General features: G+C 46.0%; 2 protein-coding genes across 6 annotated transcripts in view; both read left to right on the top strand.

Moving 5' to 3' along the window:
• The window catches only part of LOC137537712 (phosphatidylcholine-sterol acyltransferase-like), a 71,099-nt gene extending 28,146 nt beyond the window's left edge, over nt 1-42,953 (top strand). Inside the window, exons 1-6 of one of the 4 annotated variants that reach the window (XM_068259651.1) lie at nt 5,737-5,793; nt 28,415-28,571; nt 29,697-29,812; nt 32,912-33,007; nt 33,900-34,124; nt 37,842-42,953. In XM_068259651.1, coding sequence (XP_068115752.1) covers nt 5,748-5,793; nt 28,415-28,571; nt 29,697-29,812; nt 32,912-33,007; nt 33,900-34,124; nt 37,842-38,365 — 1,164 coding nt within the window. In that variant the 5' untranslated portion in view covers nt 5,737-5,747 and the 3' untranslated portion in view covers nt 38,366-42,953. Of the gene's footprint in view, nt 1-5,736; nt 5,794-6,547; nt 6,712-28,414; nt 28,572-29,696; nt 29,813-32,911; nt 33,008-33,899; nt 34,125-37,841 lie in introns of those variants that run through there. The other 3 variants (XM_068259653.1, XM_068259652.1, XM_068259650.1) reach the window with 3 other exon arrangements.
• Nucleotides 42,954-63,569: 20,616 nt separating this feature from the next.
• Nucleotides 63,570-139,248, top strand: LOC137538763 (anillin-like). 2 transcript variants are annotated; one of them, XM_068261072.1, is made up of 25 exons: nt 63,570-63,729; nt 70,305-70,354; nt 72,297-72,524; nt 75,844-75,875; nt 76,011-76,053; nt 86,696-86,847; nt 89,427-89,537; nt 94,446-94,557; nt 94,854-94,919; nt 99,968-100,179; nt 100,254-100,348; nt 105,477-105,606; nt 106,614-106,749; nt 107,240-107,413; nt 109,507-109,633; nt 110,502-110,550; nt 112,272-112,325; nt 112,410-112,439; nt 112,525-112,546; nt 115,017-115,126; nt 117,359-117,412; nt 119,294-119,380; nt 119,466-119,573; nt 120,400-120,572; nt 138,614-139,248. In XM_068261072.1, the coding sequence occupies exons 2-25, from the start codon at nt 70,321-70,323 to the stop codon at nt 138,723-138,725; spliced, it is 2,451 nt and encodes an 816-aa protein (XP_068117173.1). In that variant the 5' UTR covers nt 63,570-63,729; nt 70,305-70,320; the 3' UTR covers nt 138,726-139,248. The 2 variants fall into 2 exon arrangements, with proteins under 2 accessions (XP_068117173.1, XP_068117174.1); XM_068261073.1 differs by lacking the exon at nt 117,359-117,412 and having other exon boundaries at nt 63,571-63,729.
• The last annotated feature ends 4,931 nt before the right edge of the window (nt 139,249-144,179 follow it).

Below are 144,179 nucleotides of genomic sequence, written 5' to 3'. Positions count from 1 at the left end.
CATAAGAAAGGGCGATGAATGGAAAACGGCCTTTAATACACCAGACGGGCATTATGAGTACCTGGTGATGCCCTTCCGGCTATGTAATGCCCCGGCCGTTTTCCAGGAACTCATTAACGAGGTCTTCAGGGAGGTGTTGGGGAAATTCGTTCTAGTCTACCTAGGTCCTAGACGATATCCTTATCTTCTCCAACAACCTCTCTGAACATAGAAACCATGTGAGGTTTGTTTTGAATCAGTTAAGGTAGAACTCGTTATACGCAAAGCTTGAGAAGTGCATCTTCGAAGTAACATCTGTCGCGTTCTTAGGGTACATAATTTCCACCACGGGCCTGTCTATGGATCCTGCCAAGGTCTCCGCTGTGCTGGAGTGGCCACAGCCGGTTGGGTTGAAGTCCCTGCAGCGCTTTCTTGGCTTCGCCAACTATTATAGAAGGTTCATAAAGGGGTACTCCACGGTCATTTCTCCCCTTACCAGTCTCACTAAGAAAGGGGCAGATACCGCTCACTGGTCTCCTGAGGCTTTACATGCTTTTGCCACCCTGAAGGGCCTATTCTGTTCAGCACCCATCCTCAGACATGTGGATACGTCTTTCCCGTTCATTGTGGAGGTGGATGCCTCGGAGGTTGGGGTGGGGGCTGTGCTGTCTCAGCGGTCAGGCCTGCAGGGTAGAATGCACTCGTGTGCTTATTTCTCTCGTAGGTTCTCCCCTGCAGAGAAGAATTACGATATTGGCAACAGGGAGCTCCTGGCCATTAAATTGGCTTTCGAGGAATGGCGACATTGGTTAGAGGGAGCTGAGCATACCATCACGGTTTACACCGATCACAAAAACTTAGAGTACATCGAGGGGGCTAAGAGGTTGAGCCCTCGTCAGGCTCGATGGTCGTTATTCTTCTCTAGGTTCAGTTTCATTATTACGTACACCCCGGGTAGCAAGAATGTTAAGGCGGATGCTTTATCCAGATGCTTCGAGTCAGAGACAGCACAGCCCTCCGTTCCAGAGACCATTGTTCCCCAGAGGTTGATACTGGCAGCAACTGAAACTTGGGAGGATTGGAGGGAGACTTTGATTCCCTTTCAGCAGGACATCCCGGAAGGGAAGCCCGCAGGGGTTCTGTTCGTTCCTCTGCCGTTTCGCCTCCAGGTTTTAGAAATGTTCCAAGCGCATAAGAATGCAGGGCATCCTGGAGCATCTAGAACACAGGATCTGGTAGCCAGATGCGCCTGGTGGCCTTCTTTGGCAGCGGATTGCAAAGAATACGTGAGGGAGTGTGCGATATGTGCCAAGAGTAAACCCTCCCGGCTGGCACCTGTCGGTACCTTGCAGCCTTTGCCCACCCCGAGTGAGCCATGGACCCACCTGTCCATGGATTTTGTGGGTGAGCTTCCCAGATCTGACGGCATGGCAGTCATTTGGGTGATAGTTGACCGCTTTAGCAAAATGGCCCATTTTGTGCCATTGAAAGGACTCCCCTCGGCTCAGGAATTGGCCGAGTTATTCATCACTCATGTCTTCAGATTACACGGCATTCCTGAAGACATAGTCTCAGACAGGGGAGTCCAATTTGTCTCACGATTTTGGAAGGCTTTTTGCCAGCTTATGGGCATAAAGCTGTCATTCTCATCAGGCTATCATCCACAGACTAATGGCCAGACTGAGAGGATAAATCAGTCCTTAGAGCAGTTTTTGAGGTGTTATGCTGCAGAGGCGCAAGACGATTGGGTCAGATTCCTGCCCTTCGCAGAATTTGCTCAAAATAATTTAAAGAACTCGTCCTCCGTATTTTCTCCTTTTCAGGTAGTGACGGGGAGATCACCCAAATTCTCCCCCTTGCCAGTTGTCTCTTCTTCGTTTCCAACCCTGAAAGCCTGGCACAGGGCATTTAAAGACATCTGGGGGATGGTAAAGAGTAATCTGGAAAGGGCATTCCAGAGTCAAAAGGGTCAGGCTGACAAAAGACGCTCATTGGAGTGGAAGTTTCAGCCAGGAGACTTGGTCTGGGTGTCCACTCGTCACTTGACCCTGAGACAGCCCTCGGATAAACTGGGCCCCAGGTTTGTGGGTCCATTTTCAGTAGCCAGGAAGATCAACAATGTTACTTATTCCGTTGATCTTCCCGCCAGCATGCGTGGGGTAAGATCCTTCCACATATCTCTGCTTAAACCAGCAGTCCATGTGGGTCCCACTCCTCCTCCTCCTGTGGTGGTAGATGACCAACCTGAGTACGAGGTAGAAAAGATTTTAGATTCACGCCTTGTACAGAACTCGGTACAATATCTCGTGCTTTGGAAAGGATACGGCATTGAGGAAAGACAATGGGTACCAGGGATGCCGATGAGTTAAAAAGGGAGTTTCACACTTTACACCCAGAAAAACCTGGAAGGAGCTGTCCGGAGTCCACTTCTCGTGTACTGTGAGAAAACGCGGAAGAGCCGCCGCCATGAGCCAGCGGCAGGCGGCTATTTCCGCGCATAATGGCGCCACACACGGAGAAGCAGCCGCTTCCTCTCAGTATGAGGCGGCTGTCTCCGTGCAGGACTCAATGGAGCGCGGAGAAACCGCCGCGTCAGACGTGGCGGTTGGCGCGCATGCCCCCGCTGCGGAGATACCGCAGAGCGGGGCTGGTGTGGCTGGGACACGTAGTCCCTCTAGATTTAGAGTGACGCGCACGCGCGCACTCAGGCAGGGTTTATATGACAGCCAGAGGTAGTTAGCTGACCAGGCTGGTCAGCTGACTCTGGCTCCACCACTCATTGGTCCAGCACCGTGGGAGGTGCTGGAGAGGTACAGGTGCATATATACTGCTAGCTGGTCATTCCCCTGGTGTCTGGCGTTGCGATCACATATGTGGGAGCACCCAGATCCGTAGTCAGATCCGCAAGTGTGCCGGGACCAGCTGGAGCTGTAATCCTACACTTAGCCAGATTCTGTTGATAGCTTAAAGTACTAGGTTAATAATTGTGATTATCTGTTATGACTTCTTGCTTGCCTGACTATCCTCCTGAACTCTGATCTTGCACCTCGATATTTCTGATTCTCTGTTGCCGAACCCCGGCTCGTTCCTAGACTCCGCCTCAGCCTCCTGATTCTGTACCTCGATATATCTGATACCCCGTTGCCGAACCCTGCCTGTACTTAGACTCCGCCTTTGTCTTCTGATCTTGTACTGTATCTGTCCGTGTGTGTACGACCTGGCTTGTCTGACCTCGAGAACCGACCTTACCATTAGAGGCGGTTCCTCGCTCTGTTAGCGACCCTTCGTCCTGAGGGTTACCTTCAGACAATCCTTCCTACTGTCAGTCTGACTCCTCCCGTCTTGGAGAGCTCAGGTCTGCGGAAGGAATTTGTGCAGTACTCCTTGCTGCACTGAGGCCTAGTCCTTGAAGTGTTACTGTTACACCAAACACTACACTCTACTCAGGTGAACAGAGGTTAGCTAGTATATCGGATTATCGGTGATACTGCAGATCACTTATAATCTGGTATATATCTGTATTCCCAGTGATACTGCAGATCACCGGTAATCAGATCCTCTCTGTGCTTCACCGATCGTTACACTACCATAATTAAAACCCATGTATTTTATTCGCCCATTTGTCCCGGTTATTACACCATTTAAATTATGTCCCTATCACAATGTATGGCGCCGATATTTTATTTGGAAATAAAGGTGCATTTTTTTCATTTTTGCGTCCATCACTAATTACAAGCCCATAATTTTAAGTAACAGTAATATACCTTTTTGACATACATATTAAAATGTTCAGGCTCTAAGGTAACAATTTATGTATATATATATATATATTCTTTTTTACAACTTTTTTGTGTAATTATTGGAGAGTGTGGGGGGTAAGGGGTTAATTTTAAAAGTAAAAATAAATGGCTTTTAATGTTTTTTTTTTAAATGTAATTTTACTATTTGGCAACAAGATGTCCTCGCAGCTGTCTTCCGTATGCGTAGTTTTACTACGCATAACAGAAGCAATATATGGACGTGTAAGTATCGGCTTTATGAATGACGGAGCCGTCTTATTGACGGCGTCAATCATTCATACGGGGACTTCGATCAATGAATGGGAACTGTGTTCCCATTCATTGATCTCCGGCCTAACGGGTGGCAACGGGAGCGTGTGCGATCGGCCGTGGCAACTAGCGGGAGCAACATTTTGGACGTAGCAGCTAACGCCACATTCATTACCATGGTAATGCACATTACACCACACGTTACCATAGCAATGCACATTACACCACACGTTACCATGCGATGCACATTACACTACACGTTACCATAGCGATGCACATGGTGACCCTGTAATGCGTTTGGCAGTAATCGGCTGGTGCTCTCTTTTTGGGCTATGGTAAAATTGCCCTGCACCCCCTGTGCACCCCAACTTTACCGGAGTATAGTGCAACGGGCTCAAAGTGGCATAATCGACCCATTTCTGGGAAGATTCAAAATTCAAGGACTTTATTGTCATTGTGTAACACAACAAACTTGTTATTTTTCGGCTATAAGATGCACCTAAGTTTAGAAGGCAAAAACCAGGGGAAAAATATACTAAACCTGGTGCATCCATGGTCCAGGGGCGTCTTGTAGATTTTCTCCCCAAATTATTGAGTCCTCCCCTGTGTCCTGTTCTGCCCCCAATCGCCCCCCCCCCCCCCCCCGTTCCCTTCTTTGCTTTAGGCCTCTTTCACAGTGGGGCCTTGCGTTTGATGCAACGTTAAAGTCGCACAACGTGCCCCTAACGCAGCGCATGTAGGTTATGACAGTGGACGTTATTTTGCGCTGCGTTATGTGTCTCTTGGTGCGCAGCACTTTCTAAATATTGCTACACGTTACACACAACGCAACGTGTGCACCGTGAATGTCGCACAGACTTTGTATTGCTGTGCGTTACTCTGCATTATAATTTTTTGTAACGTGCGACTTTAACGTCCCGCTGTGAAAGAGACCTTAATGTTAAATTATAAAGGATTAGTATTTTAATTGAGTAAGGTAAAGTGGTAGTGGAGGAAGGTGAGTACATGTGTATTATCAGAGAGGTTGCAGGGAATACATATAAAATAGTCGCCAGGAGACTTGGGCGCAGGATACAGCCGATATTTGGCTTATCCTGCTCCTGCACAAGTCCCGGCGGTGTTAATTACTATTCCCCCTCCAGGTCCACGTGGATGGTGGGGAATGATGTAATGACACTGTTAAAAGTAACTTCAGCTACGTCTTCTGATGGCACCGAAGTTACTCACTGCGGTGGAACCGGCTGTGCCCAAATCTGCGCTGTAATTACAGCGCTCGTGTTGCAGGAGCCATGATGCTAGGGTCAGTTCACACCTGAAAAAAAGTACCCGTTCAGGATGTTTTTTAAGCTCCGTTTAAACACAGGAAGTGGATCCTATGTGAAAAATAGGATCCACTTCCACTTGCTCTAAAACACGGATCCTACACGGATTTGTGTGCCGCGGAACGCGAGACAGAACACAGTATCCCAACTTGGCACGTTTTCCCGGACCGGATGGGAAAATGTGTCCAATGAAAGCCTAGGAGAACTAGGCTAGTTGCCACATCCACGTCGCCCATTTTGCTGCCGCCTATCGCCACGGCTCAGTCCTGGTGGCTGGGGGATCTTCAGACCAATGGGAGTCCTTAACAGGGACAATCCTCATTGGTTCATGTTGGACCAATAAAAATTCTCCCTGTTGCTAGGGAGCATTGGTCTGCTGCAGCCTACGGAGAGCTTCATGTTTCTGCTGACCTCCAGGCTGTTGAAGGAACCGAGGGGGACAGGTAAGCGGCCATGAGAACGTGATCATCGCAGGAGCGGACGTGCGGACGCGGAACGGTCGGGTGTATTTGTTGCATGCGGATGCAGAATGGATGGTACACATGCGCCTTGCGGGTGCACTTACCTTTTCCGCTCTGCATCCGATCAAGTTTGAACCGACCCTAATTGAGCTTACTATATAATTCATGTTTGCATATTTGTATCTTGTTTTTCCACCAATGGTTTAAAGGGGCACTATAGTGAAAAATTTTAAAATTTTAAATATGTGCAAACATAGACAAATAAGAAGTACATTTTTACCAGAGTAAAATGAGCCATGTTGCTGTCACTTAGGGCCCTTTTCCACCAGCGCTGGCTGAATCGCAAAAACGCAAACCGCTAGCGATTTTACAATCGCTACGGTTTGCTTTTTAACATAGGAATCGCGGTAGGTCATTTCCACTACCGCGATTCGTTTTTGCCAGGAACGCGAACGCGCGGCGAAGCGATATTTGCCGCGATTTTGCTATGCAGTGCATAGCATAGCAAAATCGCGGCCGCGAACGTCGGGGAATCGCCGGTAATTGCGATTCATCAATCGCTAGCGTTCAGCGTGAACGCTAGCGATTGCTAGTGGAAAAGGGCCCTAACAGTCGGTAGTAGAAACAGGTTTTGGACTAGTCCATCTCTTCATAGGGGATTCTCAGGGATTTATTTTCAAAAGCACTTAGTGAATGGCAGTTGCTCTGTCCAACTGCCAAAAAACTGTAGCGAGCAGGGAGGCTGGCCAGCGTTATTGTATAAATCCTTTTTAGGGAATATCTTTATAAAGAATAAAAGCCTTGCTGAGAATCCCCTATGAGGAGATGGACTAGTCCAAAACCTGTCACTTATGTCAGATTTCTACAACCTACTGTAAGTGACAGCAACACAGGAGAAAAGTAATTTATGGCTCATTTTACTCTGTGAGAAACGTACTTCTTATTTGTATATGTTTGCACATATTTTACATTTTACAATTTTTTGCCGTAGTGCCCCTTTAATGTTTTCAAGTTAAAGCCTAAAAAGTATCATCGTTCATCCTCAAGTATTTGTAGAAATCTTCTGGGTTGTTCTCCTTTAAAGGAGAATTGTAGTGAGAACTATATGGAGGCTGCCATATTTATTTCCTTTTAAGCAATACCAGTTGCCTGGCAGCCCTGCTGGTCTATTTGGCTGCAGCAGTGTCTGAATAGCACCAGAAACAAGCATGCTGCTAATCTTGTCAGATCTGTCAAAATTGTCAGAAAAACCTGATCTGCTGCATGCTTGTTCAGGGGCCTATGGCTGAAAGTATTAGAGGCAGAGGATCAGCAGGATAGCCAGGTAACTGGTATTGCTTAAATGGAAATAAATATGGCAGCCTCCATATACCTCTCTCTACAGTTCTCCTTTAATTCTTGTAGAAGACTCACGTGAGAATACTCGTCTTTATTCTGCAACCAATTCTTTGCCCGCAGTCTTTTCGGTTTTGGTTACTCCTCGTTCAGTGGGGTCCACAGATAAAGTACAAAATCTATACGAACGTTCTTCTTATTACAGCCATTTCTTCTTCCTGTTCCGTCTAAAGAAAAAGTGCGGGAAATGCCGCAAACACGTCATTTCCGATCAAACAAAACATTTTGATCGAATTTCTTTTTTTACTTTTGATCATTTTTCCCGAAAAACTTTTTCTTCATATTTGATCGTTTTTCTTGGATTTTCTGAAAGATTGAACATTCGTGTACAGTATAGTACCTTGAAAATGATTCTAAACAGAATAATCAAATTCTCTCTTGAAATTTTTTTCTTTAATTGTACCATATATGGGCATCATTCTATGCTGAAAGATACGGTACTTTTCATAACAGCCTCATGGTGCATATAAGGAGCACAGTGATAGTAACAAAGGTAGAGATAGAGGAGTTATACAAGTATGCCAGGTACAGGGGCGGACTGACCATTCGGGCATTTAGGCACGGACCAAGGGCCCGTGGTCGGGGGGGGGGGCCCACCAGAGCACCCTAAGCAGGAGGGGAGGAGCGCAGCCAGTGAAAGGGGCGGTGTGCACAGCGTGGGGAAGGGTGGAGGTCTCACCTTGGGGCCCTCCTCCTGGCTCTCCCCTCCGGTATTTTTAAATCTCGGCGGCTAACAGCGGGCGGAGACTTACCGCCGTTCTTCCAGCCGCAAGGGACGCACTCGCTCTGCTTTGTGCCACTAGTCTGGTCCTCTAGTCTTTTTTCCAGAGTAAAATGAGCCATAAATTACTTTTCTCCTATGTTGCTGTCACTTACAGTAGGTAGTAGAAATCTGACAGAAGTGACAGGTTTTGGACTAGTCCATCTCTTCATAGGGGATTCTCAGCAAGGCTTTTATTCTTTATAAAGATATTCACTAAACAGGCTTTAAACAATGATGCTGGCCAGCCTCCCTGCTCGCTACACAGTTCTTTGACAGTTGGACAGAGCAACTGCCATTCACTAAGTGCTTTTGAAAATAAATAAATCCCTGAGAATCCCCTATGAAGAGATGGACTAGTCCAAAACCTGTCACTTCTGTCAGATTTCTACTACCTACTGTAAGTGACAGCAACATAGGAGAAAAGTAATTTATGGCTCATTTTACTCTGGGAGAAATGTACTACTTATTTGTATATGTTTGCACATCTATATATATAATAGAGTAAGTGCCTCAACCTTCAAGCAAGAAGAAGAAGTAGGCTTTCCATGAGAAAATGTATGCGTGCTCAAACACCAAGTTTAACCCTAGCAAATCTGGCCTAATTGGCAATTCATGAGGCAATGCTCATGCAAATATGCATTTGCTTTCGCATGCCAAACTATGCAGGGTCAAAAAACCAATACCGCAAAGCGGTCGCCCTGCGGGAATTAGTTCATGCTACATTAGCACTATCCAGGAGCGCCGCAGGCGGGATTCCCAATGCCCTCATACAACCAGGGGGAGCGCGGGGTCCCAGGCTCTCTCACTGCCTGGGAACCACAGAGGCACTCCGGGGGGGGGGGGGGAGAGTCTGGGTGGCGCAGACGACCCCCCCAAGCGTGGCCACCTCCCGCACCCACTTCCCAATATTAAAAACAGGCACTTACCTTAACATCCATTGCGTTCTGCTACATGCGCATTCATTTTCTCATGGAAAGCATTTTTTTGCAGTTGTATCCTTTGGAGGCAGGTGGTGGATGGCTTGCTCTGGTGGTGTGAGCCCTGGAGTGAGTTGTCTGCGTCTGTCTTCCCCCCCTCTGGAGTGCTGTATGTGAGCCAGCCCTGAGCTCTAAAGCTCGGGGTGACCCATGCTTTACTCCTTTCTCATGTGGTGCCCCCAAGTTAATGCGCATGTAGCAGGACGCAATGGACGTTAAGGTAAGTGCCTGTTTTTAATATTGGGAGGTGGGTGCGGACGGCTCTCCCCAGCGCTGGCCACGCTTGGGGGGTCACCTGCGCCACCCAGCCTCCCCCTCCGGGGTGCCGCTGTGGTTCCCAGGCGGTGAGAGAGCCTAGGACCCCGTGGTCCCCCCGGTTGTATGAGGGCATTGGGAAGCCTCCCCGTGGCGCTCCTGGATAGTGCTAATGTAACATGAACTAATTCCTGTAGGGTGATCGCTTTGCGGTATTGTTTTTTTTTTTACCCTGCATAGTTTGGCATGTGAAAGCAAATGCATATTTGCATGAGCATTGCCTCATCATGAATAGCCAATTAGGCCAGATTTAGTAAGCCAGACTTGCTAGGGTTAAACTTGGTGTTTGAGCATGCATACATTTTCTCATGGAAAGTACTTCTTCTTCTTGCTTCAAGGTTGAGGCACGTACTCTATTAGATAGATAGATAGATAGATGCGGCGTATGCTACGACGTGGGTCGGTTGGTATTTTAAATGTTAAAACTTTTCGCCATAGTGCCCCTTTAATCACCGGGTGTGTGATCCATGCAGCGTGCTCACGAAGTCAAGCAGAAAGACAGTTGCATCACCAACACAAGTAAATAAATAAATCTGGGAACTGCTGAGCGTACTGACCTTTTATTCATAAACCCATCCAAAGGTGTTGCATCAGTGCGTGGGACAAGAGAGTGGGTAGTAAAGGTGAGTGGTGGCCTGACGACCGTTTCACGCCGTCCACATTTCTACATCGGCCTGAAGAGATGATTTACCTCTCTTTAACTATCTTAACTACGGTGACCATACGTCCCGCTTTACCCGGGACGCGTCCCGCCTTCGGGGGGCGCTGTCCCAGGCTGCATGAGGTCCCGGGAAACGTCCCGCTTTTAGCAGCGGGACGTCCCGGCCTCGGGACTCTGGCCACCGTACAATGAACTAGCCGCAGCGTCTACTAGACGCTGCGCTAGTTCATTCCCCGCAGCCCCGCTCCAGCCTGCAATGTTCTCCTCCGGCAGGCACAGGCAGAGCAGGGCTACGGGAAGATGGCGTCCAGAGGCGGAGCCCTGTATTGGAGACTATTTGTCTCCAGTACAGGGCTCCGCCTCCGGACGCCATCTTGCCGTAGCCCTGCTCTGCCTGTGAGAGGCTGAGCGGGAGATTGAACATCGTCCAGGCCAGGGGGAGCTGCACCTGAGGCACCAGAGGCCGGCTGCGTGAGGGGACGTCTTTTGCCAGGTGAGTAAATGCCTTTTCTTGCAGGTGAAGTGTTTGGCCGCATTGCGTGTATTTTGTACTGACATGTTTGCCCGCAGTGCATTTATCTTGTACTGACATGTTTGGCCGCATTGCGTGTATTTTGTACTGACATGTTTGCCCGCAGTGCGTTTATCTTGTACTGACATGTTTGCCCGCAGTGCGTTTATCTTGTACTGACATGTTTGCCCGCAGTGCGTTTATCTTGTACTGACATGTTTGCCCGCAGTGCGTTTATCTTGTACTGACATGTTTGCCCGCAGTGCGTTTATCTTGTACTGACATGTTTGCCCGCAGTGCGTTTATCTTGTACTGACATGTTTGCCCGCAGTGCGTTTATCTTGTACTGACATGTTTGCCCACAGTGCGTTTATCTTGTACTGACATGTTTGCCCGCAGTGCGTTTATTTTGTACTGACATGTTAGCCCGCAGTGCGTTTATCTTGTACTGACATGTTTGCCCGCAGTGCGTTTATTTTGTACTGACATGTTAGCCCCCATTGCGTTTATTTTATGCTGACAAGTTTGCCCGCAATGCGATTATTTTGTGCTGAAATGTTGCCCATTGCGTTTATTTTGTGGTGTCTGGGGTAACTGTTGCTGCATTTATTATTTAATGGTCATAGTTGGCTATGTTTGCTGCTTTGCAGTTATGGCATACTATTAAATAGCATCACACAGTTTCTGCACACCTATGATGTGAATCCACGTTTGACCACATCACGGCGTAAACACTGCTTTCTTATGCCTCGCTGTTGCATCATTCTGTTAGCTCCGCCCATAGAATGTCATGCCCATGCCCATTTTTCGCGCGCGCTGCAGACACCAAATGTTGCGGCGCGCGCAGCGCGCCGGACCCCTTTTTCCGCGCTGCAGCCCCCCCCCAATTCACCCCGTCCCAGGTTGAGCCTACAAAAATCTGGTCACTCTATCTTAACTCATTATTTATCTCCCCTTATCTGACTTACCTCATTTTCTAGGTGCCTCCATAGCAGCACACTGAAGGGTTAGCCCCCTCCCCCCCCCCCCCCCCCAAATTCCATAGGACAAATTAACTATAAAGTTACTCATCACATACATGGCCCTAGTCGCTTTTTCTTTTTCCTCCCTCAGGACAGTTTATAAATGAGTTGCTTTTGGGCTCTTTTCTTCTTAATACACGTCCACCCAGGTTTATGCCTTTCCTGCGTGCACTCACTGCTAAATGTAGCTCTATCGGTGAGCTTAGTCTGCCTGTACTGAGCTACAATGCAGTGGCATACCAGTGCATTTCACACCCAGTGCTGATTATTTACAGACACCACACCACCCCCTATATATACACATCATAAAATTATGGTAGACTATGACTATGGTAGGATTAGACTGTGAGCTCCTCTGAGGACAGTCAGTGACATGACTATGTACTATGTAATGTGCTGCAGGAGATGTCAGTGCTATATAAATACATAATAATAATATGGTAGGACATTAGACTATGACTATAGTAGGATTAGACTGTGAGCTCCTCTGAGGACAGCCAGTGACATGACTATGTACCCTGTAATGTGCTGCAGGAGATGTCAGTGCTATATAAATACATAATAATAATAATAATAATAATAGTAATAATATGGTAGGACATTAGACTATGACTATGGTAGGATTAGATTGTGAGCTCCTCTGAGGACAGTCAGTGACATGACTATGTACTCTGTAATGTGCTGCAGGAGATGTCAGTGCTATATAAATACATAATAATAATATGGTAGGACATTAGACTATGACTATGGTAGGATTAGATTGTGAGCTCCTCTGAGGACAGTCAGTGACATGACTATGCACTCTGTAATGTGCTGCAGGAGATGTCAGTGCTATATAAATACATAATAATAATATGGCAGGATATTACACTATGACTATGGTAGGATTAGATTGTGAGCTCCTCTGAGGACAGTCAGTGACATGACTATGTACTCTGTAATGTGCTGCAGAAGATGTCAGTGCTATATAAATACATAATAATAATTATATGGTAGGGCATTAGACTATGACTATGGTAGGATTAGAGTGTGAGCCCCTCTGAGGACAGTCAGTGACATGACTATGTACTCTGTAATGTGCTGCAGGAGATGTCAGTGCTATATAAATACATAATAATAATATGGTAGGACATTAGACTATGACTATGGTAGGATTAGAGTGTGAGCTCCTCTGAGGGCAGGCAGTGACATGACTATGTACTCTGTAATGTGCTGCAGAAGATGTCAGTGCTATATAAATACATAATAATAATTATATGGTAGGGCATTAGACTATGACTATGGTAGGATTAGAGTGTGAGCCCCTCTGAGGACAGTCAGTGACATGACTATGTACTCTGTAATGTGCTGCAGGAGATGTCAGTGCTATATAAATACATAATAATAATATGGTAGGACATTAGACTATGACTATGGTAGTATTAGAGTGTGAGCCCCTCTGAGGACAGTCAGTGACATGACTATGTACTCTGTAATGTGCTGCAGGAGATGTCTGTGCTATATAAATACATAATAATAATATGGTAGGACATTAGGCTATGACTATGGTAGGATTAGATTGTGAGCTCCTCTGAGGACAGTCAGTGACATCAGTGACATGACTATGCACTCTGTAATGTGCTGCAGAAGATGTCAGTGCTATATAAATACATAACAATAATATCGTAGGACATTAGGTTATGACTATGGTAGGATTAGATTGTGAGCTCCTCTGAGGACAGTCAGTGACATCAGTGACATGACTATGCACTCTGTAATGTGCTGCAGAAGATGTCAGTGCTATATAAATACATAACAATAATATCGTAGGACATTAGGTTATGACTATGGTAGGATTAGATTGTGAGCTCCTCTGAGGACAGTCAGTGACATAACTATGCACTCTGTAATGTGCTGCAGAAGATGTAAGAGCTATATAAATACATAATAATACCATGGTAGGATATTAGACTATGACTATGGTAGGATTATAGTGTGAGCTCCTCTGAGGACAGTCAGTGACATGACTATGCACTCTGTAATGTGCTGCAGAAGATGTCAGTGCTATATAAATACATAACAATAATATCGTAGGACATTAGGTTATGACTATGGTAGGATTAGATTGTGAGCTCCTCTGAGGACAGTCAGTGACATCAGTGACATGACTATGCACTCTGTAATGTGCTGCAGAAGATGTCAGTGCTATATAAATACATAACAATAATATCGTAGGACATTAGGTTATGACTATGGTAGGATTAGATTGTGAGCTCCTCTGAGGACAGTCAGTGACATAACTATGCACTCTGTAATGTGCTGCAGAAGATGTAAGAGCTATATAAATACATAATAATACCATGGTAGGATATTAGACTATGACTATGGTAGGATTATAGTGTGAGCTCCTCTGAGGACAGTCAGTGACATAACTATGCACTCTGTAATGTGCTGCAGAAGATGTAAGAGCTATATAAATACATAATAATACCATGGTAGGATATTAGACTATGACTATGGTAGGATTATAGTGTGAGCTCCTCTGAGGACAGTCAGTGACATAACTATGCACTCTGTAATGTGCTGCAGGAGATGTCAGTGCTATATAAATACATAACAATAATATGGTAGGACATTAGGCTATGACTATGGTAGGATTAGATTGTGAGCTCCTCTGAGGACAGTCAGTGACATCAGTGACATGACTATGCACTCTGTAATGTGCTGCAGAAGATGTAAGAGCTATATAAATACATAATAATAATATGGTAGGATATTAGACTATGACTATGGTAGGATTAGAGTGTGAGCTCCTCTGAGGACAGTCAGTGACATAACTATGCACTCTGTAATGTGCTGCAGAAGATGTAAGAGCTATATAAATACATAATAATAATATGGTAGGGCATTAGACTATGGCTATAGTAGGATTAGACTGTGAGCTCCTCTGAGGACAGCCAGTGACATGACTATGTACTCTGTAATGTGCTGCAGAAGATGTCAGTGCTATATAAATACATAATAATAATATGGAAGGACATTAGACTATGACTATGGTAGTATTAGAGTGTGAGCCCCTCTGAGGACAGTCAGTGACATGACTATGTACTCTGTAATGTGCTGCAGGAGATGTCTGTGCTATATAAATACATATTAATAATATGGTAGGACATTAGGCTATGACTATGGTAGGATTAGATTGTGAGCTCCTCTGAGGACAGTCAGTGACATCAGTGACATGACTATGCACTCTGTAATGTGCTGCAGAAGATGTCAGTGCTATATAAATACATAACAATAATATCGTAGGACATTAGGTTATGACTATGGTAGGATTAGATTGTGAGCTCCTCTGAGGACAGTCAGTGACATCAGTGACATGACTATGCACTCTGTAATGTGCTGCAGAAGATGTCAGTGCTATATAAATACATAACAATAATATCGTAGGACATTAGGTTATGACTATGGTAGGATTAGATTGTGAGCTCCTCTGAGGACAGTCAGTGACATAACTATGCACTCTGTAATGTGCTGCAGAAGATGTAAGAGCTATATAAATACATAATAATACCATGGTAGGATATTAGACTATGACTATGGTAGGATTATAGTGTGAGCTCCTCTGAGGACAGTCAGTGACATAACTATGCACTCTGTAATGTGCTGCAGAAGATGTCAGTGCTATATAAATACATAACAATAATATGGTAGGACATTAGGCTATGACTATGGTAGGATTAGATTGTGAGCTCCTCTGAGGACAGTCAGTGACATCAGTGACATGACTATGCACTCTGTAATGTGCTGCAGAAGATGTAAGAGCTATATAAATACATAATAATAATATGGTAGGATATTAGACTATGACTATGGTAGGATTAGAGTGTGAGCTCCTCTGAGGACAGTCAGTGACATAACTATGCACTCTGTAATGTGCTGCAGAAGATGTAAGAGCTATATAAATACATAATAATAATATGGTAGGGCATTAGACTATGGCTATAGTAGGATTAGACTGTGAGCTCCTCTGAGGACAGCCAGTGACATGACTATGTACTCTGTAATGTGCTGCAGAAGATGTCAGTGCTATATAAATACATAATAATAATATGGAAGGACATTAGACTATGACTATGGTAGTATTAGAGTGTGAGCCCCTCTGAGGACAGTCAGTGACATGACTATGTACTCTGTAATGTGCTGCAGGAGATGTCTGTGCTATATAAATACATAATAATAATATGGTAGGACATTAGGCTATGACTATGGTAGGATTAGATTGTGAGCTCCTCTGAGGACAGTCAGTGACATCAGTGACATGGCTATGCACTCTGTAATGTGCTGCAGAAGATGTCAGTGCTATATAAATACATAACAATAATATCGTAGGACATTAGGTTATGACTATGGTAGGATTAGATTGTGAGCTCCTCTGAGGACAGTTAGTGACATCAGTGACATGACTATGCACTCTGTAATGTGCTGCAGAAGATGTCAGTGCTATATAAATACATAACAATAATATCGTAGGACATTAGGTTATGACTATGGTAGGATTAGATTGTGAGCTCCTCTGAGGACAGTCAGTGACATAACTATGCACTCTGTAATGTGCTGCAGAAGATGTAAGAGCTATATAAATACATAATAATAATATGGTAGGATATTAGACTATGACTATGGTAGGATTAGAGTGTGAGCTCCTCTGAGGACAGTCAGTGACATAACTATGCACTCTGTAATGTGCTGCAGAAGATGTCAGTGCTATATAAATACATAACAATAATATGGTAGGACATTAGGCTATGACTATGGTAGGATTAGATTGTGAGCTCCTCTGAGGACAGTCAGTGACATCAGTGACATGACTATGCACTCTGTAATGTGCTGCAGAAGATGTCAGTGCTATATAAATACATAACAATAATATCGTAGGACATTAGGTTATGACTATGGTAGGATTAGATTGTGAGCTCCTCTGAGGACAGTCAGTGACAAAACTATGCACTCTGTAATGTGCTGCAGAAGATGTAAGAGCTATATAAATACATAATAATAATATGGTAGGATATTAGACTATGACTATGGTAGGATTAGAGTGTGAGCTCCTCTGAGGACAGTCAGTGACATAACTATGCACTCTGTAATGTGCTGCAGAAGATGTAAGAGCTATATAAATACATAATAATAATATGGTAGGGCATTAGACTATGGCTATAGTAGGATTAGACTGTGAGCTCCTCTGAGGACAGCCAGTGACATGACTATGTACTCTGTAATGTGCTGCAGAAGATGTCAGTGCTATATAAATACATAACAATAATATGGTAGGACATTAGGCTATGACTATGGTAGGATTAGATTGTGAGCTCCTCTGAGGACAGTCAGTGACATGACTATGTACTCTGTGCAGTGCTGCAGGAGATGTCAGTGCTATATAAATACATAATAATAATATGGTAGGACATTAGACTATGACTATGGTAGGATTAGAGTGTGAGCTCCTCTGAGGACAGTCAGTGTCATGACTATGTGCTCTGTAATATGCTGCAGAAGGTGTCAGTGCTATATAAATACATAATAATAATATGGAAGGACATTAGACTATGACTATGGTAGTATTAGAGTGTGAGCCCCTCTGAGGACAGTCAGTGACATGACTATGTACTCTGTAATGTGCTGCAGGAGATGTCTGTGCTATATAAATACATAATAATAATATGGTAGGACATTAGGCTATGACTATGGTAGGATTAGATTGTGAGCTCCTCTGAGGACAGTCAGTGACATCAGTGACATGACTATGCACTCTGTAATGTGCTGCAGAAGATGTCAGTGCTATATAAATACATAACAATAATATCGTAGGACATTAGGTTATGACTATGGTAGGATTAGATTGTGAGCTCCTCTAAGGACAGTTAGTGACATCAGTGACATGACTATGCACTCTGTAATGTGCTGCAGAAGATGTCAGTGCTATATAAATACATAACAATAATATCGTAGGACATTAGGTTATGACTATGGTAGGATTAGATTGTGAGCTCCTCTGAGGACAGTCAGTGACATAACTATGCACTCTGTAATGTGCTGCAGAAGATGTAAGAGCTATATAAATACATAATAATAATATGGTAGGATATTAGACTATGACTATGGTAGGATTAGAGTGTGAGCTCCTCTGAGGACAGTCAGTGACATAACTATGCACTCTGTAATGTGCTGCAGAAGATGTCAGTGCTATATAAATACATAACAATAATATGGTAGTACATTAGGCTATGACTATAGTAGGATTAGATTGTGAGCTCCTCTGAGGACAGTCAGTGACATCAGTGACATGACTATGCACTCTGTAATGTGCTGCAGAAGATGTCAGTGCTATATAAATACATAACAATAATATCGCAGGACATTCAGTGACATCAGTGACATGACTATGTACTCTGTAATGTGCTGCAGAAGATGTCAGTGCTATATAAATACATAATAATAATATGGTAGGAAATTAGACTATGGCTATGGTAGGATTAGATTGTGAGCTCCTCTGAGGACAGTCAGTGACATGACTATGTACTCTGTAATGTGCTGCAGAAGATGTCAGTGCTATATAAATATCAAACAAGCAAAAAAGGAAAGAGCCCACTAATAACAGCACCAAACCAATCCAAAATATTTCTATGTATATATATATATACTTTATTGACAATTGATAAACAAAGTATTAAAATCAATTAAAAATCACCCAAAGTGATTACAGCGGTACACATAGGGGTCACCAAGGTTATATTATATTGTATTACCTCTCAAAAAGCCTCAAATTTATGCCAATCATACAATCAAAAATATCATATTATACAAAGTCAAAAAGAGTCCACACCACTGAAGGTATTGTATAATCCTAATAATTTTATAAATATATAACTGTATATGTATGTTTCTATATTGCACACAATCCAATTTCCATCAAAATATTGATTGAAAAACCAGCATGTGAAGTAATAATAAATAAATAAATGAATAACAAGGTGTAGTGAATCGTACTCTGAATAGAGTTATTGCACATGAGTATAACAATCCTAGAGGGGGACAGTCCTAAGACACCCGAAGAAATAAGCGTGCAGACAGTGAAGGCAGGAATCAAGACTTACGTGGCAGAGGCTGGAGGAATAGGTGGGCACCGCTCTGCGCCTTAATGCATCTCGCGGGCTCTACCCGCTTCAGGAAGAGGCAACATAGGAAGTGCGTACAACGCTTTGAAAATCACACCAGAAACAAGCGTGCAGCTAATCTTGTCAGATCTGACAATAATGTCAGAAACACCTGATCTGCTGCATGCTTGTTCAGGGGCTATGGCTAAAGGTATTAGAGGCAGAGAATCAGCAAGACAGCCAGGCAATGTGCATTGTTGAAAAAGGAAATAAATATGGCAGCCTCCATATACCTCTTGCTTCAGTTGCCCTTTAAAGGATACCCCAACTGAAATGTGACATAATGAGATAGACATGGGTATGTACAGTGCCTAGCACACAGATAACTATGCTGTGTTCCTTTTTTTTCTTTCTCTGCCTGAAAGAGTTAAATATCAGGTATGTAAGTGGCTGACTCAGTCCTGACTCAGACAGGAAGTGACTACAGTGTGACCCTCACTGATAAGAAATTCCCCTTTTTTACCTCTTTCTTGCTCTCAGAAGCCATTTTCTGCTAGGAAAGTGTGTTATAGTTGGAATTTCTTATCAGTGAGGGTCACACTGTAGTCACTTCCTGTCTGAGTCAGGACTGAGTCAGCCACTTACATACCTGATATTTACCTCTTTCAGGCAGAGAAAGAAAAAAAGGAACACAGCCTGGTTATTTGTGTGCTAGGCACTGTACATACACATGTCTATCTCATCATGTCACATGTCAGTTGTGGTATCCTTTAAGTTATATAAGGTAGCCAATGTAATAATTATATATACTGTATATAGTTTGACAATCAAACACGGTATATGCGATTATTTGCGAAATGTTTGCACTCCAGGAGGGATATACCCTTTGTTATGTTTCAACAGCCGTTCTGTTCATCATTTTATGTTTTTATTGCTCTTCTGCTGTTAAATATATTATAAATATTATTGATAATCACTGTGGTTCTGGTTCTGTTGAAAATAACTCTTAGGCCTGGAACCCGCTACTAGTGCTTCTCAAATCCGGAACCGGGAGATACCCGGATAGTTGCTATCCTGATATCTCCCAGTAAACTTGTGCTCGGTGGGCGGGGGGGGGGGGGTCAATCTTACCTGTCTGACGTCTTCTTTGTCCGTCCCTCGGTGCCTCCCACGATGCGCTCCACGCGCATCACGTGACTACAAACGCTTCCTCCTTCCGGGTTGAAGGACGAATCACGTGACCTCCACTTGGAGCGCATCGTGGGAGGTGCCGAGGGACGGACGAAGAAGATGTCAGACAGGTAAGATTGAACACACCGATTTACTGGGAAATATCCGGATAGAACTATCCGGATGTTTCCCGGTTCCGGATTTGAGCAGCACTGCCCACTACAAATCGCAAATCACAAGCGCATTCGCTAGCATTTTAAATGAGCGATTTGTAAGCAATTTCCGGTGTTTTTGGTAGCGATTTTAAAAAGTGTAAGCTTTTTGCCAGCGATTGTGATAGCGATTTGCGATTTTAATTCTGATTGGTCCTTGTAATTAATTTTAATTTTTATTTACAGTTTGCAGTAATATAAAATCACGCACAAATCACTATATGTAGCGATCAGGGGCGTAACAATAGACCCTGCAAGGGTTGCACCTGCAGGGGGGCCCAAAAGCTGCAGGGGGCCCCGTGGGGGGATAAGTTTATTTTCCTTGTCCTGAGAGACTGACAACTAAGGGCATGGAGAGAAAAAGCTTTCTGCTCTCTGCACAATTGTTGTAATGACTGCATCTGCTCAGCCACTGATAAGGAATCATACAAAGTTTTGCAGACAAAGATTTGTAGGCAGTCCCTATTTAGTGTGCACCAGGGTATTGTGTACAAAGGCCTGCCCCCAGCATCTCCACCCCCTTCCCATGTGCTGTGTACTGTAGTGATGCTGGAGAAGTCTGCAGAGCCCCGCCCCCAGCATCTCCACCCCCTCCCCATGTGCTGTATACTGTAGTGATGCTGGAGAAGTCTGCAGAGCCCCGCCCCCAGCATCTCCACCCCCTCCCCAAGTGCTGTGTACTGTAGTGATGCTGGAGGAGTCTGCAGAGCCCCGCCCCCAGCATCTCCACCCCCTCCCCATGTGCTGTATACTGTAATGATGCTGGAGGAGTCTGCAGAGCCCCGCCCCCAGCCTCTCCATCCCTCCCCAAGTGCTGTGTACTGTAGTGATGCTGGAGGAGTCTGCAGAGCCAGTTCTCCTCCATCAGAGATGGACAGAGTGAGTGTAATAAGCTGAGGCTGGGAGCACACTCTGTATGCGTTTTCTGCTCAATTTGTGTGGCTGTATGTGTGAAAACATGCATGTTTTATCACCTAAGCCAATGTAATAGATAGAGGAAATGTGTGCAGTGCTTCACTGCTGTCTGTTTTTATCTGTATGGGGAAACACATTCAAGTGTGCTCTAGCTAATTGTATAACATTGGTTCTCAGTTTACCTGTGCAGAAAGCGAGGGGAGGGGGGGGGGGGGGCAGTGATTTCTAGTTATGTTCCTGATCATATTGATACAAGATTCTGTTGGAAATACGATAACGCTGTACAAAACCTGAGCGCCTCTCCATCTTATTGATTCACAAGCCGGGCAGAGATTGCGAAAACTCAGGTGGCCTCGAGCTTACAGATAACCTCTTCCGGACAGCAGGCAATAATTAACCAGCGCTACGTCCGCCTGTTATGTCATAGTTTTCTAGAATGTCCGTCCCTCCCAGGTGACAGGGTTCATATTAGTGACTGGTGGCCGGGGCCATGACTTCCCTGTGACCGATGACTTGGCGAAATTCACAAAATACGCTTCACAGTATAAACTGTTTCCGCCAAAGATTTTTTTTTTTTTTTTTTTGCAAAAACGTACTTCAGTCTGTACTTCATTCCTTGGGCTTAATATTCTGCAATTTACTTCACGTGGTATTTTAGACCTTTTTTTCCCCCAAATTCACTAAGATTTTCACACATGCAGGAATAGTTTGGTAATTTACCAAAAAGATGTATCACAATCAGCAGGGAACACACTTGACTTTCAGTTTTCCGTGCGCGTTTTTCTGCATACTTTTTCTGCACACCAAGTGTGTTTCCATGCAGGAAAACGCGCACGTTTTTTCACAGCAGCTGATGTAAATGATAGAGGAAACTGCCAAAATGTGCAGAATCAGGATGCAGAATGTCAGTTTTTTTTCTGCGCGCGAACAACACAGTAAGTGTGCACTAGCCCATTGATTAACATGAGTTCTCAGTTTTTCTGTGCAGAAAACGCGCACGAAAACAGTCAAGTGTGTTCCCTGCCTAAGATTTTTAACTCATGCAGTATTTCATTCAGGACCTGTTTCCACTAGCTGCCGCATGTCCTGCGAGAAGCGCGTAGAGATGGTTCGAACTGTTCACCGGTGAACAGTATTCTGCGAACTTCCGCTATTCGCAGCGAACATTTGTTGTGTTAGATTCGCCCCCTATACTTCATCATTGAGCTAAACTTACCTCACAGTCAGCAGACACATGGTAGCCAATCAGCTAGCACCCCCTCCTGCACCCCCCCCCCCCCCTATCAAAAAGCAGTTGTGGTGGCCCTATTGGATTCATTCTCTGCTGGCTGCTGACTGTTAGTGAGAGCCGGGTCAGACTTGCTGCAGATAGGTAGGGAAAGCATTAGCTAGGCCTGTGTTCTTGTTCCTCACTTGCTGTGAAAGCACTTCAAGCAGCCCTTCTGAGGTCTAGCACATCGGCCTCCTGTGGTTTTTTTTTTTTTTTTTTGTGTGAGACACTCCACAGCCCACTGACACCCAGAGCTGTGTGCACACTACTGCTGTTGCCTCATTAAAGTGACACTTAAGCCGGAAAAAAAATGAGTTTTACTCACCCGAGGGCACTGATCAGCTGCAGGGGGCTGAGGAAAGCCCCAGGTGAGTAAAACTCTATTTTTTTCCGGCTTAAGGTTCACTTTAAGTTACAGGCACAGGACTCTGTATTCTGATAGCACTATTGCATTTCTCTGTGTGAGACACTCCACAGCCCACTGACACCCAGAGCTGCGCATAATGGGATTTCTGCCCTTTAGGGATTAAAACCCGACTTTGCGCCAACTCCGTAATTTTTGGTGAGACTTTTGGCATGGACCCCCCTCCGGCATACCCTGTCCAGGTGTTAGACCCCTTGAAACAACTTTTCCATCACTTTTGTGGACAGAAACAGTCTTTGTAGGTTTTAAAATTTGTCTGCCCATTGAAGTCTATGGCAGTTTGCCAGATTCGCCTGTTTGCGAACATTTGCGGAACTTTGCATTCGCCATCAGCGAAACCCAAAATTTGATGTTTGCGACATCTCTAGATGAGCAGCGGCACTTCCTGTTTAAGCGAGTACGCAGCTGAATCCCGGAAGCCAAGCCATACACGGCTATGGGATTCGCTGCCACTCACGCGGGAAAATGCTGCATCCCAGCCGAATGGCTATGGCAAGCGTTTCGGACAGTGGCAGCGTTATCCTCTATGGCAGAGATTCCCCACGCCCTTTTCTTGCAGGGAAATTGTGCGGATTCCGACCGATTTCCGCTGTAGTGGAGACGGGCCTCAGTATTCAGGGCCGAGCCTGGGCGGGTGCTGCGGGTGCAAGGCACCTAGGCGCCTGCCTCTGAGAGGCGCCGCCCGGCCGCTGCTCTCCCCCTGTGGCCGCCGGCGCTCGCTCCCTCGCTCCCTCCCTCCCTCCGTCTCTCTAGCCGCCGGCGCCGCCGCGTCAGACCTCGATCAGGCGGGCGGCGCTAGGACCTAGCACGCCGCACTGATATGCGGAAGTGACATCACTTCCGCATATAGAGCGGGTGCGTCCGGACTCCGGCGCCTTCTCACTGGTCGGGTCGCCCGCTGATTGAGGTCTGAAGCTGCTTCAAGGTGAGGGGGGAGCGGCGGGAGGGGAGGGTTGGGTGCGCTCCTCTCACTCACTACCTAAACGAGGACCCTATACACCCTGGCTACATATACTGGTCACATATACCCCCTGGCTACATATACTGATCACATATACCCTCTGGCTATATATATCCTGGGCACATATTACCCCCTGGCTACATATTCTGGGCACATATCCCCCCCTGGCTACATATCCCGGGCACATATCACCCCCTGGCTACATATCCTGGGCACATATACCTCCTGGCTACATATCCCGGGCACATATACCCCCTGCCTACATATCCCGGGCACATATACCCACTGGCTACATATCCCGGGCACATATACCCCCTGGCTACATATCCCGGGCACATATACCCCCTGGCTACATATCCTGGGCACAAATACCCCCTGGCTACATATCCTGGGCACAAATACCCCCTGGCTACATATCCTGGGCACATATACCCCCTGGCTACATATCCCGGGCACATATACCCCCTGGCTACATATCCCGGGCACATATACCCCCTGGCTACATATCCCGGGCACATATACCCCCTGGCTACATATCCCGGGCACATATACCCCCTGGCTACATATCCCGGGCACATATACCCCCTGGCTACATATCCTGGGCACATATACCCCCTGGCTACATATCCTGGGCACAAATACCCCCTGGCTACATATCCTGGGCACAAATACCCCCTGGCTACATATCCTGGGCACATAGACCCCCTGGCTACATATCCTGGGCACATAGACCCCCTGGCTACATATCCTGGGCACATAGACCCCCTGGCTACATATCCTGGGCACATAGACCCCCTGGCTACATATCCTGGGCACATAGACCCCCTGGCTACATATCCTGGGCACATAGACCCCCTGGCTACATATCCTGGGCACATAGACCCCCTGGCTACATATTCTGGGGACACTGGCTGTTTGTCATTATGTGCATTTGCTGGTGAAAAGCTGTCTTATTATGTGCATTTGCTGGTGAAAAGCTGTCTTATTATGTGCATTTGCTGGTGAAAAGCTGTCTTATTATGTGCATTTGCTGGTGAAAAGCTGTCTTATTATGTGCATTTGCTGGTGAAAAGCTGTCTTATTATGTGCATTTGCTGGTGAAAAGTTGTCTTATTATGTGCATTTGCTGGTGAAAAGCTGTCTTATTATGTGCATTTGCTGGTGAAAAGCTGTCTTATTATGTGCATTTGCTGGTGGAAAAGCTGTCTTATTATGTGCATTTGCTGGTGAAAAGCTGTCTTATTATGTGCATTTGCTGGTGAAAAGCTGTCTTATTATGTGCATTTGCTGGTGAAAAGCTGTCTTATTATGTGCATTTGCTGGTGAAAAGCAGTCTCTTGTTATGTGCATTTACATGGGGAAAAGCAGTCTCTTATGTGCATTCAGTGGGGAAATTTTGTCAGTAAAAATAATCTTTTGTCAGTAAATTTTTAGGTATTTGTCAGTAAAAAATAACGTGAAAGGTTGGCAACACTGGCAGGCTGCGCGGCGCAACGGGAAAGATACAGGCAGCCCACCTCACGCTTGGGCTTGGCGGGGGGAGGAGCCGACGACAGCGAGAGAGAGTAGGGTGGCCACAGGCAGCCATAAATACGCAGTGTGTGACTGCGTCGCACTCGCAGAGCCTCTCAGCCTGAGTCAGTCCAGAGACTAGCAGACTCGCAGGAAGCCAAAGCCAGCCAGGAGCAAGCCCATGGAAGAGGGGTAGGAATGGGGTATCACATGCATGCGGAAAGAGGTGGAAGGTGTGGGTGTGATTAGGCAGGACATGGGTGTGGTTATGTGGTTGGGCGCGGTTAATTTAACCACTCCTATAGGCGCCAGAGAAAATCTTGCACCCAGGTGCCAGGCACCCCAGGCTCACCCCTGTCAGTATTGTAAAGAATCATGCAGTATTTGATGGATTATTATGGATTATTGCAGGGAAAATGGATGAAAGGAATATACTGCATTTTTTTTTACTATACTGACAAGTAAAGTGCAAGTCCAAGCTGCATAATATTTATGCAAAGAAATAAAAAAGAAGTAGGCACAGTGGATATCCGCCTTAGGGAGGGTTTCACTTCCTGGTATCAGAGTGCAGGGTATCACCTTTTGCCTGCTCAGATGGATAAAATAGATGTATCATACTTCACTTCAAAGAACAGAAAAAATCTGACACTGCAGTGCCAGATTTTTTCTGTTCTTTGAAGTGATGCATAATATTTATATCAGCTCAAAACCATTAGCGACTTATTTTCAGTTACTACATTATAATCTTGTGAAATTGGGAAATACGTTTTTATTATTAACTTTCTTATTTTTCTTGATAGTTTAAATGTAGTTTAATTTATTTGTTCACCTTTTCTCTGCTCCGTTTCCTCCCTTTGATGAATACAGAACATCTTGCTTGTTTTAGCGCATGCTGCAAGCTTTGTGAATAGACATTTACTGAGGGTCCTTTCTCACTGGGGCAGTGCGGTGCGGTAAATTTACCCCACCGCAGCCTAATGAAAGTCTGTGGGGCAGGCACAGTAGCGGCTCTCGGCTCAGGCAGAAATAGCTGATCCCAGTCGGGTGCACACTACTGCACAGATCTGACCCGATTGCATAGCTCCCAACTGTCCCTCTTTATTCCTTATTTGTCCCTCTTTCAGGACTTTGTCCCTCTTTCTATGTAAATATATATATTTCTATATTAAAAATGTGTTTGACTCTAAACTTTATTCTCATCCTTTACATTGATATATTACTCATTTTAAAATGTTAATATGAAGGAAAATGAACTAGGATAGAAAGCACCAGTGTGGTTTGAATTATAAAACAACATATTTTCTTATTAAATATTTATGATATTCGTGACTAGAGGTGTGTCAGGGGCATGTCAGGGGCGTGATCAGGGGTGTGGCAGGGGCGGGGCTTAAGTGTCCCTTTTTCTCATCTCAAAACGTTGGGAGGTATGTGATTGGGATCGGCTATTTCCGCCTCAGCCCGTTGGGGAGCCAGTACTGTGCCTGCGCTGAAGGCGGGGATAGTAAATATTGTAGGCGCTACTGCAACTGCGCCATAGCACGACAAATTGTCGGCTGTGGTTTTGGAAGGGCCCAGCGAGACCACCGTGGGACAGAGGAGGACGGGGGAAGCCTCGATAGGATCCAGATGCTTCCCCCTGCCGAGGTGAGTACCCCCAGGAACACTTTTTAATGTTACAGAGTCTCTTTGAGGTGGCCACTAACAATGCAATTTGGCAAATGATGGTTTACGAACGATTATTCATATCAACGATCGGAAATGATTGTTTGAGACCACTAACAGACCAAAATAACCTGACCATCCTGTGGTGATATATTGGGGTGCTGATGATGTTAAGGATAATACAGGAACATATTCTTTCATTTTTCTGCCTATGTCATGTGTACGTCTGATCGAAGCCAGCTGGCTTCAGGGTAATTGGTCACCTGGCCAGAGGAAACTGAAGGCTAATGTGAGTCTGTATGTAGATGTCAATTAACTCTGCATTCATTATCCAGCAGGGGAATCTACCATTGTCTGCTTCTAATTAGGAAACACTTAATCAGACAGTTGCTTTGAAGCCTATACAGGTGGTCGGACCCTTTCGTCTGAATACTGTCTCACATGTGTCACCTAGACTGGCTGCAGACCACACCAGCCTTAGCCAGGATTTTACAAATGACAGCTTTACTCAAAAAGTCTTTGATGTGTGTGCAAAAATACACTTTTACATGTGGAAGTTAGTTCTCTGGGAATTAAATTATGTCTGAAAAGTTAATGAAAACTAGTTCCTCCCCTTCCCAATGAAGTTGCAGCCTCCAGGCATATATCCCAGTATAAAAAGCAGGGCCAGATGCCTAAAAATTATCTTCTCTTGAGGGTAGCACATCGCCAGAGCTGATCCCGATCGAATCGGTAAATCCATGTCCCTCCACGGTTGGACATTTGCGCTGGTAAAAGTTCACTCTACATTTATTTCCCTTTTATTTTTGCAACTTGTTTTGTGTGTATCCTTGTAACTTTTATTTTGTAACTTTTACTTTGTTTTTGTAAATCTTTTGTATATATTATTTTCTGCATTGTTGCACTTTTTTTTTCCTGGAATATTCAATCGTTATTTAATAAGTTTGACTTCTGCTGTACTAAACTAACACTCATAGCCTAGAAGAGACTGAAGTGTAACTGTGTATAAGTCCATGACTGATTGTATGACTGAGCAACACTACCATATAAGATTGTAATTGGCTGCATTGTGTGTATGGGGCACTTCTGCGTTTGACAGCAGAGTGGGAAGACTCGGAGTGGCTAACAGTATCGTTTGAAATGACTGATAGTGGTTTTGCTTCACTACAGTGTAAGATTGCAACTGTGTGTGTGTGCGTGGCATTCTCGTATTCGGCCTAAAGCGCAAAGCTGACCCGAGTACGAAAACGCGGATTGTGTGCTGAGCACTCGACAGCAGAGTGGACGTGTCTAGCAACGGCTAGTGGTGGCAGTGGGAGGTGTTTGAGGGGTCCCAGCCTTGTTTGTAGCTTGAATAAGGCTGCTCCCCGCTTGATCTGGTCAAACCCGCAGTCGGGAACCGTATACGCAGGTGTGCCGCGGGCCGGTTCCTGACACATCCTATCACAATTTTCGTGATCGGATTGGTTAGGAGATTTTTGTCCATTAATCGTCCCAAATGATCATTTTCGATCTGCCATTCAAAATTATAATTTCTAAATGATTGTTCAGCAAATTGTATCGATAGTGACCACCGTTACACTTTGGTGATAATTCATATTAATGGTTTATGTTTAGAAATGAGGCATAGCAGCCTTTTCCACTTCCTCTGCAGTGATTGTAGATAGTCATGGTCTTCTCTGCATCTGTCCTCTTAGTGCCCGGCTACTTTGGAAATCAGCTGGAAGCCAAAGTGGATAAAGAAGAAACGGTGAACTGGATGTGTTACCGCAAATCGGAGGATTATTTCCCATTATGGCTGAACCTGAACATGTTCCTGCCGCTGGGGATAGACTGCTGGATAGATAATATCAGGTACTGTCACAATACCAGGCTGTGTCCTGCCTTCCTATTCACAGAAACACTCAACAGCTTAGCTGTCCGCAGACCAGTTGGACTGCTGGGAACGCATACCTCCCAACTTTTTGAGATAAAGAAAGTGGGACACTTAAAGGATACAAGAAGTGACATGTGACATGATGAGATAGACATGGGTATGTACAGTGCCTAGCACACAAATAACTAGGCTGTGTTCCTTTTTTTCTTTCTCTGCCTGAAAGAGTTAAACCTTAGGTACGTAAGTGGCAGTTCCTGTCTGAGCCAGGACTGGGTCAGACTACAGTGTGACCCTCACTGATAAGAAATTACAACTATAAAACACTTTCCTAGCAGAAAATGGCTTCTGAGGGCAGGAAAGAGATAAAAAGGTTCAACAGTACATAGATTTTAGCTCTGGTATACTTTAATGAATGTGTCATTGAGCAAAAACAATATAACAGTAAAAAAGTAAAAAGTAGATTTAAATATAAAATACAAATGTTGAATATCTTAAAAAGTCATTTTTAGGAGAAGGAGGATAGGTACAATTGTTTATTTCATTAGTTTATTTTCACCTGCGGTGTCTTTTAAGCTATGCCCATGTCACACCTCTAACCATTCCCCCGTCACGCCCCCGTCACACCCCTAATCACGCATATAATAAAGATTTCATCAGAAAAATATGCTGTTTTAGAATTCAAACCACACTGTTCCTTTCTATCCTGGCACATTTATGTACAGCAGACCTCGACACTCTCAATTGCTCAGGCAGCAATGCATCCCGGCAGATCACTTTGGCCGAAAGCACATACCCCGCCCACTACATGATGTCACTCCCGCGCGGCTCCGCCCCCGCATAAAACCAAATGTCACTCGCTTGCAAGCCAGTGACGCGTCCGCACAACCTCGGCCCTGCAATGGCGCCCGAGGGACCAGATCTCGATCCCCATTAGGTGACATTGATTGAGCAGGTGTACAGGGCTTTATTTTTATTCTCTAGATATTCCCTTATAGTCAGAGCATTCTTCATCCACATCAAAAGATAATTATTTACCTTTGTGGCCAAATCTGCTACAAATAGCTCCCCAGCATCATCCAGAATCCCTCATTTGTCTTTTACAGAGTTATGTACAACAAGACAACCAGAACAGCGACCAACGCTCCGGGAGTCGACATCCGAGTTCCAGGATTTGGGAGGACTTTTGCTGTGGAATATTTGGATCAAAGCAAATTAGCTGGTGAGACCCTGTTAGAGTGGACCCAAACTAAAAATACAAGATTTCAGGAATAAAATCTATTTTCTAATTATAATAATAAATAGCATCCTTTTTTCAGCTGCATGATGACAAATATAAAATATTTTACATTTATTGGAGGAACCCCTCCCTTCCTTTCATATTGCCGGGACAGAATCCGGCAGACTGGTGGAGCAGGTGGTGTCCAGCAATGGAGGAATTGCTAATGGCTGCCACCTGTATAACCCTAGTTATGGAAAGAGAAAGGTGAAAAGCATGCGCTGAAATGATCATAGGCTTGAAGGAGTGTTTATTTATCTTTGTATGTGTCAGAGTGCTGCAACTACATATTTTGAATTAAAAAAATGTTTGGTTTGGGTCCACTTTAATTGTTATTATTTATTTATAAAGCGGCAACATATAATCTGAACATTAGTATCATGCAGGGTTAAGGGGCCCATACACTGGTCGATTTTAGCCATCAATCGATCGATCAGAAATCGATTGTATCAAATTACCCATTCGATCAATTTGCGGCCGATTTTGATCAATTTCGATCTATTTGACAGGATGGAAAGTCTAGGTTGATGTGCTGCTGGCTGCAGATCGATGGTCCATAGAGTTGCATTGCATCTAATGGTCCAATAATGCATTTAGATCGATTTCCAATAGATTTCGTTCTGAAATCTATTGGAAATCTGTTCCTAGTGTGTGGCACCCATCAGATAGATTCCTGTCAGATTCAACCTGATAGTCATCTGACAGAAATCTATCTGACAGTCGAATCTGCTGCAAATCTATAAGTGTATGGCCACAAACAATGATCAATAGGCGTGACAGACCGCCAAGGTCATACAAAGCTACAAGGTACAAGACCGTGCAATGGAGTGATAGTCTTAAGCAGCCCATACACTCAGCCGATTTTCTGGCCGACCGATCGATCCCGATCGATCGATCAATCGATTGCAAATCGGTTGGCCAATCGACCGATCGATGGCCGATTTCGATCGATTTCGATGGATTTCCATCGAACTTGCAGGGTGGAAAATGTAGGTCGATCTGATGAGATTGCTTATCAGTTTGCATTGGCCTTAATGGAAATCTGATGGCAAAAAAATGCCATCAGATCGAATTTCAATAGATTTCAAACTGAAATCTATTGGAATTCTATCCTGGTAAAAAATGTTCTAAAAACGCATCAGATAGATCATCAGATGCATTTCTTATCTATCTGCTGCCAATCTGACGAGTGTATGGGCACCTTAGAAACCAAGTAATTCAGGTCATCCCAAGGGAATTGTGCAACATAATAAGGGTGCATGATCAAGTAGGATACACAAGAGAATTAAGGGGCCCATACACAACGATTTTCCCGCCGATATACAGCCGATTCAATCACAGTGATCGAATCGGCTGTGAAATCGCCGCGCACACCGCTGACAGAACGATCGATTTCCGTCCGAAATCGATCGTTCCCATCGATCCGTCCGTGCGGAAGATTTTTCTCGATCGCCGGCGGGTCGGGAGTGCGTCGATAGCGGCGTTCGAATGCCCAACGACCGACGCAATACAGCGGGTATACATTACCTGTTCCGCCGGCACGACTCCCCTGATCCCCGCTGTCTTCTTTCTGCGCTGGGTTCCGGACAGCTGCAGCTACACAGAACTTCCTGTCCCGGCAGGAAGTTTAAACAGTAGAGCGCCCTCTACTGTTTAAACTTTCCCTGGCCAGGAAGTTCAGTAGCTGCAGGAACGGTCCGGAGCCCGGAGCGGAGAAGAAGACAGCGGGGACCAGGGGAGTCGCGCCGGCGGAACAGGTAATGTATGAGGGGGGGGGGAGGTGGCAGCAGCGGCAGCTCCACAGATCGGTTTCAGGCTGAAATCGATTCACAATCTGTTTGCAGTAAAGGTGGCAATATGATCCCTCTCTGATCAGATCAGAGAGGGATCTATCTGTTGGTTGAATCTGATGGCAAATCGACCAGTGTATGGCCACCTTAAGGGCATAAATATGTGGGGAGGGGGTTTAAGCCATCTTAAAGGGAATCTGGACAGGGTTAAACTATTTAAAATAAACACATAATGTACCTGCAAATAAATATTACCTACTTACCTCCCCGTCACATCCTCTCAGAAGCTCACCATTTCTTCTTATAATGGTTCCTTCCAGTTCAGACAAGATTTTGTCAGAACTGAAATATATGAGTTGCTCTCACATATATATCAGTTGCTGTCAGGTATAACTGGAAAAACAACTGATGAGCAAGGTAATGACCATGTTTCCCTATGGCTCAAGTGGTCGATATTACAGTTTAACAGTGTGCTGACCAGGAAGCTGTTAGGGGGTAATGGCCATTTTGAAAATGGAAGACGGAGAATTCCATCGATCACAGCGGACAAATGGGACGCAGGAGAGGAGAACGAGATTGAGGAGTAGACTACACAGGAGGTAAGTATGACTTGTGTATGGTTATTTTGGCTTTTAATATTCAGGTTCAGGTTTGCTTTAAAGAGGTGCATTTTCAAGGCTTGCCTGAAGGTGTTGAAGGTTGGCGCCAGCCTGATGGGGACTGAAAAGGGAGTTTCAGAGAGTGGGGGCAGCTCTAGATAAGTCCTGGGGTGACTCATGAGAGTGAGTAAAGCGTGGATTGGTCAGACAAAGGTCATTGGAGGATCAGAAAGGGCTGATGGGCGTGTATCTGTAGACAAGTTCAGAAATGGAGGCCAAGCAGGTCCTGTGGACAGATTTGTAGGCCAGACACAGGATCTTCAAGCTGATTCTGAAGCAAATAAGAAGCTAGTGGAGGGATTTACAGAGGGGAGTCGTACAGGCAGAGCAATAGGAACAATAAATGTGTCTGGCTGCCCATTCATGATGGACCGAGCAGGGCAATACAGTTTGGAGGGAGGCCTGATAGAAGGGTGTTGCAGTAGTCACGGCAGGAGATGATGAGGGCATGATTAGGTAGTTTGGTTGTTTCCGGGGACAATTAGTGATGAGAACTTTTCAATGTTCTCTGTATAGCGATTACTTATGAAATTAAGTAAATCAATAATGTCCTTTTTTGTTTTGAAATAATAACAACTCTTCCCTGTTAACAGGCTACTTTCACACGCTTGTACAAAACTTGGTGAACAATGGTTACGTGAGGGACGAGACAGTCCGGGCAGCACCCTATGATTGGAGGCTCGCTCCTAGTAAGTATCAGATCACCATATGGTGAATATTCCCATCAAAGGTCAATACAACAGCGCTAACCCAGCATAGTGACCATGTAAATCCGTGCCTCCAGTATTCAGTATCTGGTATATCCAGTAATCCCTGCACCCAGTATCCTGTGTATCTAGTAATATTCCCTGCCCCCAAAAACCTCAATAACCCCTCCCTCCAATAACCTCAATAACCCCTCCCTCCAATAACCTCAATATTGCCTGCCTCCAATAACCTCAATAAGCCCTCCCTCCAATAACCTCAATATGCCCTCCCTCCAATAACCTCAATAACCCCTCCCTCCAATAACCTCAATAACCCCTCCCTCCAATAACCTCAATATTCCCTGCCTCCAATAACCTCAATAACCCCTCCCTCCAATTACCTCAATAACCCCTCCCTACAATAACCTCAATAACCCCTCACTCCAATAACCTTAATAACCCCATCCTCCAATAACCCCTCCCTCCAATAACCTCAATATTCCCTCCCTCCAATAACCTCAATAACCCCTCCCTCCAATTACCTCAATAACCCCTCCCTCCAATAACCTCAATAACCCCTCCCTCCAATAACCTCAATAACCCCTCCCTCCAATTACCTCAATAACCCTCCCTACAATAACCTCAATATTCCCTGCCTCCAATAAGCTCAATAACCCCTCCCTCCAATCACCTCAATAACCCCTCCCTCTAATAACCTCAATATTCCCTGCCTCCAATAACCTCAATAACCCCTCCCTCCAATGACCCCTCCCTCCAATAACCTCAATATCCCCTGACTCCAGTAACTCCTATTCCATTTGTTCTATTACACATTCCCCAGTATTCCCGCCTACAGCATTTACAACTCTTATAACTCATGATGCATTCATTTCAGATGGTCAGCAAGAATATTTTGAGAAGCTAAAGAACCTCATAGAAGAGATGCACGAGGATTACCAGCAGCCCATCTTCCTCATTGGGCACAGCCTTGGCAACCTGTATATTCTGTACTTCCTGAACCTCCAGCCCCCGCAATGGAAAGATAAATACATTAAAGGTTTCATATCACTTGCTGCGCCGTGGGGAGGATCCGTGAAGCCGCTGCTGGTCCTCCTGTCAGGTAGGTGCCACCATTCCTGGTCAGTATCATACAGACAATGTGATTGGCTTAGAGAGTCACAGCTGCTCATGCTGCGTTGGGCCATATTTTATCTCCTTGCTTTACACTGGGGGTCAGCAACCTTTTTGGTTGAGAGAGCCATGAACGCCACATATTTTAAAATGTAATTCCGTGAGAGCCATGTTTCAAACTAGCACAGTACGCATGCGCAGCAGAGGGCCATGTTGCCATGGTGATGTGTACACACGTCCTCAGCTTCTCTTAGGGTTTTAGCAACATCAGCAATTTCCCCCGAGAGCCAGACAGGAGAAATACTGACTAACAGCTTGTACAATTATCTAGCTGACTTGGTGGTTGATTCACTTTGTAGGACGAGATCCCAGCACTTTGGCCCAAAAGCCTGCTTGTCAAGAGACAGGCAGCCTATTGGGCCAATCAAAGTGCAGGGATCTCGTCCTAGAAAGTCACTGGACCTGACAGGCTCCAGGGTGGGACAATTGATGCAGCCGTTAGTTTTGGGGGAAGCGCGAGTAAGTTGGTAGTGCATGCTACAGCAGTACCGTGCCTACTTTGCAAATGTTACTTGTGCTGCCACACTAAGCTGTGCTGCTTGAGCTGTGTATATTAGTGAATCAACCCCCTACTGATTTGTCTGTGAGCCAGATGTAACCATCAAAAGAGTCACATCTGTCTCCCGAGCCATAGCTTCCCTACCCCTGCTTTGCACAATTCCTTCCAGCTGCATATGCTAATGATACATACTTTGAGGCCCGGTGAACACATGGCAGAAACGCTAGCAGTGTGTAAAACGCTGTGTTTTATGCAGCAATGTTAGTCAATGGGATGCAGAAAAAGGTGCGGAGCACTGCGATTTACAGTATGCGTTTCACCAACACTGGTTTTGTTGCATATTATGCAGGCTGGCTGCCAAAACGCACATAATGAAAGTCTATGGTGACGCATATGCATAGCGTTTTAATGCGTTTTACATGCTTTTTTTATTCATTTTTTTTTAAATAAAGATTTCTGATTTGTTTCCGCTTCCTGTTGTCTTCCTAGGAATTTGCATAAATGTGAAAAGTAAACAAGCATTTTACATATGCGACCAGCAAACGCATTAAAACGCATGCAAAAAGCATGAAAAACGCATATGCGTAAAAACAAAAACAGCACTAAAAATGCATTACAAAATCGCACACGCACCTGCATAAAACGCTCCTTTTTCATGCTATGTCATATGTGAACGCAGCCTAAACCTCTGAGCGCCTAAAAAATATTAGATCTTCTTACCCGAGGTTTCCTTCAGCCCCTGGCATCCGCTATGTTCCTCGCCGCAGCTCCGTTGTCCCGGGATCCCCTCCGTTTCAGATGCTGACCTCGCCAGTTCGGTATCTACTGTGCCGACACGAGAGCCGCTCTCGGTTACCCTGACATCATCTGGAGTGTTCCACGCAGGTGCAGTACTTCTGCGCCTGAGCAGAACGCTCCAGACCACGTGAGCGCAGTCACCAGCGGGGCTTGTGCAGTAGATGCCGACCTGGCAAGGGGTGGGGGGATCCGGGGACACATGAGCTGCGGCGAGGGACATAGTGGCTTCCAGGGGCTGGAGGAAGCCCCGAGTAAGTAGATCTCATTTTTTTAAGAGCTTGAATGTTTCCTTTATCCTTTTGCCGACCGCTCCACGCCAATTAGCATGAACGCGGCGACAGCTCCAGGACCGCTCAAAGCCACTTGGCGTGAAGTCTTGGGGCGGGGCTTTGCAGGAGATCGCGCACGCATCTTCGTTTGAATGACGGAGCTCGGCTTCGTCATCAGTCTCCCAGCAGCAATCGCCGCTTGGAGACTGTTAGACGGCGAAACCGCTGCCTATTTACACTGTACAGCGCTGCGATCTGCGGCAACGACGTACTGGGGACAGCCGTATCACTTGGTGGTCATTCACAAAATGAAAGTAAACACAATCGCATACTTCATTATTTTCCGTAGTCTTTTCGTTTTGTTCTAAGTTGTATGCTGTGCTCGACGGTTGTTTTGCATTGAACACAGCTTAATGTTGTTGGATTCTTTATGACAAAATTCAATAAATTTTGACTTTAAAAATAAACCACAATCACATACACGATACTTCCTGTCTACTGTTCAGTACACAGGAATAAAACGTGGGGACCTCTGATGACCAAAATGTAAAAAGATACCATATTTCATCAAAAGAAATAATAATACAAAATTACCAGTTACTTATTAACCCCCTTGGCAGTATGATTCTTTTCGGATTTTAGGATCTAAAAGCTATACATTTTTTTGCACCCTTTCAGACCCTAAAACCTGGAAAAAAATCATGCAGCCCGGGAGATCTGCTGCAGTTCTGCAATCACTCACCTCCCTGGTTCCAGCGCTGCAGTTATGCCTCCATCCTCCAGGTGGCACTGCAACTCTAAAGTGAAATTGCCAGCTGTTGTCATGATGACAGCCGGCGATCTCACAGCAGGAAGCAGACCCCCGGAGGAGAGGAAGATGAATGGCGGCCGACGTCGGGATCCCCCAGGAGGTATGTAAAATCGCCCACTGCGCGCTAACCTCTGCACACAGCCTCCGGCAGCTACCCCGAGCAGAGGTCGGGATTACCGCTCTTAGCTGCAGTATTCCACCCCGACCCTAGCTCAGGATTACCGCCAAGGAGGTTAACCCATTATTTCCCCTTCCCCATAATTACCACCATAAAACACTTAAAAAAACAACAAAAAAACAAAGTGACAGCAATAAAAAATAAATAAATAAATAAACATAAACCTTAGGTTTTCTTTTAAATATGTATATCATGGGGGTATATTACTATTATTTTTGCAAATAAGGGCTTTTAATTATTGATATAGTATACGGAAACACAAAATGGGAAAAAATACAACTTTATTTCCAAATAAAATATTGTCGCTATACATTGTACTAGGGACACAATTTAAATGTTGTAATAACAGGGACAAATGGGCAAATACAATGTGTGGGTTTTATCTACGGTAGCACATTTTATTTTACTAACTATAACTACATTGGCTAAAACTAAGAAAAAATGACTTTTTCATTTTTTTCTTCTTATTCACTTTAAAATGCATATAAAATAATTCTTAGCAAAAAGTACCACCCAAAGAAAATCGAATCTGTAGCGAAAAAAAAACAAAACAATGTGTGTATGTCATTTTGGTGAGATAAGTAGTGATACATTTAATGGCAAATGAATGGAAGAAACTTGAAATGTGAAAATTGTTCTGGTTTTTAGGGGGAAATAGCCCGTGGTGGGGAAGTGGTTAAATTTATCACAGGAGGCGACATCTACACTGTGGAATGTTTGTGAAACCCAGAAGCACTTTGAGTCCGCCAGGAGAAAAGCCTGATATAAATGTTCTGTGTCTTGTCTACTATGCTCAAAACACATGTATGACCCGAGCAGAAGCATAACTGTTGGGGGTGCACGCCCTATAGCTCCAGGGGGTCCAGGGCTGTAAAGAGACGTTCCTTCTTATTCTTCCTCTCTCCAATACAGCCCCCCCATCCAGAATTGGTGTTGTTGTGGCAACACTTGTTACGGATGGAGGAAGACACAATGGTGACTATGGTGGCTCATGGTGGCCATTCTTGTTATACAGTATGTCACCTGGCCAATGAGCCCCTGATGTTCTGCCAGTGCAGATCCAGAATAACACTCTTCTTTTGCTTCCATAGGAGATAACCATGGAATTCCAATGGTCTCAAACATCAAAATTCGAGAAGAACAGCGGATGACAACCACCAACCCCTGGATGCTGCCAACAAACCTGACCTGGCCAGAAGACCACGTCTTCATTTCCACTCCTACTTATAATTACACGTACGGGGACTACCGGAGGCTCTTCCAGGATATTGAGTTTGAGGAGGGTTGGTACATGTGGGATGACACAAAAGATCTCCTGCGTGGACTGCCACCACCTGGTGTGGAAACATATTGCATCTATGGATCAGGTCATCCTACGGCAGAGACCTTTGTATTTGGGGACGGCTTTCCTCTCGAGCCTCCGCTAGATATCAAGTATTCTGATGGTGATGACACTGTGCAGACGAGGAGCCTGGAGCTCTGCAAACGCTGGAAGACCCAACAGAAGGAGAAGGTTCATGCCATTGAGCTACGTGGGCTGGAGCATCTCAGCATGGTCTTCAGCAATAGAACACTGAATGTTATTAATGATATCCTGCTTGGGGACAACCACTAAAGTCCGAGTCTTATGTGTATACTGTAAATCCTACAGGACTTAACAGTGATAGCGTGTGAGAAAATTATTGCGTTCTTGCATGTGCCTCAAGAGTTGCTCTCATACGTTTGTTGTTGAACTGCGTAGATGTAAACTGGACCTTTCATGGTTGGCCCCACATTATCTCACTGGAATCCTAAGCATCTGCAGTCCCTCAACTCTATATAAAATATATAGGGGTCATAGAAATTGGATCCCTCAGATGGAGAACCTACATGAGATGTCACATATGGTAAAGAAAAGATAAAGAATGTCCAAGAAAGTAAAATAAATAAAAGGTGCCCAGTTATCAACAGGTCTGGGCACTTTGCTCTTGCAAAGTCAAAGCAAACCTACCAAAATTTGTTTCAGTAAGTTAGGTGTTTACATACAAGTTAATGCAAGCAACTACAACCCGCCATCCCATTACAGCTCTTTTTAACACTGTACCAAAAGCGCCCATGGCCATGACCAAGAGCATCTTCACTGCACGTGTGCAAGATCATGAAACACACATGGTCAGTAACAGGAAACACTCATGCATGCCTTCTTTCCTTTGTACACAAGTGATTCCTTACGGAGAGGCAGAGCATGTGTGGTTATGTTCATGAAGTTGCGCATGCACATGGAAAATGTCCTCGTTGACATTTACTTGGTATGTGCAATTCATGAATTTGGGAATACTCAGTGCGTATGTGCTCGTTCATGCCCGCTTCAGACTGAAGGATTCAACTGTCCTGCAGTCAAGTAATTAAAATATCAAATTTTCAAAAACTTTTGTGCTATCCACTTCAAACACTTAGTCATTGTCCACCCTGCCCGACTTGTTTTGCATGTCCACTGTGCAGACAAGCCAAACCGGTAGGGCAGAGTGGACAATGACTAAGCAGGGACAGTGTCTGATATTGGCGATTTTGTGTAAGTCCCTTTCACAAGGAACTGGATGTGAGTTTTTTTTATCGTATTTGGATCTATTTTTAATAAAATAGTTTTCATAACAAGATACACTTAGAGGTATTTCCTCATTCCCGTACTGTTGCACTTTATCAAGCCACTTCCTGAGTGCTGGAATACCTGGAGGCCAATTATTAGAGAGTAAACTGGAGGATTACATTAATGGCTTAGGAAGTGGAATTGTACAAGCATTATTAAAGGATGCCTTAAAGAAAACCTGAACTGAACATTAAAAGCCAAAATAAACATACACAAGTCATACATGCCTCCTGTATAGTGTACTCATCAATCTATTTTTCCTCTCCTGCAACCTGTTTGTCCACTGTGATCAATGGAATTCTCCGTCCTCCATTTTGAAAATGGCTATTACCCCATAACAGCTTCCTGGTCAGCACACAGTTAAACTGTAACATCGTCCACTTGAGCCATAGGGAAACATGGACACATCAGTTCTCCTCTCAGCTGTAACTGACAGCAACTGATATTTTACTGACAGCAACTGATATATTTCAGTTCTGACAAAATGTTGTCAGAACTGGAAGGGACCACTGTAAGAAGAAAATGGTGAGCTTCTGAGAGGAACTGATGGCGAGGTAACTATGTAATGCTCATTTGAAGTTACCTCATGTGTTTATTTAAATAATTTTACTCAGTACAGGTTCTCTTTAAGTGAGAGGTATATGGAGGCTGCCATATTTATTTCCTTTTAAACAATGCAGATTCCCTGGCTGTCCTGTGGATCCTCTGCCTCTAGTACTTTTAGCCATAGACTCGGAACATGCATGCAGATCAGATGTCTGATGTGTGATTCAGACACTACTGCAGCCAAAGAGATCAGCAGGTCTGCCAGGCAATTGGTACTGTTTAACAGGAAATAAACATGGCAGCCTCCCTATACCTCTCACGTCAGGTATCCTGTAAGACATTATAACTTGGGTTTTCAAGGTTCTGGTAAGCCTCTTTTTAGCTTTTGAGATGCAGCTGCTGGGTTACAGCACTAAAGTGGATAGCGCCAAAGTATTTGTAAGATTGATAAAAATCAATTCGGAGAATCGGACTTTGCTTTAGTTGTAGCACAGAACCAATTGTGTGTTTTGTAAGTGATTAAAAGAGCCAGAATGGGGTGACACACCATAACCCACCAAGGGCAGAAAGTGCTTGCAATAACATATAGGAACACCACCAATTACTTCAAGCAGATCTCCACAGGATTTTTCATTTACTGTGGAGATCTGCTTTAAAGTGAGTCTAAAGTGAAATCCCCCCCCCCAAAAATTACTCACCTAAAGAGAGAGAAGGCTCTGGGGCCTGTATATAGAGCCTTCCCATTCCCCTCCTGGCCCCCGGCGTTCCAGCCCTGGCTCTGACCATTGGGTCGGAGACTGCTCTTTGCCACTCCGGTGGGGGTCGGGGGAGATGGGCCGTTCCGTACTGCGCACGCATAAACACGCACTCTCGCACACACATGCGCAGTATGGAGCGGCCCATCTTCAGAAGCACTCAGGCTCCCGAAGACTTCCAAAGTCTCCCCCCGCAGCTGCAGAGAGCAGTCTCCAACCACGGCCGGTCTAGCCTTTTTGCTGCCTGAGGCAAACTTGTGAGGATGTACCTCCCCCTACCAAAAACAAAACAAAAAAAAACAGTCAGTATAAGTAGGTAAGTAGGTAGGTAGCCAGGCATAGGCATACAAGCATAGGTATCCCCAATGTAGGTATCCCGGCATAGGTATCCCCATTATAGATAGCCAAGCATAGGTATCCCGGTATAGGTATCCCGAGTAGTCAGGCATAGGTGACCGCAGTAAAGATAGCCAGGCAGGTTCCCCCAGTATAGACATCCAGCGAGCCTGGATATGTCATAAGGGTCAGATATATTAAATATAAATGTCTTAATAAAATAGAGGGTATTTGCAGTTATTTTACTTACATATTTGACATATTTCTCCCATGTGACTGATCGTCTCCACATAAAATTATTGTCACAGGTTCTTCCCCCCCCCACCCCCCAATGCCAGTATAGCCAGTGAGCCTGTCTCTGCTACCTCCCTTCCTGGCCGCCGCTCATTTACTTTCGAGTCGGCGGCTGCCTCCTCCTCCACGTGGTGTTGCGGTACTGGGTAGAGCGGGCGGGTCTCTCCCGCGTGGTCGGCTGTTTGAATAGCATGGTGTGAGCCAGCTTGCTTTGCCGCTGTAGTCTGCTTGTGTCCCCAGTGCTTCACATTGCCATTCATTCTCATCACTGCAACACCACGTGGAGGAGGAGGCAGGGAAGGGAGGGGGGAGACAGGCTCACTGGCTATGCTGGCACTAGGGGAGGGGGGGACCTATCACAACAAAGCCATGGTGGCTGTCTATACTGGCACTGGGGTCCTCATGATAGGCTGCGGCAGTGGACGGACAGCTGACAGGTGGACAGGCAGGCAGCGCTGGGCCAGGCAGTGTCTCCTCACTTCCGGTTTTTGACTGCCGCCGCCCCCAGACTTTCGCCGCCTGAAAAAGTTGCCTCACCTGGCGTCATGGGTGGGCTGTGCCTGTCTCCGACACATTGGTCAGAGCCAAGGCTTGAAGGCCGGGGCCAGGAGAGGAACAGGGAGGCTCTATATATAAGACCCAGAGCCTTCCCTCTCCTTAGGGGAGTATCTGTTTTTTGGGGGAATAAGCTTCAGACTCCCTGTAAGTTATTTCGGTCCAGGTATCCTTTGAGACTTATTAACAGTAAATCAGTACTCTCTTACAGTATATGCTCTAAACATGCGTACGTGTCAGTACACCGCCGGTGTGTTTGGCGCAGGGTGAGCCGAATGATGGCTCCCACTGCTGCCGTTGAAATACCACATGGCACTAAATACTACTCCCCCTCCGAGTCGTAGCAACAGGGAGGGAGAAGTAATTTGGGGTCCTACAATCACCTGAACCCCAAATTAAATGTGTGCAGGCAGGGGTGTAACTAAAAATCACAGGGCCCCCCTGCAAAATTTTGGATGGGGCCCCCTTCTCGTGCACACTGAATAGGGACTGTCTACAAATCTTTGTATGATTAGTTACCAGTGGCTGGGCAGATGCAGTCATTAGAACAATTGTGCAGAGAGCAGAAAGTTTTTTTCTCTCCTTGCCCTTAGTCGTCTATCTCTCAGGACGGCGCCCCCTGAGGCTGCATCCCTTGCAGGGTCTATTGTTAAGCCCCTGTGTGTGGGCCACAGACTATAGCAGTGCTGCTATAGCGGGCCCCAACACAGGGGCTATGTGGCTGGCACTGTACGCTGAGAAAAGGGGCTTCATCAAAACATTGCCAAGTGGTCCACCAAAAAAAAACCCTCATTGGTAGTATTATTTCCTATGTGGATATTTATAGATAGGTGTTATTTTCTAGTGCTCTGTTAAACACATGAAAAATAAACAAATGTAACAAACGTGTAAAAAAAAAAGTGTAAAAGTCATGTCAACAATCACCTACACAGGATGGGTGAGGACGGTGGTGGGCGGTGTTGAGTGGTTTTAAAATTATTTTTGCTATTTGTAGGATTGTCTTTTTCAGATTCTAAATGTGCCTTCCTAATTGCTATTGTATACATTGTGTTTACTTCAGAGTATATAATAAAGGCAATAAGTGTTTTTTATCTTTATGTTTCTCATTGCTAATATTACATCTGGCAACCACATCGGTCTCTCGTTATTACTTCTATAAGCAAATAAAACAATACGTATTGTAAGTCCTTGATTTATATCTGGTGTATATCAAGCCCCTAATAGCTCTCCAATAGGGCTGGGCCCAGTGGCGTCGCTAGCCCCAAATATCAGTGGCACGTGCCCCGGATCTATTCTGGGGTGCCCCAAATGTCCCCCAGGCAGGGCTAGCTATAGTGCCTCAATGGCGGGCATGGTGGGAGCTGTGGTGCATCAATCAGGGCTATGCTGGGTGCTGTGGTGCCTATATGGGGGCATGCTGGAAGTTGTGGTACCTCAATGGGAGGCCCCTGGGAGTATGGTATGGCTCCACTAGAAGGTCAGGGAATGCTATGGGGGGTGTGACAGATAACCTGGCAGCAGGCAGGCCCGCCCAGCAGACAAGCCAGCATAGAAGCCGGGTAACTCTGCCTAATTATGTTTAAGTGACGCTGCCTAATTATGTGATACGCTGCATTTTTGGTTTGTTTGTTTTTTGTGTGTGCAGGGCCGCCATCAGAAATTTTGGGGCCCCTCACACATCATGAGGCCTGGGCCCCCCCTCCCTGGGTCCACCCACTGGTTGCTGTGCCCACCCACTAGCCACCCCACCCCCGTGTCCATACATGAAGTGCCCTGTGATGAAAAATGTGCATGGTTCCGACACTTAAGAAAGCGGCATGCACAGCGTGATTCGGCAAAAAGTGGGCGTGACCATGGCATGTTGTGGGTGTAGCCAAATACTAGCAAAATACAGGTAGGAACTTGGAGATAGGAACTTGTAGGTCTGTTCTTATCCTTTTATCCATTCTCTTTTGTCCCCTCTTTTCTTCCTGTGCCTCTCTTGTCCTCCTCTGTCTCACCTCAGTTTGTGCCTCTTTTGTGTCCCTCTGTGTGACCTCATGTTCCCGTCTCATCTCTTTTCTCCCTGTGCCTCTTTTATCCCCCTGTGTTACCTCTTGTCCCCTTCTGTCTCAGCTAGTCCCCCTGCCCTAGCCAGGTGTAGGTACCCCCAGTATAGGTATCCAGGCATAGTTGATGCCTCAGTATAGGTAGCCTGGTGTAGATGCCTCCAATATAGGTAGCCAGGTATAGCTGGTACCCCTGTATAGGCCAGCAAGATACAGGTGCCCCCAGTGTAGGTATTCAACTATAGGTGGTGCCGCGGTATAGGTAGCCTGGTATAGTTGCCCCCAGTATAGGTAGCCTAGTATGGGTAGTTCACCAGTATAGGTTAGCCAGGTACAGGTGCCCCCGGTATAGGTAGCAAGCTATAGGCACCCCAGTATAAGCAGCCAAGTATAGGTGGTGCCCCAGTATAGGTAGCCAGGTATAGGTGGTGCCCCAGTATAGGTAGCTAGGTACAGGTGGTGACCTCAGTATAGGTAGCCTGTAGCCAGTTATAGGTGGTGCCCCAGTATAGAAAGTCCGCTGCAGCGGGCTCACTCATCTGCTCCCCACATTCAATCGCTGATGTCACTCTTCTCTCAATGCTGGTGTGCTGGTTAGTGAGCCAAAGGCCCGCAGCCAGCACATGCGGCCCTTCCAGTGCTTTAGGAGGGCCCCCAGCAGCCTTGAGCCCCTCACTGCAGTGTCAGTTGCCCCTCCCCCCCCCCCCCCCCGATGGCTGCCGTGTGTGTGTGTATTAATAGAGAGTGGGCTGGGCAGGACTACTTAGACTGGTGTTAATGAAGCCAGCTTAATAACTAGTTTTTACCCTTTATTTAACTTAAGAATCATAGTCCCTGCTAAAACGCTGCTATCCCGCGGCAAAACTGTAACGATTGTGGACTTTCTCTGTGATCAGCGCACAACGCGTAGAGGGAAAATTCCTGTCGGCAGTTGGCGCTGGGGAGTGCAGAGGAACCAATCCTCTGTACCTCCACAAATGCCAGACAGGAATTGTACGAAGCGCAGAATGCAATCGCAAGAGAAGCGATTGCGAATGAGAATGAGCAAAAAAACAGGTTGTATGTGTGTGCGCCAATCTAGTCGCCACCCCGCGACCGCGCACACACAACAGCAGATACGAAACAGAAACGCAACCGCAAGAAAGGTGATTGCCAAAAGTGACACAAGGCAGATCAGAACAGAATACGAGGATAGCAAAGGCACAGCAAATCATACAATGAGGAGATACGGAAAATAACAAACGCTAACTGAACGTGAACACCGCATTCATTCGCAACAGTGCACGCGTTCATGCGCGGTCTCCACGTGATAAGCACAATAGAGACAAGCACGCCTAACTAACCATCGACAGACAAACATGTAACAGAGGACGCGAGCTCTTGCTTAACGGTTACCTCACCGAGGCTCCAGCAAGCGTTCGTAGCAGACAAGACAGACACACGAAAACAGGGACAAGCGAGAGATAGGATCCACAGCACTAGCGAAAGTGGCTAGCGCGATCCAGGAAGACAGAACAGAAGGATCCACAGTACTAGCGCAGGATGCTAGTGCGATCCAGGTACAGAGTAGCAGAACAGAAGGATCCACAGCACTAGCGCTAGGCGAGTGCGATCCAGGCAGTCAGAGTAGCAGAACAGAAGGATCCACAGCAATAGCGCAGGATGCTAGTGCGATCCAGGAAGGCAGAACAGAAGGATCCACAGCGCTAGCGCAAGATGCTAGTGCGATCCAAGTGAGACAGATCAGAAGAGATAGCTGGTAGCAACCGCTGCACCAGCTATACTCCAAGAACAGAGATCAGAACGATTTCCTGTCGACCACCGCTGGGACAGGACAATCGCAACAGAACAAACAAAACAGATAAACAATCCTAACTGCACTAGGGGAACCTGCCTAGCGCAGTTTCAGAAATTACTCTAAGCTGATCTTCAAACAAAGAGTAAGGCTGACACTCCTCCAGGAGTGTTTCACAGGAAGGAATCCTTATGACCAGCCAAGCATTGTGGGAAACACATACTACTTATAGTACACGCCTCCAATGAATGTGGCCAGGCAATTTGCATGACAACGTATGCAAATTCCTCAGCAAGCACAAGCTGCAAAACTGACAGAAGGTCTCCTTTCCCGAGTCCTGCAGCATGCAAACCTAAACAATGGTCAAAAGGCTGCCTGTCTGCGCAGGCAGCTAAGCGGACTCTCACAAAAACAAAGGATTTTTACCTCCCAAATCCTAGGGAAGAAATCCACGACTTTCCTGGTCATGGATTTTGCTGCCCGGGGAGGCAGAGTTTAGGGCTGTAGCTCTGCCTCCGTTTGCGTCAATCTGCCCGCGGATCTCCGCCTCTCCCCGCCCCTCTCAGTGAAAGAAGACTGAGAGGGGAGGCGATCAGCTGGGATTGATGCGATAAGAGGCAGAGCTAAAACCCTAAGCTCCGCCTCAATCAGGAAGAGCTCCCCGGTATTTGGGGGGTATACAACCCTCGTTCAGCCACGGGAATGCGGCGGTTTAGCATGATCCTTCAACAGAATAAAAGGTAAAAACGAATTTTTAATCTGGCTTAAGTTCATGTATATTTGGCTCCACCCATGACCACACCCACATCCTGGTGTGTGTCTATGCCCATTTTCCAGCTGGAGTGCCCAAAAGTGCCCCGGATCTCTTAGGATCCTAGCAATGCCCCTGCCGGGCCGAGGCAGAGGCGATAGAGGCTCCAGCCTCAGGGTGCAGTGTAGTAGGGAGGCGCACAACTCACTCAGCTATTTTGGTGTCTCAGCCTGGGATGCTGGAGAACCTTATCCCTGCTCTGCTCCCAACCCCCTTCTCAGCAAATAAAAAAAAAAAAAAACATTCCCTTAAAGGACAGATGAGGTTAACAGTTAAATCTGTCTTTACTTACCTCTGGGGCTTCTTCCAACCCCTAGAAGTCTTCTGGGTCCCTCGCCGCAGCTCCGGTGCTCCCTGGTGTCCTGCTGGCTGCCCGTAAGGCTCGCCGACCCATCTTGTGACCGAGCATGTGCAGAAGCACTGACCCGCCGAAGGGTAGGCAAGCTTTATAAGCAACCAGCGGGACACCAGGGAGCACCAGAGCTGTGGTGGGGGACCCAGAAGACTTCTAGGGGTCGGAAGAAGCCCCAGAATTAAGTAAAGACAGATTTAATTGTTCATCTTGTTTGTCCTTTAAGGCCCCTTTTACACTTGCTTTGAAAGTGTGTGTTGCGTTAACCTGTTTTACCGCATGGTAATGCAAGGGCAATGCAAGTCATTGCGGCCTAGCACACTTACCACGTTGCATTGCACCGGAAGCGCCCTATCCGCCACTGAGCCGCCACAGAGCCAACAGCGCATTACCGCCTTCTGTGGCAACACATGGACGCCACATTCCTTTTAAAAATGTTGGCGCCATCGCTGCGGAGCTGCTCCTCAGCCGTCGCCCCCTACGACATGCATCATCTTCTTCATCCGACCAACAGCTTCTGTCGTCTTTTGTAATTCCCGGCGGTGTCACACATGGGTTGTGATGCACGCTGGGAGATGTAATCCGTGGATGCAAGTACAAAGTGGAGGAGAAGCGGGCCCCCAGATCCCCCCAGTGATTGCAGGTGTCAAGTTGTGCTGTCCCTTTTACAGGAAAGAGGAAAGCTGATTGGTTACTAAGTGAGAAACCGAAAATCTTCTATCATCAGACACATTATGCAGGCAGTCATTGTGCTTCACCTCTCAGGTACATCTGCCTTTATCCTCCTGTTTGCCATGTCCTTTGACCCCCTTCGCCTTATTTACATTTTGTTGACTTATTGCGGGGGTTAAGGTCATATTTGCAGAGGCAGCATGGCAAATGAGCAAAGGTGAGAGGAGGGCCGGAACGGCAGAGCGGAGGTTGTAGGAAATGGAGTTTCCTGGAGCCCCTTCCCTAACAATGCTGCTATCTGTAGCCTGTGTCCCATGATGTTAGTGCAATGTTCCGTCCATGTTCACAGAATTCATCTCGGCTTCCAACACGGCCTCAATTCTGGTAGCTATGTGAGGTAAATATTTTTTTGTAGGTAAAATACCTCATGAGGTATTCTCCTCTTTTCTTAGCAATTCTGAAAGATTTTTCTCCATTTCCGAGCATGAGGTAAATGCATAAAGTGAGGTAAAACATGAGGTATTTCAGCGGTAAGCATGCAGTAAATAAATAATAGTAGTTTAATTGTCTTCCATAAATTAAGATTTTTTTGAGGGGGGGGGGAAGGTGTATTTGATTATGCAGCAACCTATGAAAAGTATACTTATAGGCATCCCTTATATAAAAAAATAAAAATCCAGTAAATATTTGGAGTTTTATTTCTACTATTCTTTTCTATTACACAGCCTGAATAGGAACGACCCTAAAACAGCAATAGGAACTCCACTAATAACTGCAAAATGCATACAAACTGACTTTACCTCCAGGTACAGGCAGGTCTTAAACTGATCGGTAAATCATGTACCAACATGCCCCCTAATTTCCATGAGAACAGCTATTTTCTGTAAATTATCTCATGAATTACCTCATCATTTACCTCATGAGGTAAACCATGGCTAAAACCTACCAGAATTGCTAAATGTCATTACTTCATGAGGTAATTTGTTTGATAACGCTACCAGAATTGAGGGCAATCTGAACGAACATCCTGCATGACATCCTAAAACAACTTAGAGATAGATCCAGGACTTCCTCACCAACAGGAGGACGCAACTAGTCAAGCTTGGCAGCTGCTTCTCCCGGGAAAGAACCACTAACACAGGCAGCAAGATCGAGTCTGAAATTGGTGTAAAGACAACAGGCTTGTCTTGAATGCTGCAAAAACTGTTGAATTGATTGTGGACTTTAGAAAGCGCTCTCATTCTCTCAACCTGATTTTCATCGAAGGCACTGAGGTTACCAGGGTACCAAATGTTTGGTTCCTGGGCACAACCATCACCAACGACTTGAGATGGGGTGAGAGCACCACCAAATCCCAAAAGAGAGCTCAGCAAAGGTTGTTCTTTCTGGGACAACTGAGGAAGTTTGGTATGCCAGACGGGGCAAACCCAGGATTTTCAGGGGGGGGGGGATTCCTGAAAGGTCTCCCTCAGCCACGCACAATACAGTATAATAATATGGTAGGACATCATGCTGGGTACACATACTTACAGGATCTGACAATTATTTCCTAAATATCCGATCTGCTCCCGATCGACAACGGAATCGATCAGAAGCAGTTTGGATACAGATAATAATGATGGCAGCTGACATTGCTAATGAAGGGGAAAGTGAAGCATTCACACAGCAGGGCACAGGGCTGTGCTGATACCTGACTCTGTTAAGTCCCCCAGAGCTGCTCCATGCTCTGTAAACACGCTACTGCTCCATGCTCTGTACACACGCTGCTGCTCCATGCTCTGTACACACGCTGCTGCTCCATGCTCTGTACACACGCTGCTGCTCCATGCTCTGTACACACACTGCTGCTCCATGCTCTGTACACAAACTGCTGCTCCATGCTCTGTACACACACTGCTGCTCCATGCTCTGTACACACACTGCTGCTCCATGCTCTGTACACACGCTGCTGCTCCATGCTCTGTACACACGCTGCTGCTCCATGCTCTGTACACACGCTGCTGCTCCATGCTCTGTACACACGCTGCTGTTTCATGCTCTGTACACACGCTGCTGCTCCATGCTCTGTACATACGCTGCTGCTCCATGCTCTGTACACACGCTGCTGCTCCATGCTCTGTACACACGCTGCAGCTCCATGCTCTGTACACACGCTGCTGCTCCATGCTCTGTACACACACTGCTGCTCCATGCTCTGTACACAAACTGCTGCTCCATGCTCTGTACACACACTGCTGCTCCATGCTCTGTACACACACTGCTGCTCCATGCTCTGTACACACGCTGCTGTTTCATGCTCTGTACACACGCTGCTGCTCCATGCTCTGTACACACGCTGCTGCTCCATGCTCTGTACACACGCTGCTGCTCCATGCTCTGTACACACGCTGCTGCTCCATGCTCTGTACACACGCTGCTGCTCCATGCTCTGTACACACGCTGCTGCTCCATGCTCTGTACACACGCTGCTGCTCCATGCTCTGCACACACGCTGCTGCTTTATGCTCTGCACACACGCTGCTGCTCCATGCTCTGTACACACGCTGCTGTTTCATGCTCTGTACATACGCTGCTGCTCTACGCTCTGTGCACACGCTGCTGCTCCACGCTCTGTACACACGCTGCTGCTCCACGCTTTGTACACACGCTGCTGCTCCATGCTCTGCGCACACTCTGCTGCTCCATGCTCTGTACACACGCTGCTGCTCCATGCTCTGTACACAGGCTGCTGCTCCATGCTCTGTACATACGCTGCTGCTCCATGCTCTGCACACACGCTGCTGATCCATGCTGTGTACACACGCTGCTGCTCCATGCTCTGTACACACCCTGCTGCTCCATGCTCTGTACACACCCTGCTGCTCCATGCTCTGTACACACCCTGCTGCTCCATGCTCTGTACACAAGCTGCTGCTCCAGGCTCTGTACACACGCTGCTGCTCCATGCTCTGTACACACGCTGCTGCTCCATGCTCTGTACACACACTGCTGCTCCATGCTCTGTGCACATGCTGCTGCTCCATGCTCTGTACACACACTGCTGTGCCATGCTCTGTACACACATTGCTGCTCCATGCTCTGTACACACACTGCTGCTCCATGCTCTGTGCACATGCTGCTGCTCCATGCTCTGTACACACACTGCTGCGCCATGCTCTGTACACACTGCTGCTGCTCCATGCTCTGTACACACGCTGCTGCTCCATGCTCTGTACACACACTGCTGCTCCATGCTCTATACACACACTGCTGCTCCATGCTCTGCACACACGCTGCTGCTCCATGCTCTGTACACACGCTGCTGCTCCATGCTCTGTACACACGCTGCAGCTCCATGCTCTGTACACACGCTGCTGCTCCATGCTCTGTACACACACTGCTGCTCCATGCTCTGTACACAAACTGCTGCTCCATGCTCTGTACACACACTGCTGCTCCATGCTCTGTACACACACTGCTGCTCCATGCTCTGTACACACACTGCTGCTCCATGCTCTGTACACACGCTGCTGTTTCATGCTCTGTACACACGCTGCTGCTCCATGCTCTGTACACACGCTGCTGCTCCATGCTCTGTACACACGCTGCTGCTCCATGCTCTGTACACACGCTGCTGCTCCATGCTCTGTACACACGCTGCTGCTCCATGCTCTGTACACACGCTGCTGCTCCATGCACTGTACACACTGCTGCTCCATGCTCTGTACACACGCTGCTGTTTCATGCTCTGTACATACGCTGCTGCTCTACGCTCTGTGCACACGCTGCTGCTCCACGCTCTGTACACACGCTGCTGCTCCACGCTTTGTACACACGCTGCTGCTCCATGCTCTGCGCACACTCTGCTGCTCCATGCTCTGTACACACGCTGCTGCTCCATGCTCTGTACACAGGCTGCTGCTCCATGCTCTGTACATACGCTGCTGCTCCATGCTCTGCACACACGCTGCTGATCCATGCTGTGTACACACGCTGCTGCTCCATGCTCTGTACACACCCTGCTGCTCCATGCTCTGTACACACCCTGCTGCTCCATGCTCTGTACACACCCTGCTGCTCCATGCTCTGTACACAAGCTGCTGCTCCAGGCTCTGTACACACGCTGCTGCTCCATGCTCTGTACACACGCTGCTGCTCCATGCTCTGTACACACACTGCTGCTCCATGCTCTGTGCACATGCTGCTGCTCCATGCTCTGTACACACACTGCTGTGCCATGCTCTGTACACACGTTGCTGCTCCATGCTCTGTACACACACTGCTGCTCCATGCTCTGTGCACATGCTGCTGCTCCATGCTCTGTACACACACTGCTGCGCCATGCTCTGTACACACTGCTGCTGCTCCATGCTCTGTACACACGCTGCTGCTCCATGCTCTGTACACACACTGCTGCTCCATGCTCTGTGCACATGCTGCTGCTCCGTGCTCTGTACACACACTGCTGCGCCATGCTCTGTACACACTGCTGCTGCTCCATGCTCTGTACACACGCTGCTGCTCCATGCTCTGTACACACACTGCTGCTCCATGCTCTATACACACACTGCTGCTCCATGCTCTGCACACACGCTGCTGCTCCATGCTCTGTACACACACTGCTGCTCCATGCTCTGTGCACATGCTGCTGCTCCATGCTCTGTACACACGCTGCTGCTCCATGCTCTGTACACACGCTGCTGCTCCATGCTCTGTACACACGCTGCTGCTCCATGCTCTGTACACACGCTGCTCCTCCATGCTCTGTACACGCGCTGCTCCTCCATGCTCTGTACACACGCTGCTGCTCCATGCTCTGTACACATGCTGCTGCTCCATGCTCTGTACACACGCTGCTGCTCCATGCTCTGTATACATGCTGCTGCTCCATGCTCTGCACACACACTGATGCTCCATGCTCTGTACACACGCTGCTGCTCCATGCTCTGTACACATGCTGCTGCTCCATGCTCTGTACGTACATTGCTGATCCATGCTCTGTACACACGCTGCTCCATGCTCTGTACACATGCTGCTGCTCCATGCTCTGAACACACGCTGCTGCTCCATGCTCTGTACACACACTGCTGCTCCATGCTCTGTACACACACTGCTGCTCCATGCTCTGTACACACATTGCTGCTCCATGCTCTGTACACACACTGCTGCTCCATGCTCTGTGCACATGCTGCTGCTCCATGCTCTGTACACACACTGCTGCTCTATGCTCTGTACACACGCTGCTGCTCCATGCTCTGCACACGCTGCTGCTCCATGCTCTGCACACACGCTGCTGCTCCATGCTCTGTACACACGCTGCACCATGCTCTGTACACACACTGCTGCTCCATGCTCTGTACATACACTGCTGCTCCATGCTCTGTACACACTGCTGCTCCATGCTCTGTACACACGCTGCTGCTCCATGCTCTGTACACACGCTGCTGCTCCATGCTCTGTGCACATGCTGCTGCTCCATGCTCTGTACACACACTGCTGCTCCATGCTCTGCACGCACTGCTGCTACATCCAAAGCCAACTGTAGCAGGGAAAGAAACAAAGAAATAAAAAAAGAAAGAAAGAAAGAAGGAAAGAAAGAGGACAGTGCTGTGAGCTAGTGCTCATATATTTCCAGTAATTACTGGCAAATAGCGATACAGAGGCTTTTTTCATCTTTTCATGTTTTATATGAAGAAAATCACATTTACAGAGAACAGTTCTCACTGTGGGCATTACTATGGAGGACTGTGTCCAGCACATCCAACATACAGAAACAGTCCTCACTGGCTCTAATACTGTGAGTAAAATGTGTTCACAATGATAGAAAGCAGAAATATAGCTTCGAGTGTGTGTAAATATTCATCAGCTGCCGCTCTGTCTGTGTGTTCCTGTCTCTCTTTGCCAAGCAACAGTTTACAGCCAGGTTACAGTTCAGCTCTTCCTCCCCCTCCCCCCGATGCAGACACAACATTTTTACAGCTGATAAACAAGGCATTTTTTCACACAGGCTGTGCTGAGAGACCTCTGAAAAGCTTTCTAGTGTTGCTGGCTAAAAGCTCTCTAGGTATGTGGGGTTTACAGAGAAACAGTTTCTTTGACAGTTTGTTCTTTAAACCTGAAAAGCAGGTATTACGATACTGATCCTCGCCATACTGGCTAAGGCCCAGTGCACACCAAAAACCTCTAGCAGATCCGCAAAATGCTAGAGGTTTTTTGAGGCAGATTTCAGAGCGATTCTAGGCATGTTTTCTAAAAATGCCTAGCGTTTTTTGGAGCGTTTTTTTGTAGCAGATTAAAAATATAGTTACAGTAAAAGCGGTTAACCTATTTTGGTTTCTGGACGTAGAAACTACGTCCAGGAACCATGCGCGCTACCGCGCGCTCCCGTGGCCGATTGCGCACGTACACGCGCGCTCCCGGCCGCGGAATCGGTAGCCAGGCAATCAGTGAATCGGGCTACGGTGCCCGATCACTGATTCCTCTCCCCTGCTGAAAAAGCGACAGCTTCTCTCGGAAGCTGCGCCTTTTCTGGCTGTTCCCTCCCTGATGCGTCACTCTAAGCGTGTGTTACGCTTAGAGTGACGTCATGTAAACAAACTCATGGCCGCCATCTTGTGGCCAAAAAGTAATACTACAACTTAAAATAAAAAAAATGAAAATCAACACACATTTACATTACAAACCTATTGTTTACCTCCCACCCTCCCAAAACTACCCAAATAAAATGTTTACTATAAAAAAAAAAATATTACAATTAAAAAAAAAAACATGTAAATATTTACCTAAGGGTCTAAACTTTTTAAATATCAATGTAAAGATGAAATATTTCTATATTTTTTTATTTTAAACTTGTAAATAGTGATAGATGCAAAACGGAAAAAATGCACCTTTATTTCCAAATAAAATATTGTCGCCATACATTGTGATAGGGACATAATTTTAACGGTGTAATAACCGGGACATATGGGCAAATACAATACGTGAGTTTTAATTATGGAGGCATGTATTATTTTAACACTATAATGGCTGAAAACTGAGAAATAATGAATTTTTCCATTTTTTTCTTATTCTTCCTGTTAAAATGCATTTACAGTAAAGTGGCTCTTAGCAAAATGTACCCCCCAAAGAAAGCCTAATTGGTGGCGGAAAAAACTAGATATAGATCAGTTCATTGTGATAAGTAGTGATAAAGTTATAGGCTAATGAATGGGAGGTGAACATTTCTCACGTGAAAACGACGGAACCTGAATGGGTTAATGAACAGCTTCTGTAACAAAAACGCCTGGAATACCGCTCTGATCTAGCATTTTTCAGAGCGGTTTTCCACTTTCCTATACTTTAACATTGAGGCAGAAACACCTCAGAAATCCAAAAAATGCTGCAGACCCCGAGTTTGCATTTGTGGAAAAAATGAGTCGCTCTGGTGAGCACCATCCCATTCACTTTCATTAGCCAAGCGGTTTTCCCCCTGCAAGCGTTTTAAAAAACACTTCAGAACCGCTCCGGTGTGCACCAACCCTAAGTCACTGCTGACCGAATACCTGCATTATTACCTAAACTGAGAAGGATATGGATTTTTCCTTTTCAAATAATACCAGTTGCCTGACTCTCCTGCTGATCCTATGTCTCTAATACTCTCAGCCACAGCCCCTGAACAAGCATGCAGATCAGGTGCTCTGACTGAAGTCAGACTGGATTAGCTGCATGCTTGTTTCAGGTGTGTGATTCAGACACTACTGCAGCCACAGGGATCAGCAGGGCTGCCAGGCAAAAGGTATTTTTTAAAAGGAAACATCCATATCCCTCTCAGTTTAGGTTCCCTTTAACTTCTGTGTAAACACTGGTTTATGCAAGAGCTCAGTCAGCAGAATTGGCTGCACATCGACACAAACAACAGCATTACAAGGAAATCAGGGAGTCAGCCCTGACTTCAGCAACGAAACTTTGGCTATAACCAGTATTGTTGTTGGGGTCAGACATCAACCATTCAGGTTCAGATATGGTCAAAGCCAAATCTAAATAGCAACACAAATGCCAGTCACTGAAGGGATTAACAAAGAGACAGGGCAGTTTTTAGGCCAAAGAGCTCTCAGGGTGGGTGTGAAAATATTTTCCCTCCAAATTGTAATCCATAATTATCATTTGTTTCCACCAAGTTCATAACTATTTAACTACTACTTCAGTTAAGGATTAAAGCAAGCCTGAACTGAAAATAAACATAGGAGATAATTGGGGGTGATGGAGAGACGTGGGACATAGCAGGAGGGGTGCTGGCGGACATGTGAGCCTGCCACACTGCACAGCGCATGGGGTACACATCATCACACATGGCGGGAGACCGGCCAGGGGTCCGCCAGTCATCAGGAAATCGGACACCGCTACCGCCGTGCACCCGACCGAGCCATTCCAGGCAAGATCTTTCCAGCAACCTTTTGCCCAGAAATCGATGAAAATAACGATCCGGCGAACATGTTGCAGCAGTGATCTCTGGCAAATTTGACCATTATGGTTGAGTCTGCTGGATATTAATGCCGGAAACCGAGAAACGTGGTGGCTCCTTAAAGAGAACCTGAGGTGGGTTTTACAAATTCTATTAGCACACAGATGCTGGGTCTGCATATAATGCCCAGCCTCTGTTGCTATACTGTTCTCACCCAGGCCCCCCCTGCGCTCTGCTGTCCCCCATAAATCAAACCGCCATGCTAACGACACGCAGCGTGTCGCTAGCAGGCTGTTTACATGTAAACTGTCACTCTCCACTGCTTCCCCGCCTCCGTCCCTTCCCTACCCGCCTCTGTAAGCTGATTGGAGGGAAAGGACGCAGGCGGGGAGCGGCGACATAGAGGAGGCGGGGGAGCAGTGGAGAGTGACAGTTTACATGTAAACAGCCTGCTAGCGACGTCGTTAGCATGGCGGTTTGATTTATGGGAACAGCAGAGCGCAGGAGAGGCCTGGGGGGAGCAGTATAGCAACAGAGGCTGGGTATTATATGCAGACCCAGCCTCTGTGTGCTAATAGGATTTGTAAAACTCACCTCACCTTTCTCTCTGAGATGCAGATTCTGATAATTTGGAAAAAGTGCCACGACGACAGCTACTGACAGGCTCACAGCTGTAAAGGCCGTACATATGGGTGGATGGAGGTCGCTACTCAGGGATCAAGACCTTGGGCGACATGGCTGGGCTGATGCTGTACAGCTGACCGTGCGTTCTGTTGCAATGCAGGGGAGCGGAGGGACAGCGGAGCGGCTCAGATGTGACAATGGGGTTAGCGGGGGAACAATCGCATCGGCCGTCTGGAGGAAGGAAGCCCCAGGTAAGTATAAAACTAAGCACTTTGTTAATTTCAGGTACACTTTAAAGGACCACTGCTGCAAAAAACTGAAAATTTAAAATACATTTAAACATATACAGATAAGAAGTACGTTTCTTCCGGAGTAAAATGAGCCATAAATTATTTTTCTCCTGTGTTGCTGTCACTTACAGTAAGTAGTAGAAATCTGACAGAAGCGACAGGTTTTGGACTAGCCCATCTCCTCATGGGGGGTTCTCAGGGTTTTCTTTATTTTCAAAAGCACTTAATGAATGGCAGTTGCTCCATCCAGCTGCCAAAAAAAGTGTGCAGCGAGCAGGGAGGCTGGCCAGCATCTCTGGATAAATCTTTTTCAGGGATTGTCTTTTTTACTGTGGAAGAAACCTACTTCTGTATCTGTATGTTTTCACATATATTTTAAATGTTAAGATTTTCGCAACAGTGGTCCTTTAATATTTAACCATTTAATGACAAGCTGACTTATAAAAACGTCCTGCTAGAGCCTCTTAAAGAGAATCTGTATTGTTAAAATCGCACAAAAGTAAACATACCAGTGCGTTAGGGGACATCTCCTATTACCCTCTGTCACAATTTAGCCGCTCCTCGCCGCATTAAAAGTGGTTAAAAACAGTTTTAAAAAGTTTGTTTATAAACAAACAAAATGGCCACCAAAACAGGAAGTAGGTTGATGTACAGTATGTCCACACATAGAAAATACATCCATACACAAGCAGGCTGTATACAGCCTTCCTTTTGAATCTCAAGAGATCATTTGTGTGTTTCTTTCCCCCCTGCAGCTATCTTCCACTGAAGTGTCAGGCTGTTTCTTCCTGCAGAGTGCAGACAGCTCTGCCTGTATGTAATTTCTCAGTATGTGAAAGCCCAGCCAGCTCAGAGGAGGATTTATCCAGCTTGTAAAAGATAATAGAGCAAAGAGAAGCTGCACTAATCTAAATAACACACAGGCAGTGTGCAGAGAGGGGCCTGGAGGGGGGAGATGCATCACAGAACCACAACACTGAAGAACTTGGCAGCCTTCCAGACACAGGCTGACAAGTCTGACAAGAGAGAGATAAGTTGATTTATTACAGGGATGGTGATAGTAGAACGTGCTGCAGTAAGCCAGAACACATTAGAATAGCTTTTGGAACTTGTAGGATGATAAAAAACAGGATGCAATTTTTGTTACGGAGTCTCTTTAATGGCTTCAGGGTGTTTTTATAAGTCAGACAGTGCTGCTGCCGCTGTGCGCATGCTCCCACGCGTGCACGTGCATTCCCGTGCACATGAAAAAAAAAGGAAAAAATACACCTTTATTTCCAAATAATATATTGTCACCATACTTTGTACTATCTATCAGGTCCACTAGGTAGGACCTGATGCTATTGATCGTTGTGTGTATATGTTACGGCCAGAACCCGAATTGTGGCCACTTCAGGTTCTGGCCGGCCAATGTGCGAAGTGGCCGCAGCGCAGCGGCCAATGTTAGAAATGGAATGTTTCCTTTTATTATTAATGTAGTTTTTCGGCCAAATGTAGCAAAACAGTTAGTTAATTTAATGAAATGAAGCTGGCGGCTCCGCCTCTCTCCTCCCCCCGCCTCTCTCTCTTCTTCGGGCAGCCGGCGGGGACACGCGTGTCCCCGAGAGTCGTTCGTGGCGCCAGGAAAGCAGAGCGGGGAGGCTGCGGACATTGCTTCTGCCAGCACTCGCTCTGCAGGGACGAACGACAGGATTGGGCGCTGTGATAGACAAAAAACGAAGAAACCACAGAGACACCGGGAGCCCCTATAGTGTATTATCTTTGTAAACCGGTGTAGCTAACCCAAACCTGGCGCCCAGTCCTTCCACAACTATTATCAGCACTATATACAGACCTGATGAAGCGGTTTATACCGTGAAACGCGTTGTCCAGAGTGCATTCTACCAATAAATGCTTTTCATCATCCCTATTTAGTGAAGTGTTGTTTCATAAGGTAGGCGATTTACTTCACCTTTATATACTGCACCTTATACAACACCACCAAACCAACAACAAGGGCGCCTCCTACAGTCTTCCCGAACGACAGGATTGCCTGCCACGACGAACGACTCTGGGGGGACACGCATGTCCCCCGCTGCCAGTATCGGGGAGGAGAGAGAGGCAGGGGCGGAGGAGAGGAGGCGGAGCGGAAGGCGGGCGGCTTCATCCTTCTACATTGCCGCCAGCTTCATTTAATTAAATTAACTAACTGTTTTGCTACATTTGGCCAGAGACGGCCGGAAAACTACATTAACCTTTTCGGGACCGGCCACCTACCCCCCCTTAAGGACCAGGCATTTTGCGCGGGAAGGGGGTGCGCACGTTTGGGGGGGTCAGGCGGCCAGATCCCGTGTGTGGCTGCCTGGCATTGTGTCCCCCCATGGTGGCCTGGGCCCCCCCTTCTGCCAGCAGCCTTCACTCACCTTCCAGGCTCCAGCGATGAGCCGCACGGGACCCTCTTCTCCGGCCGGCATCTCCGTTCTGTTTGACGAGCAGTTCCGGGTCGCGGCTTGATGACGTCATCAAGCCGGGACCCGGCGCTGACGTCAGATGAAGCGGAGATGCCGGCCAGAGCGGAGGGGGGCGCCGATCGTCGCTGGAACGGCAGGGAGGTGAGTGGATCCTCTTCTTTCCCCCCCTGCCGCCGCAGCTGTCAAACAGATCACTACGATCCGACGGCGATCGTAGTGATCGTGTGATCAGCAGCCATACGCGATGGCTGCTGATCACTCGGGGGAGATGTCGGCTGTCATATGACAGCTTAATCTCCCCCTCCGGGTGCGCACGATCGCGTCGGGAGCGGAAATTGCGGGCCGGCGTAGATTCTACGCCGCATCAGGCTAGAACAGTCACAAGTGCGGCGTAGGATCTCATGCACATGGTCCCGAAAAGGTTAATAATAAAAGGAAACATTCCATTTCTAACATTGGCCGCTGCGCTGCGGCCACTTCGCACATTGGCCGGCCAGAACCCGAAGTGGCCGGCCAGAACTAGAAGTGGCCACACTTCGGGTTCTGGCCGTAACATGTACACAAAATTGATTGGCTGCCATATGTCCATGTCATAGGTATATAAGGATGTTTGTCTATTGTTCATTTTTTGTCATGCACAGCATTGCTTGAGAAAGAGGCATTTCCCCTCGAAACGTCGCAGATTGGCTGTTAGCATGTTGCTATTTATTAAAAGAGCATAAATACATCAGATGGTGGCGGCTTCCTTCCTTTTCTGTCTTTAAGATTCCGGAGTGTTGCCAGAAAAGCCCTGGCACATCATTGCTTGATTTTTAGGGGAGTGCTTCACCACCTACAAGTTTGAAAGCATACTGTGTACTAGGGACATAATTAAAATCTTGTGATAACCAGGACAAATGGGCAGATAAAATGTGTGGGTTTTATGTACAGTAGCAGCGTTTATATTAAAACTATAGGGGGTGACATTGGAGAAATAGTGTATTTTTTCATTTTTTTTTCTTGTATTTCCCTTCAAAATGCATAGAAAATAAAGTAATTACTGAAAACAAATATCAACCCCATAAAGCCCAATTGGTGGTGAAAAATACAAGATCTACAATCATTTCATTTTCTGCTTTCTGGGTTATGTGACTCACAGGCAGCTGTGCATGGAAGACGGGGAGATCCGCTACGAGGTACAGGGAGGGTAGAAGATGGCGCTGGAGTATTTAACCTCCTTGCCGGTTATCCCGAGCTCAGCTCGGGGTAACCTGCGCAGGAGGATATCTCAGGCCCCGCTGGGCCGATTTGCATAATTTTTTTTCCCTACACGCAGCTAGCACTTTGCTAGCTGCGTGTAGGTCGCGATCGCCGCCGCTCGCCGCCGATTCGCCGCTACCCGCCGCGCCGCCCCCCCCCCCCGCCCCAGACCCCTGCGCAGCCTGGCCAATCAGTGCCAGGCAGCGCTAAGGGGCGGATCGGAGTTCCCTCTGACGTCACGACGTCTATGACATCGGTGACGTCATCCCGCCCGGTCGCCATGGCGACCGGGGAAGCCCTGCAGGAAATCCCGTTCTCAACGGGATTCCCTGCATACTCTGATCGCCGAAGGCGATCGGAGTGGGTGGGGGGATGCCGCCGCTTAGCGGCTATCATGTAGCGAGCCCTGGGCTCTCTACATGATTTTAAAAAAATAAAAATTAAAAAAAAGTGCGGCGCTGCCTCCTTGCCGGATTTTTTAGACCGGCAAGGAGGTTAAGTAAGCAGGGAAAAGCTTGTGCTTTTTCGACCGGTTGCTCCCGGCAAGCACATGCATCCGGCACCAGGCAATCCTCGGGACTTTGCTGTATTAGAAGGGTAAACTGCTTTCACTGTTTCTTATTCAGTCCAGGCCTCCTCTTCACATCTTCTGTCTGTAGGGGTACCTCAAGGCTCTGTCCTCGGTCCCCTCCTCTTCTCCATCTACATGCACGGTCTTGGTAACTTAATCAACTTATTTGGTTTTCAATACCACCTATATGCAGATGATACACAACTGTACCTCTCGGCCCCAGACCTTAACTCCCTCTTCACACGGGTTCCCGACTGCTTGTCTGCTATATCCTCCTTCATGTCCTCTCGCTTCTTAAAACTTAATATGAATAAAACTGAACTAATAGTCTTTCCACCATCCCTGTCCACCCCTTTGCCTGTTATTACAATAAATGTTAACAACACGTCTATAACTTCAGTTCCCAAAGCACGGTGCTTGGGGGTAATATTTGATTCTTCTCTCTCATTTACTCCTCACATTAACTCCCTAACCAGCTCCTGCCATTTCCAACTGAAAAACATAGCACGTATCCGACCTTTTCTCTCCCATGACACAACCAAAATGTTAGTACATGCTCTTTTTATATCTCGATTGGGCTATTGCATTTGCAATACCGTATATTGCTTGGTGGACTTCCAACTAACAGACTAGCACCGCTCAATTCTGTACTGAACTCTGCTGCTCGACTCATTCATCTCTCCTCTCGCTCTTCCTCTGCTGACCCTCTCTGTCAAGCTCTTCACTGGCTACCAATTAACGAGAGGATTCAGTTCAAACACTTAACCCTAACCTACAAAGCTCTCCACAATCTCTCTCCCCGGTACATCTCCTCACTAGTCTCCAGATACCAACCCAACCGCAATCTCAGATCTGCACACGAGCTTCTTCTATCCTCTTCTACAATTACCTCCTCACATTCACGTATACAAGACTTCTCACGTGCCTCACCCCTCCTCTGGAATGCCCTTCCACAGCACATCCGCCACTCTCCCACCTTTGAAATCTTTAAACGCTCCCTCAAAACCCACCTTTTCCAACAAGCATATTCTCTAGCTTAGGCCATGCACCCACTAAATAACCTAATTACGCACTGCCTGTACATATACTGTATACATCCCCACCTCTTGTTTCCACCCCATTCCTTTAGATTGTAAGCTCGCAAGGGCAGGGCTCTCACCCTTTTGTGTCATGGACTGTTATTAATTTAATTGCATTTTAGTCATCATGTAAAATCAAATTGTAATCAGCAGTGCTGCATTGTGTATCAGTGTTCATATTTGATGTATATCATTGTCTGTATCATTATGTATCCCTTGTTTGTTTTCTTATATTGTACAGCGCCACGGAATATGTTGGCGCTTTATAAATAAATAATAATATCATTTTAATGAATATTTAGGTAGTCCCTCATATTAACCACTTCCAGACCGCGATGATTGAAATCTACGCCGTGTTTGGAACCTGTTATTCCTGGCAGGGCGTAGATTTCAATCATCCCCCATTGCCGCAGGCACCTCTATCTGCCGTCACTATGACAGCAGAGCTGTGTGAGCAGGTCAGGAGACAATTTCATTGGCTCATGAGGCTGTCATCACTGTAAGACAATCACATTGTCACAGGCTGAGGGCTGGAGATGCTATCAGCTTGCCTGTGTGTAAATTCAGTCCCCTCTCCTCCTCCCCCCTCCCCCTGAAATCAATGGCTAGTAACCTCCTCCTGCCCAGACTGAGCTCCCATGAGCCCTTGCTACAGTGCCAAGGCACAAAAGGAGCTGTGGGCGAGGCTTGTTTAGTTTATAGGGAAGAAGAGTATTAAAACAAAAACGAAAAAAAAGTATTTGGCTTGAGGAATGCCCTATAAACTATGTGAAAGAAACACAATTATGCAATGAGTAAAAGTTTATATTGGATGCACTTTAAGGGGCCAGAGACTGCTGGCATGCCAGGAGTTAACATACGCGTAACTAAAATTAGCTGATAACAAATGTCTCAGACAATAATCAGGCGTGTTTCCCTGCGGGGAAACTCTGCTGATTTGGCGAAACGGGCCCTATTTAGCAGCAAAAATGTCCTCTGCTATGTGTGCACCTAGCCTGAGGCTTGGGTTAGATCGGGTGCATTTTCTGATAATAACAGCTTGAGTCAATGCTTAGGTTGCAATTTCTGATAGCTTTACCTATAAATGAATGCAACTGGTAACCAAATGTTACATTGTTGCAAACATTTTCATCCCACGAGCTTCCAGCTGCACAGAGACAGGCCAGAGATCTCTTCTTGCGCATGCGCAGACTATGGACGTCACCTGAGGGTAAAACGCGGCAATCCCGCCCTCTCTCAGCCTCCACCAATCACAGCGTGCCGGGCCATCAGCGCAGCGCTCCGATTCGCCGCTGTCACGCCCCAGCCAGCCAATCAGCTCCGCACCCGGCTGGACAGCAGAGGCCCAGCGTCCCCTGGTCTCCAGCATGGCGGCCGCAGCGCAGACGTGGTAAAGGGGCGAGGCTTCGGGCAAATGGCCGGCGCTGCTCTAGTGCCCGGACTGCCGCATTCTTCAGTTAGGCGCGGAGATTGAACTGGTGGGAAAGAAGTCACTGGAGTCGGAGTGACGGGAGCAGGTGAGACCCCCGGGTGCCCCCTCCCCCAGAACCTGTATATATCATATCATGCCTGTGTACAGCCCCGCCCCCCATAGATTGTGTATTACTGTATATGTCTCATGCATGTATAATGTGTGTGTGCTGCAGGAAGGCTACGCCCCATTCACCTGCATTACCTGCATTGTATAATATATCTGATCAATAATGTGAATAGACTGCAACATGTCTCCTCCACACTCCCCTGTATACACCCTGATCATTGCTATAGAAATATACTCAATTCAGGATTTATACCCCATGAGTCCTCCTGTATTACTACACCTGCTCCATCTTTCCTCTGTGGCTGTGCACACCTCTCCCACAATTATTTAAGTATTTGTATAGCGCCAACATCTTCCGCAGCGCTGTACAGAGTATATTGTCTTGTCACTTAACTGACCCTCAGAGGGGCTCACAATCTAGTCCCTCCCATAGTCATATGTCTATCTATGTATCATGTTGTGTATGTATTGTAGCCTAGGGCCAATTTAGGGGGAAGCCAATTAACTTATCTGGATGTTTTGGGGATGTGGGAGGAAACCGGAGTGCCCGGAGGAAACCCACACAGACACGGGGAGAACATACAAACTCCTTGCAGATGTTGACCTGGCTGGGATTTGAACCAGGGACCCAGCGCCATAAGGCGAGAGCGCTGACCACTACGCCACCATGCTACCCCAATATCCACATGTACATGTACACCTCCCCCCCCCTCCCCAATATCCACATGTATGCCTCCCCCCCCCCCCAATATCCACATGTACCCCCCCATATCCACATGTACGCCTCCCCCCCCCCCCCCCCCCCCCCAACATCCACAGGTACTCCTCTCCCTCAATATCCACATGTACTCCTCTCCCTCAATATCCACATGTACTCCTCTCCCTCAATATCCACATGTACTCCTCTCCCTCAATATCCACATGTACTCCTCTCCCCTCAATATCCACAGGTAATCCTCTCCCTCACTATTCACATGTATGCCTCTCCCCCCAATAGCCACATGTACATCTCCCCCCAATATACACATGTACATCCCTCCCCCCTCAATATCCACATGTACTCCTCTCCCTCAATATCCACATGTACTCCTCTCCCCCCAATATGCACATGAACAGGTTTTTCTCTCTACAACCCCCCCCCCCCATAATAAATACATATATTATTTATTATTGGCTATATATAGTGCTGACATCTTCTGCTGCGCTTTACAGTGTGTACCGTATATGTTTAGTCTTGTCACTGAATGTCCTCAGAGGAGCTCACAATCTGATTAGACTTTAATCTCTACCACAGCCCTGTGTCTGTTGAGGCCTGGCTGGTGGTGATGCTGGCCTGGAAGGTGGGGGGCTGGGTGAGGGCAGGGTGCTAGCTGGAGCAGGTAGTGAGGTGCAGGCTGAGTGCTGGTTGGTGCTGGCTAGGGAGCAAGGTGCAGGCTGGGGTAGGGTGCTGCTGGCTGTGGCAAGTTGCAAGGTGCAGGCTTGGGAATGGTGCAAAGTGCTGGGTGGGGTAGGGTGCTGCTGGCTGGGGAAAGGTGCTGGGACAAGGTGCAGACTGGGTGCAAGGTGTAGGCTGGGGCAGGGGGTGCTATTACTGACCAGACCGCCCGGTTCTTACTGTGCTCCCAGTGCCACCCCACTGCCTGAGCCCCACTCTTTCAGTCACAGTAATAGTCTTCAGAATTCGTGGCAACAGCAAAGCCAGAGAGATTGCACAAGCTGCCCGCTCCCAGCATAGTCCAGGAAGTGACTAATGATGTCACTTCCGCATTTGCACCAGACAGGGGTAGCGTGTACCTCTCTGGCTCCGCTGTTGCCCCGGGTTCTGAGGTCTATTACTGTGACTGAGAGAGTGGGGCTCGGGCATCGGCGGTGGGGATGGCACCGGAAGCACAGCAAGGACCAGGCGGTAGCCTTGCGACAAGCGGCCTTTCCGGCTCAGCAGTGGTGATGAACACAGCACGCCTGCCCACAGAGACGGCTCCGCGTGCCATAGGTTCACCATCACTAAGGGCAAGTTCACAGTGCAAATGAATGGACAAGGAAAAGGGGTGGTTGGCACTGCGGCAAGTACCAATTAATATGAGCGGGAGTTTGGCAAAAACCACTTCGCTTCACTCACTCAGGTGTGACTGCGCGCTCTGACCATAACAGAACTGCACAGGAGAAAAGAGGGGCATGTGTCTGCACTGCTGTATACGGCTGTCGGGCTAAGGGCTCTTTTCCACTATGAAATGCGATTGCGATCGCAATCGCGTTTCAATTTCCATCATGCGATTGCGATTGAGCTACTATACTCATTATAGTCCAGCTCAATCGCATACAAAACGCAGCAGGACGACGATTGCGCTTTGACCAAAATCGCATCGCAATCGGATCGCAGTAATGGAAATTGCTGCTGCAGTTTCCATTAGTTTAATGTACCTTGCGATTTGCGATCAGAAGCAAATCGCAAATCGCAGGCTAGTGGAAAAAGGCCCTTACAGTACCCAGCACCCACTGCTACCCACATCACTCCAAGCACCGGTATGTTCTACAATTCACTTTCACAAGTACTGTATTTGATGTGCCTCACTATGGATTAAAAGGAATACAGCAGTGCCAACACCTGTCCCTTTTCTTTTCTCCTGTCTAGTTCACAGTGCTCAGTTGCGTTACAGAATAATTCTGCATGTCAGCTCACTGCCCATACAATTCTATGGGCCAGTTCACAGTACTGAGTTGTAACTCATCGCGTTATTCTAACTGGCTGCATGCTGGCTTTGTATTAAACTCTATGTCCAGTCTCCATTGCAGTTCACAGTCATTATCATGTGTGCATTATGCAGCGGACCACTGTAAACTTAAGACCTATATAACTGAGACCTCTGAAATGCACTCCTCTCGTCTTGAATCCTGGGCATTCTGATGTTAGCTACTTCCTTCTAGCCTATGCTGGTGGATAGGAAGCGAACAGAAATACTCCCACATTTTGACACCGAGAAATACAAAATAAGATATAGGCTGTCCATAGCTGCACCTGGGCACACTCCTTTGCTTTGCTGACTAGACTACAGTCATGGATGTAACTAGCTCTGAAATTAGGTGTCTGTGCTTGGTACTTAACGATGATAAATGGCTCATTTTTTTTCTGAATTAATGCAAATCTCCTTGTTTGGGATTGGTGTAATCCAGATTGCATTTTAGTGTTTAACCTCCCTGGCGGTAACCCCGAGCTACGCTTGGGCTAGCCGCCGCAGAGGATCACATGGCCCCTGGCTATCTGCTCCCCTGTGACCTTGCGGCCTGTACGTAGTCACGTTACATACCGCAGTAAACTATGAGTTTGCCGGTTACCCTGCTCATCCCCGCTAAAGTGTTGAGACTCTGTGCTGGAGCTCCCAGCGTAGTGCTTGATTAGCCGCTGTAACGCATAGGGGGAGCAAAGCAGAGCATACGCTAATGGAGATCTCTGCTATCTGGATTGCCACAAGTATACTTAAGGGCCCATACACTGGTCAATTTCAGCCATCGATCAATCGATTTGTGGCCGATTTTGATCAATTTTATCTATTTGACAGGATGTAAAATCTATGGCCCATAGAGTTGCATTGGATCTAATGGTCCAATAATGCATTTAGATCAATTTCCAATAGATTCCATTCTGAAATCTATTGGAAATCTGTTCCTAGTGTGTGGTACTTATCAGATTCCTGTAAGATTCGACTTGACTGGCATCTGACAGAAATCTATCTGATGGTCGAATCTGCTGCAAATCTATAAGTGTATGGCTGCCTTTACAACCTATCATATTACTGCATGGAAGTTTGCCACACCCTAACCCGCTGCATGCTTCTGCCTTGCTAAAGAACTAACATTCTGCCATGTAATTGTGGATGTGGAGGAAGTGTTTTGTCACTCAGCCAGCCATCTATGCATGCATGTTTAACAGCATATATATGGACTTATCCCTGTTAGAGGGAGGCAGCTGCTTGGATATGTGTTGGGTTGTGACGAATGCATGAGTTCCTTGACTGCAGGGACGCTTTGAGTCATTAACCACCCTGGCGTTCTATTAAGATCGCCAGGGCGGCTGCGGGAGGGTTTTTTTTAAATAAAAAAAAAAACTATTTCATGCAGCCAACTGAAAGTTGGCTGCATGAAAGCCCACTAGAGGGCGCTCCGGAGGCGTTCTTCCGATCGCCTCCGGCAGCCAGAAGTAACACTTCTGTCCATACCGCTAAGGTGGTTAAAGGACAACTGTAGTGAGAAGAATATGGAGGCTGCCATATTTATTCCCTATTAAACAATACCAGTTGCCTGGCAGCCCTGCTGATCTAGGTGGCTGCAGTAGTGTAGCACCAGAAACAAGCATGCAGCTAATCTTGTCAGATCTGACAATGTCAGAATCGCCTGATCTGCTGCATGCTTGTTCAGGGGCTATAGCTAAAAGTATAAAGGTAGCCATACACTGGTCGATTTGCCATTAGATCGACCAGCTGACAGATCCCTATCTGATCGAATCTGATCGAATCTGATTAGAGAGGGATCGTATGGCTGCCTTTACTGCAAACAGATTGTAAATCGGTTTCAGCCTGAAACCGATCACAGTCTGTTGAGCTGCTCCTGCCGCCTGCCCCCCCCCCCCCCCCCCCTATACATTACCTAAAGCTGGCTCCGGGTCCTCTTCTCTGCGCTGCACCGCATCCCAGCGTACACTGTGTCACTCTGTGACCAGGAAGTTCAAATATAGCGCCCTCTATTTGAACTTCCTGGTCACTGCAGTGACACAGGAAGTTAATGTACGCTGGGATGGAAGCAGGAACAGAGCGGTGCAGCGCGGAGAAGATGCCCGGGAGCCAGCGTCAGGTAATGTATACCTTATCGGATCGGCCGCCGCTAGCGACACGCTCCCTATCCGCGGGCGATCGGCGGTATTTTTCCGCACGGTGCGATCGACGGACCGATCCGATTTCGGGAGGAAATCGGATCGGCGGGTGCGTTTAGCGCGAACGATTGGCAGCAGATTCGATCCCAGTGATTGAATCTGCTGTCGAAACGGCCGCAAATCGGGCCAGTGTATGGCCACCTTTAGAGGCAGAGGATCAGCAGGGTGCCAGGGAACTAGTATTGCTTAAAAGAAAATAAAAATGGCAGCCTCCCTATCGCTCTCACTTCAGTTGTCCTTTAAGACCTCCGTCCCTGCTTATCAGCCATATTTAGCGGTGAATTGATGACTTCTGGTTTTTAAAGAGGTTTGTTTTTTTGTTTTGTTTTTTGCACAGAAACATTATTAAAGTGTATTGTACTGTTTTGGCTCCATGTAAAGACTACCACTGTGTGACTTTTGTGTGCATTAAATAGACTTGTTTGGATTATGCTAACAGGTGCACAAGACCATTTTTTCTGTTTGTCTTTATACCTGTACTACAGATATACAGATATGTCCATATAATATTTATGCACACATATCAGTCGAAGGTTCATGAACATTTTCCGATATGTAGTCACGTTACATACCTGCTGCCGGGTCACAATGAACAGGCACACTGGCAGGGATGGAGAAGGACACAATGGGGAGGGAACAGTGCCCCAAGCCTGCCTCTCCCTGTCTGAAAATGTCACTTCTGCTGAAAGCCAAGTTGTTTTTTTTAAAGAGAACCCGCGGTGTGTTTTAAGAATCCTATTAGCACACAGAGGCTGGGTCTGCATATAATCACCAGCCTCTGTTACTATACTGTCGCCCCCCCTGCGTTCTGCTGTCCCCCCAAAAGAAACCGAGGTGCTAGCGACATGTAGCGCGTCGCTAGCAGGCTGTTTACATGCAGACTGCCACTCTCCACTGCTCCCCGGCCTCCTCTATAGCGCCGCTCCCCGCCTGCGTCCCTTCCCTCTCCGCCTCTGTAAGCTGATTGGAGGGAAGGGACGCAGGCAGGGAGCGGTGCTATATCGGTAGAGGAGCGGCGGAGAGTGACAGTCTGCATGTAAACAGCCGGCTGGCGACACGCTCTTTTAGGGGGGACAGCAGAGCAAGAGGGGGGGGGTGTTCCTTGGGGGAGACAGTGTAGTAAGAGGCTGGTGGTTATATGCAGAAACAGCCTCTGTGTGCTAATAAAATAACCCACCTCGGGTTCTCTTTAAAGCAGTTAGCAGGGCTGCGGAGTCCTGGGCAGTTAGGGCCTATTCCCACCTGCATGTTGCATTCTGCATCCATTTTTCTGGATACAGTTTCCGTGTTGTTTCCGGGAATATTTGCGGGGAGATCCAGGTGTGGCTATCAGTCATCGTATGGAAAACAGATGCATGCTGCAGAAATCTCCGAGTACTCCCGAAGTCCAGTGGCTCCGCACTGCGCACGTGAGTCCGCAGCACAGAGCCGATCGTCTTCGGAATTACGGGGGACCCTCAGTGGAATGGGGGGACACAGAGAGGACTTGGAAGGCTGTAGGGGGTCCAAAACCTTCCCTCTTCTTGGGTGACTTGCTAACTTTTTCTTCCCTGGGTGCTTACAGGAATCCTTTAATTGATTCTTCCTTCTTAGCCCCCGTATAATTTGTCTTTCTCTCCCCCAAACAGGTCATCACATCGGGAAATGGACATTAAACGTCTGCCACTCAAACGTCTATGTGAGTTTTTCCCGTCCCTCCTGCAGTTTGTGTACTCTCTCTAGATATGACGGTTGTGTTCGTGTTATAGAGCTTTGTGTACGTTCAGGCCCCGTTCACACCTAGAATTGCAACATTAGTGATTACCAGGTATGTAAGTGGCTGACACAGTCCTGACTCAGACAGGAAGTGACTAAAGTGTGACCCTCACCGATAAGAAATTCTCCTTTTTATCTCTTTCTTACTTTCAGGGGAATTTCTTATCAGTGAGGGTCACACTGTAGTCACTTCCTGTCTGAGTCAGGACTGAGTCGGCCACTTACATACCTGATGTTTAACTCTTTCAGACACAGAAAGGAAAAAAAGGAACACAGCCTAGTTATTTGTGTGCTAGGCACTGTACATACACATGTCGGTCTCATCATGTCACATGTCGCTTCGGGTATCCTTTAACTTCCTCAGCAGTAATCCCGAGTCAGGCACGGGATGGAAAGCCTCAGAAGAGGGTGGTAATCCTGTGCCTGAGTGAGTTTCATGCAGGAGCTGCTGCAGACCTCTGCAGTATGTTTTTTCTTCTTGTTTTTAAGGTCTAGCTTATGAAAAAATTGCACGGCTTTTAGTCCCTAAATCTGAAAATACCGGTAATCATAACGCCAGGGAGGTTAAAGGGAAGATCCGCGCTGAAAAAAAAAACAAACTCCACTTACCTGGGGCTTCTTCCAGCCCCTGCCAGTCGTCCTGTGCCCTCGCCAAAGCTCCTCTCACTCCCGGTGTCCTGCGCTGCAGAGGCCGACCTCGCCAGGTCGGCTTCATGTGCGCTCCACGACGCGGGTCACGTGGTGAATGCAACGTCATCGGGTCTCTACTGTACAGGCGCAGTACAGGCTCTACTACACCTGCGCAGTAGAGACCCGATGACGTCACGTACACCACGTGACCCGCGACGTGGAGCGCACATGAAGCCGACCTGGTGAGGTCGGCCTCTGCAGCGCAGGACACCGGGAGTGAGAGGAGCTTTGGCGAGGGCACAGGACGACTGGCAGGGGCTGGAAGAAGCCCCAGGTAAGTGGAGTTTGTGTTTTTTTTTTTTCAGCGCAGATCTTCCCTCTAAGGACCAGAGACTGCTGGTACCAAAGAACGGCGCCTCCTGACACATTGCTGCACATACCGACTGCTCTCGCCGGTCACACCACTCCTCCATCCCCACAGGCACCTCTCTTTGCAGTCCTTACGCTGGCTGAGCTGTGTGAGCATATCAGGAGCCTCTTTCATTGACTCCTGACACTGTCCATCAATGTAAGCTAATGGGATTGGCTTACAGTGATCACAGGGTCAGGAACCAATGAAATCGCCTCCTGTCCGTCTCAGACTGCGGGGAGAGAGTGACGCTAACAGCGGAAGCGTGCATCGGGATGATTGAAATCTATGTCCAAGTATTGTTATAGCCAACTTAAAATAGGTGAGTTATTGGGAGATGTCCTCAAGTTCTACAGCAGTCTTTCTCAACCTTTTTACCCTGGAGGAACCCCTGCAAACAACTTTTGGATCTCGAGGAACCCCGGCATTTATCTTGCAGGAGGCTTAGTCTTTAAAAGTAGGTGTGGCTGTTTATTTCCCTGCCCCCTATTACACTGCCTCTCCTTATCCTATTGTTTTTTATTAATGTGCTCATTAGTATTCTGCCCCCCATTTTAATATTACAGTACCCCTTATTATAATGTGCTTTATCATACTTCCCCCACAATGGGGGGAAATGTCAAGGAACCCCTGCAGAGTACTCAGGGAACCTTGGTTGAGAAAGCCTGTTCTAGAGTAATTTTCTTTGCAAGTTCAAGCAACTTTTTCAGTTGAAGTGGAGTGAAGGAGTTGCTTAGAGATGGCGGTTGGGTGAATGTTTACGCCGATCTCTAAGCTACATGAAGTAGTTTTGTGCCATTATTCTTCCCGTTTGGTTTCCTCTCAGGCTCAGATACGGAGAATGGGTCGCCCAGGAAGAAGCGGTTCAATGCATCAGAGGAGGAAGGAGAGACAGAAAACCGAGACCCCGTGCTGGTCAGGGGCCCTGAGGTGCCGGTCCGGACCAGCTGGTCTTCACTACTGCGGATGAAGGAACAGGAAGTCAAGCCAGACACCCCCGCCATCCCATCGATCAGATCACGAATACAGATGCTGCAGGCCATCAACATGAAAGGTAGCTGCTCTCGGGCGGATATCCCCTGATAGCTTCTCTGCTAAAGCACTTGTGTGGGTGCACATTGTATAATACCATCTAAAGAAAAAGTGTATTTGATTGTTAAAAAAAAAATCTAATAAATAACCCCCCCCCGCCCACTTAAAAAAAAAAAAAGTAATTTTCAAAGTAAACTCTACAGGTAGCTCCCGACTCACGACCTGCCAATATGAACGGCATTAAATGTAAACATTTTGTTGTGGTACACTGAGGGCACAGGGGGGCAGAGGTGGATACAGGAGGGAAGGGGGGACAGAGGTGACACAAAGGTGGATACAGGAGGGAAGGGGGGACAGAGGTGACACAAAGGTGGATACAGGAGGGAAGGGGGGACAGAGGTGACACAAAGGTGGATACAGGAGGGAAGGGGGGACAGAGGTGACACAAAGGTGGATACAGGAGGGAAGGGGGGACAGAGGTGACACAAAGGTGGATACAGGAGGGAAGGGGGGACAGAGGTGACACAAAGGTGGATACTAGAGGCACAGGGGGACAGAGGTGACACAAAGGTGGATATAGGAGGGAAGGGGGGACAGAGGTGGATACCGGAGGCACAGGGGGACAGAGGTGGATAACCGGAGGCACAGGGGGGCAGAGGTGGATAACCGAAGGCACAGGGGGACAGAGGTGGATAACCGAAGGCACAGGGGGACAGAGGTGGATACCCGGAGGCACAGGTGGACAGAGGTGGATACCCGGAGGCACAGGTGGACAGAGGTGGATACCCGGAGGCACAGGTGGACAGAGGTGGGCACCGGAGGCACAGGTGGACAGAGGTGGATACCGGAGGCACAGGGGGACAGAGGTGGGCACAGGGGGACAGAGGTGGGCACCGGAGGCACAGGTGGACAGAGGTGGATACCGGAGACACAGGGGGACAGAGGTGGGCACAGAAGTTATCCCAGCAACACACAAGTACTGGTTCACACTATAGCGTAAATGGTGCAGTAAGCACATCCACACAGGAAGTGAGTGTATGTGATTCTGCCATTAACACCGACCTCAGCATTTGCGTTGCCACCCACCTGGTACTTCCACTGATTTTTCAGCCGTCTATACACCAGCATGGTTTTGGTGCTGACAGCTTCCCCATCTCTACCCGCAGACCACTGTATGAGTGTAGGACTAGTGTTGCTGTTTGGATCCAGGTAAAGGAGAATTTCTAGCAGAGTATCACGTATTCAGGCTGGGATGATCGGGACTGCCAGTGTTGCACGCTAACGGCACAAGAAATGGTTTCACTCAATCTCAAACAACCGGGGCCGAATTCACCATGAGGCAGTGTAGGCACGTGCCTACAGGCGCCTGATGATGGAAAGGCGGCTCCCCTCCCTGAGTGCTGCCCTTTCCCTATTATTCCTGATGAGAGTGTAAATGGTAAGGGAGAAGTGACAGCTGGGACAGCCAGCACACTTGCGGTGCGGTGGGGGTTTGTAGGTTGATGGAGGGCGGAGTCTAGGGTGCCAGGACATCTGTGCCTATAGGCTCCTGTGAGGTAAATCCGGGCCTGCGTGCATGGAGGGCGGAGTCTAGGCTGCCAGGAGATCTGTGCCTATAGGCTCCTGTGATGTAAATCCAGGCCTGCATGCATGGAGGGCGGTGTCTAGGGTGCCAGGACATCTGTGCCTATAGGCTCCTGTGATGTAAATCCGGGCCTGCATGCATGGAGGGCGGAGTCTAGGGTGCCAGGACATCTGTGCCTATAGGCTCCTGTGATGTAAATCTGGGCCTGGATGCATGGAGGGCGGAGTCTAGGGTGCCAGGACATCTGTGCCTATAGGCTCCTGTGATGTAAATCTGGGCCTGCATGTATGGAGGGCGGAGTCTAGGGTGCCAGGACATCTGTGCCTATAGGCTCCTGTGATGTAAATCCGGGCCTGCATGCATGGAGGGCGGAGACTAGGGTGCCCAGACATCTGTGCCTATAGGCTCCTGTGATGTAAATCCAGGCCTGCATGCATGGAGGGCGGAGTCTAGGCTGCCAGGACATCTGTGCCTATAGGCTCCAGTGATGTAAATCCAGGCCTGCATGCATGGAGGGCGGAGTCTAGGGTGCCAGGACATCTGTGCCTAGAGGCTCCTGTGATGTAAATCCAGGCCTGCATGCATGGAGGGCGGAGTCTAAGGTGCCAGGACATCTGTGCCTAGAGGCTCCTGTGATGTAAATCCAGGCCTGCATGCATGGAGGGCGGAGTCTAGGGTGCCAGGACATCTGTGCCTATAGGCTCCTGTGATGTAAATCCAGGCCTGCATGCATGGAGGGCGGAGTCTAGGGTGCTAGGAGATCTGTGCCTAGAGGCTCCTGTGATGTAAATCCGGGCCTGTATGCATGGAGGGCGGAGTCTAGGGTGGCAGGACATCTGTGCCTATAGGCTCCTGTGATGTAAATCCAGGCCTGCATGCATGGAGGGCGGAGTCTAGGGTGCCAGGACATCTGTGCCTATAGGCTCCTGTGATGTAAATCCAGGCCTGCATGCATGGAGGGCGGAGTCTAGGGTGCCAGGACATCTGTGCCTATAGGCTCCTGTGATGTAAATCCAGGCCTGCATGCATGGAGGGCGGAGTCTAGGGTGCTAGGAGATCTGTGCCTAGAGGCTCCTGTGATGTAAATCCGGGCCTGTATGCATGGAGGGCGGAGTCTAGGGTGGCAGGACATCTGTGCCTATAGGCTCCTGTGATGTAAATCCAGGCCTGCATGCATGGAGGGCGGAGTCTAGGGTGCCAGGACATCTGTGCCTATAGGCTCCTGTGATGTAAATCTGTTCCTGCATGCATGGAGGGCGGAGTCTAGGGTGCTAGGAGATCTGTGCCTAGAGGCTCCTGTGATGTAAATCCGGGCCTGCATGCATGGAGGGCGGAGTCTAGGGTGCCAGGACATCTGTGCCTATAGGCTCCTGTGATGTAAATCCAGGCCTGAACATCCCTATGCATGAGACCATTCCTCACATATCTGTACAGTGCAGGCAGCACCAGGGCTGTTCAGTGATTTCAGTGCCGACAGGAAGGAAATGGATTACCGAGAGCAGTGATCAGACCTGATGTATAGATAAGTGATCTCTGCACAGAAGGGAAAGTAATAGATTGCAGTTGGCTATGATCAGACCTCATGTACAGATCACAGATCTGTGAATCCTGTCACAAAAACCATTTGGTATTGGCCGAGAGCTGGTGAAGCTGACAATCTAGCAGGCTGTCGCACCACAACACTGCTGGGATGGAATAACAGGGAACTACCTAAAGACAATAAGCAGAATAATAAGTCTTTTCTGCTCTTTCACAGATAAAACGCAAGATGGTGAAGATGATCATGAGGTCAGTTATTTCTTACAGTAAATTACTTCTATCTTCTTCCCTTCCCTCCAATCAAATGCAACATCCCAAAAACCTCAAATGTTCCGCTGTAGACTGAGGCAGCTTACTCTTCCCATCTCTTCCTTATTCACACAGGATGGACAGGATGTAATGCTGGAGGGAGGAGAACATTTATCAGGTAAAAAGCAAATCTTATTGAGTAACAATTCTTTCTACAGCTACCGTGTTTCCCCGAAAATAAGACACTGTCTTATATAAATTTTTCCTTAAAAATATGTGCTAGCGCTTATTTTCGGGGAGGTCTTATATTTTGTGGTGCTAGCCAGATCCCCCTTCAGTATTTAGCTAGATCTCCCCCAGTATATAGCCAGAAACCCCTAGTGTATATCCACACCCACCCCCCAGTATATAGCCAGAAACCCCCTATTATGTAGCCAGCGTATATAGGCATATTCCCCCCCTCTCCCCGCCCCTGCCGCAGACACTAACACCTCTCCCCGCGAATGCATGGAATGAAACTGACTCCATCGGGACAAATCACAGTAATCTTCTGACAGAGTTGCGCTGCCGCCGCCGGCAATTTACCTCCCTGCTGCTGGCCCCCCTCCTCCAGAAAGTTGGATCCCCCTCCGTTTTCAATGTGCATAATTCAAATATCAGATCAGCTGGGAAAAAGCATATAAACTTGTACAGTATCAATGCCGCCGTATACAGGAAGTGATCTCTGTTTACTTCCTGCATACGTAAGTGCTGTTACTATACAACTTTAGCTGCCTTTCCCCGCTGATCTGAGATATGCATTATGCACAGTGCACGCCGGAGGGAGATCCGATTTGCTGGAGGAGGGGGGCCAGCAGCAGGGAGGTAAATCGGCAGCACAGCGGTAGTGCGGGCGGGGGGAGGGGGGGATGGCTCGGCGGCATGGAGGATCGCGGGGGGATGTCTTAATTTAGTGGAAAGACGGTAAGTGGCTAGGTGGCCTAGTAATGACTATACAATTCTCTATCATCTGTTAGTGGGTGTTGGGATATTACTGTGGTCTATACATCCAATCACTGCTCTACAATATAGGCCCATCTGGTTATTCCTAAATGAATTGTACTAGTTGACACAAAGTTTAATAATCATAATCCGTGCCAAGCAGCTGCAGCTAAAGCCAATAACATTTTAAAAGCCATTAAAAGGGAAATAAAAACTCTGATGCTAGCATAATACTGCTTCTGTTTAATGCTCCAGCAAGGCCACATCTGGACTATGGAATTTGGTTCTGGGCACCGCCTTAAAGTATTGTAGTTTTAGAGCTGGTGCATCGACATGAATTTGCTCTAAAGGTTGCATAGATATTTTGGTTGAAAAAAGACATACGTCCATCGAGTTCAACCAGTATAAAGTACAACACCAGCCTGCTCCCTCACATATCCCTGCTGATCCAGAGGAAGGCGAAAAAACCCCCACAAGGCATGGTCCAATTAGCCCCTAAAGGGAAAAATTCCTTCCCGACTCCAGATGGCAATCAGATAAAATCCCTGGATCAACATCATTAGGCATTACCTAGTAATTGTAGCCATGGATGTCTGTCAACGCAAGGAAAGCATCTAAGCCCCCTTTAAATGCAGGTATAGAATTTGCCATAATGACTTCCTGTGGCAATGCATTCCACATCTTAATCACTCTTGCTGTAAAGAACCCTTTCCTAAATAAATGGCTAAAATGTTTTTCCTCCATGCGCAGATCATGTCCTCTAGTCCTTTGAGAAGGCCTAGGGACAAAAAGCTCATCCGCCAAGCTATTATATTTAGGTATTAAAGAAAACCTGTAACAAAAAAATCCTCCCCTGGGGGGGTACTCACCTCGGGGTGGGGGAAGCTTCCGGATCCTATTGAGGCCTCCCCCCATTCTCCTCGGTCCCACGGCAGTGGAGATAAAACTCCCCGAACAGAGAGAATGTAAATATTTACCTTCCCGGCTCCAGTGCAGGCGCAGTATCGGCTCTCCGCTCGGAGATAGGCGGAAATAGCCGATCGCTGTCGGGCCGCTCTACTGCGCAGGTGCAAGTCCCCTGTGTCTGCAAGTCGCCTGTGCAGTAGAGCGGACCCGACAGAGATCGGCTATTTCCGCCTATCTCCGTGCTGAGCCACAACAGCGCCACCTGCTGGAGCCAGGAAAGGTAAATAAATCAGCGCCTGTCAGGCTTGTCGAGGGAGGATTCCGGGACACTTCGGGGGAGCCAGCGCTGGACTGCCTGCAGCTACCGGGGAGGGGGAAGCCTCATTGGGACCCTGAGGCTTCCCCCTCCTGAGGTGAGTACCCCCCAGGGGAACTTTTTTTTTTTTTTTTGTTACAGGTTCTCTTTAACCACTTGAGGACCCACCCTTTACCCCCCCTTAAGGACCAGCGCTGTTTGATGGGATCTGTGCTGGGTGGGCTCTGCAGCCCCCAGCACAGATCAGCGGGCACGCAGAGCGATCAGATCACCCCCCTTTTTTCCCCCCTATGGGGATGATGTGCTGGGGGGGTCTGATCGCTCCTGCCTGCCTGCAGGCATGTTGCGGGGGGGGGGGGGCACCTCAAAGCCCCCCTCCGCGGCGACATTCTCCCCCTCCGCGGCGACATTCTCCCCCTCCCTCTCCTACCTTTCCCCCCCGGTGATCCGGGCTGCACAGGACGCTATCCGTCCTGTGCAGCCAGTGACAGGATGTCCCCTGTCACATGGCGGCGATCCCCGGCCGCTGATTGGCCGGGGATCGCCGATCTGCCTTACGGCGCTGCTGCGCAGCAGCGCCGTACAATGTAAACAAAGCGGATTATTTCCGCTTGTGTTTACATTTAGCCTGCGAGCCGCCATCGGCGGCCCGCAGCCTATTCACGGAGCCCCCCGCCGTGATTTGACAGGAAGCAGCCGCTCGCGCGAGCGGCTGATTCCTGATTAATCAGCCTGCAGCTGGCGACGCAGAACTGCGTCGCTGGTCCTGCAGCTGCCACTTTGCCGACGCGCGGTATAAGCATACGGTCGGCAAGTGGTTAAAGGTGTATGAAAATTGATACGTGGGATGGAAGGTCTCACTTACCAAGAAAGGTTAGATAAACTGGGTTTATTTAGTCTAGAGAAAAGACGCCTTAGAGGGGATCTAATTAAAGAGTAACTGTCAGGCTGCAGAAGCTAATTTAAACCTCTATTCTCCTGTGTTAAACAGTTTAGACAGAAGCCAAAAAGGCATTACTAAAGATAAAAATCTCTCTTACATTTAATGTGTGCTTATCAGCAAAGCTAAGCTCCTAAGGAGGACGCAAGCCGCATTCCATACTGCAAAGCATTCTGGGGCCCTCCCCTCGGCTGCTAAGGAGAAGACGGGATCAAGTTTCAGCAGCTTCTAACTCAGTCCAGCCACAGCACAGATAAATCTCCAGGAAGAGTACTCTGCAGGAGTCCGCTATTGTTCCTAGCCACATGGCTCATTAATATTCACTGCACACTGTGTTATTCTGTACGAGCTGTTCTGTGAATAGGGAAGCAGGCAGGACATGACGACACATTTGGCTTCACAAACATGGAACCTGCCATGGGCTGTCAGGAGCATCATTCTCTGCATATACTATATAAAAATTCTGTGAAATCCAAACGTGGACAGTGAAATGCATATGTAATGTAAGTACAGCCAATCTTTAGCTACTGATATATGTGTTTATTTTCTCTGAGACCTTATACCTAACAGCTCCTCTTTAACATGTATAAATATATCCGAGGGCAATATAATAGCTTGGCGGATGAGCTTTTTGTCCCTAGGCCTTCTCAAAGGACTAGAGGACATGATCTGCGCATGGAGGAAAAACGTTTTAGCCATTTATTTAGGAAAGGGTTCTTTACAGTAAGAGTGATTAAGATGTGGAATGCATTGCCACAGGAAGTAGTTCTGGCAAATTCTATACCTGCGTTTAAATGGGACTTAGATGCTTTCCTTGCGTTGAGACATCCATGGCTACAATTACTAGGTAATGCCTAATGATGTTGATCCAGTGATTTTTATCTGATGGAATTTTCCCAGAACGTCATTTCGGACAGCACCCCTGGATGAGAGACCCATCTCCTTCCGCACTGTGGACAGGAAACTGTTAAAACAAACATTTGCATAAGCAATAGGCAGCAGTACATAAGATACATTCAGGCCATAGTACCTCAGTTTAGTTTCCTGTCCCGGACGGAATGCGTGGGGAGATGTCTCCAGAGGTGCCATCCATGTCAGGCGGCAGGGGCAGCGTTCTCAGGGCTCCAGGTGCAGCTGTACAGGGAGACAGTCTGGAGCCCTGCAGCGTGTAGGAGGCTTCTCCATTGGTGGCAGCGGATTTATGCGCACAGGCGCGCGCATGGAAGAAAGGTCACTTCCGGTTGAACCGGAAGTAGTCGCGCGCATGGCGTCCCGCGTGATCTGAGGTCTGAGCTATGCGGCAGGGGCCGCGGCGGTGATTGAAACAGCAGGCAGCTGTTTCCTGGAGGCGATATTTGCATACAATGAGCGGCAGCTGCCGCTTAATTAAGGAGGTAAGCAGCATCTATTTAAAGCATATCAGGACATGATTCAGTTGGTTTGTGACTTTGAATCATGGAGGACGCCGCTGGGTCAGCTTCTACACAATCTGTTAAGACTGCCCAGGAACCCTCTCTGGCAAGTAGATGGATAATGATATTCTACTTAACTAGATATACATTGATATACATATTTATATCTGGAGGGAATGATCTAATGGCTGGTTATTTCTTATTATGTCTTATAGCCTAAAAGACAAGATAAGAGTGATAAAGTTAAAGAGTCTGACAAATCCTCTGCTCATCCCAGCCAGCATGGATCTAGCAAGACGGATAAGAAATGTGCCTTTTGTAACAGCCATATATCTTCTTCTTCTACTAAGAAGTTGTGCCGACATTGTACAGATAAGCTTGTTAAGGAGGAGTCTCCTGTTATATTCAAGGACTTAATGGGTTGGATGCGGGCCGAGATGTCCTCAGCAATTAAAGAAATTAAGGAGTCAGCCATTGCCTCTACCGCTTCAGCTGCTTCAGATATCGCTGGAACCAGTACTGCTGTAGATCCAATACCTATAGTAATTAATCCGTCTTCTCCAGAGGTACCTGTAGTTCCTTCCGTACCTCCTAGGAGACTGAGAAGAGAGAGCGATATAGAGGGTTCGGGTTTATCAGAAGGGGAGATTTCACCTTTTGAGGAGATTTCTAATGAGGAGGATGATTTATCTAGGCCAGATAAACCTAAGTTTGCATTTTCACCCGAATTAATGAAGGACTTATTAATTGCCATGCATGACACGATGGGTATCAGGTCTGAGCAGCAATCATTGACACCTCTGGATGAGATGTATGAAGGCTTGGCGGATCCCCAGTCCAGGTTTATCCCAGTCCATAATACTCTTAAGCTTATGATTCAAAAGGAATGGGATAACCCTGAAAAGAGGGCCTTCTGGCCCAAATCCCTGTCCAGACGGTACCCTTTCAGTCCGGAGGACCAGGGGTTTTGGGGTGTTCCGCCTAAGTTGGATCCATCTTTCTCAAGGGTGTCAAAAAAGACTGATTTGCTCTTTGAAGACTTTGGGAATCTTAAAGATCCAATTGATAAGAAAATGGACAATATCTTAAGAAGAGCATGGGAATCTTCTTCTCTAACATTTAAGCCTGCCATAGCCTCCACAGCTGTAAGCAGATCTTTAAGGACCTGGCTTTTGGAGGTACAGAACAAGATTGCTTCAGGAGTACCTAGGGAGGAGATTTTAAATGACTTTCCTAAAGTTTTGAATGCTTCTAATTATTTGATTGATGCCTCAGATGATACAGTTAAGTTAACTGCTAGAACTACAGCTTTAGTTAATTCAGCAAGAAGAGGAGTATGGGTGAAAACTTGGAATGGTGACACTGCTTCAAAGTCAAAGTTGTGCGGCATCCCATGTGAGGGAGGTTTGCTTTTTGGCTCAAAGTTGGATGATACCTTGGACAGAACAGCAGATAAAAAGAAAAATTTTCCAATTAAAAGGAGACCTTTTCAGAACAAACGTCCCTTTCGTCCTTCACCCAAAAACGAGCCAGATCCCAGGTCCTCTAAGGGTAAAAGATGGGCCCCTTATAGACCACAAAAGCCCAGATCCAATTTTGTTCCCTCAAAAAAGCCAGATAAACAATGACGCCAGGATCCCAGTAGGGGGGAGAATTGCAAACTTCTTCGAATTGTGGCAACCTCTATTTTCAAACCAGTGGTTGCTAAGGGTAATATTGGAGGGTTACAGTATAGAATTCAGTCATCTGCCCCCAACTCAGTTCTGTCTTACTCCCCGCCCAAAGAATCCAGAAAAAGCTTTTGCTCTGCAACAGGAAGTTCTCTCCCTTCTACAGAAAAGAGTAATTCGAGAGGTTCCAAGATGCCAAAGGGAACAGGGTTTCTATTCCCCGGTTTTTTCTAGTAAAGAAGCCACAGGGCAAGTTTCGTTTTATCCTAAACCTAAAAAATCTGAACCAATCAGTAAAGTACAGGAGATTCAGGATGGACAACATCCAGTCAGTAATTCGTGTGTTACAAAGGGAGGATTATCTAGCATCCCTAGACCTAAAGGATGCCTATCTCCACCTGCCAATACATCCATCCTCACAGCAGTACCTAAGGTTCGCTATACAGATGGAGACAGAGGTAAGACATTACCAGTTCAATGCTTTACCTTTTGGATTATCTTCAGCCCCATGGTTATTCACCAAAGTGATGTCTGAGGTCCTGGCAGTTCTTAGACAGAAAGGCGTTAACATTATTGGTTATCTTGATGATTTCCTATTATGGGGTAGTTCACCTGATCAGGTTAACAGGCATATTGAAACTACGATAGACCTCCTACAGCATCTGGGCTGGATTATTAACTGGGAGAAATCTTCATTAATCCCTTCCCAGCTTATAGAATTTTTGGGGTTTGACGTATCTACTAGGGAGGAAAGACTGTTTTTGCCTTCCAGAAAAAAATGCACGATTTTTAATACTGTCTTTTCATTTCAGAAATCAAGAAGCATATCATTGAGAAAGGCTATGGCTCTACTAGGTCTTCTCACCGCTTCCTTTCCAGCGGTCCAGTGGGGACAGTTCCACTCCAGGTTCCTTCAACTGTGGATCCTCAGATCCTGGAACAAGTCACTTACAGCACTAGACAGGAAGGTATTAGTGCCTCACAGCATAAAAGTGTCTTTGATGTGGTGGCAGAACCACACTCATCTATCCACGGGACGCCTTTGGAGTTACCCAGTTCAGACAACAATAACAACAGACGCCAGTTCATGGGGCTGGGGAGCCCACCTGAATTTCCTACCAGCACAGGGTCAGTGGTCTACGGAAGTAAGTTTGCAATCCTCAAACAACAGGGAGTTAGAGGCTGTATGGCGGGCCTTACAACATTTCAGTACACAGATCAGAGATTCTCATGTCCTAATAAAGACGGACAACAGGAGTGTTGTGGCCTTCTTGAACAGACAGGGGGGTACGAGGAGCAGGAGTCTATGGAAGCAGTCCGCAAGGATCCTTTTCTGGTCAGAGGCAAACCTCAGCTCTCTAACTGCTGTACACTTGAAGGGGACGTCAAATCAGACGGCAGACTGTCTCAGCAGAAAAAGGCTGGACCAGAAAGAATGGTCCCTGGATCAAGGGATATTCCAGGAGATTGTTGCTCAGTGGGGACATCCAGAGGTGGATCTCTTTGCCAGAAGGATCAATGCAAAGTGTCCAAGGTTCTGTTCCCTTTACCCAGAGGATGCTCCTTGGGTAATAGATGCCTTCACGATCAATTGGGGGAATGCATTAATGTACGCATTTCCCCCAATTCAGTTAATCCCAAGAGTAATAAGGAAGGTTATTCAGGACAAAGCACAGGTTATACTGATTGCTCCTCTATGGCCGAAACGAGCATGGTACACAGGTCTTCAATTACTAGCAGTATCAGCACCAGTCACATTTCCACTTTTACCGAATCTATTGACACAAGGACCAATTGTCCATCCAGATCTGGGTCGCCTTCACCTATCAGCATGGAACCTGAATGGGAGATGTTAAAATCGAAGGGTTTCTCAGACGAATTATCACAGACTTTAATACAAAGTAGAAAGAAGGTTACCCGTGTGATTTACCAAAAGGCATGGAGAGTGTTTAATAACTGGTGTTTGGAAAGATCATCCAATACATCTTCACTCAAGTCTATTCTGGAATTCCTTCAGTGTGGGTACAAAAAAGGTCTCAGTGTCAGTACACTTAAGGTACAGGTCTCAGCCCTAAGTGTCTTTTTGGAAAGAAGATTGGCACAAGAAGATCTGGTGATCCGTTTTTTTCAAGCATTAAAAAGGTTGAAACCTACAACTAGATCTAGAGTTCCAGCCTGGGACTTGAATACTGTCCTTCAAGCCTTATGTGAGTCTCCGTTTGAGCCTTTAGAGCAGATTTCAGACAAATATCTAACGCTTAAAACTATTTTTCTTCTAGCAATTACTAGTGCTAGGAGAATAGGGGAATTACAAGCACTATCCATAAAGGAACCTTACTGCATGATTTCTGAGGATAGGATAACACTGCGACCAGATATGTTGTTCCTTCCAAAGGTAGTGTCTTCGTTTCATAGGAATCAGGAAATTTTCCTACCATCCTTTTGTGAGAATCCATCGAATGACAAGGAAAAAAAGCTCCATAATCTGGATGTCAGAAGGTGTCTTATTCACTACCTAGAGCGTACTGTTTCCTGGAGGAAAACAGAGGCAATTTTCGTTCTGTTCGCAGGAAAATCCAGAGGTAATAGAGCTTCCAAAACTACGTTGGCACGATGGATTAGGCAAACAATTGTTTCAGCATACCAACTTCAGGGAAAACAACTGAAGACAACTATTAAGGCTCACTCTACCAGAGGTATTTCAACATCTTGGGCAGAGAGGGCAGGGGCCTCCATAGATCAGATTTGTAGAGCTGCAACCTGGGCAAGTCACAATACATTTGTGAAGCACTATCGTCTGAACGTTTCTGCAAGCACAGATCTATCCTTTGGGCGAAAGGTGTTGCAAGCAGTGGTCCCACCCTAAACCTTTATCTCTTGTATATCGTCTCATCCAGGGGTGCTGTCCGAAATGACGTTCTGGGAAAGACCTCTTTACTTACGGTAAAGTCTTTTCCGGTAGTCATGAGGACAGCACCCCTGCAACCCGCCCTTAATTGGGTGGAAAAGAAGATAAGTATTTGTGTAAGCAGGATTTATGTCCGTGTCATCTTTTGTATTAACTGAGGTACTATGGCCTGAATGTATCTTATGTACTGCTGCCTATTGCTTATGCAAATGTTTGTTTTAACAGTTTCCTGTCCACAGTGCGGAAGGAGATGGGTCTCTCATCCAGGGGTGCTGTCCTCATGACTACCGGAAAAGACTTTACCGTAAGTAAAGAGGTCTTTTTCCCTTTAGGGGCTAATTGGACCATGCCTTCCTCTGGATCAGCAGGTATATGTGAGGGAGCAGGCTGGTGTTGCGCCTTCCTCTGGATCAGCAGGGATATGTGAGGGTGCAGGCTGGTGTTGTGCCTTCCTCTGGATCAGCAGGGATATGTGAGGGTGCAGGCTGGTGTTGTGCCTTCCTCTGGATCAGCAGAGATATGTGAGGGTGCAGGCTGGTGTTGTGCCTTCCTCTGGATCAGCAGGGATATGTGAGGGTGCAGGCTGGTGGTGTGCCTTCCTCTGGATCGGCAGGGATATGTGAGGGAGCAGGCTGGTGTTGTACCTTCCTCTGGATCAGCAGTGATATGTGAGGGTGCAGGCTGGTGTTGTGCCTTCCTCTGGATCAGCAGGGATATGTGAGGGAGCAGGCTGGTGTTGTGCCTTCCTGTGGATCAGCAGGGACATGTGAGGCAGCAGGCTGGTGTTGTGCCTTCCTCTGGATCAGCAGGGATATGTGAGGGAGCAGGCTGGTGTTGTGCCTTCCTCTGGATCAGCAGGGATATGTGAGGGGGCAGGCTGGTGTTGTACTTTCCTTTGGATCAGCAGGGATATGTGAGGGAGCAGGCTGGTGTAGTGCCTTCCTCTGGATCAGCAGGGATATGTGAGGGAGCAGGCTGGTGTAGTGCCTTCCTCTGGATCAGCAGGGATATGTGAGGGAGCAGGCTGGTGTTGTGCCTTCCTCTGGATCAGCAGGGATATGTGAGGGAGCAGGCTGGTGTTGTGCCTTCCTCTGGATCAGCAGGGATATGTGAGGAAGCAGGCTGGTGTTGTGCCTTCCTCTGGATCAGCAGGGATATGTGAGGGAGCAGGCTGGTGTTGTGCCTTCCTCTGGATCAGCAGAGATATGTGAGGAAGCAGGCTGGTGTTGTGCCTTCCTCTGGATCAGCAGGGATATGTGAGGAAGCAGGCTGGTGGTGTGCCTTCCTCTGGATCAGCAGGGATATGTGAGGGAGCAGGCTGGTGTTGTGCCTTCCTCTGGATCAGCAGGGATATGTGAGGGAGCAGGCTGGTGTTGTGCCTTCCTCTGGATCAGCAGGGATATGTGAGGGAGCAGGCTGGTGTTGTGCCTTCCTCTGGATCAGCAGGGATATGTGAGGGAGCAGGCTGGTGTTGTACTTTATTTTCTGGTTGAACTCGATGGACGTATGTTTTTTTTCTTTTCTTTTTTTTTCTTCCCAATACATCTAACTATACATGTAGAGACAGATGTTGGTATGCATGAGCCGTCCCTTGGTAATACATACGGACATATGGCCAGTCACTTGATTGTACAGGACTGTGTGCATCCTTCCTGTGATTGTATGTTTTCCGTCTTGTCTCTCCCAGAACACAGTAACCAGAGCTCTATGGTGGAACCTCAGGACAACGATACAGAAAGTCTACTTCCTGTCGCTCAAAGCACTTTAGCTCCACGCCGCGTCCTGCCTGCCTATGAGGACAACCCGCCCAGCGAGGAGACCGCCAGCCGCCTCCGCAAGGTCAGCCAGATGTCAGCCTGGTGACTTGTGCCCTACCTGTGATTCCTACAAAGAAAAATTAAACTATGCACAAGTCTTCAACAGTCCCCTGGAGCAAAGAGCTTCTCTAACCTTGTGGGTCTGCTACCTGGCAGATAGCCAAACAGTCTCTACAGGAGAAGGCCATCCAGACCGATTGTCTTATTTATTTTTAAACAATACCAGTTGCCTGGCATTCTGCTGATCTTTCATGCATCAGTAGTGTCTGAAACACATCCGATCTGCATGCTTGTTCAGGGTCTAAGGCTAAATTATTAAAGGCAGAAGGGCAACAGCACAGCCAGGGAATGTGCATTGTTTAAAAGGAAATAAATATGACAGCCTTCATATCCCTCTTAGGGTTGTCCAAGTAGGGCCCTTTCACACTGTGGCAATGCGGTGCTGCAAATTGCCGCACTGCTACTGCAGCCTAATGAAAGTCTATGGGGAAGTTCATACTTCCCATGTTGCAGTACGCTGCGCCGGAAGTGCCTGATTTACTGCCCACGTTACTGGCGGGGCTCCTGCAGCGATCTGAATCGGCCCAGAAGTCATGTTAGTTTATGGCGGCGCAGGTTTTTTTTTTAAACACGTTTGCATTGTGGCGCGTATGCGAGGAAGCATATTTTTACAATACGCTTCTGTGTACTTCTGCATTCCCCCGGAACAGGAAGAGACTGCGAGCGCGTCACACCGTTTGGCCGAATGCCAGATGGGGAACACCGTGTACTAGCGTGGTGTTCCCTGAAGGCCTGTTTTTGCCGATGCGGCAGGCGCACCTAACAGGGCTGTGGAGTCGGAGTCGGGGCAATTTTGGGTGCCTGGAGTCGGGAAAAAATGCTCCGACTCCTAATGAATTTAAACTGTAATTAAAATAGAAAATATGATAAAATGTTCTATTTCTCAGATAATAGTCATCCTAAATAATTTATATATACAGTAATAGCTGTGCTTAGTCCACAAAAATGAAATAAACCAATCAAAATTAGTTACTTGTGCTGCTGCAATAAAGCAGTCCCCGTATTTTTAAAGTCATATATACATATCTGATTGTGACTGTATATATGATGTGTACACAGGAATCTCTTATATATACTAAATAACATCTATGCTGTAAGAATAAAGCCTGATGTGTAGCTGTGTCACTAATAGAGATGGTCAACGAGATGGAAATAATTCTGCGTTTCTGATTTATGCAAATGTATGCACTCCCTTTGCCCATGAAATCAAATAATTTGATATGTTAAAATTTGGTTTGGTGACTACGAATTAAATGGTACCTGAGAAGGATGAAAAGAAATTTTTTTTATACACACTCTTCCAGCCCCCTTCAGGCTTATCAGTCCCTCGCTGTCCTCCTGCACCACCTGGATCTTCTGCTATGAGTCCTGGTAATTCAGCCAGTCAGCGCAGTCCGGCCGCATGCCGCTCCCACAGCCAGGAACATTCTGCACCTGCGCAATAGTGCTGCACAGGTGTAGTATGCTCCTGGCGGCGGAGTGTGTGCATGCGCACTACGCCAGACTGGCTCAAGTACCTGGACTCATAGCAGAAGATCCAGGTGGCGGAGGAGGACAGCGAGGGACTGATTAGCCTGAAGGGTGCTGGAGGAAGCCCCAGGTATGTATACAACTTTAATTTCATCTGTCTCAGGTTTACTTTGTTACACAGTAGTACTATACTCTACATATGCACTCCCCACAGAGCTGCAGGGAATCCACTGAGAATGCTGTGCACATTGAACACAGAGGTGTTGTCTATCACCCATAAACCTGGTTCAGATCGTGCATGAAGAATGTGTAATAGAGGAAGAATCTCCTTATTCCCCTGCAGAGTACCTGCACATCACTCTTACATGTACCCACAGTTACATTGCCTAGGGCCTGATCCATGTTCAGATTGTGCATGAAGAATGTGTAATAGAGGAAGAATCTCCTCATTCCCCTGCAGAGTACCTGCACATCATTCTTACATGTACCCACAGTCACATTGCCTAGGGCCTGATCCATGTTCAGATTGTGCATGAAGAATGTGTAATAGAGGAAGAATCCCCTCATTCCCCTGCAGAGTACCTGCACATCACTCTTACATGTACCCACACTTACATTGCCTAGGGCCTGATAGATGTTCTTTGTTCCGGCCTGTACCTTTTACAAGTACTCTTACCAAGGACTGGTTGTAGTCTATGACTAAAGGGAATAAATATAGTAGTCTACATATCCTTCTCACTTCAGTCGTCTTTTAAAATTCCTAAGCGTTGGCAGTTAAGAGACAAATTTCATGTTACATACTGTTAATCAACAAGATTGTAAAATGCAAATTAGAGGAGTCGGAGTCGGTGGATTTTTGTACCAACTCCACAGCCCTGGCACCTAACGCCAGTTTGTAGTGTGAAACCAGCCTTTAGCAAGGTGTACTTAAAAAAAAATCGTGCTCTCTTTTAAGATCAAGAAAAACGTACACAGGGCTGAGACCTTCCATTTGACAGAACCAGGCCACAGAAATGACTCAGGTGCTTTTAGCCATGTAATCCTTGTCGTCCTCTGTTTCTGTTGATTTAGGAACGGCAGGAGGAACTCGCCATGGTGTGTTCGGTCGTAGATCATACTAATCCCTGGAGGGTTCAGTCTATAAGGCAGCGAAAGAGACGGCTGGAGGACCAAGGCAGCGAGGTAAGACTATACAGAGGAGGCATCAGAGTTGTGATAGGATGTAGGCCCTGCCTAGGAGAACTTACGGAGAAGCATGTGATCAGTCTGATCAGCTGAATGAGATTTTTAAGGTTCTGATTTGCTGTGATGACTTCCTGGTGTAACACATGATCAGGACCAGCAAATCAGAGCCTTAAAAATCTGTCAGCTGATCAGACTAATCACATGCTTCTCCATGAGTTCTCCTAGGCAGGGCAACCCCTAGAAGGATGGTGCATGATGTTGAGTGATAGTGGCGGGTGACTCGCTCAGTGAGGTAGTGGCTTAGTGCACAGCGGTGTCAGTTATTGCACTGGTGATGAGTGACCACTAGCACAGCACGGAGTTCTGGACCACTTGCTGTACACAGCTGGAGTTTAATGCCAGAGTATCACCGGAGGTGGAGCACAGTATCACCGGAGGTGGAGCACAGTATCACCGGAGGTGGAGCACAGTATCACCGGAGGTGGAGCACAGTATCACCGGTGGTGGAGCACAGTATCACCGGTGGTGGAGCACAGTATCACCGGTGGTGGAGCACAGTATCACCGGTGGTATTCCGGTGGTGGAGCACAGCTGTTCCTGTTACCTCTCTCCACCACTTACCTTGCCACCCCCTCCCTGGTCTGCAGAGCCTCGGCAGGGAGAAAAGACTGCGACGGGTGAAGAAAGGAAGAGGGCGAGTGAAAATGGGACCTCCTCCAGATGCTCAGTCTGACTCTAGTGTAAGTTATTGCTATTCATGGGCGTCACATAGCTGGGGAGGAGGGTGAGGGCGTCTATTTATGGGTTTCACATAGCTGGGGAGGAGGGTGAGGGCGTCTGCTGTTCATGGGCGGCACATAGCTGGGGAGGAGGGTGAGGGCGTCTGCTGTTCATGGGCGTCACATAGCTGGGGAGGAGGGCGTCTTCTATCCATGGGCGTCACAGCTGGGGAGGAGGGCGTCTGCTATTCATGGGTGTCACATAGCTGGGGAGGAGGGGGTCTGCTATTCATGGGTGTCACATAGCTGGGGAGAAGGTTGAGGGCGTCAGCTATTCATGGGTGTCACATAGCTGGGGAGAAGGTTGAGGGCGTCAGCTATTCATGGGCTTCACATAGCTGGGGTGGGAGGATGAGGGCGTCTGCTATTCATGGGCGTCACATAGCTGGGGAGGAGGGCGTCTGCTATTCATGGGTGGCACATAGCTGGGGGGGAGGGTGAGGGCATCTATTAATGGGCGTCACATAGCCTGGGAGGAGGGCGTCTGCTATTCATGGGTGTCACATAGCTGGGGAGGAGGGTGAGGGCGTCTATTTATGGGTGTCACATAGCTTGGGAGGAGGGTGAGGGCGTCTGCTATTCATGGGCGTCACAGCTGGGGAGGAGGGCGTCTGCTATTCATGGGTGTCACATAGCTGGGGAGGAGGGTGAGGACGTCTGCTATTCATGGGTGTCACATAGCTGGGGAGGAGGGTGAGGACGTCTGCTATTCATGGGTGTCACATAGCTGGGGAGGAGGGTGTCTGCTATTCATGGGAGTCACATAGCTGGGGAGGAGGGCATCTGCTATTCATGGACGTCACATAGCTGGGGAGGAGGGTGAGGACGTCTGCTATTCATGGGTGTCACATAGCTGGGGAGGAGGGTGAGGGCGTCTGCTATTCATGGGCGTCACATAGCTGGGGAGGAGGGCGTCTACTATTCATGGGCGGCACATAGCTGGGAAGGAGGGCGTCTGCTATTCATGGACGTCACATAGCTGGGGAAGAGGGCGTCTGCTATTCATGGGTGGCACATAGCTGGGGAGGAGGGTGAGGGCGTCTGCTATTCATGGGCGTCACATAGCTGGGGAGGAGCTATTCATGGGCGGCACAGGCGGCACAGACCCTTACTCCTCAGCCAATCAGAAGGGGCACAGACCCAAAACGTCGTGCCCTATAGGTCAGAAACTACCCGAACGTCAAAAGATGCTGGAAAATGATCATGTTTACGGTATTTAGAAATGTAAAATGATTCAAAAGTGACAGCCGGCGGTTCTCCCAGTAAATCCGTGAGGAGAAAGTCCTTTCCAAGGCCAGGTACAGCATGGCAGAAGTGACGGCCAGCGGTACCCACTCAGCCAAAAGTCCCCAGTGAATCGATCACTCCGTGAGGAGAAAGTCCTTTCCATACAGCATGTCGGCCTAGATACAGTCCATGCAATCTCCAGCATATAGCGCTACAGACCTATAAGGCAATTTGAATTGCTACAGGTGTGCCTGTCTGTGTTGTGCTAGGCTGACTGCTGCACACACTACTAACCATCTGGATGTGAGTGTTTTATTCCTGTACATGTTCTGTCCTATAGGTCTTCATAGCTGTATGCAAAAGACTGCTTATTAACCTCCCTGATGATTATTTCCTGATTATTAGGGTCTCGGGCCTCCTGCACACTGCATGCAATTGCGATTTTTTTTTTTTAAATCTTTTTTTTATTAATGCAATCAGATTTTCATTCCGATAAAAAAAAAAACGTACTGCGTGCTGCTGTGTTTTTTAATCTGAATCAAAAAATTGCATTGTATTAAAAATCGGAATCGCATATAGTGTGCGAGAGGCCTAAATTTTTTTTTTTTCACGTGCTTTCAGATACGAAAGCAGGAAAAGGACATACTGCAGAGAGATCGGCAGCCCCTGCACAGACTCACCTCCCTGGGATTGCCACTCCCAGCAACTTTTTTTCTTTTACTCCGAGCCTGACTCGGGGTTACCGCCAAGGAGGTTAAACCGCAAATACTGTGTAAACTTGAGCCTTTCGCTCTTTGATTGGAGCGATCAGTGTAGGGCAGGGGTCAGGAACCTTTTTGGCCGAGAAAGCCATAAACGCCACATTTTAAAATGTAATTCCGCGATAGCCATACAAGATGTGTCACACTGGGACAGTAGGGCTCGCGTCCCTGTTGCCATGGTGATGTGTACACAGTTGATCCCCCGGGCAGCGGAAGTGTCAGACCCGGTTTCAGCTTCTCTTGGGTTTCAGCAACATCAGCAATTTCCCCAAGAGCCAGACAGGAGAAATACCGACTAACAGCTTGTACAATTAACTAGCTGACTTGGGGGTTGATTTGTTTTGTAGGACGAGATCCCCACACTTTGGCCCAATAGGCTGCCTGTCAAGCCAATCAAAGTGCGAGGATCTCTCGTCCTGTAAAGTCGCTGGACCTGACAGGGCCCAGAGTGGAACAATTGGAGCAGCCGTTAGTTTTGGGGTAGTGTAAGTTAGTAGTACATCATGCTACAGCAGTAACGTGCCTACTTTGAAAATGTTATTTGCGCTGCCACACTGAGCTGCGCTTCTTGAGCCGTGTAGCTTAGTGAATAAACAACCGCTACTGATTTCTATGCAAGTCAGATGCTGCCATCAAAAGAGCCACATCTGGCTCCACATCCAGGATATGTTTGGTACTCTGCAGCATCCTGGACTTCTGTATGACTGTGGAGCTGATTCACTAACCGCCAGTAATATTTACATGTGCAGACGGTGCAATCAAATTCGGGAGACTTTATCCAATAAAAATGTTTCAGGGGAGATCCGAAAGCTTTTGTTACATGCTTAGCAGTCTAAAGTGCATCTCCATTCCCAGAAATTGCACATTATTGCTCTCCATGTGGCCAGACTGAAATAGCCCATTTGTAGGCTTATTCGCATACATTCATTTCTTCTGCCTTTGCTCCTTCTAAAAGTGTCAGGTCAGAGGGAAGCACCGCTGGCTTCACCTCTGAATGTTCTTTCTTGTATAAACCGCTTTCTCTGCCTCACATCTGCGCTTGTGGTGAGCTCTATGATCTTACAAGCACAGGTAAAGTGGGAGGGTTTTGTGCGGAAAGCGTATACTCTGAAATCCCAGTTGCCCGATCTCTGCAGAGTTTAGAAAACTTCTGTGCAAGAGTATGAAAGTAGAATTTACTGTATATTTCCAAGTATAAGTCTAGAAATTTAGGTCTGATTCACATCATAAAAGTATAGGGGATGACTTATACACTAGTCACTGGAAACACTGAGCACACTGATTAATGTGTGTACTAATAGTGACATTCCCATTTGCAGCAATGTACCCAGTGGTAAGTGAGAACTTTGAGGAACTTTGGTACTAAGTACAAAGTGGTACTTTGAGCAAAGGAAATGCCAAGACAACACAGGCGTGAAAGTCCCGGCCACAACAATTACCAAGGAAAGGGGCAGATGGGAAATACTGGGCTGCTGGAAGGGAGGGAATAATTGCTGCACTTGGGGGCCGGGAGGAGGTATTGGCTGCACTGAAGGGACAGGAGGGATTAATGGTTACAATACTGTATGTTGTGCAATCATCCACCCCTCCGGGTCCCCAAATGCAACCCTTAACTTTGCTGGGTAGACTTATACTTGAGTGAATAAAAAATTCCAGCTTAAAGAGAGACTGAAGCCTCCAAAAAGCCAGTCCTGTTAAGCATTAATGGCTTAGCTGAAACGTCGCTATCCCGTGGCAAAACGAGACTTTAATCACCCTGAAATGCCCGGGGCAAATTGCGGGGCTCCTTCCTGGTTGAGGCAGTGCTGCAGCTCAAAGCTCTGCCTCCCTGGTCAGCAAAATCCACGACCAGGAAAGTCATGTATTTTTGCCCCGGTACTTGGGGGTGAATAAAGCCTCATTTTGCCGTGGGATAGCGGGGTTTCAGCTAAGCCATTAATGCTTAACGGGATTGGCTAGAATAAGGGGTCATTTTTGGAGGCCTCAGAGTCTCTTTAAGGGGCTTGACTATTGAAGGCGACTTATACACGAGGTATTCGAGTATATACAGTAGATCTCTATCGGTGAGCAGAGAGAGATCCCAGAAAGCTATCCATGCCCTGTACTGCCTCTTGTCAGCCCTGTGATTGTGTTTACAGGGGGCGGAGTTTGCAGAACTTTCTCTGGAAGGCAGCGATGGATCCCTTGACCTGTCAGCGGGGCACTGTGTCTCCTCCCTCGAGGTCCGCCTCCAAGGAACCTGCAGCTCTGGTAAGGAACCATCGGGCAGATTTATCACTAGTGTCTGAGAGGGGGCTTCAAGCAATCCTGCAGATTCTTGGCCGAAGCAATGTCAGGTGGATGATGGTGGAGTGGATAAGGGGGGTTGGGGGCTGCTGTACACGCGCTAGATTCCCAGCAGAGGCTGTTATTGGCCACTCTGGTCATGTGTCATCGTGTGTATGCAGCTTCACAAATCATTAGTATGTGGTGCATGTTCCGTGTGTATTCCGTGTATGGGAAGTAATGGGGAGACATTTTCTAAGTGAGTGTTGTGTGTCTTGCAGATTCTCTGCTCTCTGAGGATCTTCAGTCGTCCTGTGAAGCCGTGGATGAGGACAAGAGAGAGGAAGGTAACTATGGCCAGCAGCTGATCAGCATGATCACAAGAACCTCTCGGTGCTGAGTGTGGTGGCAGTTGGCAGTATGGAGGCAGTTGCCAGTATGGTGGCAGTTGGCAGTATAGTGGCAGTTGTTGGCAGTCTTGCCTTACAGTGTTCATCTCAAATTGGAAATCTGTATCTGCATTTTGGGAGATTCTTCCATGTTCTTGCATTCCCTCCTTCATCCCAAAAGTGCCTGCTAAAGCGAAGCGGAACTGGGGAAACTCTAGCTTCAGATGAGATACTCGCCTATGGAGAGAGAAGTATCTGGATATCCTAGAACCTTCGCTCCCCTTCTTCTCCTTGTTCCAGCGCAATCTCCCATAGATGTGACTGGCTGTGTATTCCGTACTCTTCAGACAGACTTCGGAAGAATTCTTGTATTTATTTATGGGGAACAATGAAGCGCATCTGTATTGCACCTGTGTGAGCCCAGACTGATGTGTGTGCAGTACAGATCTGCTCGTCCTCTAAAGTAGCGTAGTATGGAGACAGAGACGCCAAAAGGATAAAAGTATCTAAAAAGTTTAAAACATGAGGCGGCAGTGGTGGACTAACCCTCTTCAAGCAGACACAAAAATTGTCCATGTGTTTGTGAAATACAAGAAGTTTATTTACATACTGTGGGTGACAATGCAACGCGTTTTGCAGGTTTGATCCCGCTTCATCAGGCAATTACAATGGAGTCATAGCATATGTGGTCAGTAGAAGAGCCAGGCACCAATGCCTCCTCATGTTTTAAACTTTTTAGATACTTCTATCCTTTTGGCGCCTTTGTATCCATACTACGCTATATCAAGTCCACCCTGGTGGAGGGGTGTTAACCACTTTTATCCTCATTTATGGAGAGCGACTTATTCCTGAGTGGGGTCAGGTCTAATCTCTCCACCTGCCTATATAGTGGTTGGCTTTGAGGTAACCCTGGTTTGTGGGTATAGCTTATTACTCTATCATACTTCAAATATAGTGCAGTATGTACTGGTAGTTGGTGTCCCTACTCTGTAGTCTTCTAAAGTAGTTGGGGATGTGGATACTTCCAATGACTGCAAGAGTAGTGCTGGATAGACATTAAATCCAGCAGGTCAGATAACTTCCCAACTGGACAACGCTGGAATGACCGGAGGAACGGAGGACCTGGAAGGCTCTGGTATCCAGATCCTTCCCTCTAACTTTTTAGTGCCTGTTCCTGGCTGGTTAATTGGCTTCCCCCCCCCCTAAGAATCTAACCCTTAAAGAGAATCTGTACTCTAAAATTCTTACAATAAAAAGCATACCATTCTATTCATTATGTTCTCCTGGGCCCCTCTGTGCTGTTTCTGCCTCTCCCTGCTGCAGTCCTAGCTTGTAATTGCCAGTTTTAGGCAGTGTTTACAAACAAGACATGGCTGCTAACCAGCATGTGATAGGCTGAGAGGAGATCAGTCTGTGACTCACACAGAGCCTACAGGGGGCGTGGAGAGGGTGTGAATATCTTCTACTTATCACAAGCAGAGCAGCACATCACTGCCTGAGTGCCTGAGCCCGAAAAAGCCGTCAGAGGAAAGATTAGATTATATAACAGAGATAATACAGCCACTGTGCAACTAGGAAAGGCTGCAGTAAGACAGACAACATTAGAACCGGTATAGGTACTTATAGGATAGAAGAAATAAGGCTGAAAATTTTGTTAGTCTCTTTAACTATGACTGGGGAAAGTTGTGGATTAGACACAACTAGGGTACTTTATTGAGTGTGCTCTATGTGATTGCTGCTCTCCTTAAAGAGGAGCTGTCAGCCATACTATCTCAGAACTCCTCTCCCCCACACACACATATATAAGTAGATAAATTCTTGCTCTACTTTACATATGTATTGCACTGTCCACGGTTTTGATTTTGGTGATTTTTCTACAGTAAAAAAAGAGAAAATCCTTCTTAGCATTTCCCATTTTAACTGTGACTATTTTGAAGCCAATCCTGATGTCATTTCCTCCCTTACCCTCCTCTGCCTGATTTGCCCGCCCTCCACTGTAGAAAGTGCATTGTCTCAGCATGAGAAATATTGACCAGAGCGGAACAGAGGTGTGGGAGGGGAAGACAGGAGGGAAAGGGGCTTCAGCCAATCAGGCTGCATTAGTTAAGTCTGAGGGGAAGTAGAGAAGCAAAAAAGGACAACCCAGCATGCCTTGCAACTTCCTTTGTGCATACCAAACTTTGTGTGTACCAAATAAGAGTCAGGTAAACTGGGGAATGATCATTTATAAACAAGAAAAGTAATAGTGATTTTAGCTTTTGGATTGCCTGGTTAGCATCCTTATTACTTGTTTACCAGATAAAAATAAAGAATTGATTTTATGCCCGACAGTTACACTTTAAAGCACACCTAAAGTGAGAGGGATTTTGCTATGCTATGCACTGCATAGCAAAATCGCGGCAAATATCGCTCCGCCGCGCGTTCGCGTTCCCGGCAAAAACAAATCGCGGTAGTGGAAATGACCTACCGCGATTCCTATGTTAAAAAGCAAACCGTAGCGATTGTAGAATCGCTAGCGGTTTGCGTTTTTGCGATTCAGCCAGCGCAAACGCGCTGGTGGAAAAGGGCCCTCACTGTGCTTATTTGCGCATGGTAAATGGGTTCTTTCCCGTGGAAATGTTTTATTTGACAAAATGTCACAGGCCTAGTGTACCGATCAGCAAAAACTGTTTAATTTTACCAGTTCAGCCCTCTAGTGCTCTCAAGAATGGTGATATGGCCCTTGGCTTAAAAAGTTAAGATTGTGAGACCTATCTCACACACAGGGTTAACAGATGCAAGGAGAGGGTTCCCCCACCTCCCCCCCCCCATGATTCCTGCTCAGCCTGTCCCCTTCAGTGAAGTGTGAAAGGAATTTGATAACAGTAAACAAGAGATAAGCATTAAATGTATACAGCAGTATTTAGGAGCACTTCCCGAACTATTCTTCTCTCAATTTTAAAATACATGTTACTCCATAATGTTCCTTTACACCATACAGTTGTTGCCTAAACAGGTGAGGCTGGATTCACACTTTGCCTGTTGGATAACACATGCATTATAATGGGTGTGAACAGCAATAGAACCTGGGTATTATACCATACACAATGATTCAAAGCTTGCATGCAGCGAGTTAGAATAACCCAATCCGTTACAACATAGCGCTGCTGTAAACAGGCCCATAGACGTGTATGGGCAGTGAGTTGACATGCAGAACTATTCTAGAATGTATTTATTGTATTTATAAAGCGCCAACATATTACGCAGCGCTGGACATTAGTTTAGGTTACAGACAATATTTAGGGGTGACATACAGCAATATGACAATACAGGAATACAAGAAAGACCAGATCACACAGCACAGTATGAGTACAAGGTAATGCTTAGTCACTGGATGGAGCATGGAGATCACACAGCACAGTATGAGTACAAGGTAATGCTTAGTCACTGGATGGGGAGCATGGAGATCACACAGCACAGTATGAGTACAAGGTAATGCTTAGTCACTGGATGGGAGCATGGAGATCACACGGCACAGTATGAGTGCCGGGTAATGCTTAGTCACTGGATGGAGATCACACAGCACAGTATGAGTACAAGGTAATGCTTAGTCACTGGATGGAGCATGGAGATCACACAGCACAGTATGAGTACAAGGTAATGCTTAGTCACTGGATGGGGAGCATGGAGATCACACAGCACAGTATGAGTACAAGGTAATGCTTAGTCACTGGATGGGAGCATGGAGATCACACGGCACAGTATGAGTACCGGGTAATGCTTAGTCACTGGATGGAGCATGGAGATCACACAGCACAGTATGAGTACAAGGTAATGCTTAGTCACTGGAGGGGAGCATGGAGATCACACAGCACAGTATGAGTACAAGGTAATGCTTAGTCACTGGATGGGGCATGGAGATCACACAGCACAGTATGAGTACAAGGTAATGCTTAGTCACTGGATGGGGCATGGAGATCACACAGCACAGTATGAGTACCAGGTAATGCTTAGTCACTGGATGGGAGCATGGAGATCACACAGCACAGTAGGAGTACAAGGTAATGCTTAGTCACTGGAGGGGAGCATGGAGATCACACAGCACAGTATGAGTACAAGGTAATGCTTAGTCACTGGATGGAGCATGGAGATCACACAGCACAGTATGAGTACAGGGTAATGCTTAGTCACTGGATGGAGCATGGAGATCACACAGCACAGTACAGTATGAGTACAAGGTAATGCTTAGTCACTGGAGGGGAGCATGGAGATCACGCAGCACAGTATGAGTACAAGGTAATGCTTAGTCACTGGATGGAGCATGGAGATTAGGCCAGTCGAGTTCACTCAGATCCATAGGATGGGTGTACAGTAATGAAGGTGCATGATCAGGTAGGAGACATAAGGAGGAGGACCCTGCCCAAAGGCTTACAATCTAGAGGGAGAGGTAAGGACACGAAGGGTAGGGGACCAGAGTTCAGCTGTAGGTTTAGAGCAATTGTGAGGGGTGGTAGGCCAGAGGGAAAAGGTGAGTTTTGAGGGCCTTCTTGAAGATGTTGAAGGAGGGGGCTGCCCTAACGGGTGGAGGTAGGGAGTTCCATAGTGTTGGGGCAGCTCTTTAGAAGTCCTGGAGGCGTGCATGGGACTGGGTGATGCGGAGGGCGGTTAGGCGAAGTTCATTGGAAGAGCGGAGTGAGCGGCTAGGTGTGTACCTCTGAGTAAGATCGGAAATGTAGGTTGGGCAGGTTTTGTGGACAGATTTGTAGGTCAGACACAGTATCTTGGATCGGATTCTGGACTAGATGGGAAGCCAGTGGAGGGATTCACAGAGGGAATGCAACAGATATAGTGTGAATGGAACCTTAGAGTTCTGCTTTAATGCAGATGAGGTAGGACAACCTCTATCACACTGGATTGCTCTGCGCATTGTGTTGCCCTTCAATAAATCCACCTCCTCATGGCTGGCCTTTCTCCTGGCCGCTATGTGACTAATGTACGCCACCGACCGTGCTTTCCTGTTCTCCTAGGTAGGTCTCCCGTAGACCACATAGATGCTGACCGCAGACGGGTGACCATGAACAGCTCCGAGCTGATTGACCGCATATTTGAAGGTGTCCTGGATATTAGCGAAGCTTCAGAAGAACAGTTGTCGGACTATCCAGACCTGGAGCTTCCTCCGGTGTCAGTTCTGTCTCCGCTCACCAAGTCCGCAGTTTTGCAGGCAGCAATCAGTCCTCTGGTGAGCCTTACAAGTGATCAGTAGCCTGAACCCTTCAGCTTGGACGGGTTGTCACCCAATTTGTGTCTTCACAGAACTCAGTGGTGTCCAGCTTACCAGAGCTGCTGGAGGATGAGGTCACAGTGACTCCGGGGAGATCCACTGAAGAGGAGACCCATCTGCCCTACAGGTACCGGGGCTGTTTGTGTTTCCATAGTTGGTGTATTGCAGGGATGTCAAACTCAAAGTGCGTCAATGTAGATAAGATAGCCGGCACCAAAATGCTAGAGTGATGGAATTAGGCTGCTCACCATTCCCTGCCGGTTGTGCTCACGTGAAACAATTCCAAGTATATAGTAGTAGAGATCAGACGGAGCACCAGACCTTGCTCGATACCGGCCTTACAGCCCTTTCTCTGCCCTCAGAGACCTATCTGGCCTCTGAGGAAGCTGTATTACCGCAAAACAGGTGTAAGGCCGGTATCGAGCAAGGTCTGGTGCTCAGTCGGATCTCTACTACTATATACTTCAAATATAAAGTGGGCTGTAATTGTTCACTGGGACCTAGTCGCAGGCCAACCTCAATTTCTACTGGTCACTTTCCTCTCTTATAAAGTTCCGTGGTGTCTAATGGCTCCCCTCCTACCCCTATTCAGTTACCTGGGGCCATATGAAATTTTTCACCTAGAAGATATTTAAAAATTTGTCAAGAAAATGCCAGCTCAGCCACCAGCAAGCAAGACAATACTCAAAATAATTTTGATATTACTTTTGTACTTAGTACTTTTTTAGTTGAAAAGTGCTGGAACGTTATTTTAAAGTGGATCCGAGGTGAACTTTTACTCATTGCATAATTGTGTTCCTTTCCTATTGTTTATAGGGCATTCCTCAAGCCAAATACTTTTTTTGTTTTTGTTTTAATACTCAAATTCCCTATAAACTAAACAAGCCACGCCCACAGCTTTTCAGAGAGCCTTGGCAGTGGCAAGGGCTCATGGGAGCGCAGTCTGGGCAGGAGGAGGGGGAGGTGTTACTAGCCATTGATTTCAGAGGCAGAAGGAAGGAGGAGGAGGGGGGGGGGATTAGGCTGATGGCTCAAGATGCAGATAAGCCTGCTTCTGTGTAATGTTTACAAACATGGCGGCTGTCATTCTATCACAGGAATAAATAATCATATTCTATTAAAACTGTGTGCAGCTAGCTTTGCTGTGTAAACCATCTAATCTTTAGATAAGATATATAGACAAGTTACTTGTTATAGTTAGTTTTTCATCTCAGATCCGCTTTTAAATAGAAGATAAAAAGTTTTCTCCTAGGAAAAAACACAGAAGAAATGTGGAATTGCATATGGGCCCAGGCGTCTAGTGGTCCTCCCTACAGTTCCCTGGTGTCCAGAGGCCCCCACCCTCCCCTATACAGTTCCCTGGTGTCTAGTGCTTTCCCCCTCCCTCTCCCATATGGCTTCCCTGGTGGTCTAGGGCTTTACCTCCAATATAGCTTCCCTGGTGGTCTAGAGTGGCCAAACATAATGCAAAGTGGGTAAACCACTTGAGGGCCAAATTTAGCCCGTGGGCCAGTGTTTGTCATCTATGCTCCATAGGAGGACTACGCAGGTAAGACACACACACACAGCGTGATAACTTTGAGAGAAGGTTTACTCCAGTACCATCAGAGATGAGATACATCCAGCTTCCCCCACTTAGAGGCATAACCATATGGTGACTGCAAGGAGATAGAAACAGAGAGACCACAGCAGAAGGTGTGTGAAATACACACTGTGACATTTCAGTTTTTTTTTTATTTTATAGACTTTTTTTTTGTCATTGCTTAAAGTGTACCCGAGGCTACATTATGAGATGAACATGCACAGTGGGATGCTAAAGTTTGGGCAACCTTGTTAATGTCATGATTTTCCTGTATAAATCGTTGGTTGTTAAGATAACAAATGTCAGATAAATACATCATATAGGAGACGCACACAGTGATAGGCAGGTGCATTAATTTGGGCACCACAATTTTTTTTTTTTTTTATCAATATTTAGTAGATTCTTCTTTTGCATAAATTACAGCCTCTAAACGCTTCCTGTAGGTTCCAATGAGAGTCTGGATTCTGGTTGAAGGTATTTTGGACCATTCCTCTTTACAAAACATCTCTAGTTCATTCAGGTTTGATAGCTTCCGAGCATGGACAGCTCTCTTTAACTCACACCACAGATTTTCAATTATATTCAGGTCTGGGGACTGAGATGGCCATTCCAGAATGTTGTACTTGTTCCTTTGCATGAATGCCTTAGTGGATTTTGAGCAGTGTTTAGGGTTGTTGTCTTGTTGACAGATCCAGCCCCAGCGCAGCTTCAGCTTTGCCACTGATTCCTGGACATTGGTCTCCAGAATCTGCTGATACAGAGTGGAATCCATGCGTCCCTCAACCTTGACAAGATTCCCAGTCCCTGCACTGGCCACACAGCCCCACAGAGGATGGAACCACCACCATTTTTTACTGTAGGTAGCAGGTGTTTTTCTTGGAATGCTGTGTTGTTTTTCCTCCATGCATAACGCCCCTTGTTATGCCCAAATAACTCAATTTTAGTTTCATCAGTCCACAGCACCTTATTCCAAAATAAAGCTGGCTTGTCCAAATGTGCTTTAGCATACCTCAAGCGGCTCTGTTTGTGCTGTGGACGGAGAAAAGGCTTCCTCTGCATCACTCTCGCATACAGCATCTCCTTGTGTAAAGTGCACCGAATGGTTGAACGATGCACAGTGACTCCATCTGCAGCAAGATGATGTTTTGGGTCTTTGGTGCTGGTCTGTGGGTTGACTCTGACTGTTCTCACCATTCGTCAATTCTGTGATTCCAAGCTTTTTCTTGGTCTGCCACTTCGAGCCTTAAAGGGAACCTAAACTGAGAAAGATGTGGATTTTTCCTTTTAAAATACCAGCTGCCTGACTCTCCTGCTGATCCTGTGTCTCCAATACTTTTAGCCACAGCCCCGCAACAAGCATGCAGATCAGGTGCTCTGACTGAAGTCAGACTGGATTAGTTGCATGCTTGTTTAAGGTGTGTGATTTGACCACTACTGCAGCTAAAGATTACAGCAGGACCGACAAGAAACTGGTATTGTTTAAAAGGAAACATCCATATTGCTCTGCTAAGGTTCCCTTTAACTTGAACTGAGCCTGTGATCTTCCATTTCCTCAATATGTTCCTAACTGTGGAAACAGACAGCTGAAATCTCTGAGACAGCTTTCTGTATCCTTCCCCTAAACCATGATGGTGAACAAGCTTTGTCTTCAGATCATTTGAGAGTTGTTTTGAGACCCCCATGTTGCTACTCTTCAGAGAAAATAAAGAGGAGGGAAACTTACAACTGACCCCTTTAAATACTCTTTCTCATAATTGGATTCACCTGTGTATGTAGGTCAGGGGTCACTGAGCTCATCAAGCCAATTTGAGTTCCAATAATTAGTTCTAAAGGTTTTGGAATCAATAAAATGACAACAGTGCCCACATTTATGCACCTGCCTAATTTTATTTAAACCATTATTGTGCACTTTCTGTAAATCCAATAAACTTCATTTCACTTCTCAAATGTCACTGTGTGTGTCTCCTATATGATATATTTAACTTATGCAGGAAAATCATGACTATTAACAAGGTTGCCCAAACGTTTGCATCCCACTGTATGTGTACAGTACCAAACGGGCTGTTTTACTTTTTTCATTACTGCCTGAAAGAGTTAATTTTCAGGCAAGCAAGTGACAGCTTCTGTCTTGTCTGGAATATTGTAAGGCTCAGTGATGAGCATATTACAGCCATAAAAGGTCTTCTTTTTTTTTCTACCTTGGGGATACCACTTAAAGGATACACAAGGTGACATGAGATAGATGTGTATGTACAGTGCCCAGCACACCAATAACTAGGCTGTGTTCCTTTTTTTTTTTTTCTATTTCTCTACATGAAAGAATTAAAGTGAACCAGAGATGAAGCACACTCATGTATATTACCATATATATCAGTGAGAACATTAGAGAAAACACTTACCATGCTCTCTGTTTCATTCTGGCCCCCTTGTGGCTCTGCTTTCCTGCTATGTATCCTCGTAGCAGGAAATCCGAGCCACAAGGGGGCAGGCTTGGGCTTAAAAAGACATCACAGAAACTGACTCGGCTATAATCATTCGGGGCAAAGCTAGACTGAATGCTCAGTCGGGGATTCTTATCAGAGCTGGTAACAGGCAGACTGAGCAGAGAAGAATGAAACAGAGAGCAGGGTAGGTGTTTACTGTCATGTTTTCATTGATATATACAAGGTAAAATACATGAGGGTGCTTCGTCTCTGGTTCTCTTTAAACATCAGGTATGCAAGTGACAGTGTCTGTCCAGATTAGAACCCTCACTGTTTAGAAATGACAACCAAAATAAAACGCTTACCTAGCAGAAAATGGCTTCTGAAAGCAGGAAAGAGATTAAAAAAGGGTGAATAGTTGATAGATTTTAGCTCTGGCATACCTCAATGAATGTGTCATTGAGCAGAGACAATGAAACTGTAAAGACTTAAAAAGTAGATTTAAATATAAAATGAAACTGGTTTATTGAAAAAAAAAAAAAACATTTTTAGGAGCAGTAGAATAGATACAGTTGTTTATCTCATCCGTTTATTTTCACCTCGTTTTTGTTCTTTTCTTTAAATCTTCTTTCTTAGTGGTGTTACTCTTGTGAAGAGTATGGCCAATTCATCTCCACTTTCTCCGTTTGATCTGTAAATTCTCTCTCCCAACTCTTTGTTTGAAATATGTAGACACCAGATAATTAAAGGGAACCTGAGATGAGGGAATAGAAGAAATGTATACATACCTGGGGCTTCCTCCGGCTCCCTTTGGCCTGACCGCTCCCTCGCCGCCATCCTCTGCCTTCTCGATCCATCCTGAGGGCACCCATAAGTATGGGCAGTTGGGTATTACTGCGCATGCGTGGCCGGCCACATGCAGGCCTCCGTTGCACTCCCGTGGCTGGGAGCGTTCTGCACCTGTGCAGTTTTGCGCAGCCACGGGAGCGCACGCAGCCGCACTGTGCATGTGCCGGGAAGCCAGAGGTGAGGGAGCAATCGGGCCGCCGAAGGGGGCTGGAGGAAGCCCCAGGTATGTATACATTCCCCCCCCCCCCCCCCCCCCCCGTCTCAGGTACACTTTAAGTATTCTTCTACGTCAGCACTTTATACAAATTTGGAGTACAATTACTGGTGTATGATGAACATACAGACAGCGTTGTCTTGCATGATATGAAGCTGTTGCAACATTGTCATATCTACTATTGCAGTATTGATGCTTACCGAACAATGAGGAGGAATGTACAGCTCGAGTCTGGTTCCCAGTTGTCTACCCCGACTACTCATCTTCCGAAAAGGCCGGCGATAACTGGATTGGGGGACCAGAAGGAGAACATCAAGGTATGCAGGTTCTCATCTTAAAGTGACATTGAATCGAAAAAAAAAATGATGATCTAATGAATTGGTTGTGTAGTAGGTGTAATTACTAGAACATTAGTAGCAAAGAAAATATTCTCATATTTTTATGTTCAGTTATATAGTTTTTTTAGAACATTGCATAATTATCTAATATTTGCAGTTTACACATTACTCAGCATTCTAAATGATTTCACAGAGCAGACTTTTCTCTGCAGAAATAAAAACAAATTACAGTGACTGACAGTTGAGATAACATGCTTCAGAAGACAGAGCTCTCTGCAACTTTGAAAGTCGGAGAGCTCAGAGAAGCTCTTTTGCATACATAACTGAAGTTTCTTAACTCTTCCTGTACTGGAAACATTATTAGACTCATATGTCTGCTGCTAATGTTTTATTTGTTATCTGTACTACAAATAAAAAACTTTATATCATAAGTTTATTTTCACTTCAGATTCCCTTTAAAGTACATCCGAGGCCAGACATGCAAAAATAGATCATTACCTGAATGCTTTTTAAATCCATGGAGAAAGCCTTCAGCGCCCTCCGTTCATTTCCGCCGCAATTATTCACTTAGAACTGACCCCAGGTTGGGTCCCGACCCCACCGCACGGGTCGTTTTATTATTCCCCTCCAAAGATGGCCACGGAGCTGAGCCGCAGCTGCGCAGTATGCATTGACGCAAGTGCGGCTGCTCTCAGCCCCCCCACTTCAGCCGCGTACTCGGTCCCCGCGTCCTCCTGTGCGTCTATCAGGCGCGTCTGGAGGAGGGCTGAGAGCTGCGCAGCCGAACTCGCATCAGTGCGTACTGCGCAGCGGCGGCTTAGCTCAGCTGAATAATCCCGGCGGAAATGGAGGGCGTCGATGGCTTTCTCCATGGATTTGAAAAGCACTCAGGTAATGATCTATTTTTGCATGTCTGGCCTTGGAAGTCCTTTAAGAAAGTCTAAATTGTTAATGAAAGGATAACGCCTGTTTTATACTTCCAACAGCTTCTCAATAAGGAGGTCTCTTCTCTACAACGTATTATTGAGCAGGCAAGTTGTGCCTTGAGCTACTGTGTGGACGCTGAACATGGCAAGGGCACTCGTCAGGAAGCTGAGGCCGAGCGTCTCCTCTTAGTAACCAGTGAGTAAGCAGAGTAAACGGCTGAAGCAACTGATCTTAAAGTAAATAGGAACCGTGCTTTAAAAAAAAAAAGCCAGATACTTACCTATGGAGAGGGAGGCTCTGGGTCTTAATGAGCCTTCCATCTCCTCTCTCGGTGCAGCGATTTCCCCGGGAGCAGTATTTGACTAATTTGGTCAAAAACTGCTCACTCTGCTGACTTCGCAAAGTCTTTAGGCGCCCGAGTGCTCCTGAAGACAAGCGGCTCCACACTGCGCACGCGCGAGCGCCCTGTATCACGCAACCGCAGTATGGAGCCACCTGTCTTCGAGAGGACTTGGCTCCTGAAGACTTCCGAAGTCCCCCGCGGCGGAGGATTCAAACAGGGGAGCCAGTGCTGCATCAGGAGAGGAGCAGGAAGGCACAATTAGGACTCAGAGCCTTCCCTCTCCCAGTATCTGGTTTCTTTTTTTTATTATAGACTCCCAATGACTTTAACTATCCTTTCTAGCTGAAAAGAAGAAGGCTCTACTGAAGGAACTGGACAGACTCCGAGGAGAGCGACCTGAGGAGCCAGCATCTTCTCCTCCAGGAAAGCTGACGCCTTGTCACGGCTCAGTCACCATCTCTGAAATCCAGCTTCCACTGAAGGTGGACTATGTGTGCACCACACTGCGCAGCTCAGGTACTCCTCAGTGTAGAGGTGTTCGTGTCCCACCTGTTGTTTGCAGCCTCTCTGAAAGGCTTCAGTTCACCAAGCGTCACTGCATGTGGGAAAGCAGAAAACTGGCTTTACCAAACCTTTTGTGAAATGTTAATTCACTAAGGTTGTTGCATGGAAAACTGAAAGTACCGACGTCACAAATGCCTCATAAATGTGGATTCACAAAGATTAGAGCATGGGGTAACGATCAGCTATCCAGAAGGTTATAAAAGGGAGGAAATGGCAGAGAAAGGGGGAAAAATGACACTATTCAGAAAAATAAGAAAGTTTATTAAAGCGGTATAAAACCCTGACATAATAATCAATAAAAACCTTTAATCCTACTTTTTATATGCCATACGGTTATCCTATTTGCTTTTGTGTATAAGTATTATTATTCATTTAGAAATTACAAGTTCCCAAAGTACAGGTTTTTTTTCTCTGAGAGCTGACTTTTCATTTTATTCATAACGTGTTTTCATATTGTATTGTATGGAGAAATGCTTTCTGTGTGTCTGTCTATGTTCAGGAGAGTCTGAAGTGTCAGAGAAGTGTTTACATTCCTCACTTGATATAATGAAGTAAAAACAAGATAACATTATCTCCAGTTCGGTTGCGTCCAGCTTTCTCTGCACTGAGGTTGTAAATCCTGTGTTTAACCCTTTGAATGCTGTTCTAACAAAAATAAAATGCTGTAAATATTTTAGAGCAAAGAAGAAATGCTGAATTTCATTTCACGTTGATAAAAACATATATTTCCCTAATTTCACAATATTATAATGTAGTTATTGATGGTTAATAAGCTGCTAATGGCATCACTACGGAATATACAAATTATCTCTAGAGTTAAGTTACATATTTAGGAGTGATGCATCATGGGAAAGCACAGTTGCTCACTTAAAGCTGAATTATTGCGAATGCCTTCAACCACTGTACCTGCACGACTGTGTCCTCGCTCCCTCTGATGTCACCAGGAGCGTACTGCGCAGGCACAGAACATACTGGGCCTGCGCTGTGCGCTCTTGGTGATGTCAGCGGGAGGGAGGACACGGCAACGCAGGCACAGTGGTTTTCCGACTTTAAAGTCAAATTCCAGAAGTGAACCAGAGGCGGGGCCGGAGCATCGGTGAGTGGCTGCGCGGGCACAGGATGTCTGCAGGGGGTGGAGCATCGGTGAGTGGCTGCACAGGATGTCTGCGGGGGGCGGAGCATTGGTGAGTGGCTGCACAGGATGTCTGCGGGGGCCGGAGCATCGGTGAGTGGCTGCACAGGCACAGGATGTCTGCGGGGGCCGGAGCATCGGTGAGTGGCTGCACAGGCACAGGACATCTGCGGGGGGCCGGAGCATCGGTGAGTGGCTGCACAGCCACAGGACATCTGCGGGGGCCCGAGCATCGGTTAGTGGCTGCACAGGCACAGGATGTCTGCGGGGGCTGGAGCATCGGTGAGTGGCTGCACAGGCACAGGATGTCTGCAGGGGGAGGAGCATCGGTGAGTGGCTGCAAAGGATGTCTGCGGGGGCCGGAGCATCGGTGAGTGGCTGCACAGGATGTCTGCGGGGGGAGGAGCATCGGTGAGTGGCTGCACAGGATGTCTGCGGGGGCCGGAGCATCGGTGAGTGGCTGCACAGGATGTCTGCGGGGGCCGGAGCATCGGTGAGTGGCTGCGCGGGCACAGGGCGGCTGCAGGGGGCGGAGCATCGGTGAGTGGCTGCGTGGGCACAGGATGTCTGCGGGGGCCGGAGCATCGGTGAGTGGCTGCGTGGGCACAGGATGTCTGCGGGGGGGCGGAGCATTGGTGAGCAGCTGCGTGGGCACAGGATGTCTGCGGGGGACCATTAGAAGCCCCGGGTAACTTCAACTCTCTTTCCCCCTACAGTAGTCCTTTAAAATACCAAATGAAATACCACATGAGGTAAACATCTTAGTGTTTTGTCGTGTAGCTGAAATATGTGAACATTTTTTCACAGGTGAATTTGATGGAAAAAAAGTCTAAAACCACCAATACAGTATTTTACGCACCCTTTATTTTTTACCGAATGTATTTAAGTGAATTGAAGCGCGTGTCTGTTTCAGGAGCCCTCGGTCACTATTTCCTCATACTCATCCGCTACGGGAGCCATGATGTTGTAGCCACGCCCGTGGCCAGTGCTGCAGATGCCCAGACTGGTGATACCATCATCTTCCCCACTATGGTTACCCTGTAAGTACCTCGCAATGACAGCTGTCCCTTCACTCCAGGACACAGCAAGATTTAGTGGACGGTTTCTCTGTGTTGGTGAACAAAAGATTAGCTGTAAATAGAGATGAGAACATTACAGAGGAACAGTAGTGAAAAATATAAAGAATAAAATTGTTTCTACTACAGTATATAAGTTCTTTAGTCAGTGTTAGCCCATTGTAAAATCTTTCCTTACCCCGATTTACATTATTAAAGAGGCTCCGAGACCAAATACAGGACCAGTTCTGATGCTTACCCCATAAACACGTTTAAGTCCAACGCCTTCCTCCTGCCGTTTTGCCGCGGTGATCTCCGTTACCATCCTCAGTCGATGCCAGTCGGTGTACTGCGCATGTGCAGACCTCCCATGCATGCTCAGTGGACCCGGACTGACGTCACTGAGTCTGGTAAGGGAGATCACTGCGGGAGGACGGCGTGAGACTTAGACGTGTTTATGGGGCGGGAGGAAGCCCCGGGTGAGTATCAGAGCTGTGTACTGTATTTGGTCTCTGACCCTCTTTAAGTTTATCCCAGGTAAGAACATTTTTAGTGTTGGCAGGTGAATGTATGTTTTATTAAAAGTTCCAAAGCCAGTGCCAATAATACCTGGTCCCCCAGAATACCCTGGGAGGAGAATTCCACATAGCTAGGCAGTTTAGGGTAAGCAACACTGGGAGAGTGGGCAGGGGAAAAAAAGTTTGAGGCAGCTGAGTGTTTTGGTTTTTTTTTTTTTTTGCCCTTCTATATTTGTGCTTAGATAAACCATCTTCTCAACCAAGCACTTAGTACCTACATCATGTAGTGCAGCATTACTGGTTTCTGAATAACCGGCCTTCCTCTCTCACTGCAGGACTGATGCAAGCGCGGACTTCAAAATAGAGATTGAGGTCTACAGTCTGGTGAGTCTTCTGAACATAAGTTAGACTGCGGTTTGCTGTGATGTTTATAGAGCTGGAGGGAATTATTTCAATTTTATAAAGCGCTGACACATTTCTGCTGTACAGATAACCTTGTACAAGACCCAATTCTCACTTCCTCCCCCCCAGACTAAGTCACATCGCTGCCTGTCCCCCAGCATGGCTCCCATGGCTGCCTGTCCCCCAGCATGGCTCCCATGGCTGCCTGTCCCCCAGCATGGCTCCCATGGCTGCCTGTCCCCCAGCATGGCTCCCATGGCTGCCTGTCCCCCAGCATGGCTCCCATGGCTGCCTGTCCCCCAGCATGGCTCCCATGGCTGCCTGTCCCCCAGCATGGCTCCCATGGCTGCCTGTCCACCAAAAACATGCACCCCCCCCCCCCCCCCACTATCCACACTCTTGGAACAGGCCCCATCCACTACCTGAGCCCAGAACAGGTAACGTCCGCTACCTGTCATTCAGTGTGGCTCAAAATCTGTTTCCATTGCGTCACATGCACATCCTCTCCTCATCCTCTCACCATCCTCTCCCATTCAATCTTTGCTTTGAAAGACACCCCATTTGGAGTCCAGCCAGAGGCTGCCGGACAGGTGCTTGTGATGTGCCCTCGTCACACCTCTCTTGTCCTGTTCCTCTGCTATACAAACCATTTGTCACCACTTTCCAGTGCCCCGCTGCATTGTGGTCCCGCTTCCTAGTGCGCAGCCGGCTTTCTTGCTCATGAGGTTTGTGGTGTCCCATTAACTGCTGATGGCCTGGGGGAACTCCTGTGACTGCTGAGAGGAAAGGTGGGGGGGAAGATTTTTAGTGCTGCACTTTTAGAAATGGGCATAACTAGAACGGAGCAGCCTGTGTGAACGCAGGATGTGCGGGGAGCTGTAATGGGGCCCCCAACTACCTCGTCACTACCTCCGATAAGGAGTCCATTCCTCACATCAGGTGTCATACTTGTTATAGGTGTGAAAAATGATGGCCACACTTGTTTTCTGGCCCTTGCAAGACGGGTCCCCAGGCTGAGAGCCACCAAAGGTTGGCAAGGTAACAGGTCTGAACATTGAAGGGCTGCATTGAAGTTTTGCTGGGGGCCCCTTGGGTGTTAGTTAAGCCACTGCTTGGTAGACGTTGGCCAGGCACACTAACAGATTTGATCAGTGATGGATTAGAATTGTATTATGGTAAGGATAATTTTGTGATTGATTTAAAGGGCACCTGAGATGAAAATAAGCTAATGAAATAAACTATTGTATCTATCTTCCTTCTCCTAAAAATGACTTTTTAAGATCTTCCACAGTTTTTATATTTAAATCTACTTTTTGAGTTTTAACTGTTTTATTATTTTTGCTCAATGACACATTCATTGAAGTGTGCTAGAGCTAAAATCTATGAGCTATTGACCGTTTTTATCTCTCTCCTGCTCTCAGAAGCAGTTTTCTGCTAGGAAAGTGTTTTAGTTGGAATTTCTTATCAGTGAGGGTCACACTGTAGTCACTTCCTGTCTGAGTCAGGACTGAGTCAGCCACTTATATACCTGATATTTAACTCTTTCAGGCAGAGAAAGAAAAAAAGGAACACAGCCTAGTTATTTGTGTGCTAGGCACTGTACATACACATGTCTATCTCATCATGTCACTTAGGGTATCCTTTAACGTGTGTATGTTCACCCATCTCCTAACGATAACTCTAACCCGAAAACCTCTCTTCAGGCGCAAAACGGTACCGGCACATCTTTCGACAAGAGGAAGTCACTGAAGCCAAAGGTACAAACTGCTACATTTCCCAGCATGCCTCTCTCTAATGTACATATTACTGACCTTCACTAAGCTGATCTCCTCTCTATCCAGATAACGCCAAAAAAGCTCCTCTCCTCCCGGGTAAGTGGCTTCAGCTGGGGTTGTAATAGGGTTTTCTGGGGGGGTAAGAGAGCTTATCATCAAGTCTCCTGTCTCTCCCATGCAGAAATCCTCACTGAACTCTCCAGGTAAGTGCCCCCTGCTGGTGTGGAGTGCTTCATACACTGCATGTTCAACTAATCCTTGGTTCATGGGCCAATCACTTTAGTCTTTTTTTACTGGTTCATAGCAGACTCCAGCTTTTTATCAATCGTATAAACGTAGAAAAAAGACCCCTTGGGCAATTCTAAAAAAAAGTGACAGGGACGAGTATACGTCTCAACTGACACGAGATTATATAATAGGGCTCAATAAAACAAGTCATATAAACTTACTAAAGAGCAAAACATGAGCCTCGAATATAGTAGAAATGTAGAAGCCTTTATATAAACACGCTCCATGTGAAGGTGTGTGACAACCAATCCACCAAATGCATCACACATTAAAACCAATTAAAGAGAAACTCCAACCAATAATTGAATTTTATCCCAATCAGGAGCTGATACCCTCTACATGAGAAATCTATTCCTTTTTACAAACAGACCATCAGGGGGCGCTGTATGGCTGGTATTGTGGGGAAACCCCTCCCACAAGAAGCTCTGAGTACCATGGTACTTCTGGCAGTTTTCTGTCTGCAAACCTTATTGCCTTATGGGAAATAGTTGTTTACAGCTGTATTCAACTGCCAAAAAAAGCATGCAGCAGCTGCATCACCTGCCAGCAGTAAAAATGTCACCATGTGAAAAATGTCAGAATGTAAATCAGGGAGAGGAAAGACTTTACAATGGGAAAACACTGACTAAATCATTTATACATAATTGTAAAAATTAAGCACTTTTTTATTACATTATTTTTACTGGAGTTCCTCTTTAAGATTGCGTGGCTTAGGGCAAAGAGGTCGACCTACATATATACATGCATATATGCAGTACATATAGCCACTTACACACTATAGTTATGGCCATGACCTGTAATAGGCAAAGGAGGATGATAGAAATGTAATGCATACATTGGGTATGTCAGCAATCCACTAAAGGCTGCAGCGGTATCCAGCAAAGCAGAAAGGCATAAAGAAGCACCGCAGTTAGGCATGCACATAGTGTTTGCAGGTAGTGGCTCTTCCAAGCCCCGAAAATGCATATAGACATGTATAGATATAGAGTCCACAACAACCGCAGTCATTAGTTATCCCTCTGCAATAGGGAGCGCATACATGCCACATGTCAATCAGCAGTGCGTTTAGTAAGCTTATCTACTATTGGTCCAACAATACTCCTCCAAAGTTGCTCACCACGGCATGCACTGACACATGGGAGAATTGCTCACCACCGTTGACTATAGTCCTCCAGATAGGAGCCGCTCTAGTCTATCTGGACTCCTATCTACGTCTGGTATTGTTGCGGTGGATACGCACGTGCGTGCTCCTGCTGCTCGTTCCTGGCGGCACTTACAGGGGATCGATTGCTGAAGAGCAACGTGTTCCCCCGAAACTTCTGAAGCCCCATTGAATTAATCGATATGACTCAAATCACGAGGCATGTTGATTCATGAAACTCAAACTACAAACCTAGTAAAAAGATCGAGCACTTCCTGGTAACAACCAGGATAGTGTATAGTATAACTGTAAATCACACAGAACTACTACGCCTGCGTAGTGCACACCACTTGCGAGTGATTGACAGCGGCACTCACACAGGTGCAGTAGAGGACAACCTGGCGAGGTCGGCCTCTGCACCATTGTCGACCGGGAGCTAGCGACAGAGAGCGGAGCTGTGGCAAGGGACATAGCGGTTGCTAGGGGCTGGAGGAAGCCCCGGGTAAGCAGATGTCCTTTTTTTTTTTTTTTTTTTTTTTTTTTTTATGCAGTTCGGATGTTACCTTTAAAAAAAATACATTTAGTCCATGTTTGCCCATCGTGAAAACTTTCTTCACCATGATTTACATTCTGAAATTTATCACAGATGGTGACCTGTTTAGTCCTGTCAGGTGCACCCCTGCGGAATGTTCGCTTACTGAGAGTTCCGAAGCCAATTAAAATTCCTGACTTCCCAGAATGCTCTTGGAGGAGAATTACGCATACCTGAACAGCCTATGCTAAACATAACTAGGAGGGTGGGTCTACATACTAATATACAGTAATATGTAGATAACGGAACTGTTTCTAGGGCTTAAAACAGGAAAATTACCATAAAAGTGGGTATCCTCAATAACTTACAGCGTTCTGCTATATGTCACTACAGGGCCTCTTTAACCCCATATCCCCTGTAAATAACCAAAGTTGATAAAAATCTGGAGTTTTGCTTTTGTAGGTGAATCCTCTACCCAGGCATGTGATCTATACAAATGCCATTTACCTTGCATAAGTGGCCTGGAACCTACTGACTTGTGCAGGCTGGATCTGCTGCCCCTGCTGGTGCCCACCAATCATCTCTTCCTGTGGGTGTTGGGGCTTCAGTCTAACGTCTTCCTCTGGTTCCTCTGATTAATGACCTCCTCTTAGTTGGGCCCTCCTCCTGATGTTCTCTGGCGCCCCCTAATGTTCTCTCCCTCTCACTGTAGCTTTTAGCCCAGCAGTGAACAGCCCCCTCCGGTCCAGTAGTTTTCTGCTCGTTGGATCTCTGACGCTGACTTTGGAGTCTCTGGGCAAGTTCAAGTTTCCATTGGATAAGGTTAGTGACGGATTGCCGTATAATGAATGACCAGTTGTGTGCGAGGTTCCATAATGTTTTATTTGTTGTTTTTTAAACCATTTCCTGTCTGAGGTGCCCCCCCCATCTTGCAGACGGTTCTCTGGCCTGGGCTGTACCATTGGTTATCTCTGTTCGCACTCAATCCTTACCTCTGCTTTTATCATTTGTTGCCTTGTCTGGACATTCGGTAATTGAAGAGAGACGAGAGTTACCAATGATGAGCAGTTAGGTTTCCGCTGCCTTCCTCCCACCTCTGTTTATTTACAGTTCGTTGAGGGGAATCTGTGTCTTTCACCTCTCTGCTCCCATATTTTCTACCTTCCTGTTCCTCTGTCCTCAGTCTCTCTGTTTTCTTCGCTTCCTCTCCCGATGTCTGGCGTATTGCTGCCTTTTTTTGTTTTAGTCATTTTAAATGCTCTTGTTCATGTCTGGTCGTCTCACGGACCCGCTTGCTTCTTTTTGTTCTTTCAATATTTTCTACTCTCTTTCCTGCTTTACCTACTTAAGTGTGGTCTTTCGCTTCTATTTCATCTTTTCCTTTTGTGTTTTCTTGCCTGTCTGCGGTCATTTCCTTGTTTTTTCTTGCCTGTCTGCTGCCTTGTCCTCCTGTCCTTTTCTTGCCCGTCTGCTACCTTGTCCTCCTGTCTTTTCTTGCCTGTCTGCTGCCTTGTCCTCCTGTCTTTTCTTGCCCGTCTGCTGCCTTGTCCTCCTGTCTTTTCTTGCCTGTCTGCTGCCTTGTCCTCCTGTCTTTTCTTGCCTGTCTGCTGCCTTGTCCTCCTGTCTTTTCTTGCCTGTCTGCTGCCTTTTCCTGCTCTCTTTTCTTGCCTGTCTGCTGCCTTTTCCTGCTCTCTTTTCTTGCCTGGCTGCTGCCTTTTCCTCCCATCTTTTCTTGCCTGTCTGCTGCCTTTTCCTCATGTCTTTTCTTGCCTGTCTGCTGCCTGTTCTGCCTGTCTTTTCTTGCCTGTCTGCTGCCTTTTCCTCATGTCTTTTCTTGCCTGTCTGCTGCCTGTTCTGCCTGTCTTTTCTTGCCTGTCTGCTGCCTTTTCCTCCCGTCTTTTCTTGCCTGTCTGCTGCCTTTTCCTCCTGTCTTTTCTTGCCTGTCTGCTGCCTGTTCTGCCTGTCTTTTCTTGCCTGTCTGCTGCCTTTTCCTCCTGTATTTGCTTGCCTGGCTGCTGCCTTTTCCTCCTGTATTTGCTTGCCTGGCTGCTGCCTTTTCCTCCTGTCTTTGCTTGCCTGTCTGCTGCCTTTTCCTGCTGTCTTTGCTTGCCTGGCTGCTGCCTTTTCCTCCTGTCTTTTCTTGCCTGTCTGCTGCCTTTTTCTCCTGTTTTTTTCTTGCCTGTCTGCTGCCTTTTCCTCCCGTCTTTTCTTGCCTGTCTGCTGCCTTTTCCTCCTGTCTTTTCTTGCCTGTCTGCTGCCTTTTCCTTCTGTCTTTTCTTGCCTGTCTGCTGCCTTTTCCACCTGTCTTTTCTTGCCTGTCTGCTGCCTTTTCCACCTGTCTTTTCTTGCCTGTCTGCTGCCTTTTTCTACTGTCTTTTCTTGCTTGTCTGCTGCCTTTTCCACCTGTCTTTTCTTGCCTGTCTGCTGCCTTTTCCACCTGTCTTTTCTTGCCTGTCTGCTGCCTTTTGCTCCTGTCTTTTCTTGCCTGTCTGCTGCCTTTTCTTGCCTGTCTGCTGCCTTTTTCACCTGTCTTTTCTTGCCTGTCTGCTGCCTTTCCACCTGTCTTTTCTTGCCTGTCTGCTGCCTTTTGCTCCTGTCTTTTCTTGCCTGTCTGCTGCCTTTTCCACCTGTCTTTTCTTGCCTGTCTGCTGCCTTTTCCTCCAGTCTTTTCTTACCTGTCTGCTGCCTTTTCCTCTCGTCTTTTTTTTGCCTGCCTGCTGCCTTTTCCCCCCGTCTCCTCTTGCCTCCCTGTGGTGTCTTTCTGCTCTCTTCCCTTCTATAATATTGTGCCTCTCTGCATTCTCTAACACCTGACTTATCTTGCCTGCTTGTGGTGTCTGCTGCCCCTGCTTTCTCTTGCCTGTGTTTGGTACTCTGAGACTGTGATAAAAGCAAGACTAAAGTAAAAACATTCACCCTTGCTTCTTGCTGCTCTTGGTTGCGGTTCCCAGTCTCTCTGGTGTACTCTGACATTCCTTCTGTTCTGGTGTTATCTGCCTTCTCTCTCTCTCACACACCTGTCTCATCTTTTCCCACCTGTCTCTCTCCTCCTAGATGAAATTGGATGGAAAGGTCGGCCGTCTGCTTGGAAGTCATTTCCAGGATAAGGTGCTTACCGATTTTTCTTGCATCCTTCTGGAATTAGTGCATGTCAGTAGTAGAAGCTTCTCATGCTGGTGGCTGCAGCACCGTCCTATAGATTGATAGCTGCACGCTGGCTTTATTGTGAGTGACACTGAACAGTGCAGGGTACCAAGTTATATTGTGGAGAATCAAAGCACGCTTCCAATGAAACCCAATGCGAAGTGTGTAGTCTTGCCTTCGTAATGATCAGCACATGATGATGTCATCAGAAGTCTGCCAGCCTGGGAACCAATCATAAGAGAGGAGCTGTTTCACTTGGGGGATGAAGGTGCGTGGAGAGCATGGCCAGGAGCTGGTGAGGACATCATGGCACTTTAGATTAGCCCTTTTTTGTGGCACTGGCATACTGAACTTGGGTAGTGCCATCACAGCAGAAAAATATTTTTAAAGTGGGATAAAACTCCATATTAAATAAAAAAAGAAAAAGTGACACCACTACTTGCCTATTTATTTATTAATCAACCCCGCTCAGTGTTAATGTTCCCTCCTTCTGCCAGAGCTTTTTGTCTCTCCCTCAGCAAACATCACTTATAGAACAGACTTACATCATGGTGTAAACTCTTTAAAGGGAGGCTGGGGTTCACTTACCTACTGGTCATAGTGTCCTTATCTTATCCAATAAAGGAAGCTTTCTGTTATTTGCCTGCTGAGATGAGCTTGTTACAGTAGCTAAGAATAAGCTACACGGCTATAGGGATTCGGGTGTTCCAGCTGAAATCTGCAGCATGCTGTCCAGATTCTCAATGCAGTGTGATCTGTATGGCAAGCCCATAGTAGAGATAGGCAGCGTTTACAGATTTGGCCCGGTTTAGGGGAAATAGGGCCTTAGGCAAAGACACTCAGACCAGGGAAAAAGAAAACTGGGGGATATACAGGGACCTATTTCAGAAAAAAAGGGGTTTACATACATTTTTGGGGCACTAACTACTTTTTGGCAATTTTTTTTTTTTATGTTACAAAACCCTTCAATTATACATTTTTATTTTTTTAGGTTTCACTTATTTACCTATAAACATCCTGTTTCCTTGCCAGAAAGTGGAAATACGCAGGATTTGTACTCTTTAAAGAGACACTGAAGCAAAAAAAAAAATTATGTAATGAATTGGTTGTTTAGTACGGATAATTAGTAGAACATTGGTAGCAAAGAAAATATTCTCATTTTTATTTTCCGTTATATAGTGTTTTTTATAACATTGCATCATTCTCTAATATTTGCCGTTCACACACTACTCAGCATTCTAAATGATTTTACAGAGCAGGCCAGTGAACTTTTGAACTGTCCTCTGCAGAGAAAAATAAAATACAATGACTGACATTTGAGATAACAAGCTTCAGAAGATGGAGCTCTCTGCGACTTTGAAAGTAGTAGATCAGTGGAGCTCTTTGCATAGATAACTGGAGTTTCTTAACTCTTCCTGTGCTGGAAATAATAGGAGACTCATGTCTCTGCTGCTAATGCTTTATTTCTTAGCTGTACTACACATGCAAATCATTATATCATAAGTTTATTTTCACTTCAGATTTCCTTTAAGATGGGACTTTGGACTAGTAATCTATTCTTGCATTACTAATTTTGATCCCATTGTATACCGCTGGCAAGTCGCCCTCAGTATAAGCAGATACCCTGCCCTGCACTGACAGTACTTTGCCGATACTTCTGGGAAATGGCTGTGATATTAGAGAGGTGGACTTGATAAGATCCGGAATGGAACTCGCAATAGCCACATGTCCCTCAGGATTGGCTGCGCTTGTATTGGGATTAACGCATACTAAGCTGATCGCTAGTCACCGGTACTAACCAGACGCAGGATTGTTCTTCTTGTCCTGATTCTCTTCTCTTCACAGGTGCCTTTCTTGTCTCCTCTGGAGGGGACCCTTTCCCTGAAGATGCAGTGCCAGAGTTACTCTTCTGTCGGGCACAGGGGTTTCCTGGTACGTTGTCCTTGCTGGGGGTTGTAAGGTCTATGGGGTGTTCCGGGACTTCATTCTTTCACTGAGTCCTGTTTTGTTGTTACAGACCATGTTTGAGGACGTCAGTGGCTTGGGGGCGTGGCACAGGCGATGGTGTGTCCTTTCCAGTAATATCCTGTCCTTCTGGGCGTATCCGGATGAGGAGACCTCTAAGGTGAGACCGCCGTGTCTAGATCCAGAGTTCCAGTGTAATGTTTGATTGCGCTGCCCGGAAGCTCCCGTCCACACTGAATAGCACGCATGCTGGTTCCGGGTCTGCCTTCCACACTGAGTAGCACGCATGCTGGTTCCGGGTCTGCCTTCCACACTGAGTAGCACGCATGCTGGTTCCGGGTCTGCCTTCCACACTGAATAGCACGCATGCTGGTTCCGGGTCTGCCTTCCACACTGAGTAGCACGCATGCTGGTTCCGGGTCTGCCTTCCACACTGAGTAGCACGCATGCTCAGTGTGAAGTTAATGATGCTGCTGGAGGTAAAATACTAAATATCTTCACTTCCACACCTCTTACACTCCCCAAATTTTCAGGGTAGGGAGGGGACCCCCAGACCTACCACTATACCAAATTGCAGCCCCCGAGCCCCGCTGGTTCAGGAGATAGATTACAGAAACTTATCTCGGGAACCAGGTGGTCTGGGGGGCTGCAATTTGGCATAGAGGTCGTTCTGGGAGTTCCCTCCCTACCCTGAACATTTGGGGAGTGTAAGAGGTGTGGGAGCGGAGATATTTAGTGTTTTACCTCTAGCAGCTTCATTCTATAGGAAATGTGTCCGCACAGTCTCCTACTGCGCATGCGCGGCAGCGCTAATCCACAGGCAGCGTAATCAGACACTACACCAGCAGCATCATTATACAGGAAATGTGGCTGCACAGTCTCCTACTGCGCATGCGGGGAGCGCAAATCCACAGGCAGCGTAATCAGACACAACACCGGCACTTCTGTGTCTTTATGGCAGCTGACTGGTGTTCTGTTCTATACAGGAACCTCTGGGACGGATAAATCTGGTCAACTGCACCAGCGCAATGATCGAGGCGGCCACAAGAGAGGTGTGTGCTCGGCCTCGCACCCTGGAGCTCATCACCATGAGACCTCAGCAAGAGGATGATGTGGACACGCTGGTGACTCAGTGCCGCAACACCTTATGTTTCACCAAGTGAGTCAACAAGGACAGAGCAGACTGTATACTCAGTCAGTGATTATATAATGTAGTAGGATATTAGACTATGGTAGGATTAGAGTGTGAGCTACTCTGAGGACAGTCAGTGACATGACTATGTACTCTGTACAGTGCTGCAGGAGATGTCAGTGCTACATAAATACATAATAATAATATGGTAGGACATTAGACTATGACTATGGTAGGATTAGAGTGTGAGCCCCTCTGAGGACAGTTAGTGACATGACTATGTACTCTGTAATGTGCTGCAGGAGATGTCAGTGCTACATAAATACATAATAATAATATGGTAGCAAATTAGACTATGACTATGGTAGGATTAGAGTGTGAGCTCCTCTGAGGACAGTCAGTGACATGACTATGTACTCCGTAACGTGCTGCAGGAGATGTCAGTGCTACATAAATACATAATAATAATATGGTAGGACATTACATTATGGCTATGGTAGGATTAGATTGTGAGCTCCTCTGAGGACAGTCAGTGACATGACTATGTACTCTGTAATGTGCTGCAGGAGATGTCAGTGCTATATAAATACATAATAATAATATGGTAGGACATTAGACTATGACTATGGTAGGATTAGAGTGTGAGCTCCTCTGAGGGACAGTCAGTGAAAGGACTATGTACTCTGTAATGTGCTGCAGAAGATGTCAGTGCTATATAAATACATAATAATAATATGGTAGGACATTAGACTATGACTATGGTAGGATTAGAGTGTGAGCTCCTCTGAGGACAGTCAGTGACATGACTATGTACTCTGTAATGTGCTGCAGAAGATGTCAGTGCTATATAAACACATAATAATAATATGGTAGGACATTAGACTATGACTATGGTAGGATTAGACTGTGAGCTCCTCTGAGGACAGTCAGTGGCATGACTATGTACTCTGTAATGTGCTGCAGAAGATGTCAGTGCTATATAAATACATAATAATATGGTAGGACATTAGGCTAGGACTATGGTAGGATTAGATTGTGAGCTCCTCTGAGGACAGTCAGTGACATGACTATGTACTCTGTAATGTGCTGCAGAAGATGTCAGTGCTATATAAATACATAATAATAATATGGTAGGACATTAGGCTAGGACTATGGTAGGATTAGATTGTGAGCTCCTGTGAGGATAGTCAGTGACATGACTATGTACTCTGTAATGTGCTGCAGAAGATGTCAGTGCTATATAAATACATAATAATAATAATATGGTAGGACATTAGACTATGACTATGGTAGGATTAGATTGTGAGCTCCTCTGAGGACAGTCAGTGACATGACTATGTACTCTGTAATGTGCTGCAGAAGATGTCAGTGCTATATAAATACATAATAATATGGTAGGACATTAGGCTAGGACTATGGTAGGATTAGATTGTGAGCTCCTGTGAGGATAGTCAGTGACATGACTATGTACTCTGTAATGTGCTGCAGGGGATGTCAGTGCTATATAAATACATAATAATAATATGGTAGGACATTAGACTATGACTATGGTAGGATTAGAGTGTGAGCTCCTCTGAGGACAGTTAGTGACATGACTATGTACTCTGTAATGTGCTGCAGAAGAGGTCAGTGCTATATAAATACATAATAATAATATGGTAGGACATTAGGCTAGGACTATGGTAGGATTAGATTGTGAGCTCCTCTGAGGACAGTCAGTGACAGGACTATGTACTCTGTAATGTGCTGCAGGGGATGTCAGTGCTATATAAATACATAATAATAATATGGTAGGACATTACACTATGACTATGGTAGGATTAGAGTGTGAGCTCCTCTGAGGACAGTCAGTGACATGACTATGTACTCTGTAATGTGCTGCAGGGGATGTCAGTGCTATATAAATACATAATAATAATATGGTAGGACATTAGACTATGACTATGGTAGGATTCGAGGGTGAGCTCCTCTGAGGACAGTCAGTGACAGGACTATGTACTCTGTAATGTGCTGCAGGGGATGTCAGTGCTATATAAATACATAATAATAATATGGTAGGACATTAGACTATGACTATGGTAGGATTAGATTGTGAGCTCCTCTGAGGACAGTCAGTGACAGGACTATGTACTCTGTAATGTGCTGCAGGGGATGTCAGTGCTATATAAATACATAATAATAATATGGTAGGACATTACACTATGACTATGGTAGGATTAGAGTGTGAGCTCCTCTGAGGACAGTCAGTGACATGACTATGTACTCTGTAATGTGCTGCAGGGGATGTCAGTGCTATATAAATACATAATAATAATATGGTAGGACATTAGACTATGACTATGGTAGGATTCGAGGGTGAGCTCCTCTGAGGACAGTCAGTGACATGACTATGTACTCTGTAATGTGCTGCAGGGGATGTCAGTGCTATATAAATACATAATAATAATATGGTAGGACATTAGACTATGACTATGGTAGGATTAGATTGTGAGCTCCTCTGAGGACAGTCAGTGACAGGACTATGTACTCTGTAATGTGCTGCAGGGGATGTCAGTGCTATATAAATACATAATAATAATATGGTAGGACATTACACTATGACTATGGTAGGATTAGAGTGTGAGCTCCTCTGAGGACAGTCAGTGACATGACTATGTACTCTGTAATGTGCTGCAGGGGATGTCAGTGCTATATAAATACATAATAATAATATGGTAGGACATTAGACTATGACTATGGTAGGATTCGAGGGTGAGCTCCTCTGAGGACAGTCAGTGACATGACTATGTACTCTGTAATGTGCTGCAGGGGATGTCAGTGCTATATAAATACATAATAATAATATGGTAGGACATTACACTATGACTATGGTAGGATTCGAGGGTGAGCTCCTCTGAGGACAGTCAGTGACATGACTATGTACTCTGTAATGAGCTGCAGAAGAGGTCAGTGCTATATAAATACATAATAATAATATGGGAGGACATTAGGCTATAACTATGGTAGGATTAGATTGTGATCTCCTCTGAGGACAGTCAGTGACATGACTGTACTCTGTAATGTGCTGCAGAAGATGTCAGTGCTATATAAATACATAATAATAATAATATGGTAGGACATTAATCTATGACTATGGTAGGATTAGATTGTGAGCTCCTCTGAGGACAGTCAATGACATGACTATGTGCTCTGTAAAGTGCTGCAAAAGATGTCAGTGCTATATAAATACATAATAATAATATGGTAGGACATTACACTATGACTATGGTAGGATTAGAGTGTGAGCTCCTCTGAGGACAGTCAGTGACATGACTATGTACTCTGTAATGTGCTGCAGAAGATGTCAGTGCTATATAAATACATAATAATAATATGGTAGGACATTACACTATGACTATGGTAGGATTAGAGTGTGAGCTCCTCTGAGGACAGTCAGTGACATGGCTATGTACTCTGTAATGTGCTGCAGAAGATGTCAGTGCTATATAAATACATAATAATAATATGGTAGGACATTAGACTATGACTATGGTAGGATTAGAGTGTGAGCTCCTCTGAGGACAGTTAGTGACATGACTATGTACTCTGTAATGTGCTGCAGAAGATGTCAGTGCTATATAAATACATAATAATAATATGGTAGGACATTAGACTATGACTATGGCAGGATTAGATTGTGAGCTCCTCTGAGGACAGTCAGTGACATGACTATGTACTCTGTAATGTGCTGCAGGGGATGTCAGTGCTATATAAATACATAATAATAATACGGTAGGACATTAGACTATGACTATGGTAGGATTAGAGTGTGAGCCCCTCTGAGGACAGTTAGTGACATGACTATGTACTCTGTAATGTGCTGCAGGAGATGTCAGTGCTATATAAATACATAATAATAATATGGTAGGACATTACACTATGACTATGGCAGGATTAGAGTGTGAGCTTCTCTAAGGACAGTCAGTGACATGACTATGTACTCTGTAATGTGCTGCAGAAGATGTCAGTGCTATATAAATGCATAATAATAATATTGGAGGACATTAGACTATGACAATGGTAGGATTAGATTGTGAGCACCTCTGAGGACAGTCAGTGACATGACTATGTACTCTGTAATGTGCTGCAGGAGATGTCAGTGCTATATAAATACATAATAATAATATTGGAGGACATTAGACTATGACTATGGTAGGATTAGAGTGTGAGATCCTCTGAGGACAGTCAGTGACATGACTATGTACTCTGTAATGTGCTGCAGGAGATGTCAGTGCTATATAAATACATAATAATAATATGGTAGGGCATTACACTATGACTATGGCAGGATTAGATTGTGAGCTCCTCTGAGGACAGTCAGTGACATGGCTATGTACTCTGTAATGTGCTGCAGAAGATGTCAGTGCTATATAAATACATAATAATAATATGGTAGGACATTAGACTATGACTATGGTAGGATTAGAGTGTGAGCTCCTCTGAGGACAGTCAGTGACATGACTATGTACTGTGTAAAGTGCTGCAGGAGATGTCAGCACTATATAAATACATAATAATAATACGGTAGGACATTAGACTATGACTATGGTAGGATTAGAGTGTGAGCCCCTCTGAGGACAGTTAGTGACATGACTATGTACTCTGTAATGTGCTGCAGGAGATGTCAGTGCTATATAAATACATAATAATAATATGTTAGGACATTAGACTATGACTATGGTAGGGTTAGAGTGTGAGTTCCTCTGAGGACAGTCAGTGACATGACTATGTACTCTGTAATGTGCTGCAGAAGATGTCAGTGCTATATAAATACATAATAATAATATGGTAGGACATTACACTATGACTATGGTAGGATTAGAGTGTGAGCTCCTCTGAGGACAGTCAGTGACATGGCTATGTACTCTGTAATGTGCTGCAGAAGATGTCAGTGCTATATAAATACATAATAATAATATGGTAGGACATTACACTATGACTATGGTAGGGTTAGAGTATGAGCTCCTCTGAGGACAGTCAGTGACATGACTATGTACTCTGTAATGTGCTGCAGAAGATGTCAGTGCTATATAAATACATAATAATAATATGGTAGGACATTACACTATGACTATGGTAGGATTAGAGTGTGAGCTCCTCTGAGGACAGTCAGTGACATGACTATGTAATCTGTAATGTGCTGCAGGAGATGTCAGTGCTATATAAATACATAATAATAATATGGTAGGACATTAGACTATGACTATGGTAGGATTAGAGTGTGAGCTCCTCTGAGGACAGTCAGTGACATGACTATGTACTTTGTAATGTGCTGCAGAAGATGTCAGTGCTGTATAAATACATAATAATAATATGGTAGGACAGTAGACTATGACTATGGTAGGATTAGAGTGTGAGCTCCTATGAGGACAGTCAGTGACATGACTATGTACTCTGTAATGTGTTGCAGAAGATGGCAGTGCTATATAAATACATAATAATAATATGGTAGGACATTACACTATGACTATGGTAGGATTAGATTGTGAGCTCCTCTGAGGACAGTCAGTGACATGACTATGTACTCTGTAATGTGCTGCAGAAGATGTCAGTGCTATATAAATACATAATAATAATATGGTAGGACATTACACTATGACTATGGTAGGATTACATTGTGAGCTCCTCTGAGGACAGTCAGTGACATGACTATGTACTCTGTAATGTGCTGCAGAAGATGTCAGTGCTATATAAATACATAATAATAATATGGTAGGACATTACACTATGACTATGGTAGGATTAGAGTGTGAGCTCCTCTGAGGACAGTCAGTGACATGACTATGTAATCTGTAATGTGCTGCAGGAGATGTCAGTGCTATATAAATACATAATAATAATATGGTAGGACATTAGACTATGACTATGGTAGGATTAGAGTGTGAGCTCCTCTGAGGACAGTCAGTGACATGACTATGTACTTTGTAATGTGCTGCAGAAGATGTCAGTGCTATATAAATACATAATAATAATATGGTAGGACATTACACTATGACTATGGTAGGATTAGAGTGTGAGCTCCTCTGAGGACAGTCAGTGACATGACTATGTAATCTGTAATGTGCTGCAGGAGATGTCAGTGCTATATAAATACATAATAATAATATGGTAGGACATTAGACTATGACTATGGTAGGATTAGAGTGTGAGCTCCTCTGAGGACAGTCAGTGACATGACTATGTACTCTGTAATGTGCTGCAGAAGATGTCAGTGCTATATAAATACATAATAATAATATGGTAGGACATTACACTATGACTATGGTAGGATTAGAGTGTGAGCTCCTCTGAGGACAGTCAGTGACATGACTATGTAATCTGTAATGTGCTGCAGGAGATGTCAGTGCTATATAAATACATAATAATAATATGGTAGGACATTAGACTATGACTATGGTAGGATTAGAGTGTGAGCTCCTCTGAGGACAGTCAGTGACATGACTATGTACTTTGTAATGTGCTGCAGAAGATGTCAGTGCTGTATAAATACATAATAATAATATGGTAGGACAGTAGACTATGACTATGGTAGGATTAGAGTGTGAGCTCCTATGAGGACAGTCAGTGACATGACTATGTACTCTGTAATGTGTTGCAGAAGATGGCAGTGCTATATAAATACATAATAATAATATGGTAGGACATTACACTATGACTATGGTAGGATTAGATTGTGAGCTCCTCTGAGGACAGTCAGTGACATGACTATGTACTCTGTAATGTGCTGCAGAAGATGTCAGTGCTATATAAATACATAATAATAATATGGTAGGACATTACACTATGACTATGGTAGGATTAGAGTGTGAGCTCCTCTGAGGACAGTCAGTGACATGACTATGTACTCTGTAAAGTGCTGCAGGAGATGTCAGTGCTATATAAATACATAATAATAATATGGTAGGACATTAGACTATGACTATGGTAGGATTAGAGTGTGAGCCCCTCTAAGGACCGTCAGTGACATCACTATGTACTCTGTAAAGTGCTGCAGGAGATGTCAGTGCTATATAAATACATAATAATAATATGGTAGGACATTAGACTATGACTATGGTAGGATTAGACTGTGAGCTCCTCTGAGGACAGTCAGTGACATGACTATGTACTCTGTAATGTGCTGCAGGGGATGTCAGTGCTATATAAATACATAATAATAATACGGTAGGACATTAGACTATGACTATGGTAGGATTAGAGTGTGAGCCCCTCTGAGGACAGTTAGTGACATGACTATGTACTCTGTAATGTGCTGCAGGAGATGTCAGTGCTATATAAATACATAATAATAATATGGTAGGACATTACACTATGACTATGGCAGGATTAGAGTGTGAGCTTCTCTAAGGACAGTCAGTGACATGACTATGTACTCTGTAATGTGCTGCAGAAGATGTCAGTGCTATATAAATGCATAATAATAATATTGGAGGACATTAGACTATGACAATGGTAGGATTAGATTGTGAGCACCTCTGAGGACAGTCAGTGACATGACTATGTACTCTGTAATGTGCTGCAGGAGATGTCAGTGCTATATAAATACATAATAATAATATTGGAGGACATTAGACTATGACTATGGTAGGATTAGAGTGTGAGATCCTCTGAGGACAGTCAGTGACATGACTATGTACTCTGTAATGTGCTGCAGGAGATGTCAGTGCTATATAAATACATAATAATAATATGGTAGGGCATTACACTATGACTATGGCAGGATTAGATTGTGAGCTCCTCTGAGGACAGTCAGTGACATGGCTATGTACTCTGTAATGTGCTGCAGAAGATGTCAGTGCTATATAAATACATAATAATAATATGGTAGGACATTAGACTATGACTATGGTAGGATTAGAGTGTGAGCTCCTCTGAGGACAGTCAGTGACATGACTATGTACTGTGTAAAGTGCTGCAGGAGATGTCAGCACTATATAAATACATAATAATAATACGGTAGGACATTAGACTATGACTATGGTAGGATTAGAGTGTGAGCCCCTCTGAGGACAGTTAGTGACATGACTATGTACTCTGTAATGTGCTGCAGGAGATGTCAGTGCTATATAAATACATAATAATAATATGTTAGGACATTAGACTATGACTATGGTAGGGTTAGAGTGTGAGTTCCTCTGAGGACAGTCAGTGACATGACTATGTACTCTGTAATGTGCTGCAGAAGATGTCAGTGCTATATAAATACATAATAATAATATGGTAGGACATTACACTATGACTATGGTAGGATTAGAGTGTGAGCTCCTCTGAGGACAGTCAGTGACATGGCTATGTACTCTGTAATGTGCTGCAGAAGATGTCAGTGCTATATAAATACATAATAATAATATGGTAGGACATTACACTATGACTATGGTAGGGTTAGAGTATGAGCTCCTCTGAGGACAGTCAGTGACATGACTATGTACTCTGTAATGTGCTGCAGAAGATGTCAGTGCTATATAAATACATAATAATAATATGGTAGGACATTACACTATGACTATGGTAGGATTAGAGTGTGAGCTCCTCTGAGGACAGTCAGTGACATGACTATGTAATCTGTAATGTGCTGCAGGAGATGTCAGTGCTATATAAATACATAATAATAATATGGTAGGACATTAGACTATGACTATGGTAGGATTAGAGTGTGAGCTCCTCTGAGGACAGTCAGTGACATGACTATGTACTTTGTAATGTGCTGCAGAAGATGTCAGTGCTGTATAAATACATAATAATAATATGGTAGGACAGTAGACTATGACTATGGTAGGATTAGAGTGTGAGCTCCTATGAGGACAGTCAGTGACATGACTATGTACTCTGTAATGTGTTGCAGAAGATGGCAGTGCTATATAAATACATAATAATAATATGGTAGGACATTACACTATGACTATGGTAGGATTAGATTGTGAGCTCCTCTGAGGACAGTCAGTGACATGACTATGTACTCTGTAATGTGCTGCAGAAGATGTCAGTGCTATATAAATACATAATAATAATATGGTAGGACATTACACTATGACTATGGTAGGATTACATTGTGAGCTCCTCTGAGGACAGTCAGTGACATGACTATGTACTCTGTAATGTGCTGCAGAAGATGTCAGTGCTATATAAATACATAATAATAATATGGTAGGACATTACACTATGACTATGGTAGGATTAGAGTGTGAGCTCCTCTGAGGACAGTCAGTGACATGACTATGTAATCTGTAATGTGCTGCAGGAGATGTCAGTGCTATATAAATACATAATAATAATATGGTAGGACATTAGACTATGACTATGGTAGGATTAGAGTGTGAGCTCCTCTGAGGACAGTCAGTGACATGACTATGTACTTTGTAATGTGCTGCAGAAGATGTCAGTGCTATATAAATACATAATAATAATATGGTAGGACATTACACTATGACTATGGTAGGATTAGAGTGTGAGCTCCTCTGAGGACAGTCAGTGACATGACTATGTAATCTGTAATGTGCTGCAGGAGATGTCAGTGCTATATAAATACATAATAATAATATGGTAGGACATTAGACTATGACTATGGTAGGATTAGAGTGTGAGCTCCTCTGAGGACAGTCAGTGACATGACTATGTACTCTGTAATGTGCTGCAGAAGATGTCAGTGCTATATAAATACATAATAATAATATGGTAGGACATTACACTATGACTATGGTAGGATTAGAGTGTGAGCTCCTCTGAGGACAGTCAGTGACATGACTATGTAATCTGTAATGTGCTGCAGGAGATGTCAGTGCTATATAAATACATAATAATAATATGGTAGGACATTAGACTATGACTATGGTAGGATTAGAGTGTGAGCTCCTCTGAGGACAGTCAGTGACATGACTATGTACTTTGTAATGTGCTGCAGAAGATGTCAGTGCTGTATAAATACATAATAATAATATGGTAGGACAGTAGACTATGACTATGGTAGGATTAGAGTGTGAGCTCCTATGAGGACAGTCAGTGACATGACTATGTACTCTGTAATGTGTTGCAGAAGATGGCAGTGCTATATAAATACATAATAATAATATGGTAGGACATTACACTATGACTATGGTAGGATTAGATTGTGAGCTCCTCTGAGGACAGTCAGTGACATGACTATGTACTCTGTAATGTGCTGCAGAAGATGTCAGTGCTATATAAATACATAATAATAATATGGTAGGACATTACACTATGACTATGGTAGGATTAGAGTGTGAGCTCCTCTGAGGACAGTCAGTGACATGACTATGTACTCTGTAAAGTGCTGCAGGAGATGTCAGTGCTATATAAATACATAATAATAATATGGTAGGACATTAGACTATGACTATGGTAGGATTAGAGTGTGAGCCCCTCTAAGGACCGTCAGTGACATCACTATGTACTCTGTAAAGTGCTGCAGGAGATGTCAGTGCTATATAAATACATAATAATAATATGGTAGGACATTAGACTATGACTATGGTAGGATTAGACTGTGAGCTCCTCTGAGGACAGTCAGTGACATGACTATGTACTCTGTAATGTGTTGCAGAAGATGTCAGTGCTATATAAATACATAATACTAATATGGTAGGACATTACACTATGACTATGGTAGGATTAGAGTGTGAGCTCCTCTGAGGACAGTCAGTGACATGACTATGTACTCTGTAATGTGTTGCAGAAGATGTCAGTGCTATATAAATACATAATACTAATATGGCAGGACATTACACTATGACTATGGTAGGATTAGAGTGTGAGCTCCTCTGAGGACAGTCAGTGACATGACTATGTAATCTGTAATGTGCTGCAGGAGATGTCAGTGCTATATAAATACATAATAATAATATGGTAGGACATTAGACTATGACTATGGTAGGATTAGAGTGTGAGCTCCTCTGAGGACAGTCAGTGACATGACTATGTACTTTGTAATGTGCTGCAGAAGATGTCAGTGCTGTATAAATACATAATAATAATATGGTAGGACAGTAGACTATGACTATGGTAGGATTAGAGTGTGAGCTCCTATGAGGACAGTCAGTGACATGACTATGTACTCTGTAATGTGTTGCAGAAGATGGCAGTGCTATATAAATACATAATAATAATATGGTAGGACATTACACTATGACTATGGTAGGATTAGATTGTGAGCTCCTCTGAGGACAGTCAGTGACATGACTATGTACTCTGTAATGTGCTGCAGAAGATGTCAGTGCTATATAAATACATAATAATAATATGGTAGGACATTACACTATGACTATGGTAGGATTAGAGTGTGAGCTCCTCTGAGGACAGTCAGTGACATGACTATGTACTCTGTAAAGTGCTGCAGGAGATGTCAGTGCTATATAAATACATAATAATAATATGGTAGGACATTAGACTATGACTATGGTAGGATTAGAGTGTGAGCCCCTCTAAGGACCGTCAGTGACATCACTATGTACTCTGTAAAGTGCTGCAGGAGATGTCAGTGCTATATAAATACATAATAATAATATGGTAGGACATTAGACTATGACTATGGTAGGATTAGACTGTGAGCTCCTCTGAGGACAGTCAGTGACATGACTATGTACTCTGTAATGTGTTGCAGAAGATGTCAGTGCTATATAAATACATAATACTAATATGGTAGGACATTAGACTATGACTATGGTGAGGATTAGATTGTGAGCTCCTCTGAGGACAGTCAGTGACATGACTATGTACTCTGTAATGTGCTGCAGAAGATGTCAGTGCTATATAAATACATAATAATAATATGGTAGGACATTAGACTATGACTATGGTAGGATTAGAGTGTGAGCTCCTCTGAGGACAGTCAGTGACATGACTATGTACTCTGTAATGTGTTGCAGAAGATGTCAGTGCTATATAAATACATAATACTAATATGGTAGGACATTAGACTATGACTATGGTAGGATTAGAGTGTGAGCTCCTCTGAGGACAGTCAGTGACATGACTATGTACTCTGTAATGTGCTGCAGAAGATGTCAGTGCTATATAAATACATAATACTAATATGGTAGGACATTAGACTATGACTATGGTGAGGATTAGATTGTGAGCTCCTCTGAGGACAGTCAGTGACATGACTATGTACTCTGTAATGTGCTGCAGAAGATGTCAGTGCTATATAAATACATAATAATAATATGGTAGGACATTAGACTATGACTATGGTAGGATTAGAGTGTGAGCTCCTCTGAGGACAGTCAGTGACATGACTATGTACTCTGTAATGTGCTGCAGAAGATGTCAGTGCTTTATAAATACATAATACTAATATGGTAGGACATTAGACTATGACTATGGTGAGGATTAGATTGTGAGCTCCTCTGAGGACAGTCAGTGACATGACTATGTACTCTGTAATGTGCTGCAGAAGGTGTCAGTGCTATATAAATACATAATAATAATATGGTAGGACATTAGGCTATGACTATGGCAGGATTAGATTGTGAGCTCCTCTGAGTACAGTCAGTGACATGACTATGTACTCTGTAAAGAGCTGCAGGAGATGTCAGTGCTATATAAATACATAATAATAATATGGTAGGGCATTAGACTATGACTATGGTAGGATTAGAGTGTGAGCTCCTCTGAGGACAGTCAGTGACATGACTATGTACTCTGTAATGTGCTGCAGGAGATGTCAGTGCTATATAAATACATAATACTAATATGGTAGGACATTAGACTATGACTATGGTGAGGATTAGATTGTGAGCTCCTCTGAGGACAGTCAGTGACATGACTATGTACTCTGTAATGTGCTGCAGAAGGTGTCAGTGCTATATAAATACATAATAATAATATGGTAGGACATTAGGCTATGACTATGGCAGGATTAGATTGTGAGCTCCTCTGAGTACAGTCAGTGACATGACTATGTACTCTGTAAAGAGCTGCAGGAGATGTCAGTGCTATATAAATACATAATAATAATATGGTAGGACATTAGGCTATGACTATGGTAGGATTAGAGTGTGAGCTCCTCTGAGGACAGTCAGTGACATGACTATGTACTCTGTAATGTGCAGCAGAAGATGTCAGTGCTATATAAATACATAATAATAATATGGTAGGACATTACACTATGACTATGGTAGGATTAGAGTGTGAGCTCCTCTGAGGACAGTCAGTGACATGACTATGTACTCTGTAATGTGCTGCAGGAGATGTCAGTGCTATATAAATACATAATAATAATATGGTAGGACATTAGGCTATGACTATGGTAGGATTAGAGTGTGAGCTCCTCTGAGGACAGTCAGTGACATGACTATGTACTCTGTAATGTGCTGCAGGAGATGTCAGTGCTTTATAAATACATAATACTAATATGGTAGGACATTAGACTATGACTATGGTGAGGATTAGAGTGTGAGCTCTGAGGACAGTCAGTGACATGACTATGTACTCTGTACAGTGCTGCAGGGGATGTCAGTGCTATATAAATACATAATAATAATATGGTAGGACATTACACTATGACTATGGTAGGATTAGAGTGTGAGCTCCTCTGAGGACAGTCAGTGACATGACTATGTACTCTGTAATGTGCTGCAGATGATGTCAGTGCTATATAAATACATAATAATAATATGGTAGGACATTAGACTATGACTATGGTAGGATTAGAGTGTGAGCTCCTCTGAGGACAGTCAGTGACATGACTATGTACTCTGTAATGTGCTGCAGGAGATGTCAGTGCTATATAAATACATAATAATATGGTAGGACATTAGACTATGACTATGGTAGGATTAGATTGTGAGCTCCTCTGAGGACAGTCAGTGACATGACTATGTACTCTGTAATGTGCTGCAGGAGATGTCAGTGCTATATAAATACATAATACTAATATGGTAGGACATTAGACTATGACTATGGTAGGATTAGAGTGTGAGCTCCTCTGAGGACAGTCAGTGACATGACTATGTACTCTGTAATGTGTTGCAGAAGATGTCAGTGCTATATAAATACATAATAATAATATGGTAGGCCATTAGACTATGACTATGGTAGGATTAGAGTGTGAGCTCCTCTGAGGACAGTCAGTGACATGACTATGTACTCTGTAATGTGCTGCAGGAGATGTCAGTGCTATATAAATACATAATAATAATATGGTAGGCCATTAGACTATGACTATGGTAGGATTAGAGTGTGAGCTCCTCTGAGGACAGTCAGTGACATGACTATGTACTCTGTAATGTGCAGCAGAAGATGTCAGTGCTATATAAATACATAATAATAATATGGTAGGACATTACACTATGACTATGGTAGGATTAGAGTGTGAGCTCCTCTGAGGACAGTCAGTGACATGACTATGTACTCTGTAAAGTGCTGCAGGAGATGTCAGTGCAATATAAATACATAATAATAATAATATGGTAGGACATTAGATTATGGCTATGGTGGGATTAGATTGTGAGCTCCTCTGAGGACAGTCAGTGACATGACTATGTACTCTGTAATGTGCTGCAGGAGATGTCAGTGCTATATAAATACATAATAATAATATGGTAGGGCATTAGACTATGACTATGGTAGGATTAGATTGTGAGCTCCTCTGAGGACAGTCAGTGACATGACTATGTACTCTGTAATGTGCTGCAGGAGATGTCAGTGCTATATAAATACATAATAATAATATGGTAGGACATTAGACTATGACGATGGTAGGATTAGAGTGTGAGCTCCTCTGAGGACAGTCAGTGACATGACTATGTACTCTGTAATGTGCTGCACAAGATGTCAGTGCTATATAAATACATAATAATAATATGGTAGGACATTACACTATGACTATGGTGGGATTAGATTGTGAGCTCCTCTGAGGACAGTCAGTGGCATGACTATGTACTCTGTAATGTGCTGCAGAAGATGTCAGTGCTATATAAATACATAATAATAATATGGTAGGACATTAGACTATGACTATGGTAGGATTAGAGTGTGAGCTCCTCTGAGGACAGTCAGTGACATGACTATGTACTCTGTAATGTGCTGCAGGAGATGTCAGTGCTATATAAATACATAATAATAATATGGTAGGACATTAGACTATGACTATGGTAGGATTAGATTGTGAGCTCCTCTGAGGACACTCAGTGACATGACTATGTACTCTGTAATGTGCTGCAGAAGGTGTCAGTGCTATATAAATACATAATAATAATATGGTAGGACATTAGACTATGACTATGGTAGGATTAGATAGTGAGCCCCTCTGAGGACAGTCAGTGACATGACTATGTACTCTGTAAAGTGCTGCAGGAGATGTCAGTGCTATATAAATACATAATAATAATATGGTAGGACATTAGACTATGACTATGGTAGGATTAGATTGTGAGCTCCTCTGAGGACAGTCAGTGACATGATTATGTACTCTGTAATGTGTTGCAGAAGATGTCAGTGCTATATAAATACATAATAATAATATGGTAGGACATTAGACTACGACTATGGTAGGATTAGAGTGTGAGCTCCTCTGAGGTCAGTCAGTGACATGACTATGTACTCTGTAATGTGCTGCAGAAGATGTCAGTGCTATATAAATACATAATAATAATATGGTAGGACATTAGACTATGACTATGGTAGGATTAGAGTGTGAGCTCTGAGGACAGTCAGTGACATGACTATGTACTCAGTAATGGGTGGGAGGGGTCCTGCAAAATCCTGGTGGCCCTCGCCTTCATTCTCGCGATGTAAAGGTCAAATTATGACGAGGTGATCCAATGATCCTTTCCGCAGGGCTAACTACTCTTTGGCGTTTGTATTTGTCCCTGGCGGTTGCAGCTGCATACCAGACGATGACTGAGGATTGATTCGATGGTCAGTGGTCTCCCCAGGCTCTAGCTTTGGTGAGCACCCGGCTGTCACCGGCTCACCTCCTCCTATACTGTAAGCAGAATTGTGCAGAGAAGCGCTGGCCCTGCATTCTCTCATCTCGCCCCACTCGGCTACTATTTCATGCCACCCGGCTGGAAAAAAATTCTGGGGAGATCAGTGATGGTAGCAGTGTAAAAGGTTTTCAGCAGCACTCATGGTACAGGTAATCCCCGGCTAATGAACGAGATAGGGACTGTAGGTTCGCTCTTAACCTGAATCTGTTCTTAAAGAGAACCTGAGGTGTGTTTAAAGAATTTTATCTGCATACAGAGGCTGGATCTGCCTATACAGCCCAGCCTCTGTTGCTATCTCAAACCCCCCTAAGGTCCCCCTGCACTCTGCAATCAGACATAGATCACAGCCGTGCTGTGAGGATCTGTTTACATCTGTAGTGTCAGTCTCAGCTGCTCCCCCGCCTCCTGCATAGCTCCGGTCCCTGCCCCCGTCCCTTCCCTCCAATCAGCAGGGAGGGAAGGGATGCAGGCGGGGACCGGAGTTCTGCAGGAGGCGGGGAGAGCAGCAGACTGACACTATAGAGATTAACACAGCCAGCTCTGACAAGCTGTTTGTCAGCAGCATGGCTGTGATTTATGAGGGATTGCAGAGTGCAGGGGGACCTTAGGGGGGTTTGGGATAGCAACAGAGGCTGGGCTGTATAGGCAGATCCAGCCTCTGTATGCAGATAATATTCTTCAAACCCACCTCGGGTTCTCTTTAAAGAGGAACTCCAGTGAAAATATTGTAATAAAAAAAGTGCTTCATTTTTACAATAATTATGTATAAATGATTTAGTCAGTGTTTGCCCATTGTAAAATCTTTTAAATCCCCGATTTACATTCTGACATTTATTACATGGTGACATTTTTACTGTTGGCAGGTGATGTAGCTGCTGCTTGCTTTTTTGGCAGTTGGAAACAGCTGTAAACAGCGATTTCCCACAATGCAACAAGGTTCACAGACAGGAAACTGCCAGGAATACCACGGTCCTCAGTTTCTTGTGGGAGGGGTTTCACCACAATATCAGCCATACAGCGCCCCCTGATGGTCGGTTTGTGAAAAGGAATAGATTTCTCATGTAAAAGGGGGTATCAGCTACTGATTGGGATAAAGTTCAATTCTTTGTCGGAGTTTCTCTTAAAGTCAGAACACTGTGCCATCTCTGTCCCCTGTACCTCCTCTGTGCCTCCAGTGTCACCTCTGCCCTCTGTGCTTGCTTATATAAGTTTAAAAGCCATTTTTTTGTTTGAATTTTTTAAAATCGATTTTCTCAAAAACTACAAGACCAATTTGAAACAAACATTTTTTTTTTACTTGTTTCCATGGAAACACAGAATCCATGCCGTTCGTATTGGCGACACGCCGATACGAACGGCATGGATTCTGCGTTTCAAATTGGACTTGTAGTTTTTGAGAAAATCGATTTTAAAAAATTCAGTAAGTCGGGAACTACCTGTATTCCAAATTATTGTATGGCTCTCACGGAATTACAGTTTAAAATGTCGTGCTTATGGCTCTCTCAGCCAAAAAGGTTCCCTACCCCTGCCCTAGACTGATACATATTTACACTGTATATACATAGACATATGCCTATGGGAGGGATTGGATTGTGAGCCCCTCCGAGGGACCATTATGTGACAAGACAATATACTCTGTACACCGCTGTGTAAGATGTCAGCGCTATATAAATACATTTAATCACATAAAAAAAACAGCCTGCCAGCACGGCTCGCTGAGGCCTGACGAGAACCTGCGCTCATGCGAGTCAAGATGACTCCATATGGCGTCGCTGAGACCTGAGAGAGCCGCTCTCCCGCCGTCATCCTGCGTTAGGCGGACGGGAAGCGGTTAAAGAATGCCTGAAATGAGAGGGATTTGGAGGTTGACCTATTTCCTTTTAAACAATGCAGATTGCCTGGCTGTCCTGCTGATCCTCTGCCTCTTAATAGCCGTAGACCCTGAACAAGCATGGAGATCAGGCCTGCACATGGCAGTATTGCCAGCCGTGAGGGCGTCAGCCCCCAGGTTACCGGCATGGATGGTTTTTCTGCTTTGCTTGAGACGTCAGTGCTCACCGTGTGTCATCTCTGTCCTTCCAGGAACTGGCTGTCTGCCGACACAAAGGAGGAGAGAGACCAGTGGATGGAATGTCTGAACCAGGTCCTGCTGGATCTCCGCACCTGGGGGCCCAACCCAGCAAAGATGAGCTGAGACTCCCGCCTGCCACGCCCTCGCGCTATACCAATGTATCCAGTACAGCTTTGCCTTCTTATGGAATGCTTTTATTCACGGCCTTAAGGTGGTGTGTCTGCACCAAACTATGCTGCAATCGTCCAGTCCTCTATTATTATATGTGTACGATGAATTTACACTAACCAAGTCCTGAGCTTGTTCTGTTATCTATTGAGATGAAATAAAGCTGGGCTGGGACCCTCTATCTTCCTGTACGGCGCTATAGAATGTCACTTGGGTGTTACGCATTTCTCCAGCCTCCTAGGGGTGACTTGCGTCTGACATATCGTGTATAGCGCACTGTACAGGACCAATGTTCTATCACTATACGGTTTCTATACATCAAGAAGGGCTCTCTGTGTTGTTAGTCTTCTGTGTTATTTTATATGTTTTTTTTGCTGCTCTGTCAGTTGTTGTTTTTGTCTCTGAACACTATACAAAGGGTAATTTTTTTCTTTATTTTAAATAAATATATAAATGGCAATGTTGTTAAATTGTTTCATTGTTCTCCGTTAAATAAATTGTTTAACACACTTCTGTTGTGTGTGTGTGATGTGTTTGCTTTAGGCAAGCTCCGCAGTACTCTCCCCCTCGTCTATGGAGACTTGCATAGTGGACGTGGCGCAGCGGAAGTATTAAAATCGCTGCAGTGTCGTTGCCAAGCCTGCAGAGCGCTTCTGCATGAGCCGTGAAAAACGCGCGGTAGCCTAACAATGCCACCTCGCCCACTAAATAGTCCCTAGTGGCTGAAAAAGCATCTCTATTCCGATCTACTTTAGGCGTGCGTTTGTTAGAATTGTTCCATTTGACTCCCAGCTGATTTGATCAAATAAGCCAATCATCTTTTGCCCCAACATATCTCAATGAAACTTTTTAGATCAATTTTGTTTCAAACCTTTTTTTTTTTTATGGCCCTTTTACACTTAAAGTGAACGTAAACCAAATGTTTTCACTTACCTGGGGCTTCTTCCAGCCCCCTGCAGCAGTCCTGTGCACACACCGCTTCCCAAGCTTCACCTGCGCAGCCCTGGCCATCCTTATACTTGTCCGCGTTACCGTCTGCAATAGCGTCCTGCGCAGTGGCCCCGCTGGCAAAAAGGAAACTAAGCCGCGGCGAAGGAACAGAGGATCGTTGAGGAGCGGCGTGGGCACAGGCCAGCTGCAGGGAGCTGGTAGAAGCCCAGAGTAAGTGAAACTCGTTTTTCCCCCATTTGGTTTAGGTACTATTTAATACGTTGCTTTCTGTTTTGGCAAATGAAATGCAGCACAACTTAAAGAGACTGAAGCGAGAATAAATCTCGCTTCAGACCTCATAGATAGCAGGGGCATGTGTGCCCCTGCTAAACCGCCGCTATCGCGCCGCTAAACGGGGGTCCCTTCACCCCCCGAAATCCCCTCCGAGCAGTGGGGAATCTCTTCCGGATTGAGGCAGGGCTAACCGCCGCAGCCCTGCCCCACGTGCGTCTGTCAGACGCGTATCTCCGCCTCTCCCCCGCCCCTCTCAGTCTTCCTTCACTGAGAGGGGCGGAGGAGAGGCGGCGATACGCCGCTGATAGACGCGACTGGAGGCAGGGCTGCGGCCGTTAGCCCTGCATCTAGAAACAGCAATATCTATGACCAATTTAGTTGTTTATTTTGTGGGGGGGGTTGGGGGTGAAGGGACCCCCGTTTAGTCGCGGGATAGCTGCGTTTTAGCTATGAGCTCTGAAGCGAGAATTATTCTCGCTTCAGTGTCTCTTTAATGCATGAAATGGAAAAAGGGCTCTGGGCCGCATTTGTAGAAATCTACGTCCTGCAGGTGGCTGTGCGGCTCTGACCGCTCTGATTTCTCCCGCCAATTTCGCCACTCTACACCCACTGCAGCTCGCTAGCCCTGTCGTCTATAAGACGGCAGAATTCTGTGAGCAAGTCGGGAGCTGCTTTCATTGCCTCCTGCCTACTTGATCACTGTGATCCAATCACATTGGCTTACAATGATAGACAGCGTCAGGAGCCAATGAAAGTGGCTTCTGGCCGGCTGACGGCACTCTGTCGTCATAGAGACGGCAGAGAGAGGGGCCTGTGGCCATGGATCTCCTGGTATTGGGAACCATTTCCTGTGCATGATCACACCTGGTTCCCTCTCCTCTGAAGATGGGACTTGTAGTGACATGCTGTACTGTATTCCCCCTGGATCTCCTGGCATTGGGCACCATGGGGGACATTTATCAATTGTCTGAGATAAAAAAAAATTGGTAGATTTTAGAAATCCGTGCAGAACTGTCTCAGACATCTTAAGAAATCACTAAATAGTGCAGATTCCTTCTTAAACTGTTCTTTAATAGGAGGAGTTAGGAAGGTTTCTCAGACAGTGCAGTGTGTGAGGGAAATTGCTGTTGCCGAGGTAACCAATACATCTGCTGTATTGATACTGGCAGACTGAGGAATTCAGCAGGGGGAGGAGCACTTCACAAATCATGTCTAGCCTGCACTCTGCAATCTGTAGAAGTGCTATTCGGCACTTCTTGATCTGCGGCAGTTTAGGGATGGATTTGCACTTTTCTTAACTGTAGTGCAGCTCTAGAAATTCACACTTATTTGCTGCTATTAAACAGACAGTGGGGGACATTTATCAAGAGTATCTGAGATAAAATATTGGTAGGTTTTTTAGAAATCTGTGCAGAATTGTCTCAGACATCTTAAGAAATAACTAGATGGTGCAGTTTCCTTCTAAAACTGTTGTAAAATAGGGGAAGTTAGGAAGGTTTTTCAGACAGTCTAGTGTGCGAGGGAAATTGCTGTTGCCAAGGTAACCAGTACATCTGCTGTATTGATACTGGCAGGCTCTGAGTGAGGAATTCAGCAGGGGGCGGAGCACTGAACAAATCAGGTCTAGCCTGCACTGCTGCACTATCTGTAGAAGTGTTATTAGGCAATTCTTACCCTGCAGCAGTTTAGGAATGGATTGGCACTTTTCGTAACGGTAGTGCAGCTCTAGAAATTCACGCTAAACTGCTGCTATTAAGTAGGATTTAAGAATTTTCTTATCATGCAGAACTGTTCCCAGTGCTGGTTAGAACTGTTTAAAGAGAACCTGTATCCAAAAAAAAGTGCCCCTGGGGGGTACTCACCTCGGTAGTGGGAAGCCTCAGGGTCCCAATGAGGCTTCCCCCTCCCCTGTAGCTGCAGGCAGTCCAGCGTTGGCTCCCCCGAAGTGTCCCAGAATCCCCCCTCGACAAGCCTGACAAGCGCTGATTTACCTTCCCTAGCTCCAGCGGGGGCGCTGTTGCGGCTTTCCTGATGGAGATAGGCGGAAATAGCCGATTGCTGTCTGGTCCGCTTTACTGCGCAGGCACAGGAGACTTGCACCTGCGCGGTAGAGCGGCCCGACAGCGATCGGCTATTTCCGTCTATCTCCGAGCGGAGAGCCGATACTGCGCCTGCACTGGAGCCCCGGAGGTAAATATTTACATCCCCGCTGTTCGGAGAGCTTTCTCGCCGCTGACCGAGAAGGACGGGGGAAGCCTCAATAGGATCCGGAGGCTTCCTTCACCTAAGGCGAGTACCCCCCGGGGACGTTTTTCTTGATACATGTTTTCTTTCAGAAGAAAAAACTGTCGGTAATGCATTGATAAATCTGGCCCACTGAAGAAAAAAATATGATACAATGATTTGTATGTAGTACAACTAAGAAATAAAGCATTAGGAGCAGAGACCTAAGTCTAATATTGTTTCCAGTACAGTAAGAGTTAAGAAACTCCAGTTGTTATCTATGCAAAAGAGCCATTGAGCTCCACGACTTTCAAAGTGGCAGATGGCTCTGTCTTCTGAAGCTTGTTATCTCAACTGTCAGGACAGTTCAAAAGTTCACTAGCCTTCTCTGTAAAATCATTTAGAATGCTGAGTAGTGTGTAAACTGCAAATATTAGAGAATGCTGCAATGTTATTAAAAAAAAACACTATACAACTGAAAATAAAAATGACTATTTTTTTTGCTACTAATGTTCTAACAATTATTCGTACTACACAACCAATTCATTATATCATATTATTTTTTTTTTTTTTTTTGCTTAAAGTGAACTTCCAGACTAAAAAATGACTCCGCAGCACTGGAAAGGCTTGGTGTTTCTTTAACTGTTTCCCAGCACCAGAACTTTGTTTCTCTTATACAAGCCTCATTTTTAGCTGCACAGAAGAAAACTGCCCGGGCTTTTTTCCCCTGATGCTGTGCAAAGCATGATGGAATTTCTGATGTTGTTGTTCTCGTTCTGCTGTTTTGGTGCACATTTTTTTTCTTTTAACATTTTGAATTTGACATTTGAAGCCTAGCGCATGCAGCTGGGAGGGGTTATCAGGACACAGGACAGTTGGAACTGTGTCTCCTGCTCCTTGTCACCTCCTTTCAACCAAAAAGATGGCTGCCCCCATGACAAAGATGGCAGCCCCCATGAATCACAAACATTTGCCTGTTCTTTTAAAACAGGGTGGGTAAGAGATTATATTATCTATTCTAATTAACATAACTAATGTAACTTAATGACAGTGTGTTTGTTTAGGCTGAAGTTCCCCTTTAAGTGTCTCTTTAAAGGAGAACTGTAGTGAGAGGTATATGGAGGCTTCCATATTTATTCCTTTTTAACAATACCAGTTGCCTGGCAGCTCTCCTGGTCTGTTTGGCTGCAGCAGTGTCTGAATCACACCAGAAACAAGCATGCAGCTAATCTTGTCAGATCTGATAATAATGTCAGAAACACCTGGTATGCTGTATGCTTGTTCAGGGGCTATGGCTAAAAGTATTAGAGGCAGAGGATCGGCAGGACAGCCAGGCAACTGGAAGTAAAAGGAAGTAAATATGGCAGCCTCCATATACCTCTCCCTTCAGTTGTACTTTAAAGCGGTATAAAACCCTGACATAATATTCAATAAAAACATGTTTTGCTACTTTCTTTATGCCATGCGGTTATCATATTTGCTTTTATGCATAAGTATTATTATTCATTTAGAAATTATACGTTCCCAAAAGTACAGTTTTTTGCTTTGTGAGCTGACTTTGCATTTTATTAATAACTGGTTTTATTCATTGCTGTATTGCAGGGAGACAAGCTTTCAGTGTCTCTCTGTCTCCAGCAGCTTCTCCACAGTCAGAGAATGTGTCACATTCCTCACTTCATACATTTAAGTAAACACAAGATAACATAATCTAAAGTTCGGATGCGTCTGCATTTCACTGCACTGAACTTTCAAGCTCTGTGTGTAACCCTTCGATTACTGGTCTAGTAAAAAAAAAAAATTGCTGGTTGCATGATCTAATATGCTGTAAATAATGCAAAGATGAAATGCAGGGTTATATTCCACTTTAAGTAGGCTTTAAGAAGTTTCTTATCATGCAAGAACAGTTCCCCCTGCTGGTTAGAGCTGTCGGTAATGCTTTGATAAATCTGGCCCATGTCCTGT

This window comes from Hyperolius riggenbachi, chromosome 11 (genome assembly GCF_040937935.1).
Source record: "Hyperolius riggenbachi isolate aHypRig1 chromosome 11, aHypRig1.pri, whole genome shotgun sequence".
NCBI lineage: Eukaryota > Metazoa > Chordata > Amphibia > Anura > Hyperoliidae > Hyperolius > Hyperolius riggenbachi.
The sequence above is the reverse complement of the archived record's forward strand: the minus strand, read 5'-3'. Positions and strand labels throughout refer to the sequence as shown.

Coding starts and splice junctions, on each gene's coding strand:
- LOC137538763 (XM_068261072.1), top strand. CDS start 70,321: ATGGACATTAAACGTCTGCCACTCAAACGTCTAT. Junction 70,355..72,296: donor TCTGCCACTCAAACGTCTAT/GTGAGTTTTTCC, acceptor GTTTCCTCTCAG/GCTCAGATACGGAGAATGGG. Junction 110,551..112,271: donor AGATTGAGGTCTACAGTCTG/GTGAGTCTTCTG, acceptor ACCTCTCTTCAG/GCGCAAAACGGTACCGGCAC.